The sequence below is a fragment of the Mauremys mutica genome, chromosome 2, assembly GCF_020497125.1.
Source record: "Mauremys mutica isolate MM-2020 ecotype Southern chromosome 2, ASM2049712v1, whole genome shotgun sequence".
Lineage (NCBI taxonomy): Eukaryota > Metazoa > Chordata > Testudines > Geoemydidae > Mauremys > Mauremys mutica.
The window spans coordinates 265,437,862-265,582,040 of NC_059073.1; the positions used below are offsets into that span (position 1 = coordinate 265,437,862).

Consider the following 144,179-nt stretch of genomic DNA (forward strand, 5'->3'; position numbering starts at 1 on the left):
TCCTCTGGCAAGGAATTCCACAGGTTGACTGTGCGCTGTGTGGAAAAAATACTTCCTTTTGTTTGTTTTAAACCTGCTGCCTATTAATTTCATTTGGTGGCCCCTAGTTCTTGTGTTATGACCATTAACTTTGATTTTAATTTCTTCACGTGTGACCTGTTTTAAACTATCTGGTGATGCAATGCAGAGTTCTGTTTATCTGAAGACTTGTCCAAAATAGCAATACTAGCCAAAGAGCTGGTTTACGGCATTCAGCAAGCTCAGGGGAGGAGCGAGGACACAGCATGCAGCCTCCCCCCTCCCTTCCCTGCCTCCTACCCTCGGCAATCAGCTGGTTTGCGGCATTCAGGAGGCTGGGGGGAAGGGGTAGGACGTGCGCTGCATCCTCACTCCTCCCCCCCAGCCTTCTGAATGCCGCAAGACAGCTGATTGCTGCAGGCAGGAAGTGGGGGAACAGGAGGAAGGCGCTGATCTGCTGGTGGGCGGGCGGACTAGGGGAGCTGATGGGGGGCTGCCAGCCTGTTTAATACCTGTATTAAATTGCTTGTTTAAAATTGTTTAAAATGTATATAATGCCTTTTTGTCTGGCAAAAAATTTTTTCCCTGGAATCTAACCTCCCCTATTTACATTAATTTTTATGGGGAAATTGGATTTGCTTAACATCATTTCGCTTAAAGTTGCATTTTTCAGGAACATAACTACAATGTTAAGTGAGGAGTTACTGTAAATACATAATAATTATGCAGAAACATAGGATTCTGGAACTTAATGCATAACAATAGAAGTGATAAAAAGAAAGTTTGACATCTGTAGTATGTAAGGTCTTGGAAAAAATTTTGAAGGAGAAAGTAGTTAAGGACATTGAGGTCAGTGGTAATTGGGACAAAATACAACATGGTTTTACAAAAGGTAGATCGTGCCAAACCAACCTGATCTCCTTCTTTGAGAAGGTAACAGATTTTCTAGACAAAGGAAACGCAGTGGATCTAATTTACCTCAATTTCAGTAAGGCATTTGACACGGTTCCACATGGGGAATTATTAGTTAAATTGGAAAAGATGGGGATCAATATGAAAATTGAAAGGTGGATAAGGAACTGGTTAAAGGGGAGACTACAACGGGTCATACTGAAAGGTGAACTGTCAGGCTGGAAGGAGGTTAAGTGGAGTTCCTCAGGGATCAGTTTTGGGGCCAATCTTATTTAACCTTTTTATTACTGAGCTTGGCACAAAAAGCGGGAATGTGCTAATAAAGTTTGCGAATGACACAAAGCTGGGAGGTATTGTTAACACAGAGAAGGACCGGGATATCATACAGGAAGATCTGGATGATCTTGTAAATTGGAGTAATAGTAATAGGATGAAATTTAATAGTGAAAAGTGCAAGGTCATGCATTTAGGGATTAATAACAAGAATTTTAGTTATAAATTGGGGACACATCAGTTGGAAGTAACAGAGGAGGAGAAGGACCTCGGAGTATTGGTTGATCACAGGATGACTATGAGCCGCCAATGTGATATGGCCGTTAAACATGCTAATGCAGTTTTAGGATGCATCAGGCGAGGAATTTCCAGCAAAGATAAGGAGGTGTTAGTACCGTTGTACAAGGCACTGGTGAGACCTCATCTGGAATACTGTGTGCAGTTCTGGTCTCCCATGCTTAAGAAGGATGAATTCAAACTGGAACAGGTTCAGAGAGGGGCTACTAGGATGATCCGAGGAATGGAAAACCTGTCTTATGAAAGGAGACTGAAAGAGCTTGGCTTGTTTAGCCTAACCAAAAGAAGGTTATGGGGGGATATGATGGCTCTTTATAAATATATCAGAGGGATTAATATTAGGGAGGGAGAGGAATTATTTAAGCTTAGTACCAATGTGGACACAAGAACAAATGGATATAAACTGGACACTAGGAAGTTTAGACTTGAAATTAGACGAAGGTTTCTAACCATTAGAGGAGTGAAGTTCTGGAACAGCCTTCCAAGGGGAATAGTGGGGGCAAAAGACATATCTGGCTTTAAGACTAAGCTTGATAAGTTTATGGAGGGGATGGTATGATGAGAGAGCCTAATTTTGGCAATTAATCAAAGATCAATTACCAAATTAGCAGCAGGTAAGTATGCCCAGTGGTCTGGGATGGGATGGGATCTGAGTTACTACAGATAATTCTTACCTGGGTGCTGGCTGGTGAGTCTTGCCACATGTTCAGGGTTTAACTATCATCATATTTACTTCAACCTCCCTGGCCACACAATAGCAGATCTTAAGGTGGCCATCCTGCAGCAAAAAAACTTCAGGACCAGACTTCAAAGAGAAACTGCTGAGCTCCAGTTCATCTGCAAATTTGACACCATCAGCTCAGGATTAAACAAAGACTGTGAATGGCTTGCCAATTACAGAACCAGTTTCTCCTCCCTTGGTTTTCACACCTCAACTGCTAGAACAGGGCCCCATCCTCCCTGATTGATCTAACCTCGTTATCTCTAGCTTGCTTCTTGCTTGCATATATAAACCTGCCCCTGGAAATTTCCACCACTTGCATCTGAAGAAGTGGGTATTCATTCTTTGTTGCTTTTATCATATTTGGGGTCGGGAAGGAATTTTCCTCCAGGGCAGATTGACAGAGGCCCTGGAGGTTTTTCGCCTTGCCCTGCAGCATGGGGCATGGGTCACTTGCTGGAGGATTCTCTGCAGCTTGAGGTCTTCAAACCACAGTTTAAGGACTTCAGTAACTCAGACATAGGTTAGGGGTTTGTTATAGAAGTGGATGGGTGAGATTGTACGGCCTGCATTGTGCAGGAGGTCAGACTAGATGATCATAATGGTCCCTTCTGACCTTAAAGTCTATGCGTCTATAAGTGAAAAGGATTAAACATACTTCCCATCAAGGGATGATCTCATGTCAGGAGATATTATCCCAGGGTAGAAATCCTGCATAAATTACCTTCACTAAGGAAAAATGAAAATAGCACTTGCCAATATATATGGAGGGAGGGGATGATGACGTGTATGTGAGGTTGACTGATGCCATCAACCCACAATATATTTTATTTTAAAAAACAGTGTGCAGTCTTGCTTGAACATAGTGTGGATAATCATTTTCTGTTTAACGTACCACAGGACAAATACTTTAATTTTATATAACTTTATTTTGGGGGCTGGTAGCTGTGTTGTGGTTGGTTGTTTTATTTCTTTCTTTCTGGAAACATTAGGAAAAAATGCCAACTTTGTCCTGAATTTGTGGTGGTTTTGTTTTGCTCTTGTTGCATGTGGCCACGGTCCCCAGAGTCGTGTGATTGTGACACAATCTAAGATGCCATTTTACAATGTAGCATCTAGCCCTCGTGATTGCAGAGAGAGGCTTGAGAACAAACTCCCAAGAACTAAAACTCAACATTTAATATTTTTTAAAATGTCGTGATTGGGGGTGGGAGTGGGCTGACTCCTGGACATAGCTGTACTGTAAGTTGAAAGCAGCTTACGAGCAGTCTGAGCTCCAGCTTTGATTACAACGATCAGGGTCCCCAAACAAAATGATGACGTTTTGCCGCAGTTCCTGAGGGAAGTTACAGAACAATCTTCAGCTGCCAACAGATCTTTCGTGGGCAGTCTGGTTTTGATTAGAAATGTATGCTTAACCTAATTTTTTCATTAACTTCCAGCTGTGCTCATATGTTAGAGGCATCTGACATTTAAAAATTGGTCTGGGGGATGGGATGGGCAAGGAAGTAACGGCAGATCTATAACATAACCTTGCTCTATCACTGAGATGGACACGCTTCTGCTCTTGATCACTTGATCATTTTAAAGGACAGAATGGCAACCTTGAAATATTTGGAGATCTCCCTCTTCATGGACAGTCCCCCCCCGTTTTGTTTTTTAATGCCAGATTGATGGGTCGTCTCATGGGACTGGTTTTTGTGTAACAGCGGTCTCATCACTGTGCTGACCCCATGGGCACTATGAAACTAGGTTTTGCCACAAAGGAGGTCAGGTCAAATTGTGAGTATGGGGGGGAGGGGAGGGTGGACTTGCTCATTATATAGAGGATGGAGAAACTCTTGAAGACTGAAGTATGTGTCCAAATTCCTCCTGTCTCTGCATGGCGCCACACTGCTATTGTATTTTAATCCTCTGCCTCCAACAGAACTAATTCTGAAGGACCGGAACAGACCCATTATCCGAGTGTGGTGTGCTAGTAATGTAGGGTCACAGAATGCTATGTTAGAAGTAGTATTCAGTGCTGAGATCAGTGGGATGTATTCATGGATATCCTGCACAGAGCAGCACCTGGTGAATAATTCCAGTTTCAGGTGAAGAGAGCTTTGATGCTGAGCTCTAGACCAAATGATCAATTGGGAAAAATCAGATATGGATATTCTCTGTTGCAGTTCATCTGTTCCCTCCCCTGACCTTGAGCCCTCCATAGTAGTTATCTTTACACTCATGAGCTACCCCCTGCATTCTTGAACTGTCAGCCCCGAATGCTAGAAGAGGAAGTCCTACCCACAGTAGTGTCTGTCATAAGTTCTGCTTTCACAGTGGAATTGGCAGCTGTTCTGGAAACTCAGGCTTATTTACACATCCTATAAGTAGCATTTGAACACCATGAGTAAGAATTCATTTAAAATTACCAAGTTCATAGAGGGGTGTTTTGAAGTTATGATGTCCTTCCAAGACTACATATACTTTTTTCCTGCTCATTGTATCTCTACCACAAGCAAGATGATGGCTAAAGTCCCAGAGGAGACTTGCATAGAGGGTGAGTGAAGGAGTACAAGATGCCTTCAGCTTATAGGGATAAGGTATTTGGGCCCAGCACAGAGAAGGTGGGTCCATTTTAGAGATAATGGCCATAACCTCCCTCCCCACTCCACTGTCCCCCCAGAATTGCAATGAGTAGACCTGGTAACCAGGAGATGTCTGGCTATACCTCTAGAACCCAGATCCTGTCTCCTGTATTAAACATGCTACAGGCTGTTTAAAGCAGTGGCTCTCAAACTTTTATACTGGTGACCCCTTTCACACAGCAAGCCTCTGAGTGCGACCCCCCCCCCTATAAAATAAAAACACTTTTAAATATATTTAACACCATTATAAAGGCTGGAGGCAAAGCAGGGTTTGGAGTGGAGGCTGACAGCTTGCGACCCCCCATGTAATAACCTCATGACCCCCTGAGGGGTCCCGACCCCCAGTTTGAGAATCCCTGGTTTAAAGAAACTGGAAGAAGTGATAGCCCCCCCCCCCACACACACACAGTCGAGTCAGAAATTACTCCTAAACACCAAAGAAAATAAAAGCAAACCACTTCAAACAACCTGGCAGGCATACATACTGCTTCCTGGTAAACTGGCTGAAATTAACATGTTCCTTTCTTTTGAATGGACCATATATGTTAACTTAGATGTCTCCTAACATTAAATCCAAAATAGTGTCTTTCCTATGTTTGTATTGTGGTAGTGTATAGAGCTCCCTATGGTGGATTAGGTCCCCATTGTACTGGACACCATACAGGTGCGTAATTTATCACAGTTCCTGCCCCAAGGAACGTACAGTCTAAGTAGGCAGTGGCTCTATGCCTGCACACCCATAAACTAACATTTTGTAAGTCTAACACTCCTGACTGTTGTTTAGTCTCCCATTGGTATTTAATCATTTAAGTGCTTCTGAGTGGCGGAGGAGGGGGAAGGAGAGTACTAGTTATACAATAATTGCCCTTGGCTGTTTTGGGTTTGTGTGAGAGAATTTTTGTCTCAGCCATTTTTAACACCTCTTTGGTCAGTTGGTTACTTCATTTTACTCCTGAGATGATTGAACAGGCCTGCTTTGTAAAACAGTTATTGCACCCTTCAGAAGAAGTGCTTCCAGACTGGAATATAAAGGATCCTGAAATTCTCATTATTGAAGTCCACAATGAATCCAAAACCTATAAAATCTACTTTAAGATAAATGTGGCAGCTCTGCTGCACTTATTAGATAAATTGTCTTACAGTTCTACACCTTCTGTCTCAAATTAAAATGCGTGTCCCGGTATCTGTTCTTAACTCCCCTTCTCCCACCAGTAATTTTGTTCATATGTTACCCATAAATCTTGGCTGCTTAAACATTCCTTTTTGGCCTATCAGATGGGCAAAATGTTAAGCATAATGATATGATTAAAAGTCAGTCTTCTGACAGCCCAGTTGCTGTGCTTTACTTTGTGTTTAAGCATTCTTTGCAGTTTATTCTGATTAGAGATAAGAAGGAATTACTCCTCTTTTTGAGAGAAATTTATTTTCCTGTAAAAACTATTGGGTTTCTGCAGTATCTTCTTGCTAGAATATAATTTGTGATTTGGCTAGAGCTTTGAAGTAGTAATATTATAACGCTCCCAATCACCATTGTCCAATTTGTTTTAGCATTCATGTGCCTAATTTCTGCTTGTAATCTGATTACTGGGCTTGAGCTGCTCTACTTTGCAGCCTATTGCTATGCATTTACTGTACTCCCTGGGACGCGATAGCCTGACAGCTTCAGTCCTGTGCTATGAAAAATCTCTACACAGTATTGCTTAGACGGGCCTAGGGCTGTGGCTGGTTGAGAATTAGCTCCCATTGTAGTTTTTCATTGCTGAATCCTTTGTTTGTGCAACCATGTTCAGAAATCCTTGGATCTCCAGCTATCTGGGAAATGTTAAATACTCTGAGGAGCAAGGTAAGAGTTCAAAGTGGATGGAGAAGAATGCAATTGATTTCTCCCCTTCCCCCTCCCCTTTTTTTAATGTATATGCATACTATTTGTCCTTACATAGAAGCATTTGGTACTTTAGTAATTAGTACTCAGTTTGGCATCTAGTCTATTTTATAATTTCCTCAAAGGTCACTTTTCAAAAATCCGATTAGATGGATCTTCTAATTAGCTTAGCTTGCAGTTGAATTAAGGCCTTTAAATGTACTGAGTAACAGTGGACTGTCCAGGTTTCCTAAGTTAATATTCTAACTGCTTATATTTTAACTGCTTTTGTTTTTAACCACTATTTTGTAGATTGAGTGGAAATATATTGAATGGTTTAACTTGCAAGCAAGTTCATAATGTAACACTGAAGTAAACATACTCTGAATTGTAAATACAAATACTTAAAATTATTTCTGATAGGATTATAAGTGTGTTTATAATCTTCTTGTCACTGTTGAGGGAACACAATATTGTTACATTTGCAGTGATTTCTCTTTAGCATACTGGACTGTGTATGTTTTTAGGTTAACCATTGAAATAGAGCCATGATTGTTCTGTGGACCTGTTAAGTTCTCCTGAAAGGAGCCTTTTTTGCCATTCTTTCAATGTTTTTTTAAACTAAATTTTAAGGTTTAGTAGATTGTGACAGTAAGTTACTTTTTATTACACTCTAACAAGTCTTCCACATGTGAATGAATCACGGCAAGGGGACCTATAAAATATAGCTGTATACCATAAACAATTGTTTGTGGGAGCAGATGAATTTGCCCTCTAAAGGGCACAGCAATTTTAAAATGTTAAATGTGTTTCATGAGTAACAGAGTCCGTCATGCCCCTCTGCCAGCCACTGCCCCTTCCCCCTTCTTCAAATTTCAGATGATGAAAGCTGCTCTCTCTTTTTTTTGGCTGCAATGAGGAGGAATTTTTCTGTGGCCTACATGTGGTTTTTGTAGTGGACAGCTGTTTTTGTACCAAATAGTATAAGATGGGTTATATACTATTTGAATGGTTATAAATTTTATGCATGCCTGGTTTTGATTAACCAAACTCGTACTGTGTTGGATTTTTTGTGGGGAATTTTTATCCACTGTGCTTTTACAGTATTATAAATCTGGCCTTTCTAGAAAATGTTTATGGAATATTTTTTTTAATTATTAGTGTAATGATTAGTAAACCATTCGTAAATCTTTGCTTATAACACTTTGTAGCTGGTCTTACAAAATGTCTCTGCTGTATGATTAATGAGCTTTATTTTCAATGTAGTTAGTTGGAAAGAGAAACAAAATGCCAACAAAAACCAGGAAAGATGATAATGCCCATATAAACTAGAAGAATACTGTTTACTTGTTAACAAGATTGCTTTAAATATTGAATTGTTTCAGTGTATTCCGGTATTCTAGAAAAAGGTCATTGGTTTACATATTTTCTAGCCTTTTTATAATCCTATTTAAATGGTCTCCATTTAAATCTATGTATCTCTGAGGCGTGGGAAGAGAGAATAAGCGAGCAAATTTTTAAAGATTGTACAGACATGAGACCCGTTGACAATATAGCTCTTGGTAACCAGCTACATTAAACCTAATTACACCATTATTCTACTAATATCCCTTGGTTACATCATAGGTTCCATCAAGATTATAAATAGCTGTGTTGGGTACTGGTTACAAACCTGTTGTCCCACAACATGGTTACACCCAGGGGCGGCTCTACAAATTTGGCCGCCCCAAGCAGTCATGCCCGAGAGGCGCCCCCGAGCCGCGGGAGCAGCGGACCTCCCGCGGGCATGACTGCGGAGGGTCCGCTGGTCGCGCGGCTCGGCTGGACCTCCCGCAGCTGCGGGCGGTTCGCTGGTCCGGCGGCTCCGGGAGGTCCAGCCGAGCCGCGGGACCGGCGAACCGTCCGCAGTCATGCCTGCGGGAGGTCCACTGGAGCCGCCGGCTGAGCGTCCCCTCCGCAGTCATGCCTGCGGCAGGTCCGCTGCTCCCGGGGCTCCGGTGGACCTCCCGCAGGCATGACTGCGGCAGGTCCGCCGGCCCAGCCTGCCGCCCCCCGGGGAAAGGGCCGCCCCAGGCGGGTGCTTGCCCCGCTGGGCTCTGGAGCCGGCCCTGGTTACACCACAGTACCATCTCAGTGTAGATGGCACATACCAGCTTTTAACCATGTCCTTGAATCAAGTTAAAGTGTTGGTCATGTAGCAGTCTACATTGCAAGATGCAACAATCCCTCAGTTATGTCACGGAACAACCATTCTGTATCTTGGTCCCCTGAGACAACTCACTTCAGTGCAGATGGGACCGAAGGCTGTTTCCCTACTAGGAGCAAATCATGGTAGCTTCATCTGTGTTTAAATAGCTGCTAGCTGGTTTCTAGCATAACTTCCCTGATCGGGTTGTTTCTCAGTCTCCTAACCTTACTATTGACTGCTTACCTCCCTAGTGCATAGTATGGGCCTTCAATATTAGGGGTTCTGTGCTAGAACCCTGCCAGCTATAAATGTTTAAACAGGATTGTATCTAACACACCTTTACACCCACGGTGAATAAGACCCAAGGATGGAAATGACTAAACATATTCCCAGTTTATTCAGGAAGGTTGTTGGTTGTTGCCAGATGCTAGGGGAACCTTTACTAATGTTTGCCACTGACATCAGAATCCATTGCTGCACCAAACATTTACTTTGGTATATCTGATTTTTGCAGCGAATGTGCAGTTTTTATAATAACCTTAGGGTCCAACCCATGTTTGTTACAATATGCTTTTGTAACCCTTTTCATCTTCAAAGTACTTTATAAACCTTAAACTCAATCCTCCCCTGTTAAGCAGGTAAATATGTCCATTTGACAATCAGGGAAACTGAGGCAAAGAGCCTAAGTAACTTGCCCAAGGTCACAGAGGAAGATGCAGCCAGAGTCAGGGTTAGAATTTATTAGTTTCTGGCTCAGTCTCCTGTGTTTAAACCACTTGAACCATATATATTTAGTTGTCACAAAGAATATTAAAAACGTATTGAAACATATGGTCTCTGTACTTTTTCTCAAGACTTTAAGTTGTCACCCATTTTAGGCATGCAGCCGTACATACTCATTCAACTATAGAATCTAAGACACTACCATTTCCAACATCAAAGAGTTGAGATAATGATACAGCCATTTAAATGTTAAATATTAATACACGGCTTCTTTACTGTGTTTTTCCTCTCTCGTAGATTTTGACAAAGAGAATTCAGTCAGATTTAAAACCTCAAAACTACTCCAAAGAAGGAGAGCATTAAGGTAAAACATTGTAAAATTCCTTTTATCTTTCCAGTTTCTTGATGGTAAGATTATAACCTGTAATAACCATTTCAATCTATATTGCTTCTGACGTTTTTGAAAATTATTCTTTGCCCTGTAACAACTTGACAAAAAACTATGTATCTAAATGCTTGTTAGTTAGGTGTTTTGGAGTAACTTATTTAAGCGTTTGCTCAACAGCACTCTACTACACAAAGTACCTTTTTTTTTTCCTTGGCTCTTTCTCTCCACCTTTATTGTTCCATGCCCCCTCAATCTTTGTGCATTGTAGAGAAAAGGGGGAAAGGGAATAGGAGGACCTTAAAGTGGGCGACAGGAGAAATCAAAATGAACACCTTAGAGGAGAGGGACTTAACTGTGACATCAAAATCTTTCCCTTTCAAAGAGCAAGTGGAGGAAGTGATGTAAGGAGAGAATGAGAAACAAGAACCGTATGCCCAATTTGTAGGGTGGCAAACCTATCTCATGATGATGTATTTCTGTTGTAATTTTAAATCCTGAAGTAAAATATCCCATAGTAGATGGGAGGAAGCAATGTCTGAACACTGTTGCCGATGGGATTTGAGTCAAATTGCTGTTTTGCTTCTGGATATATAACTAGGTTAATGGAGCAGCTAATTCAAACATTACATGCTACAGTGGCAGGTGAAGTTTTTTTTTTTTTTCAAATGTTAATCCCAGTTGTCTAAAAACAACTGCCTGCCCAAATATTGTCCGAGGAGAGCAGTACAGCTAGTTTGATTATTAAATTCTCCTCTTATGACGCACAAAAAAAGTGATTGCATTTAAAGGAATAAACTAAAATATGGAGACTAGGAAATGCTACCAGACACATTTGACACGATTCGTGTGGATTCCTGAAGATTATTTTATTATTAAACTTTTCACTGGGGAAAATACTCCAACACTTTTTATCATGTCTGGAAATAAACAGGAGCTTGTGGCACCCCATGATCTTGATCAGGCTTCATGAAATATAATTACAAGACATCTTCCATCCGAGGACGTTGGATGCATTTCTTTTTTCTCTGAATCCTGTGCAGAATCCAGATCTAACAATGGCTTTGTTAAGGAGAAAACAGAAGAGAAGGTGGTAAAATAACTTTTTCAGTTTCAGCCAGAAAAGTGCAAGAAAGGCAAACAGTAAAAATCCTGAGTTTGTGCCATAAATCATTTTAATACTAAAAACTGAAGTGTTTAACAGTAAAGTACTCCAACACGAAAGTTTCTAGTGCAGCTGCCCAGAATCAGCACCTAATCATATTAAGTTACGTTTTTAGCTTTTTAAGCTTTTGGAATGGAGAATGAATATTGCTAGAATGTGGGAGTAGGGGGAGGGAATTTAAAGATGTCTTTTAAATACTAGATTACGTATAAATCAAGAGACCACAGATTATGTGACCCAACAGAAGCAGCTAACGTTGGGGCTGCAACAGCTCTTCCAGCAGAAAATAACTAATGGAGCAAAGGAGGGAATCTCTAAATATTTTCCCCATCTACAAAAAGAGAAAATCAGTGAGAAATAAATGTCAGCATCTTATTAAAACCTTTGCCTCTCATGACCTGCAGTACTGAAACCATTGTTCTTAGTTACCATGATCTCAGTACTTTGAGTTCAATTGAGCTTGCAAATAAACATTTCTATTTAATGTTGTTATAAGGGGGGATTTGTCCCACTGTAGTAGGGGAATTTCTGTATGTATGCAGTTCCCCAGCTTAACCAAGCAACAAAAGGATCTCAGTCCCTCCTCGACTCACTTCATCCAGTACCTGCCCACCTTGACTTTCCCTCCTAGCGATGCATGAGCAGACTCACACTATGCAGGGAGGACTGAGCTCAGAGGTTCCTTCACATTTACCTCAGTCTCTCTATGGGCAAGGATTGCCAACGTATTTCACAAATAAGGGACTGTTTTCTTAGCACCCTCACCCCACCACCCGATATTATTTATTATTAAGAATTAATAATCAGTACTCACCTACATTCCATAGGATGATTTCTTGCTGTTTTTGCAGCACTCAGCAACTCCCAATTTTGCTGTACAGAGACGAAGAAATAAGGGACTGTTGGCAACCCTAAACTCTGCTTGGGGATGAGGGTGCCCCTACTCCAGGATACTCCTAACTCCCTTGTTACCCTTTTAACCTGTAATCACTGCCATTCACTTAAACACATATACAGTTTATTTACACCAAAGCTGTTTCTTTGGTGATTAAAGAACACCCTGGGAGCGCTGTGAGGAGATGGCTTGGGTAAGGGTCAAGCAGTCTCTAACATGCAATAAATTTTACAGTAACAACAAATTTACGAGTCCGGCAAAGTCTTCCTGGACCTGGATGCGCTGCTGTGATGCTGCTGGTGTAGCACTGCCCCAGGACCCGTTCTGCCCTCCTGTCAGGCCACGTCCCCCTCTGGCTCTGGCACTTGATGCCCTCCATCTCTTCCTCTTTCCCTAAACCAGCGCACATGACTCTGCTGTATGAGCAGGAGACTCGCCCCAGCACGCGCTCTCTCCAATCTGCTGCTGCTCTCTCCCTAGCTGTGTTTTGAGCTCTATCTTATCTTATCTATCATTCTGCCTTGGCAGCCCAAGTTCACACTGAGGAAGGCTGTGGGCTCTTGACTCCCTCATTGACATACACACACACACCCCCACTGACCCAAGTGGTGTGGAGCCCTGGGGACTGTCAATTTCAGGATCCCAAGTCCTCTTTGGCCATTTTCCTTTCTCCTGGAATTGGGAAAGGGACAACCAAAAATCCCCTCACAGATTTCAGTAAGAGGCCCCTCACGCAGTGCTAAGTTGTAAATACATCTGTACTTTTTCAGGACTACTGTATTTCTTTATGCCACATTCTTTAGATAAATTGTATTGTTTTTAAAGAGCAATATCTTCCTTTTTGCCTTTTACTGTTGGTATAGACGTGCTGTCTGGGTAAAGCAGTACGGGGCATTGATTTGATTAAGTAAATGTTTTTGAACTAGTCAGATGGCAGCATGATGAAAAAGGGACACGTGTTCCCAGAGCTCCCTCAGCAACTTACTATTAAACCTGCCTCAAAATTCTTTATGCGAGCTGAAGCTACCTAACGGGCATGCTGCCACACCAGTTTACAGCACACATGGTCCTATGTAGAAGACCTTTAAAAGAACAACAACAAACTTGAGGCCTTGAGACAGGGGCTGAGGAAAAGCAGAAAACCCACAGAAGACATAGTGGCCGGCATAGGCAAGGGCTTACACCCTTTGAGTCAAAGGGGGATGTAAGCACATGCTTAATTGAAATGTGCTTAAATGCTTTCCAGTGTCAGGAGTCTATATTGAACTAAACTCAAAGTATTATGTTATTTCACATGCACTACGGCAGCGCAATCACTGTTGTCAATGATACTACTAGCCCTCTGGCCGTGGCTCTCAACCTTTCTAGACTACTGTATCCCTTTCAGGAGTCTGATTTGTTTTGTGTACCCGAAGTTACACCCCACTTAACAACTACTTGCTTACAAAATCAGATGTAAAAATACAAAAGTGTCACAGCACACTATTTCTGAAAAATTGCTTATTTTCTCATTTTTGCCATACAATTATAAAATAAATCAATTGGAATATAAATATTGTACTTGCATTTCCACATATGGTATATAGAGCAGTATAAACAAGTCATTGTCTATATGAAATTTTAGTTTGTACTGACTTTGCTAGTGTTTTCATATAGCCTGTTCTAAAACTAGGCAAATACCTAGATGAGTTGATGTACCCCCTGGAAGATTCTGTGTACCCCCAGGGGTACGTGTACTCCTGGTTGAGATTCACTGACCTAGGGATTCAAAAGTCATGAGTCAGGCTGACACCCAAAGATTAGTTTAAGTAATCAGATTTTTTAAATAACTAATTTTGAGTTTATTTACCTTTATGAATTTTGAGCCAATATTATTCACATTTTCAAGGTTTTCCCCACAGTCATGAGGGCTATGAACTTTTTAAATGAAAGCTGGGATTCTCTTGTAATCAAACAATGCTAGGATCTGTGGCTTAAAGAAAATGGCACATCATAAGACTCACAATAAAATCAGAAGAGTTTGTCAACACTGGATACATGGAAATATGCAGTGAGCTTTTCTTAGCCTCTGGCAGCTTAAAATGAAAGCCAGACTTACCCCGTTTGCTGATGGCCACAGTATGTTTTTTGAGGCATTAAATTGTTTTACTCCATGCTGAGGTACAGATTTCTGTTATCAACAAGATAATGGGAATCTGAGCATTCAACTTATTAGCTTTCATTAGCAGTTAATGCAACTTTTCCAGCCAGCACATATAGTAATTTCATCCTCACTTTTAGGCAAGCCCTCATGCCTAGCTGTGGCATGTGGGAGACTTTGCCTCTCGTGCACATATCTCATGATCACTTCCTTGCCTCAGGAATGGCCAGGCCTAGCCCTGGCATCTTCTCCTGACTTTCTTCTCCGAGTCTTCTGTGGCTTGGCCATGTGCGATGTAATTAAGCCAACCTAAACCACAGTGTAGACACCGCAAGATCTTCTGTCGACCCAGCTGCCTCTTCTCAGAGAGGTGGAGTTAGTACAGTGATGTAAGAACCCCCTCCATCACTGAAGTAATGGACCTATATAAGGCCCAACCCCTGTCTTGATTTTTCACACTTGCTGTCTGATCACCCTAATGCCAGATGCGCTAAAGATTCATATGTCTCTTCATGCTTCAACCATCATTCCAGAGGACATGCATCCATGCTGATGACTGGTTCTGCTCGATAACAATCCAGAGCAGTGCGGACTGATGCATGTTCATTTTCATCATCTGAGTCAAATGTCACCGGCAGAAGGTCGATTTTCTTTTTTGGTGGTTCAGGTTCTGTAGTTTCCGCATTGGAGTGTTGCACTTTTAAGACTTCTGAAAGCGTGCTCTGCACCTTGTCCCTCTCAGATTTTGGAAGGCCTTCAGATTCTTAAACCTTGGGTCGAGTGCTATAGCTGTCTTTAGAAATCTCACATTGGTACCTTCATTGCGTTTTGTCAAATCTGCAGCGAAAGTGTTCTTAAAATGAACATGTGCTGAATCGTCATCTGAGACAACTACAACATGAAATATATGGCAGAATGCTGGTAAAATAGAGCCGGAGACATACAATTCTTCCCCAAGGAGTTCAGTCACAAATTTAATTAACACATTATTTTTTTAATGAGCGTCATCTGCATGGAAGCATGTCCTCTGGAATAGTGGCTGAAGCATGAAGGGGCATACAAATATTTTGCATATCTGGCACATAGATACCTTGCAATGCCGGCTACAAAAGTCCCATGCGAGTGCCTGTTCTCACTTTCTGGTGACATTGTAAATAAGAAGTGCTCAGCATTATCTCCCATAAATGTAAACAAACTTGTTTGTCTTAGCGATTGGCTGAACGAGAAGTAGGCCTGAGTGGACTTGTAGGCTTTAAATTTTTACTTTTTGTTTTTGAGTGCATTTGTGTTTAAAAAAAATCTACATTTGTAAATTGCACTTTTACAATAAAGAGATTGCACTACAGTACTTGTATGACGTGAATTGAAAAATACTGTTTCCTTTGTTTATCACTTTTACAGTTCAAATATTTGTAATAAAAATAATCATATAAATCAAGCACCGTACACTTGCCAAAGCCTGGCTTTGGTTTCAGTTTCTTTACTCTTTTAGAGGTGTACTACTTATATTACGTTAAACCTATTGTAGCACTTACATTGATTTTGTTTACTGTACTGCTTCCATTAATTGTCCCATTAATGGGAGTCTGTCTGGCCTTGTTTCTGTGTCTCCTGAAATCATGGCAAATACGCTTCTTTGTATCTGTATGTTAAGGTATCATGAAGTAAATCTCTGTATATCTTGGCTTAATTTGATCTGTAGCTGAAGTGTTCACAGCTCAGTAAACCAGATATTGTTTTCAGTTTTCAGAAAGAATTTTCATTTGAGGATAAAGAGGAACTTGCTAATAGCACAAAGGACATCGATGCTAATCTTTTAGCAGTGCTTCCAAAAGGTAGGTAAGGAAAGTGTGTGTGTGTATGCACATTGGGTAACAAAACTTAATATAGACAAATGCAAGGCACAGTTGAAACTAATAGGCACACAGGTCTTGTAAATTAGTTTTCACCTCCCTGTGGAGGCTGTATTAATAAGGGAGGAGAATGATACAGAAATTAGATGCTCGTTTATACAAGTCATTTTGTTAAATCATTGCCTGCGGAGTTCAGTTTTGTTTACCTAACTTCAAAAAGGTCAGACAGAAGCTGAAATTCAAAACTTCCAAAAGAAATTAGTAGAGCTAGATGAATACTTAGTACAGGAAAAGAACTTGCTTAAATTTACAAAAGAACTTTTTTTGGTTGTGTTTGCAGCCTTTTTCTGTTCATCTTTAGCAAATATCCAGGTCACAAGTTTCCTTATATAAATACTTAGTGAATTTTAAGCTTATGTGCTAGAATATCTGCACAGGGCACAGTACATCTTATTTCGGATGAGATCCTATGGGGGCGGGCAAGAGTGAGACAGTGTTCCCCATGTCCTATCTCATGCAGTTAAACAATCCAGATAAGCATGTGATGGCAATCTTTGTGCCTAGAGCCACCCAAACAGTTATTTGAATGTGATGAGAAAAAAGTAAACCTAAACTTTGCAACTAGCCAATAAATGCCATCTAAGCCTAATTACCCTAGGAATGTTGCCTCGGGCAACACCTGTGCTTTCTAACAAGGGAAATGGTTAAATTTCCTACTCCTTTAGCTATTCTACCTAAGAGATTTAAAACACCACTGGCTTCTTCAATCCTGATCACAAGTTACTTAATCAATTAGGGAGCCGTAAAAATGCCATGTGACTTGTGACCCTAACACATTTTACTGGGGAAGAAACTAGGAAAAATTCAGATAAATGGAAATGTCTGTCTGCTCACAAATAGCCCTTTTCTGTTCAAGGGCTAACTTTATTAAGTAAAGCAGTGACTTGAGAATAATACGTAGCAAGAATCAGGAAGTCACCCACACTCCAAAGCATAATATTGTAGGGCTCAGGATGTTGTACCGTATGCCGCATTCATTTCTCTTTCTAAAGATAACAGCATTTGCCATGGTGAGACAAGGCAGCATGGTGGACTGGTTTGTTGCATCCTGATGATGCCTGTTTTCCTCTATGCATACAGTTTGTGGCAATGCATTTTAGAACGGAACACCGTTTCCCAGCATGTCATTGTCAAAGAACGTGGCTGATCCTGCACTCTTTCTGTAATCACCTTTGTGATGTAAAATCAATATACATTTTTTGATGTGTGGGAAAAAAAGCACACATTCATTGAACTGGGCACTTTTTGCAATAATTGAGTAACACAATAGAAAAAGGTATTCCTCAAATATAGAATATAAGCTATCCATAATACTACTGAGCTGTAGCAATCAATACCCCCTCAGCCTCTTCATATACTGTACCTTAATATTTACTCAACAAGGAGAAAAAAACTGGGCTTGACAACATGCTTGGAAGCTTAGTGGATTGGGCTCTGGCTGACCAAGAAGGGAAACAAGTTTGGAGTGAAATGGGCCTTTATTAAAAACACCTTTTCAGCAACTGCCTTGTACTTAAACTGATTGAACCCTCCAGCCCAAGAAACTCTTCTGATCATAAATGTGTAGTTTAAATGTCATTTTATCCTAAAAAGTGATGTAGTAACAATGGCATAATGAGGTTCCATTCTCGCTGTGCACTAGGTTTTCAATAGGGCTCAGCTACCACCAGCTCTTTTTAATTCACATAGGAACTACTGAGTACTAAGTGTCTTTTTGGAAAGTCTAGCTCTAGGTATCACTGACTTTTCAATATCAGATTTGTTCAATTTTCTAATGAAAAGATGCGGGGAGGGTAGGTTTCTAACTGCCAGCTCAGCAAACTCATTTGACACTGAGTCAAGTCTGGAATCTTTTATACTACCTGTAATTAAAGGGTCTTCAGTAGAAATTAGGCTCTGTGACACCCGTGCAACCCTGTTATCCATAAGTGGGCCAGCACATGTCCTTGATGGCATAATCTGAAGATGGTGGAGTTTGCTAGTTATGTCTGGTATAATTTGGCCTGTAGAGTACCATAAAACCGAAAACATTTTATTAGTTTATTGGATTTTCTTCAAAACAAAGAGGTTTAATGCATGATTTTAGGATTATGTTATGACATATATTAACTGTAAATGGGGAGTGATGCTCTGGCAGATGAATTTTGATCTGCCAGTATGACCAAACAAGTCCATATGCTCATCCTCTGAGGGAATTGTGAAAGGTTTAATTATTTTTGCTCTTAAAACAGAGCTGTAAAAATGTCACGTGACTTTAAATCTTACATGATTGGATCCTCTCTCATATCTAAGAGACTTATAGCCAAAACATGAAGGTGCTGCTACCTTAGCAGGAAGCTTGTTCTTTCCTGAATTTTTCAGGATTTTCGAAAAGCATCCAATAAGAATTTTATTTTTTTTTAAATTTGGCCTATCATCTTTTGTCCTTGAATGACATGTAGCTGCATTAGAAGATGAGTACTGCATCTGCTGAAATGGTCAGTTTGGTATCACAGGGTAAATCCTGCTTGGAAGATTGATAGCTGTCGAAGCGAAGATAACTTCTAAGAGTCTTCAATAGAGGATAACCCATTTAATGTCCTAACCAACATTCTAAAATAGGTTCTAATGTTAAAGGCTTGAGTTGTTGCTGAGGGCATAATGGCTGTCCCACTTAGCTACAGCACAGGCCACCAGTAACTATTTATGTACTTTATGCCAAAAAAAAGTATGGAAGTTTCAATGTAAATTAAACATTTTACACTTTTACAGATGTTTCTCTTTTTCCCCCTTTCCCAAGTGTTGCACATTTTTGAGTCATGCAGGGATAAGTTCCCCACCACTATTGAGTTACTAATTGGTTGAAAGTAATATTACCCCCAAACCTGCCATGTGTGTGACTGTGTGCGACAGTGTAATTTTGTTTGGTCACAGAACAACAAATTAGTGAACAGGCAGGGCCTTGTCATCAGTGCACATAGAATTGCAGACCATAGTGTAAAAAGAAACCCAGTTGGATAAGGTTGCACGAGCCAACCAGCATCTTCTGAAGAAAAATGTATGAGGTTCAACGTTTTATCCATCAAATAACAAAATCCTGCAGTAGCAGACTACCTGCCTATTTTTAAATATTTCCCAAACAGAGTATGTGTGTGTGCATAATCTGAAATCCTTTTTTGGGAAAGTGCTATTCAGATGTTGTTCTAAATACCTGAGCAACAAATACTTAATGAATGCTTTAAAAAAAAACAACAAAATAATGTGGGTGTAGGTGAGGAGTGGATTAATTAAAATAGCTGATTTTAACTACGACTTAAATCAGCAAGCAGGAAACCGTAATTTAAATAATCAGTTTTCAGCATCTTTGCACTGGTGGAATTTAGTTATTTTCCCAAAGAAAGGTGGATTTTTTTCCCCCAAGGGTTGGTTGCAATTAAAACACATTCATTTGCAACTTAATATAGTCTTTACAGTAAATTTTGGTTCTTTATTGTACTGACAAGGAAGATACATTGTATTGATACACATTTATTTAAGCATATATATAACTTGCATCTATTTAGATTCTTAATTTTTCAATTTTTATGGTAGAAAATGTTGAATGATTAGTTTTTATTTACTAGATTAATTTTGTATTTGTGATTTGTATAAAGCTCTCTTTGGCTAGAAATTCAAATTCAATTAAACATTGCACAAAACCAGTATTTTAAATTTTATTAGTTTTATTTAAACTCTCTTAAATGTGCTGATGAAGGAGAAAAAAGTTCATCAGAAATTTTATCTAACATGTTTTTGCACTTAAAACTGACTTATTTTTTTTTAAAAAGGAAGTATTCTCTGTAGTTAGTGAATTGAACTGATTGTTTCTGGTCCTTCAGGATTTTAGAACTAGTAGAGCTCATCTTCTCGAGCCTAATTTTTATTCATAGTTTGGAAGGGGGGGGGGAAAGCGTTTCTGCTTTTTCAACTCCTATCGTTTTCTAAACGTTGAATGACCTAGTCATTGAACTGAACTAGATGAATAAACTGAAATGTAAAAAAAATTTCTCTGCACCTGCAGAAGAGGCTACTGCTGTCAAAAGCAGGTTTAGCACTTCAGCAAATTCTGATTCCAGCTACCTACCTTCATCCCATTCAGTGATTTGACTGTCTTTAAAACTTGGGAACATATATGTACTACTTAATATTTTTTAAACAATTTAATAGATTTAGTAAATTTAGGTCTTAATATAGGTTGTCATAATTTCAAATTTAATTTTAAAATTAAAAAATATTACATAAAAATAAACTTGAATTTAATTTAAATAGTCGGATTTTAATTTTTTTTTAAAATAATCAATTTTTCTCCGTGCTAACTTTGAGAGAAGACTGCCCATAAAATTTCTACACTGATATTCCAGCTGTCGTTGCCTTGTGTTTAACATGCAGTGATAGGAAAAAAAAGAATTCAACTTTGCTAGGGTTCATCCTTTCATAGTCAATATAACTTAAGCTGTGATGCCTACAGAAAACTTGACAACTGATAATCAGCTGGTATGTTGAGACCACTGCCTCTCATGCTGATCATTATTGTGTCGTTTCTATTTGCTTTCTCTGTCAGTATCCACCTGTTGTCTCTTGTCATCTACTTAGATTGTAAGCTGCTTGTGTTTTGTACAGCACCTAGAACAATGGGACCCTGATCCAGGACTGGGACTCGTAGGCACTACTACAATACAGTTGAAAAAAAATTTGATTTTGTATATTGTCTTTATTGAACCTCATGATCCTGTGTTTAAACGCTATCCATTTCTTTATGGCCACAGAAAAGGAAAGTTAACACATGCCACTTACGTTGCAACCCACATTGCCTATTATGCAAAGCTATTCTGTAGCATATTTAAAGGTTCAACATGTTCCCCTAACACTCACTGTCACTCTCTGAAAATAAACTAATTTTTTTTGGAAGCAAACTACACATGGCTGCCCATTAGACTGTTCCAAAGTCCAATATTTAAACCAAAGATTGATGGTAGTATACACTGATAAGTGTTAGTCCTACTCATGCTTTCATATAGAAATCCTGCAACCAATCTAAGACCTTGTGATCCGTGTAGTACACCATGATTAATATATTTTTCTTTTTAAAAAAATTTGATGGGATTGAATCCCACACTATTACTGCTGTAACATTTTTACACCAGTTGGTATCAGATCATCCTGACTAGTGATATCCAGGATATACTGTCGATAAAGTTACAGTATTTAGTTAGTTAATAGTACAATATTCCATATGCATTACATTTCATCCATTTTAGTTTAATTTTAAAGTGAATTTTGGTGCTTGAGAGAAGTTCTATTAAGAGCACTGAGGGCTGAGAGATCTGTCCTTCAAACAGGTGCCGCCTTGTACAAATTGCCTGGAGTGCCCTGCTTATGTGCTTTGATCCTGGTCTGATTAGATTACTCTGGACCAATATTTAAACTCTCTGCAATCTTCATATTGAATTTGATCAGAGAGGCTAATATTGGAGATAACTGGGGAAATCCACCTGATCTTAGTAAACTGTGTTTTCCTTTTGAAGAATATGCATGCTGTGGCAAACCACAAGAATGATTTTTAATTGTGGAATGGGAATCCAGCAACTGACTTTTCCATTTTCCAGGGATCTCCTTTTTATTTTGAAGTTGCTTGTTTCTGTGAGTTACAGTTGAATCATACAACTTCTCTCTGTGATGCTATCACAAATTACAATCTACCATTTGACCGTCTATTATATTGATAGCATCACACAAGAGTCTTCTATTTAAAAACAAAAAACAAACCTGCACACCAAAAAACTATCAGCATAAACCCTGAAAAGCACAAAAGACACACAACTTCAACATATCATTTTATGTATAGCTGTGATGTATGTCAAGGTCAATCTGAATACTACAGAACAAGTGCTTGGACCATGTTCTGGAAGTTACTGTGCAACAGTCTTCCAGATGATTTTAGCAACCACTGATAATTCATGCACCACTAGGATCAGAAATTCACATCTTGTTTCCCTTGAGAACTACATTTCCAAACTTACAGGGGGTGGAAGCATCTGGTTTCTAGCACTAGCGGTTGACCAAAAAACTGGTTGGGAAAATCCAGTGGAAAGGAAGGAAGTGAGGGAGGAGAAGCCCCATGCAATTTGAATGGTGCATATTGTAATGCCTGTTCTTATGTGCTGCCTAAGCTACAAGGACTAAAGCTAGAAATCTGGTAAGCTTACCTTTGCAGCAGTGTAGAACATTCTCTTCCTGTTCTAGCAGTTCACAAGATGTAAGGCCTCTCCCACTGGTTCAGGACTAAATAGAGCAAGTCTCATTTTGGCCCACTTTAATTTTCAATCCCTGTCTAAATGAGATCAGGATAAAGGGGCAAGAGGTGGTGGAGTTGCCTTTCACTCGCAGAGATATTTCAGGTATGCTGATAGGTATGTTCATCACCCATATTGTGCCATGGAAGATAAGTCCAAATGTGCATTCATGTTTCTATATACTAGTGGTATGTTCTAAAAACCTCCTCTTCAGGGACTTAATGCTGCAATAAAATTGAGCTCTTGGTTGAATGCCAGCCTTTATCCTGGAAGTAAATATTTTAAAATATGGTTAATCTTGTCTTCCCATAAACTAAATGTTTGTTTTTATGCTGATTTGTTGATCATACTTGCTATGGGCAAGACCCTGGGTTGACACTGCTGTATTACTAACCAGACCACATTTCTACAATACGTCAGTCTGTATATTTATGGAATACAGTTGCGGCATCTAAACTGAAGTCACATGAAAAGAAGTAAATTACCAGTTTCAGGTAAAACAAAAACCTCAACTTTACATAAAGAAGCAGCAAGTCTTTTACATATCAGAGGCAAGCTCAAGCCATTCCGTATGAAAACCCAGTCAGAGGTCTGCATAGTGACTCAGCTTTTAGTCATATACTATTGCAAGGAAATCAGGCTTCTAGTTTCTCACTCCGCAGCCCCGGTGGTAGTATACATGTGGGGTTTGTTGCCTGGTGAAAAGAGATTGTGCCATATTTATTTGTATAGCATCTTTTTGTTCAAAGGGGTTTACAAGTGTCAACAGAAACTGTATATGTAGGGATTACTTCACCCATCGCTGAAATGCTAGGGAAATGACAGGAGATGAAATGTGATAGTTGTCTAACAGCAGGTAACACTATTGAACAGTTTAGGATACGAAGTAAATATTTATACAGTTAAAACTACAGAGGGAAATTATCTAAGCAGACTATAACTAACCAAGTAGGAAAATATTCAGGGTACTGGGGTTAATTAACTCTGGGAGCAGTTGGTAAAAAGTACTATGTGGTCTTTGGCCACAAGTCATCAGGAGTCTTAGGGCTTGTCTAGAGTAGGATTAAAGGGGTTGACTTGGTGTGTTTTAAAAAACTTATTAGCCCACACATTTAGCTAATAGTAAAAATACAAGTGTAGACAGACCAACCTGTATTAATGTATTAGCTGGTTGTGATGTCACCTAAACTACCCACCAGGATTAACCTCAACCAACTAATGTGTTTACACTAGTGTTTTAAAACATGTTGACAGGGTAAATTGTATTTTAACATGTTCTTAAAATACCATGTTTTAACCCTAGTCTAGATAAATCTTTAGAGGACTCCCTTGTATTTACTACAGTATGTGCAAAATGTGTTTTAAGGTGGTTAGTAAGCGAGGAACCCAAATAGGAAATGTTTACCTATATGTGACTGGTTATGGGAAAACCTGCTTTTCTAGACCATCCCTTCTTGCTTAAAACCAGGGCCGTCCAGAGGATTCAGGGGGCCTGGGGCAAAGCAATTTCAGGGCCCCCTTCCATAAAAAAAAGTTGCAATGCTATAGAATACTGTATTCTCGTGGGGGCCCCTGCGGGGCCTGGGGCCTGGAGCAAATTGCCCCTCTTGCCCCTGCCCCGGGCAGCCCTGTTTAAAACAGAAGCATATAGACATCCTGCTGTGATTCCTGAGAATTCCTAATGTATAAAAGATACACTGCATCTTTTCTTTTTTCTTTTTAGTTTCAGAATTAAGAAAACTCTTTGAACCAAACAAGCAAAATATTTTGGAAATGAAAAGGTAAAACAGCCTTTTGTCTAACTGCTGTAAAATACAAATAATTTAGTAATAGAATTATTTTGTGACCTCCTCTAGAAACTATCTCCAAATCCTTAGATAACATTTACACATTTTCTTCCATCTTTTGCAGGAAAGAGAGGATTGCCAGACGTTTAGAGGGAATTGAAAATGATACACAGCCCATCCTCCTACAAAATTGTCCTGGATTAGTTACCCACCGTTTACTAGAAGAAGATACACCAAGATATATGCGTGCAACAGACCCATATAGTCCCCACTTTGGTACAAAATACATTTACATATATATATATATATATATATATATATCTCAAACTGACATTGCTGAAGTACTTCATGTTTGCTATGTTATCGGCCTTGCAGTAACAGATACACAGTTCTCACACCTAATGGTTTACTTTCCAAGAGAACACTGTCGCAAGATACCGTATATACTCGTTCATAAGCCGAATTTTTTTAGTAAAAAAGGGACACACCAGAGAAGGAGGTCGACTTATGAACAGGTATAGAGAGGGAGAGGTGGGACACAGCGCCCCCCCCCCCCAAAAAACAGAGGGAGTCAGGAGAGGCAGCACAGCCAGCAGAGCCAGAAGGGAAGAGGCGGGGCCAGAGTTTCTCCACTTCTGGGCACGCTGCTCTCCCCCAGCCTCCAAAGCAACTGCAGCCATGCCGCTCGGCCCCACCCACCAGAGCAGGCTGTGGCCAACTGGAACATGCTGCGGCCGTGCCGCCCAGTCTGGCCCGTCGGAGCAGGCTGCGGCCACGCTGCCCAGCCTGCCGGAGCAGCTCCAGCCAGGCCAGAGACATCCTCCCGTGGCCCTCCCCAGATAAGGTGGGAAGGGATTGGATGGGGAGAGTGTGAGTGTCCCAGGCTAGGGGTGGGGTCATGTGGGGGGTGGTCACAGGGGTTACTCCCCTGACTCCCAGCTTCTCCTCTTCCCACCCCCTCAAAAAAAAAAATTCCCCACCAGTTGCTGTCCTGGCCCGTCAGGGTAAGCAGCTGGCGTGCTGGGACACTTTGTTTACTTGGGTTTACCTCTGTGCCTGCTCAAAGTAAACAAACCATCTCTGCCCCCAAGCGGCTTATCCTGATGGTCCGGGAGCGAAAGTTCGCTGACCACTGAATTATAGGGTCGGCTTATGAATGGGTTATAAAAATTTTCCATTTTTACTTATCCATCTTGGTGGCGGGGGGGTCGCCTTATTAATGAACTGGCTTATGATCGAGTATATACGGTACTTTTTCAGTTTTCTGTCTGGCTTTGATTTATTTTTGTACAGTATCTCTGTTCTTCCACCATTTTAGAAAGAGACACTGGTTTTATTTTTAAAACCTGTAGGTTATTTTAAGAATCCTAACTTCCTTTTGAAGGTGAAATACATACTCAATATTCAGGAGCATTTCCTTGTTCGTTTGTATGTGTTTTGGAGATGTCAATGCAAGAAGTAGAGGGTTATTTCAGAATAGTTCATGGGAGTATCCATAAACAGTTTTGCTAGTTCATTTGAATTGCAAAAACCTATAATAACTAAAAAGAATAAGTCACACTATATGCGGTTGAAGCCTGCTTACTGAATGGCAGGTGTGATGCTCCAAAGAGATTTGAATAATATTTTTAATAAAGTGTGAATTCAGGACAAGTCACTAATCCCTCTTAATTCTTCTACACACATACTTTTTGTAGGAAGATCAAATGAAGAAGAGGAAACTTCAGATTCTTCTGTAGAAAAACAACCTAGGTCATCCAGGTATCGAGCAGAACCTACAGGAGCACATTCAGAGCCTACATATAGCACAGGAGCCATGGATACCCAGGGACTTGAGTCGAAAGCAGAAAGAATAGCTAGGTACAAGGCAGAGAGGAGACGTCAGCTAGCAGAAAAATATGGATTGCCTTTAGAATCTGAGGGAGATTCTGAATATTTATCCAGATATACCAGGGCAAGAAAAGATCCTGATGCTGGTGAAAAAAAAGAAGGAAAAAGCGACAAGCAGGAGGATGAAAGCAAGGAGTATAGTTCCCTGTACGCCTCCATGTCTGAGAATAAGGAGTCATGGACTACTGCTTCTGAATCAAAGGAATATTCCTTCCATGAAAAAGACAGCATTCCAGATAGAGAGGAGCTTTCAAACTTGGAGAATAAAAGAGCACCAGATGTTAGTGCTCCTGGACAGACTCAGGACTTGTCATCAGAAGTGGATGGTTCTGCATCCTTTTCATATTCTGAACACGAATCCTCCTTTAAGGAAGTGCCAATGTCACCAAAGCAAACTTGCAGGGTATCCCTTTCCTCACCAAAGCAGCCAGTTTCACCAAGTCATTCATACAATGACCAGCCGTTGTATAGTGACACCAGACAAGGGTAAGTATGCTTTTTCTATATTGGTTTCCTTTGACCTTTATAAAAATCTCTCTACAATACAGACAAGACTTAAAGATGATGTATCTGAATAAACAAATTCTCCACTGGTGCTAATGTCTTCTGTGCCTTGAGCTGAGTTCTGTTTTTTGATATGTAGATACTCATTGTCATATCGTGTAAAACTGGATTACTATGCTTACATGCAATAAGGTTTTACAAGTCCGTGTGTGTGTTTGCTGAGTGTTTTAGACTTAAGCTACTATAACCAGAAGGTCCTTTTATGAAAAGAAACTATCCTTCATAAAGAGATTTCTGGAGAAATTAAGAATGGAGATGATTACAGTACTACATTTGCTGCATTTTGAAAATGTGCATTTACTGTTTGATCTTAAAAAACACTTTCAATTTAAATATATTTACTTCAAATTCAGTATCTTTTTTTAGTAAAAGCAATTTTTCTATATTATTTTTCTCTCTATGGAGTGTTTTGCCAATATTAAATAGAAGTAGCCTGTTTCCATAGCCTGCAAATGAAAGTCTTACATTTTAGTTTATGTTGGGTTGGTTGAAAAGAATTCTGACTATTGTAAAAAAAAATTAGGGCCATGGTATTTAAGCAAATTCTGATTCTGTTGGTAGTCCCATACCTCATAAATATTCTTTTATGAGATCCTGCATATGTTGAGTTCCAGAACACTTCAGATATAAACTTTTCCACTCTGTCCTCCCCACATAAGTGATAAGTTTTCACATATTCTTATGACTCGAAGTCTGATATCTGGTGGATCGGAGATTCAAACTGATTTCTCAGTCTTCATTTGAGAGCAGCAGCAGAAGAGTGCTGATGTTACTTTGAGGTCTGAGAGCCATCAAATGCTTTATTGTAGCAAATGAAAACAAAGTCTGACTAGTAATTCTTTAAATACTTTATCTTTGAACAACTTCTTTTCCTAAAAATATGCAGCTTTAGTTCTTGTTTGGCTCCCTGAAAGTTAATGTAAGTGAATGTATCGCAGGCTGTAAAGAAACAAGATGAAATGGAGACATCCTGTAACAGTAGTTTGACAGTGTACCATCTTAAAAATGGACAGTAAGCTGTTGTCAGTAAGATTTAGCTGTGCTGGGTAATCTTGACTACTTCAGAATAATGTACAAGAACTAATATAAGTGAAACGATTTGTGAGGATTATGTAAATTTAACCAGCGATGGGAAAAGATTATTAAAATCAAGTTACTTTGATTTAGTGTATCGTATTTTCTTAATTAAGTTATTAAATTAAAATGAGAGAAGTAAAACTCCTGAAAGTCTTTAAATTATTCCTAAATTCCTCGTTTCATGGTATTTATACACCTTTCAAGTAGTGTAAGGAAAGTTCCCCCCCCCCCCCCTCCAAGTGAAAGGCTAATACCTGTAGTATGAATATCTCTTTTAGGGTTTTCCTTTTCCTGCCAGTAGATGGATGCAGCCAGCTATCCATTATCCATACTCAGTAAACTTGTGCAATTTTGCTTATTTCCCCGTTCTGTTTCACATAGGACAGGACTGATGATAGTACAGGCAGTCCTTGACTTTACGACATTCAACATACAACAAACGGCACTTACGATGTTTCTGAATTGACACCCTGATTCGACTTATGACAACTGCTAATGACTTTACGATGCTCAGTCCCGCAGTGGAGTATACTGTGGTTCTGAGTTGTAACGTTTTGACTTCTGATGCAGTTTTCAGGATCCAGTTATGTCGTAAGTCCGAGGACTGCCTGTACTTCTAATATTTTAGAGCCTTGAAAACTCAATTTTTAAGGCCGCTTCCTTTATGCATCTGTATACAGCTGTCTTTGGACACTCCACTTAAGCAAAAGTCTGAGAGGAAAAGTGCTAATCTAAGGGAGCTATCTGGAGACAGTTGACAAGACTGAGACTGCGTTATTGTATATGCAAATAACTGCACTGCAGGCTTTTGACCAGCTATTCCATTCTACTGAGATGTTTCAGGGAGACTGGTCCAACAGAAGGTCTCAGGCGAGCACTGCACACTTCTATCTCAAGCTTTATTCAGTTAATCTAAAGATAAATCACTCCTGACTAATCCTGTTACTAATAGGAACAATTAAAGTGTGAGCCCCCACGACTCTTCCTTCTCTGGTTTATAAATCCCTGAAGCTAAAGGAGTGGTCCAAATTCTAGCCTTAAAAAAGGCACAGAGATTAGACTGTCACTCTTCAAAGCCAAGAACCTGTCCACTTCAATTTGAGGTTCTTGTTCTCCCCTGTAATAAACCATAGCAAACACCCTGAGAGCATAGAGCCATGAGGAGACTCTTCTAGAATAACCCTCTCTTCTGTGTTTTTTACCACTTTCCAGCTCCAGAACATGTTGTTTGGACTTTTCCACCACTGTAGGATGGTGGGAAGACCAGGCTATGTTCCCGGTAAAACAGCATAAAGATCTTTGTGACTGTTTGAGAGTAGAAAACTGCCCCTAAAAAACAAATTATTTGTATTTACCTGAGGCTGTCTTATCTTGCCATTGTTTTGTTTCCTGTGGGTTTCCCCCCTACTCTGGTCTGACTTAATCCTTTGGGTTTAAATAGGCAGCAATACAAAATTGAACAGGAACACTAAGGCTATGTCCACAAAACTTATGTTGCTCGGGGGTGTGAGTATCTCCCCTCTCCCCCCAGAACTATATAAGTTACGCTGACATAAGCACAGATATGCACAGTGCTATGCCGGTGGGAGAGCTGCTTCCGCCGAGAGCACTTCTGCTGCTTGCAGAGGTGGGGTTTTTTTATCCCAATGGGGAGCCCGCCAGCATATGGCATCTTCATCACACACGCTGCAGCGCAGAGGTGCTGGAACAATTTGTATAGTGGGGGTGCTGAGAGCCATTGAACCAAACTCTAAACCGGGCTAGGCAACCTATGGCACGCGTGCCGAAGGCGGCACATGAGTTGATTTTCAGTGGCACTCACACTGCCTGGGTCCTGGGCACCAGTCCAGGGGGCTCTGCATTTTAATGTAATTTTAAATGACGCTTCTTAAACATTTTAAAAACCTTATTTACTTTACATACAACAATAGTTTAGTTATATATTATAGACTTTTGGAAAGAGACCTTCTAAAAATGTTGAAATGTATGACTGGCATGTGAAACCTTAAATTAGAGTGAATAAATGAAGTCTCAGCACACCACTTCTGAAAGTTTGCTTTCAAACTTCAAACCCTGCTCTAAACCTTGTATGTGATGGAAACCATTTCAAGCCAGGGGTGTGGCAGCACTCCCAGCGCCGCTAGTTCCAGCATTTATATTGCAGCGGCACAACTGTACTGTTACACCTGCACCCCTGCAACGCTGTACGTATAGACATGGCCTAACGCACACAATATTCAGAAAACTAATGTGAATGTCTGTCTTCCAATTCATCATAATAGGCTTTAAAGAAATCAGAACTATTTTTCAGAAATACTGATAGTTGTTTCAGGAGGCTAAGTGAGCTGTTGTCTCATGCAGTCTGTTCTACTAATGTTGTATTCTCCATCGAGTTTGATTATGCAAGGTATGACTAAAAATCAGTTTGCCTGGTGTAGAGCTTTGAAAATCAGAGTTTAAAATGTCAGTGTTAGATTCTTAACTTTTGTATTCAGCAGACTTAAAATTTAAAAACAAATACAGCTTGTGACTTCCTGTGTTAAGAAGCTTTGATTGATTGATTATTTTTTAAATGCAGACTATCAAAGAATATCTTGGGGGGGGGAGTTTGCCTTCTCAATGATGGAAATAGAATTCATAAAGTGTGAGATTAACCTCACATTTTTAACATGGTTTACCTACGTTTGACTGCTCTTTTCAAAGGACAAGAGATTGAATACAAATGCTCATTGCTCACGCCTATTGTGATAAATGCCAGAATACATACTAACAAGCTAAGAGAAAGTTTTGTTGTTTCAAAGCAACCAAATCTCTGCTGGTTCAATGCCCCAGGGAGTGCTTTGAAAGGCTTTTTCCACCCTTTTGTGTGAAAAACTCTTTGGTGATCTTAGTAAGATGAAAAACAAAAAATTGTTTTAACAGTAAGGGATAGATTTTAAATGAGAGATGTGGAAAAAATCATAATTATGGTTGAGGTTTCAGACTGAACATTATAAATAGGCAGATTTATTTACAGTACCTGTATCTGATTTCCCTGGGATCTTTTATCTGACCCTTATAGGAAGGCAGAATAAGAGAGTTTTTAATGAGTTTAAGGCTTACTCTAAATTATTTTCAGTTTAATAAAGATCCTTTTGCCAAATTCAGCTGTTAAAGCAGTATGTAAATCCAGGGTGACTCTACTAAATTATAAAGAGCTACTCCAGATTTACACCAGTGTAACTGAGCAGAATTTGGTCCATTGTGCCTTTACATTGCATTTTGTACGTAAACTTCATCATTGTCTAAAAATGTATATGATCTTCTATGGAGGTGGGCAGGGCCGCCGGGGGGGGGGGGGGGGGGGGGGGGGGCGGCAAGTGGGGCAATTTGCCCCGGCCCCCACAGGGGCCCCCACAAGAGTTTTTCGGGGGCCCTGGAGCGGGCTTCTTCCGCTCCGGGTCTTCGCCAAAGCAGGACCTGCCGTTGAAGTGCTGGGTCTTCGGGGGTAATTCGGTGGCGGGGGGCCCCTGCCACAGGTCTTCGGGGCACTTCGGCGGCAGGTCCCAGAGCGGAAGGACCCCCCGCCACCGAATTACTGCCGAAGCAGGGGCCCCCTGCCGCCGAAGACCCCAGGCCCCCTGAATCATAGAATCATAGAATTCAAGATCAGAAGGGACCATTATGATCATCTAGTCTGACCTCCTGCAAGATGCAGGCCACATAAGCCGATCTACCCACTCCTTTAGCAAGCGACCCCTGCCCCATGCTTCGGAGGAAGGCGAAAAACCTCCAGGGCCACTGCCAATCTGCCCTGGAGGAAAATTCCTTCCCGACCCCAAATATGGCGGTCAGCTGAACCCCGAGCATGCGGGCAAGACTCTCTAGCCATACCCTCTGGAAAAAGGTTAAGAATATCATATCATTGACCCATTGTACTATTTACCAGTTTGGCACTTAATTGACCTATTGACTAAGCCCGTTATCCTATTATACCATCTCCTCCATAAACTTATCTAGCTTAATCTTAAAGTCATGGAGGTCCTTCGCCCCTACTGTTTCCCTCGGTAGGCTGTTCCAGTATTGCACTCCCTGATGGTTAGAAACCTTCGTCTAATTTCAAGCCTAAATTTCCTCACTGACAATTTATATCCGTTTGTCCTCGTGTCTACATTAGCACTGAGCTGAAATAATTCCTCTCCTTCCTGGTATTTATCCCTCTGATATACCGAGCTCCTCAAGTCTCCTTTCATACGACAGGCCTTCCATTCCTCGGATCATTCTAGTGGCCCTTCTTTGTACCCGTTCCAGTTTTAACTCATCCTTCTTAAACATGGGAGACCAAAACTGCACACAATACTCCAAATGAGGTCTCACCAACGCCTTATATAACGGGACTCACTTCCTTATCCCTACTAGAAATACCTCGCCTAATGCAACCCAAGACCGCATTAGCTTTTTTAATGGCCACATCACATTGCCTACTCATAGTCATCCTACGATCAACCAGGACTCCCAGGTCCTTCTCCTCCTCCGTTACTTCCAACTGGTGCGTCCCTAGCTTATAACTAAAATTCTTGTTAGTCATCCCTAAATGCATAACCTTACACTTCTCACTATTGAATTTCATCCTGTTACTAATACTCCAGTTTACAAGGTCATCCAAATCTCCCTGGAGGATATCCCGATCCTTCTCCGAATTGGCAATACCTCCCAACTTGGTGTCATCCGCAAACTTTATCAGCCCACTCCTACTCTTGGTTCCCAGGTCAGCAATAAATAGATTGAATAAAATAGGACCTACTGAAATCCAGATATATTAGATCCACCGCATTTCCCTTGTCTAAAAAATCTGTTACTTTCTCAAAGAAGGAGATCAGATTGGTTTGGCACGATCTACCTTTCGTAAATCCATGCTGTAATCTATCCCAGTTGCCATCGGCCTCCTGCTCCGTAACCACTCTCTCTTTTAAAAATTTTTCCATTACTTTGCATACTACAGATGTTAAACTAACAGGCCTGTAGTTACCCGGGTCACTTTTTTTCCCCTTCTTGAATATAGGAACTACATTAGCTAATCTCCAGTCAAACGGTACAATCCCCGAATTTAGAGATTTATTAAAAATCATCGCTAACGGGCTAGCAATATCACTCGCCAATTCCCTTAGTATTCTAGGATGAAGATTATCCGGGCCCCCCGATTTACTTCCGTTAAGCTGTTCAAGTTTGGCCTCCACCTCAGATACCGTAATGTCTACCCCCATATCTTCATTCCCATCGGTCCCTCTATCACTATTCCTTAGCCCTTCATTAGCCTCATTAAAGACCGAGGCAAAATATTCTATGATTCTATGATTCTATGACCCGCGCGGTAAGTATAGACCTACCCTTTGTTGTGGATATTACAAATATTGAATGCATCTGTGAAAGAGTACAATGGTATATCAGCTGTTTCATGAAGGACTTTTGTACCCTTCAGTGCTTTCAAATTTCAGTAGACACTCATATATTGTTTCCATTTTGGAGTCTGATGCAAAAAGTATCAGGCCAAGAATGTGTTTCTTTGCTCATTTAGAGTATTTTAACTCTTCCCACTTTATCCTAAAAGACCACATACTCCCCACTCAGTGGGCTGGGAGTTACTGGATCTGAATTCCTGAAGCCTGGCATATTGCTCTCAGAGGAGCGGGGTTTCTGATGTTCATTCTCTTTATGCAAGAATTTCATGTAAGCTATGGTAATACATTCTCCTAGCGTCATTAAACTTGTGTCATCTGTTTATTTGTGGCTAAAGATCTTTTGGTAGACTTTAGCTCTTTAGATTGCAAATAAAGGGAATAGTCTAACAGTAATCCTATGTGCAATATAGTGCTTCTGTCCATGTAACTTTTATATAAAATGTCAAACCAGTAAGTAAAATAAAATTACTGTCTATGTAGCTTTCTAACGATGATTTAGATGTGGATGTCCAGGTTCCTGACAATGTGGGCATGGTTAGTTAAATGTCTTGGCAAAATGTTTAGGGTTCTGTGTGTTTTCAGAGGGGATGGATCACTTGACGATTACCTGTTAGGTTCATTCCCTCTGAAACACCTGGCATTGGCCACTGTTGGACGATAGGATACTGGGCTAGCTGGACCTTTGGTCTGACCAGCATGGCTGTTCTTAAGTTCTTATGTATTCTTTTGTATGTGAAGGTGGTTATTTGATAAATTATCATGCAATTTTGTTAAAGTTAGAAGTGTGCAATGCCAGTATTTCAGAAACCAAGACCTTATAATTGAGAAATTTGAAAACAGTTTTAAGATTAACGCGGGGAGGGACTGAGTGTGCATGTATTGACGTCTTACCAGAAAGTTATCTGAAATTCTGTTTTCTATAGTAGTACAGGGAAGGCAAAACCTGAATGGTTTCTTCAGAAAGATTCAGAAGGGGACACACCTTCACTTATCAGCTGGCCCTCCAGGTATCCTAGAATGTAGCTGTGTGGCTAATAATCGGATTATACCTATTGTTACTGACTTCCCTCTCCTTCTCCTTTCCCCTGCCCTCATTTAACATTTGACTTTATATCCTTTAACGGCAGTGAATCCGAAAATACTATTTCTGTTCAATAAACTGCTGTGGAAACTTGTTTCTGGAGCATCTGCTTTTTGTCACTTATAACTAATTGATGTTTTCATGAAGAACTAGATATGCCCCTAATGTTTTCTTCACAGCTATTATGATATTGGTCTTTGGCTAACTTCTTATCTTATCTTCAGCCTGTTCTTAACCATTTTTCCCCCCCTTGCACTCTGCAAGCCAACAGATTTTTGTATTACAAAATGCTTTATGCCCCGAATGCAGGATGTGACTAAAAATAAGACTTGATCGTTTTATTTTTTAAGGCTGGAGTGGGGGAGGAGGAGTAAGAATTAAGTCACTGGGAAGACAAAACAACCAAATTCAGAGCTACAAATAGCTGCTACTTTCCAGTTTGACAGAACATCAAGAGTCCACAACTGGAAGCATGTGTTCCGGGGAGGACTCTTCATTGCATTTCAGACTGTTGATTGAACTAATTATCTGACTCTGAAAACCTCCCCAGTGACTGTTCTGGGTAATTGGTGGGTGCATAATACCCCGAAAAGGCATTTTTTTAAACTTTGAGAATGAGCACTCTTATTCGTGTTTTGAAGTCAGACACTTCATTTTAAAATGGACCAATCCTCATAAGAGAGAGAAAATATTAAGCAGATGGAAAGGGTGATGCGTCAGGTAGTTGGGGATATAGTGGATTATACTAGTGCTCAAAAGCACTAGTTTATTTTTTAAAAATCTTGTTTTTATGTAAAATAAATTCTGCATGTAGGAAAAGTCTGTTAGTGCAAGTCAAGGCTTGCTACCTACTTGAGGGTTGGAATATCTGTTAATTGCCACTAAATAGTTAGCTTGGTACTGTACATGAGCTTTTCCCAACCTCAGGGCAAAAAACCACCTCACTGATTACTAGTTGCATGGTGGGTGTGGGGAAATAGCTTTCTATTTTAATTTTTTATATGACATTTTAAAATGTTATTCAACTGTCTCACTGACTGCGCACTTTTTGTGGCTCTAAAAATTATTCTAGAGATGTGTTACAATTATGTGGTTACGTGTAGGATGAATGCTGCCCTCAGGTGCTGCTTATGCTTAGCTCCTGTTGATGTCAGTGGGAGCCAGCAGCAGGCATCCAGAGGCGAAAGATGGCTTGTATTTGTACATGTACATCGTAACGGTTGAACAGAAAATAAACCAAGGTGGGATAAGTTTCAGTACATTCTCAGAAATTTAGCATATTGGGATGTGGTGAAACTTTTCCTAAATGTTCATACAGTGTAAGTTTTGTGCAAGCCCACAGAGTGACAACCATACTGGGCTTCCATTTTCTGCCGACATGTTTTTCATTTTTAGAGAGGCTCCTTAACATGATTTGGTTTCATTTATCAAGATAGATAAAGTTGTGTGCAACATTTGAAATAGGAGCATTTCTTAGGTTCGCATGGAGATTTTGACTTGTCTATGCAACATATTCTCTACAACTTTTATTGGAAGGGATATGGGGAGATACCAAGATATTTGACTAATTTGTTTCAAAGTGAGCAAGGATCAGTATGTTGGCAGCTTAACAGTATATATAGCAAAAGGAGGTCAGAATGTCACACTAAAGACACCCTTCAAAAAACTATATTTTTAGAAAGCAACTCCTAATTCTCTATTTTGAAAAATAGGAAAATATATTACGTTCGACAAAGGAGTGGAATTGTGATTACTAGGAACCTGCTCTAAATGTGATTCCTTGCTCAGTTATCTTTCTGAAAGGTCACACGTGTACTAGGTGCCTGTAAATAATTTTAAAATATCCTTAAGGCTGGTGTTAATGCCAAGATTTTAAGATGGGGAGTTTGTTTCAAAGTATATCCTTAAAATACTTAGATGCTTATCTTTTCATTTTGTTTTACTATATGATGTTGATCTCTGGTCCCACAATTGATGTATGTTTTCCCCAAAACTAGTTATTGCTGGTCACAGCTTTAATCCTTTTTCTTTCTTAAAGAGTAAAAGTTAGAGAGAAACTGGTGAAAGAGGAAAGTGCTCATGGAAGCCCTGAACTTGTCACAGATCCTGTATCTCAGAAAAAATCTCATCCAGTGCCAGTTGATTACATGCCTCTTCAGTCAGAAACTTCTTCCTTTGATAGGGTTGCCAGCCAGACACTCAGTTCAGTCCGCCAACCGATACATGGATACATTCAGCCTGCTGGTGTTGCTCATACTGCCAAACTGATGGCAACAGAAGATCCAGAAAATATCTCAATTAGCAGCCTCTTAATATCAAACAATGCCAACGTCAAGACAAAATCCCCACCAGCCAGTGCACTGGAAAAGGAAAAAAGTAACATACTTCAGAATTATGGCTCAAAGCCCGACGAATATCCTTTGGGGACAGAACACCTTTTGAAAAACAGAAAACCAATTTTGCAATCTGAGGTTCTCAGGCAAGGGAAGAGCAATGAAGACCATTTTAGAGCAAGTGAATTTGGCAAGGCTGCTGTTCCCTCATCTCTTATAAGCAAGCCAAAGGCTAACTCATCAGAGCTTCAGAAAGAGCTAGAGTGCACTAAGCACCAGGTTCCTGAACCCCAGTTTAAGACTCGTGAGAACACTGAAAGGAGTGAGACAGTTATGTACATACAAAGTGGATCCATATCACATTCTGCTAAGGCGAAAGGTCAAGCTCAGGAACTGTCTGCGATAAAGCATAAAGTCCTGACTCGTTCAATGTCTGATTTTACTGGCTCTCCTAAGCTAGAGGCTTTAAAAAGTAAGGAAACTGTTACGAGAAAGGAGATGGCGTTCCAGAGTGCTGAAGCAAATGTGCCTAATGGTGAGATTGGCATGGTTGACACAAAAGTCTCTGTTGCTCAACTCCGTAATGCCTTTCTGGAAACTATCAATGTCCACAAGAAAACTGAACTGTAGGTGACATTTCAGAAATATTTTTGTGTGACACTTGCACGCCCTTGGCAAAATGACAAACTCAACATCAGTAGTGTTCTGCATTAAACCACACAGCTTAGCTCTCACCAATGTGTATTGGAGGCTGAGTCAGCCTGAATCTGCTCTTATGCTTCTGCTTGCTACTGCAAGTTATGATGTTGGGTAGCTGGAATGTTTGCAATACTTCTGTGCATGTTACTGTAGGAGCATGCAGAGTGATCTTTAGTGGATTGTTTTGCTGGGATGCCTATATCTGTGCTTTACTTTTCTCTTCTGTTCTCTTTTCTTTGCACTTTCTATCATATGATTAAAAGTGAATCTCGATTTGAGATGTCAACATCAGGTACTGATTTGTCTGCCAATACTGAACCTGAAAGAGTGTCACGAAGGCCAAGGCGCTATTTTTCTCCTGGTGAAAGTAGGAAAACTTCTGAGAGATTTAGAACTCAACCAATCACTTCAGCAGAACGAAAGGAAACAGATAGGTAGGCATGTGCGAGACTGTATGTAGTGTTCTGGTCCAGGTAAATATGAATGAGTTTAAGAAGAGAATTTTCTCACAGTAATGTTAGCAAAACCATTGTACAAAGGGTTTTGTTTCACCATAAAAGTAAAAATAGGCAAGTCTTCATTTTAAGATGAGAAATGTAGCTCTTCTGACACCTAACAGTTTTATTTCTTTAAAAAATAGGATTTTCTCTAGGTATCTAGTTATAGGACTAGGTAATGAATTGTTGTAAAACACTGAAGTGCAGCTATGTGATTGGTTCTCAGTAATAATATATGATTTGTGTGTGTGTGTAAAGTTAGGTCTTTTTAAAAAATACACCAAAACTCAATGTTGAGTTAGAGGAACTGGCAGAAAATCTTAAACTATGATCTTCTATGAGTTGTACTTGAAATAATTTTTCTTTACTAGATTTAAATTTGGCTGGAATTGCTCGCCTTTCCGCTTTGTTAGAGGTTGTCCTAAATGAAAATTATTGAAACTTGGAAAGCATCCATGATTTTCCTCATTCATAAGACATTCGCTGTCCCATCTGACAATTTGAGGGGAAGATTTGTGTTTCTAGATTTTCTTTCCAGCTGACTTTTTTTTTATTTGCTGATTTTTACTAGGTCCACTCTGAGTCCAGAAATGCCGGCTGCTGAGGGTAAGTCTCTGTCTCTTCAGCCCCATTCCCTCTTGGGTAACTGTGAACTTAGTTTTTTTGAAATGGGAGTTATGTCAATATAAACATGAATAACTAAAATATGCCACTGTTCCTTGAGCTGTATCTAAAAGGGTTGATTTGTCATTCAGTGTTAAGCCGAAAAAGTTACTTCTGCAACTTCCTAATGAATATTGTATTACAAAAAAGGAATTAAGCCAAATTACCTTTTTCTTTATGTAATCAGTTGTATCTGACCAAAAGTACAGATGAGTTTATACCAGGGATAAAAATCTATTACTTCAAACCAGTGGTCTGGGACCAGTGTTTGGAAAAGCTTTACTTCTGATGGAAACACTTGCACTGGTCTAACAAAATGTTCCAGCCAAGCAAATGGCAAGATATTGGATCTTAAAACTGCATAATTTTGACTACTATTTTGCTAATCTCTTTGCCCCATGCACATACTTCAATTCTGACTGACACAAATTAAGAAGCTAGTTTCATGTCTAATCTCATGAATGGCTAAATGTAAGAGTTTGGTGATGTGATAAAGTGGGAATATTTTATTATAATTTTGAGTCCTGTTTGTGCCTCAGTTTCCCCTATATTCTGTCCTGTTCATAGGCACTGACTCCGTGGGTGCTCCGGGGCTGGAGCACCCACGGGAAAAAATGGTGGGTGCTGAGCACCCACCAGCAGCCTCCCGATCAGTTTCTCCCAACAGCCTACTGCCCGCCGGTGGGCACCGCAGATAAGTGCCTCCTCCTCGCTCCTCATGTCTCCTGCCTGGCACAATCAGCTATTTTGAAGTGTACAGGAGGCTGGGGGGAAGGGGGAGGAGCTCAAGGGAGGGGTCTGGAAGAGGTGGGGCCTCTGAGAAAGGATTGGAGTGGGGGCAGAGCCAGGGGTCGAGCACCCCTCGTCACTTGGGAAAGTCAGTGCCTGTCTGGGTAGAACATATCTGTTTGCTCTTGAGGGAGGCTAAGACACAGGAGTTAATAGCATCTAACTGTCTGGGCCCTAGGCCCCATATCAGTGGAGCAAGCAATGGGAGAAGACAATAGGAAATGCAATTGCCTGGACATTGACACTTAGCAACCAATGACCTAGAGGGATATGGACTTCTCACCTCTCCTCATGGAGGCTGAACAGCATTTCCCCAGCTTGAGAATAAAGGACTAAGGAGGTTTGAGGTGGGGAATAAGATTTGGCTGCTGGAAGGAGTTGGGGCTCCCACCTGGAGTTTGACGAAGGAAATCAGATGGAGGGAGACAGATGGAGTTTGAACCAGGTGGTTCACTACAGCTTGACTGGGCTCTGGGCTAACCAGAATGGTCTATGCTTTAACCTTCATTTCTCTCTGCTACCTCAAGGACTTCCTATGCTGTGTTCCAGTTAACAAATAAATCCTACTGTTTTAACAACACAGTGCAGGTGTCACTGCAAATGCTTGGCGAGGTGCATTCATCCATGAAGAAGATTGTACAGGTCTCCATCAGGGGTCTGTTTACGTTGGACTCACTGAACGGAGCTCTCAGTGTGAAGCAGGAGTGCTGAAGGCCCAGAGGTCCAGTCTAAAGAGATGATGAAGCCATGTGGCTTACCCTGAAGGGAGTGTGAGATCCCTAGGGTGTCTGGCCCACTGAAGGGGTTTCTCCTAGAGACCGTTCCAAAGCTGGGGCCATAGCACCGATCCTGTGGATCCATGACAGATGTCTTATGCTATTTGAAAGCTGATTTTCCCTGCAGCTTTCAAGATGCATATAGCACAGGTTTTCAGAGCTGGAGGTGGACAATGGTATCTGCTACGCATACCAGCTGAAACTCTTTGAAGCAGGAAGCAAGATAATAATCAGAATGTCTTAGTCTTCAGGTCTGATATGGAACAGGTTATATGGTGGTATTGGTATAAATTAGGGCTGTCAAGCGATTAAAAAAATTAATCACGATTATGCATGTGATTAAAAAGATTAATAGAATACCATTTATGTAAATATTTTTTATGTTTTCTACATTTTCAAATATATTGCTTTAAATTACAACACAGAATAGAAAGTGTATAGTGCTCACTTTATATTTATTTTTAATGACAAATATTTATACTGTAAAAAACAAAAGAAATAGTATTTTTCAATTCACCTACTACAAGTACTGTAGTGCAGTCTCTTGAAAGTTGAACTTACAAATGTATAATTATGTACAAAAATAAACTGCATTCAAAAATAAAACGTAAAACTTTAGAGCCTGCACATCCACTCAATCCTACTTCAGACAATCGCTCAGACAAACAAGTTTTGTTACGATTTTGCAGGAGATGCTGCTGCCCGTTTCTTGTTTACAATGTCACCTGAAAGTGAGAACAGGCGTTCACATGTCACTGTTGTAGACAGTGTCACAAGATATTTACATCCCAGATGTGCTAAAGATTCATATATCCCTTCATGCTTCAAACACTATTCCAGAGGACATGTGTAAATGCTGATGATGGGTTCTGCTCGATAACGATCCAAAGTAGTGCGGACTGACGCATGCTCACTTTCATCATCTGCGTCAGATGCCACCAGCAGAGGGTTGATTTTCATTTTTAGTGGTTCGGGTTCTGTAGTATGCACATTGGAGTGTTACTCTTTTAAGACTTCTGAAAGCTCCACACCTCGTCCCGCTCAGATTTTGAAAGGCACTTCAGATTCTTAAACATTGTGTCGAGTGCTGTAGATATTTTTAGAAATCTCACATTGGTACCTTCTTTGCATTTTGTCAAATCTGCAGTGAAAGTGTTCTTAAAACAAACATGTGCTGTGTCATCATCTGAGGCTGCTATAACATGAAACATATGGCAGAATGTGGGTAAAACAGAACAGGAGACATAAAATTCTTCCCCAATGAATTCAGTCACAAATTTAATTAACACATTTTTTTTTATACGAGCATCATCAGCATGGAAACGTCCTCTGGAATGGTGGCGGAAGCATGAAGGGGCATATGAATGTTTAGCATGTCTGGCACGTAAATACCTTGCAACGCTGACTACAAAAGTGCCATGTAAATGCCTGTTCTCACTTTCAGGTGACATTGTAAATAAGAATCAGGCAGCAGTATCTCCCATAAATGTAAACAAACTTGTTTGTCTTAGAGATTGGCTGAACAAGAAGTAGGACTGAGTGGACTTGTAGGCTGTAAAGTTTTACATTGTTTTGGTTTTGAGTGCAGTTATGTAACAAAAAAGTCTATATTCGTAAGTTACACTTATGATAAAGAGATTGCACTACAGTACTTGTATGAGGTGCATTGAAAAATACTATTTCTTTTGTTTATCATTTTTACAGTGCACATATTTGTAATAAAAATAATATAAAGTGAGCACTGTACACGTATTCCATGTTGTAATATAAATCAATATATTTGAAAAATATTAAATATTTTTTGATATTTTTCTGTTTCAATTGGTATTCTATTGTTTAACAGTGCGATTAATTGCAATTCCTTTTTTAATCGCGATTAATTTTTTTTGAATTAATCGCGTGAGTTAACTGTGATGTGATTAATCGACAGCCCTAGTATAAAGCATTTGTTTCTAGGCCGCAGTGAGGTGAGATATTGAGCCTTAAAATGGTTATTGGTCCTTTCTGTCTAGCAGTGTTCTCCTGATGCATGACCAGGGCTTAATACAAAATCTAAACATGGGCCAATATAATTTTGATTTTATTTTATATGCTTATTGGAATGACATCGAATTAATGCTAGTACATAAAGTAACTGTCCAGAAGAAAAATCATTTTCCATTCTTAAATCATGTTATTATATGCTGCACCTAAGAATGAGTCTGATTTTAAAAGTCAATTTTACACTACTTCATGCATATGCATAGTCACATTACTTTTCTTGAGCTAAACAGACACTAACTTGCTCTTACATTTTACTGTTGGTCATTGTCTTGGTGAGTCCGATGATATTAAATAAGCTTGTTCTTGAAGTTAAAAGGATTTCTGGACTTGGTCTCTGAAACACTTACATTTAGAGTGTAACATTTCAGATTCCTGCTATATCATGTTGTTTGATTTCTGTAGATGAAGAAAAACTGGATGAACGAGCCAAGCTGAGTGTTGCTGCAAAGAGGCTGCTTTTCAGGGTAAATGTCATGTTTTCTCAACAGAAATATTTTTGCAGAAGGGTAACGTCAAAAACTGTAATGCTACCTTAGTATGCTTAATCTGTAGCCGTATTAGCATTCGTATTCCAATGCAGGTCAATGCCCTGTTCTCCCCTTATGAGCGCTAAGCGTATTGTTTACATAGTTCTCAGGACACTATATGTAATCTGGTGTGTGTGTGTGTATTTTTATATATATATAATTTTTTATCTCATGGTACTAGTTGTCATAGTACATCTTACTGCCAATTCAGAGAAGTCCATCCAAAAAAACTTGACACCTGGCATCAAGGAAAGCCAAACAAACATTTCCTTCAGTAATTTCTTCCTCTGAGTTATTGATACTGACATGTATCTGATCCTAGGAAATGGAAAAATCATTTGAAGGAAAAAATATTCCTAAACCACGTTCAAGAAATTCAGCAGTAGAGAGAAGATTGCGGCGTATGCAGGATAGGTCACGCACCCAACCAGTTACTACCGAAGAGGTGGTCATTGCGGCTACGTAAGTTCCATTTATGTGTTAGCCTTGGCATTAATTCAGAGATTAAATTTCATACATATGGTGTTTACAGCTTGGTAGTCAGGAAAAAGGTTGTTAGGAACCAACTTCCTTGAGAAATGTATGGGGAGTGACCACATAGAGATTGTTTGGGGGGATAGGGTTTGCAGAGCAGCATAAAACACATGAACTATAATCTGGCGAAAGACTTGAGAAGTAATATATTTGAGGGGAGAAATTAATTACAGCATTGGTTTGTAAGCCAAGTGAAACAGATTTCTGCCTTGAGGAGGACCACACAATGTGTTATGGAGCATATTTGTACTGGAGAAAACCTGTAAACTCAGTAAATCTCACATGTATGTTTTGAAAATAAATTTCTTATCCTCTCTGTTCACGCATCCTGTAACCCCTCTGAAAAATGCAAGAGCAAGCCAGTTGCCAGAAAAGAATACATGCACATACCTAATTACTAGAATTTGAAAACTGGTTTATCTTGTGAGAAACCAGCAAACTCTAGAGAGAGAATCTATGTCTTAAGGTTTTAGTTCCTGGCATTATTTTGCAAAAGATCACGGCAGATAACTTGTAGTTGTTAAACATTGCTGTTTTGATATTGTCTTTTCTGTTAACACTTCATACAATGCTTTTCTTAATGCTTTTTTCTTCTCTCTCCTTATGAATTTTCCCTCCCTTGGCAATTCTTTTTAAAGTGAATCTACCCCTGCTTCACGTACTGTGAATACCCACACTGTAGTGACAAGAATACCTAGTCCCACTGTAGTTAAGAGCACTGTACAACCTATCAGGTACTGGGGGCGGGAAACCTGCATGTTACATGGAGCACAAGGGTCCTGGATAGCAGATGCATCTTACAATCCTTGAATGCCTTATCAATGTGTCAAACAAATCAATGACATTTATTTTAAGAATGTTTGTTTTAAAGATACATGTAACTTAATTTAGTTTTCTGCATGGTAAAATGTTAAATCTTTTTGCTTGTTAAGCATTTGACTTAGGACCTTTCTAACCACAGTTAACTATTTGTTCTAGAGCATACATGTTCCCTATATGGAAGACATGAACTTGCATGTTGAAATCCTAGCAAAACCCCTCCTTGCTTTTTTTTTTTTTTTTTTTTTTTTAAAGTGCATTGTGTCTCTAAAATGAAAATACCAAAGCTAGTGGTGTCTGATTTCACAAGTAGTACATCCCTATTTGTCCTTCTCAATATATATTTTTAGCTTGCAGAATTAATGGAAGGATAAGAAATTGCACCATCTATAGGTGTAAGCATAAATTCCTGTTTGCTATAATTGCATTTAGTTCATAGAATGATTTTTTGTTGTTATAGATATATACAGCAAGCTGTATTTACAGAATACATTATAGAAAAATAATTAAATATCAAAGCACTTTAGAACTTTGATCTGTAACTAGTTTCAGTGAAATGAGGTATAAACCTATATGTTGTCAATGACATAAACCTATATGTTGTCAATGTTGATCAAATTGCCATTAAAGTACTGCAGTGGACTTCAAAATTACTGTACATAATTCCACTCAAAATTACCAAAGCAGAATTCTAGAAATCTATATTAGCTCAAATTCTGAGTGTGCAGAAATTGCAGTCCTATCTAGTTCTAGAAAGGTAACCTATAATCTTCAGTTAAATAAGTATACTTTTTGAAGTGTAAACTGCAACTCTTGTGTTGCCTTTAAACAAGATGTTTTGCCCTGGCCAAATAAATCTATAAAGAAATTAACTCTTAAAAAAATTAAGTCTGCAGCTGTTTAATCAAAATGCGTGATGCCAATGTTTTATACACTGTGTAACCACTTAAGCTGCTGTTTTATATTGGCTGTTATGCTTTGTGTGCAGTTCTCTTGGCTTTATATCAAGTTAAAATATTAAACCATAAACTCCTACAAAGAACTAAAAATTAATTTAAAAAACCTCCACTGTCTCAGTTTACAGGCATCAGCGCACCAAAAGACTTTAGCTAAAGAAGAAATCAAAGAAGCAGTCGAGCAAGATCAGTCTGGCGAGCCAGACTCCTCTACCCTAAGCTTAGCAGAAAAGATGGCCTTGTTTAACAAATTGGCTCAACCAGTATCGAAGACCATCTCTACACGGAGCAGAGGGGACATTAGACATAGGAGAATGAATGCTCGTTACCAAACACAGCCTGTCACTCTTGGAGAAGTTGAGCAGGTACTTCCAACTTTAACTTTTCACCATAAAACAGTTCAATTTCAATGTGAGCTTCCTTAATAGTTGTCAGTATATAGCAGACCTCTGCTCACAACAGAGGTTATGCCATGTACTTCTGCTTACAGGAAAAAGCTTGTCAGGAAGCAGGCTCCTCGCACAAGGGAACATCCTGTAAACTCTTAATCTAGTTGTATTTTTTTAACTGGTAATTTAAGAATAGCTGCTCTTTCTGGCCTGAAAATTCATACGTTGTTGTACCTTTCATAGTGCATACAAGAAAAGATGTTCTGTTAGACTAAGCCCATTGTGTCAGAACAATTGTCCAGGCTGAAGTGAAGCAAACCCTGAAGCACAATGTGCCTAAAAAATTTTTGAGAGCTCTTTGGAGCCCTTGTTTATGCACATTTCTTTATTACTGTTTTCTACACTCCTTTGCAACCAGTGTGTGTGTGTTCCTCTTACTTGTTGGGACACTATTCTTGGTGGTTTCTGCATTTTTTCTCTATATGGAGATGTTAATAAGATCTCTAAAGGCAGTGTGTTCATCGACTCTGATTACCCCTGCAATGGCAAATTAAATTGTGTACTGGGGTGATTTGTTCAGTGGCGTTTGTCTGCTGTGCAATGGACATTTTCTGCCTTGGACCTTATACCTGCCACTGAATTGCAGAGGAACTCCCTTTACTGCAGAGGTTTGAGTACAGAATGGCCACACTGCAGTCCAGGAAGGCTAGCAGGAAAGGCAGCAGGAATGTCACCTGCTTAGTAGAGAATGAAATCACTTGAAGGTGTCAGGTTACTCAAGGGTGAAAGGTACATTTCTAGGTATTTTACATCAATTTGAGTTTAAATAAGGTTCTTGTTCTTGATTCTTGGACAGCATGGTGATTGGTAAGACGTCTACACGCTTTTCTCAATGATCACGCCCCCTTTTCTCACCTCACAAAATGGCCATGTTCACTCATTTATCCACACTTTCACTAACAGCAAAAACTTGAGAGCTTTTAAAACAGGCTGTCAGACTTCCCTGCTGCGTGCTTGAATTCCACTTCCATTCACGTTATATACCCACCATGCGGACGCAGAGCCTGACACCTTTGCTTACAGTGATGGTGTGGGAATCTGAGGAATAGAAATGGGACTGGAGCATGTGGGAGAGAAGTCTGTGATGGCCGTGTATTATATTCTGCAAAACTTTTTGCTTGCGGAATTTGATCTTAAAACAGAGAAACTCTTTAAGCACTGAGGCTGTGATCTTTGGCCTCGTCTTTATCCCAGCTAAGGAGGACTAACACATTACCTGTAATGAACACACTATGGTGTAAATACCTTTTGAACAGATGAGCCAGTAGTGAACTGTGTAGATGGGGGGACTAGGGTTTAGTTGTACTAGGGCAAAACACAGAACAGAGAAGATTGTGCAAAATAAGCGCTGCATATGCATTACTTAAAAAGGAGCTAAAATAAAATCTGCTGCATAAGAGAACCTAATTACAAAGTAGTAAAGATCTATCAATTAAAGCTTAAAGCCCCTTCTTGTTGATGATCTCCTCAACCTCTATATCTGGTGACTTGCTGCATAGTCTGACTTTTGGGAACCTGTGAACCTCTTCCTTTCTCTGGGAGTCTCCAAGTAAGTTCAGTGACATCAGCCTTTCTTTCCATTTTGGTTTAATCTAAAATCACCTCACTCGGGTGTCCATTTCTTCTGTGGCGTTATGGAATTTTCACAAGCATTTTACGTTTTTAAAGGCAGTTTCTTCCTTCTGCATGGAGCCAGACAACTCCCTTTGCATACTGTACACTTAATAGGTCTAGTACCGGACCTGAAATGACTAATGTCCCTCATATAAAAGTGACTTGTGTCAACTCCTGTGCAGCTTTATTCTCTTCTGGGCAGACACAATTAAGCCCTTTTATTTCAGTTTCACATGGAATGTTTAGTCTCTCAAACAATAGTATAACTAGATGATAGAAAAGATCGAGAACATGCCATGTTACAAAGGCCAAGTCATGTAACAGTTTTCAGAACAAATTAAGTATTTGCAAGAGGGGGGGAAAGGAGGGTTCAATCTTTATATTACTGAAGATGCAAACACACTGATTTGTAGCACAGGGGACTAACAAAAGACAAACGTTTTCCAATAATGGTCTCATGTCAGTGTCTTGTGGCCGCTTGCATGGAGAAAGACGTGCTTTTTCCTCAGTTATGAGGGGAAGAGAAACAGCATGCTACTGAAGATGCTAGCATTTTGATCACCTATGGAGTTGTTTCTTGTTTACATGCTATTATGTATTATGTCCCCAAGCCAAATTGTAAGGACATGATTCATGCCTTCATCATGTGTTCTCACTATATATTTAGATAGAACCATACACTTGCACAGGCACACATTCCTTGCCCTTAAGAACTTATAAGCTGCTTATAAACCTGTACTTGTGAATTACTATTCGAGCTTTGTTTAGGTCACACTTTTTTCAGTAATGGTTTTATTATGTATAGGTACAAAATGAAAGTGGAAAAATTACTCCCTTATCACCTACTGTTGTAACATCAGTGTCAACTATGGCATCTGTGATTTCTCCAATGTATGCTGGGGATCTGCGTGCAAAGTCAACAGTTGATGAAAGTGTAAGTGCTACCAGTAAACCAGATTTGAGAGTCCACTCTTCAGTAGAAAATGCAGACACTCCAGTAAAAGGCATACTGAAATCAGAACATTGGCAGCCTTCAGTGGAAGTAATGGAAAGCAAACGAGCATCGAGGGAGCATGAAGAGGGAGAGACAAACAGATTCTTAGCATATGAAGATAATGATGTCCAAAAGTACAGCTCTTTTGAAGAAGTAACCACACATCCTGTTCTTAGTAAAACAGAGGACTACCACAAAGAGACAAAATACACTTTCCCAAGAAAGAGCAGTATGGAATTGTTTACCCAGCAAGGACTTTTACAGCCTGTGGAACAGAAGGAATTTGTTTCTGATACTGTCATTCTGGGTAAACAGGAAGTCAAAGAAGGACTGTTCTTGGAGGAAAAGATGGAGTTGGAGAGTGTCTTGAAAAGCAAGACCTTGCTGAGAGGTACAGTAAATAGTTGCTTTCATTGTGGATGTCTGACATAACCTGGAGCTTTTTCTAGCCTCCTAGTGTGATCATTTACCAAATTAGAAAATTATTTGTTTATCTTTAAGCCTTTTTAAAAAAAAGTGATGAACAAATCTTGTGGAGTTTGAGGTTTTGGCGACCATCTGGGTTTCTTTAGTTTCAGCACCCTCCTCCTTTCTTTAAAAAAACCTTTTAAAACTCATTGGTCCTATTAGTATCCAGGAAGTGGGCGGGCAAAGCCCGCCCACTGCTAAAGGACCTCTCCCCAGCCTAAGGAGAGGATCCACAGGTCCGGGACACTAACTAAGTACGTGGGACAACTAATGAAAAAAACAGGAGCGGGAGTGAGGTCATAGGGCTAAATGAAGGGAACCAGATGGGGACACTCATTGGTCTTCAAAGGTGATTGTAGTAATCAAATAAGGCTTTGTTTTAGTGAGGAAAAAATAGTGCTTTGTATTGGGGGTAGAACCACCCCTCCACCCCCAGCAAACAGCTAAGCAATCCCAAATTGGTGACTTATGTTCAATATCTGTACATACAGTAGAACCTCAGCATTTTGAACACCTTGGGAATGACGTCAAGTATCAGAGGTGTAGCCGTGTTAGTCTGGTTCTGTAGAAGCAGCAAAGAATCCTGTGGCACCTTATAGACTAACAGACGTTTTGCAGCATGAGCTTTCGTGGGTGAATACCCACTTCTGGTCGTTCCTAACTCTGAAATGTTCGTAACTCTGAACAAAACGTTATGGTTGTTCTTTCAAAAGTTTACAACTGAGCACAGAGTTAATACAACTATGCAGAAGAAAAATGTTGCTTTTAACTATCTTAATTTAAATGAAACAAGGACAGAAACAGTTTCCCACCTTAACAAATCTTTTTTTAAACTTTCCCTCTACATATACAAAGTACAATATGCAAACATAACTTATTTTCCTAACATTTTCTCTTGCCCCTCTCCTCTTGTCTCTTCAAAGTGATATGTAAAACCAGTCGTATTCAAAGTAGTAGAACTTTTAAATCGATGATGTTTGAGAGGATTCAGTATTAGATAAAATAAATTCGCCTGTCCCTACTTAAATGGCTTCTTGGCACATGATCAATGCAATCAATAACACTCTAGTAATTACACAAACTCTGCCTATATTATTGTGTTTGAATTGTAGGAGATTTTTAGATTAAATTGATTTGCTTCTGTTTTATTAATGGGGAAAATTTGGCCCCTGCATTGTTAATGTATTGCCTTCTCTCTGAATTTTTTCTTTAACTTCAGTATAAATGAAACTCATCTCCAAAAACAAAAATGCCGGAAGGGCCTCTTTACTATTCACACCCAGCATGCATTCTGAACAGTTAATTTCCCAGCCTGTATCGGGAAGAGAGAGCACTAGAGTAGGAGCAATTATCCCTGTTTCTTTGTACCTCAGAGCTATAGCGTGCCTGTCAAGTTTTCAAAAAGAAAAGGAAGGTAATCCATATCATCCTAACGGGTGGTTCTTCAGTACTGGATTTTCCCATTGTACATGTTTATAAAGAGATTTTTTTCCCCCAAGCTATTTTGTTGATGCATTCTTTTGTAAAACCCCTCTTTTTCTTACAGACGTCCTAATATGCACTTTCACTCCACATCCACTTACCTACAATTAATTTTCTCTCCCCTTTCCTGTTCCCCCTGCCTCCCTACCATTGCCTCTTCCAGTTACATTTCTCCCTCCACTTCCTTGGTTTTCTCTCTTCCTTTTCCATCTTGGTCCCTTCTCTCTCCTCCCGTTGTTTCTCTTGATATGGGAGCTGGAGCATGAGTTCTGCTTTCTTCAAATGAAGGGGACCGTACAGCCCTTTTTAGTCAGTGCAAGGTTGAGATTTTATAGTGAGCACACTACCCCTGGGGTAATGGTTCTTTTTGAATTCTTAATTCTAGTAAAAAAATTTAGCTAGAAAATTCTTCTCAGTTAAGGTAGTATGTGATCTGAATGTTAAATAGCAAATGGCTGGTTCCTGGTTAATAATATAAGAAATGTTTGGTTATAGCAGTAAGTGCTAATTCTGCACTTCTCAATATGCAGACCATGTTGAGCCTACTTCTGAACTTGGCACGACGGCAACACAGGCAGTAACGGTGGTATCCTATAGACAGCAGGAGGCTTCTGAACAACTAGAGGGGAAATTCTATAAGAACCCCTGTGAGCTGTTTGCTGCTGGAGACGACAAAACAGAAACAACTGAGGACACCTTGGACGCATCCAGCAAAACACTGTCAATTAAAGAACGGTAATTAGTTTTCTCTTTTTGAAGTGATCTCTGCATATACTCCTTTATAAGGTCATGGTGTACACAGGATCATTTATTTGGGATTGTTTTTTAAAAGCTACATATGTGCTAATGACCAGATTCTTTACTTGTCAAACAACTAAAAGGGAAAACATGCAGCTCATCTGTCTGACACTAGACTTGTAAAGCAGACAATGGTGAATCACAGTTACCATAGAGAGAACATGGTAATCTAATTTTAAAAGTGCCAACTGCGTGACAAGAAGTAATTAAGGAAGCAAGTAACTCTAAATGCATATTTTAGGTATCTTTTGTGCTAGTATATTTAATGAATTTTCTCAGGTTCTACTTTTACTTGCAACACAATTACAATAGAAAATTATGACTATTTTGTACTGTACAGTAGTCATGTGCTTTTTGATCTGGAGCAATCTGTTTTAATAAGCAGAGTATTGAGAATTTAGCAGTAGAATATGTGTGTCAAAAGTGTTGGTCTTTCCTTTAGAAATGTGTACATGGCTTCAGTTCATTTTAATTTAGGAAACTGCTGTATGGGATAACATTTAAGCATCTGTGTGGAAATAGGAGTGTTTATAAGCTCATTTTCATTGGGTTTTGACATTGTATTGAAATAAAACATAAGGACTGTCCTATGTCTGTACAGCACCTAGCATGATGGTGTCCTTGACTACATCTCCTATGTGCTGTGGTCATACAGATAATAATGTGGACCCTCAAGTCTGGACACCCAAGTCAAGGTTTTCAGAAACAGGAACCTAAAGTTTGGTTCCTAAATGCATTTTCAGGCACCTAAATATGTGGCATAGATTTCTGCTTCAGTGGGAATGATTCCTCTCTCAATGCAGTTATTCTCAGACTTTTTCCTGCCTTCCCAGCGTAGTTGAAAGGCAAGTTTGATGTGGGGGGTAACAGTAATCACCTCATTTTAAAAACCAACAAGCCACTACATTTTATGGTTCAAATTAGACAATAAAAGTTTAAACTGCTGAACTTGTTGTAACATGATCAGGGATCAGGAACCCTCTGTTTTCTTCATTTGTAATAGCATGTCCTTCATGTGAAGGATCTGTAAAGCCAAACTTAGTGCATGCTGAAGGAAAGGAGCCCGGGGGGGGGGGAGAGAAGGCAAGTCCTGGCACTTGGATAAGCACAACTGATGGCATATTTTTAATGTCCCATAAAATCCTTACTTTCTGAAAGCTACAAACGTCACGTTAATGTACTTTTGGTGAGCTAGGGTAGAAATCTGGGATTTTCCCATATTTTGCCCTCCTTTTTACTTCTCTCTGTCCCCTAGTGTCTTCAGATATCCCCCTATGCAGCTCCCCTTCCAGTAGAATAGAGCTAGCTCTATGCCCTCCAGTGACAGTCAGCTCCTCTTCATACTTCAGCCAGAGGTGGTTGCTCACAAGTAAATATAGTAGTTGCGGGAAGCTTCTGCTGGTTTGAAAGAAAACTGGTTCTGCTGGTGTTCTCCATTTTAAAGGGCTTGTCTACACTTAACAGAGGATCGATGCACAGTGATCGATGCATCAGCGGTTGATTTAGCAGGGCTAGTGAAGACCTGCTAAATCGACCACATATCGCTCTCCCATCAACTCCTGTACTCCACCGGATGGAGAGCAGTAAGGGGGGTCGACGGGAGAGCGTCTCCCGTTGACATCGCGAAGTGTGAACCCCCGTGGTAAGTAGATCTAAGCTATGTTGGCTTGAGTTATGCTATTTACGTAACTCAAATTGCGTAGCTTAGATTGACTTTTCCCTGTAGTGTAGACAAGGCCTAAGGAATATCTCTCAAAGCAGTTGAATCTTTCAAAGCTGGACAAACTTAAATGCAACTGCTGAAATATGACTAGTTACTATTGCTTACGTGCGACTGTGATAGCACTAAGATACATATGAAACACTCCCTATTTCCTCAGTGCTTACCTTGAAACTTGACTGAAAAACTAGGGATTTGGGTGCCTGCTGGACAAACTTGCCTCCTTATTGCATTTCAGAGAACATAAAAATCTCCTTAATACATTGTCAAGTGTAAAATACAAAACGTCCAAATAACATCTTTGATATTGTCTTCAGGCTTTGGGTTCAATTACATGGCAAGCCAACCTGTAAATCTACAGCACGTCAGTTTGCCACTCACTAATGTCTTGTGTAAACACTGCTGCAGCACAGCGAATGTCCTGAAGTGCAGCATAGTGCCCTGCTGTACTAAGCTGCACTGTGGGAATTTCACTGCATCGTAGCAGTGTCCGTAGGGCAAGTTGGTATCCTGTAGATTCACACCTTGGTTTGCCATGCAGTAACTCAGCCTGTAGACAAGCCCTGCATATGTGTGGTTTTTTGAGTTTCATGTGCCTAGACTAATGGTAACATATTTAGAAGGCTAGTCAGAGGCTTACTTAAAAATTTCCTGACCAAAACATTCTTGAAATGATGCAGACAGCTTTCCTGGGTAATGTTGAAATCTACATGGTTGGCATATTTTTTCCTTCTTAGGCTGGCGCTGTTGAAGAAGAGCGGTGAAGAAAGCTGGAAAAGCAGGCTTAACAAAAAGCAGGAGTATGGGAAAGTGTCCATCACTGAGCGTAGCACACAACTGCAAGAAGCTGAGCAGTTGTTCAAGAAGAAGGTAAAGCTTCCTATGATTGGAAAAAGTACTGCATTGGAGATGCATCAAACTAGACAAGCATGCCTAACATTGGCTAATAGCTACAGCCTGTAGGATTCAGCCATCTGTAACTTGCTTCAGGGGTTCATTTAAAAGAAATTCTCTGTCACAAGAGCTCTTAAATGAGAAGTTGTCTTGTTGACTGTCTGCTGCCTTAGTATTTTCAGCATTGGGCAGTGTATTTTCATCAGCAGACTACCAAGAAGTAAATGGGCTTTTAAGATCTTGAGGGAGGTTAAATAATTTCTGAAACATTTGGATTTCACATGTTCACAAAATCAAGAACAGGTTTCAGCTTAACTATTTAACTTATATGAATATTTCTTGCTATTTAATATTAAATGGTTTTAAGATCTTAAGTTTAGGGATTTTCTAATGAGAAAGAACTTTTAAATCTTTGGGTGGCCTTTTGTCGTCTTCATGCACAGAAAAGTATTTTCAGTAGTTCTGATGGAACCAAGGATTAGTTGTTAAAGTGCAAATATTAGAATACCCATGAATTACTTCTCTTTCTGAGTACCTTATATAGTCCTGGCTGTTAGTGAGTAGCCAGGGCCACCAGTAACCTCCAGACTAGTGGTTGGGGTTTTTTGGTCTTGCTTATAATATGGTCTTTATCAGTTGGGTCAAGAATCTTTGTCTTATTAGTTAATAATAAAAATGTTGTTTTTATTAAATAGTCAATGCAGGTACCCAGCCACTGGTAGAATATATGTCCTATTCCCAGCAGTATGAGAGTAAGGGTAGGGTTGGTGATCAATCTGTCCTTACTGAAATAACTTTTTTTGTGTATCCACGAGCACCTGAATCATAGGTGAATGTGTCTGAAACATCTGTTACCTGCACAATAAGACTAAGAAAAGAATCAAAGAACCATTTGTGGCTGTATTTTTCTCTGGTAGATTATTTTTAAAATATGCAGTGCTTTGCATGGTTGATAAAGCAAACTTAATTTGATCTCACAGTGCAACAGTTCAGTCTACAAAATCAGCACCTTTAAGGTCACACTAGTAACATCCTCCAGATGAAAGCAACTTAAGAGAATCACCAATGAACTTAAAGTAGCCAAGCTAGTGTAAATCCAAAAAAATGTTCTTGCAGATGGTTCCCCAGCAGCTATCAATGAGCATATCATTCCTAGTGCTAGGATTTAGTTCAACACCAGGCCAAAATAAGTATGAAGTGCCTTGAAGTGTGTTTAGGCCTGGATGTGATCATACTAGCAACTTGTCCTCAGGAAAAAATGAATGTTCTGGAGTTGCACAGTATTAGCCTCAAAATAGGCAGGCGCTATGTTGAAGGTTTATCACTCCCACCAAGCTACTGATGAAGCCTGAGCCTACCTGAATGAAGACACAGTACAAAAATCTGACTTTGTGGCAGTCTTACTTATACTGCAGCATTTGATAATTCCCAGAACTGTACTGACATCAGTGATGCTGGTGCACAAAGCAATTTAAATGTAAAGCTTCACTAGAAGTAGTTTGTGTTTCTAAAGGTATAACAGATCCATAGAATACTGTCTGACTCTGTAAAGTTTTGAAATCACTTTTAACCTTACTGTCTTCTGTTAGAATATACTGTAAATGTTGTTACAAACTGGCCTTGAAGCCAAAATGGCAGTTACAGTAAAACTGTCCTGATTCCGGAAGACCACAAAACAGTACTTCACTCTACAAAACATCTGTGTGTTGGGTATAGCTCGCATTCTCCTTTTAAAAAGTGTGCAGTCTGTGTGTTGGATTTGCAGGAGTACAGGAGTTGTATTGACTGCTAAGCTTTGAACTAGTAAAGAATACAGTCTTTGCTTACTAGAATCTTGTCTCAACAGCAGGGAATAAGTTACGTTCATAGCACTTGCTTGTTCGTATTCAGAATAAGGCATGGATTTTCCAAATGCTACTAATTTGTCCAATTTTACTGATTAACATGCTTGGATGCAGTTTTAAAGAGCATGTGGCACAACTTACTAACCTTGCTTTAGAGGGCTTGATTATTGTCGCACGGTGTGTAAACATGTAAGTTGTCAAGTTTGTCAAAAGCCTTTTAAAAAAATAAACCATGCAGGTAGTAAGATTCAAATTCCACAAATTAGAATGGGTGCACTAACTGTGTACAGTCAATCAATTTTAATCAAAATGCTTAAATTATCAATAGGCAGTTAGTTGCCTACAGATCAGATCTTTCCAATACTCCAGAAATTAAGTTTCTTAGAAATGTTCCAGTAATGTACGTGTAGTTTAAAACTTTGAAGAGACATACAGTTCCAGAGGAACTTGCCCTCATGTCCTCAGATGAAAGAATAATATAGAGAAGAAATGATAAAATGGAGGAGCTTGATAAGCTCTGGAAGAGTTACAGTTTACAAGAAGGAAAAATAAACATTTTTTTAAAATAAACTATCCTAGTGTATTCTGTATATGCTTATATTAGGTTGAAATTTGTTGTGAGGATTTTTAGTTCTTCATGTGTACTGTGGAGCCTATTCATACAATTTATAGAGTACCCTGTATACTAGTAGATGGTCTGCATAGTTCCCAGCCTGATAAAAAGATGAAGTGCCTTGACATACGGAATCCAAATTATTTAGAGATATAACAGATTGGATTTAGTATGTTGTTGTATCAGTCTATCAGGTTGGGTAACAGGTCATTGGTTTTCAGGGGAATGGGGGGGTTGTTTCCCATGAAAAATAAAAACACAAATTAAAACCCTTCCTAGAGTCAAAAGCACAACATTTTACTGGAATGAAAATTCCTATGTCATAGCCATTTTAAGTGTAACTGGGACTACTTAGTGTCCCAGATTAGTGTATATTTTCCCCCCAACTATGCTGCAGTAGTTTTAAAACAGTGAATCAACTTTGAAATGTGTTTAGTTCCCACAGCAAGTTCCTGCAAATTTATACTGTAATCTGTTACATTGCTAAAAGCATTTGTTTACTGTTGTCATGATTCAGAATTACTCTGAGGATGATGCTTGTAAAACCCTGATGGGGTAAGCCCTTTTTAAAAAAAAAAAAAAAAAAAAAAAAAGCATGTGTGCCTCCAGACAAATAATTTGTCTTTTGTTTTGGTAACAAGATAAAGTTATATATACATAGCATCTACTGGATGTGCATGTACACAGTTCTAATTGTACCTGAAGCACTAGTCACTGGAGTGTGAGTGAGCTGCTCTCTAATGAACTGCATGTTTCCAACGTTCTGTGCAATGTTTCCTTTTTGTTTTAACCTGTAGGAAGAAGGAGGAATTACAGATGATAATACCGTGTCTAATCAGCTTTGGGTAAGCCTGACTGCACTGTTAGGAGTTATTCTAGACTTTGGCTAAAGTCGTGAATTCGCTTTTGCTGGATGCTGTGTTAGTTTTTCCCTCCAGACATCTTTCCAATTTATATTCAAGTTTTAGAAAACGTTGCTTCATTTTATCTGGAAGATACATGGTTCCTTATTCCAGTAAGGGCTGAGGACACTTCCAGTGGAAACATTCATGTTGCGCTAGAAATGCTTCAGTAACTTAATGGATCATGAAAGCAGAGACCATTAAAAACATCTGAGTGTGAAAAATGTTTCTCCTGTGTGTGCAGCTCAGTTTCACATCAAATTGCTGCAATATTGTCACTAATTTGTTTAATTACTGCATGAAATGGCTGTGGTAAACATGCTGTTATGTGAAACTTTTTCTTGCACTGACTTTTCAGTAGGGAAAATGTTTCTAAAAGATTAGGGTTGGAATTGCAATAAGTAAATTTTTTTTTTTTTTAAGAAATCTCTTGATTTTTCCTCCATTGTCTGACGATTCATTTCCTTCCCTCCTCTAATTCTCTTGCTGTGCTTTTGCCCCTACCATAGGAACCTGTCTATGCTTCTACTTATTCTCCTGCTATACCTGTTGCCCATAAATTTCATCCTTTTGTACCTATTCATCAGGTGAGCAAAAGCTTGCACACTTTTACATGGTTGTTGGAATTCCTGATCACTTAAAGAGTCCTTAGTTATGTGGGAAACTACTATATATTCTGCCTAGTAAATACTTCTCTAAGAAATGTACCATAAGAAGTCCCTATACTACATACTTTCCACCAACTTAAATTCCATTAAGTATTTTTATTAAACTTCATCTCTAAAAATTGCATTTATCTTTTAGCTCACAGATGATAAACTAAATCAGGCTAAATACAGTCTGCCCAAGGATGTAAGTGTGTTCACTTATAGTACCATGAATCATTAGAAACTCACTAAATAGGATTATGAATGGAGTAGTTCCTAAATGCTATGCATTTTTGCTTCTTAAATAACTGAGGTGCATCCCGCCTCTTTGAATTAAGTTTTTATGAAAAATATATAATAATAAAAAACTGATCACATTTCAATTCATTAAATGAACAAAGCAGTCTGTCGTAGATGGTTTTTATTTCATGCTCTGGTTTCCTCCAGAGATGTTTTTCCTACGTTACATTCACTACTCTTTTGTTCTAAAAGATTTTGTTAAGGTTGGCACATCCTGCTTCTGTTTTCTGCCTCTCCTGTCTTTCCTCACTCTTCTGTTTCTCTTCCTTTAAGGTCAGTAGTTCTAGTTTGAGAGAATCAAGCCCCCTGGTCTTTGATGAACGGCATCCTTGGAGATGGAAGGTGAAATATTGCATAAACTTCCTGTTTTAGTTGAAGGAGGAGTGAGACAGAAAAAATAATTTTAAGACACATTCCCAAAGCAAATTAGCGTGACCAAATGGATACTTTGGTTGGATACAGCATTCTTTTGCTGTTCTAGTAAATGTTAGGAGTGTGTCATATGACATTGCAAAATACGTCTATATAAAGGAATTCCAGGTCCATATTCTAAACAAGTTTTAAAGAACTAATTTAAAAGCAGTTAATAGTTAATGAGCTCTTTTAAAGTAATTCACTTTATCTCAGCCTCTTATTTAACCAGCTTAGTACAGCAGTCAGGGTGAGCAGAACCAGAATACCAGCCCTCCTTCAGAAGAGATACGCGAAAAATGGGAGAGGGAGGGTGGGAAGGAGGATTGAACATATAAAATAGAGTTAAAAGAAATCTGAAAGAAGGTGAAAGAAGGAGCAAGAACAGTTAATTTGAAGGTCTGAGCAGATCTGGGAGCTCTGATCTTGTTTTTTATCATCACCCTGTCCTCTACCTCCCAGCACAAATCTATGGTTGAAGCATTATAGGACAACCTTTGAGCTTTTCTCCAGATTATGTACTAGTTGCAGCATGTGCTGTGATTGTCATACTTAAAATATATGGTTGTAGTATGACTGCATGCCTTTGAGTAAGATATATATTACTGATAGAAAGAACAAATGAAAAACTGTCCACACACTTCTGGAGTTTCTAAATAAAGCTTCACATTGACCACAACCCATACCACTTTTATTAGCTTTTCATGACTATTTGTATGAATGAAGTTTTATCTTTACCAATGGTTTACCCAAAATAAAACCTCTAATTTTGGGCCTGCAGCTGAAATTTGCTAAAACTAGTTTTGTGACTACATTAAATTCATAGTTTATAAAGAAGTGGTCATCTAATAAGGCAACAAATACATTAACCTTTAGAATCATAGAATATCAAGGTTGGAATGGACCTCAGACAGTCATCTAGTCCAACGCCCTGCTCAAAGCAAGACCAATCCCCAGACAGATTTTTGCCCCAGATCCCTAAATGGTCCTCAAGGATTGAACTCACAACCCTGAGTTTAGCAGGCCAATGCTCAAACCACTGAGCTGCACCTTAGGTACATGTAAGTCTGTTCAGATATTGGACTGGTAATATTAAATTTTCAAGGTATACACAAACTGCTGCAAGGGCAGTCTGCATGATGTCTGCGCAAAACATTAATCAAATAACTTCAAATAGCAAACAATCTAATAAAAATTGTCTTTTGCTCACAGAGACCATTTGTGAACAGGAAAAAGGGCTATGTTACTATGAAGTTGTATAGGAAGCAAAAATAATTCCTAAATTGTAATCCTCTCCCACCCTCCAATTCTTAAATCCATTGGCTTTTTCTCATGCGCAAATATTTTGGAAGCTCTGTTCCTGTTGTTCTCAGCTTTACAAGCTAAACTAGCACCTTTCTTCCTACTCCTCTGCACAATTCACAGCGTACAGTTTAAAGGAAGTTCTTGTTCTTTTGAAAACTACGTTTTGATGTTTCTCATCTCTTCATTCGGTCTCTTCCTTTCAGGCAGAGACAATCTTAGTGGTTGCCATTCTTAACTACAATCCATTAATTCTCTTATCTCTTGCATTCAAACATATATGCAGCTGTATCACCTTGGGTTGTGATCTCATAAGGCCAGGAGAGACATGATGTGGATGGGAAAATCCAGTGTTGCAGGAAGTGATGCATTTACTTAGCTGTAAGCCATTCTTCCCTCTGAATTGGTACTGAATAGATGTCGAAGCACATCATGTTCTGGAACTGTGCTGCTATAGATTTTAATGCAGAAGGGACAATCATGAACATCTAGTCTAACCTGTGGAGGTTATGCCTCATTTAGTAGTTCCTGCATCAAGCCTGCAATTTGTATTTTGAGCTAGAGCGTATCTTTTAGGAAGAGAGACAGTCTTGCTTTAAAACCTTCCAGTGATAGAGAATCCACCACATCTCGATGTAGTTGTTCCAATAGTTAACTGCCCTCACTGTTAAAATGTTTACCTTATTTTTAAGTCTGAATTTGTCCAGTTTCAGCTTCAACCATTGGGTCACATCATGCCTTTTTCTGTTAAAGAGCCCCCTGGTATCCAAAGTCTCTTCCCATGAAGGTACTTGTGTATCATGATCAAGTCATCTTGTCAACTTCTCTTGAATAAACTAAATAGATTGAGCTGCTTTATCTCTCATCATAAGGCATGTTTTCCAGATATCAAATCATTCTCATAGCTCTTTTATGAACCATTTCCAATTTGTCAACATCCTTTTTGAAGTGTGAACACTAGAACAGGACACAATTTTCCAGCCGTGGTCTCACTAGTCCCTTATACAGATTAGGGTACCTTCCTACTCATACTTCCCCATTTATATATCCAAGGATTGTGTTAGCTGTTTTAACTACAGCAGCATGCTGTGAACTCATGCTTCATTATTTATCTGCCATGACCTCTAAGTCTTTTTCAGAGACACTGTTTTCAAGGATACAGTCTCCCATCCTGTTCTTTGTTCCTAGATCTGTGATCTTGCATTTGAGTGTTACTCAAATGAGTCCTCCTTACCAAGCAATCAAGGCCAGTCAGTGTAAATGACCTGTCTCCTCATTAGGGGCCAAGAACAGATTCCTACAGCAACCCACTAGAAATACCTCCATTGAATAACTACTTCCCATTTACAATTATTTTTTGCAATCTATCTGTTAAACAGTTTTAAATCTATTTAATATGTGCTGCGTTGACTTTTGTATAGTGCTAACTCTTTCACAAGATCATGCATGCCTGCGTCAAATGGGTTACAGAAGCTTTAAGTATATTATGGCCACACAATTACCTTCATCGGGCAAACTTGTGATCTCATCAAAAACAAAAGTTCTACATGCTAATTTAAAAAATGTTTAATAGTTGGTGTTTAACATCCTCCCTCGTTAGTGATGAAACAGAAATTGTTTCATTATTACTAGAAGATTTGAATACATGATCTTGCTTTTTTAATACAAAAAACAAATATTTATTGAATATTTTGCCTTTTCTGCATCCTGATTGATAATTTTATTATCCTCATCTACAGTTGGATCTATACCATTGCTAGAATTTAATTTGTTACAGGTATATTTTAAAGAATGTCTTATTGTTTTTAACCCTACTGGCTGAAGATTTTTCATTGAGATCTTTAGCTTACCTTATCAGTTGTCTGTATTTCCTAAATACTGATTTGTATTCATTGCTATAAGCGTCTCCATTTTTTCATTTTAGATATTTTTTATTTTCTATTGCTGTCTTCATCTCCCCTCTTTACTAGGATGTTTTTAACCAAAGAAGCCGTCTTCCATGCCTGGAATTGTCTTATTTGGGCCTCTAAAAATATTAATTCCCAATTATGATTCACATTTTTATGTTTAAATATTTCGTCCCACTCATATAATAGTTTTCAGCTTTGGGAAACTGGCTTTTTTTAAAGACTATGTGTATAAGTGTGTATATATTACTGGTTGATACAATATTCTGTTTGCAGATAGTATATAAAATCAGATCATGAACACTTGCATATGTGAAACCAACAGGTTTTAGTTCAATAATCAATTAAACTTTCTCCATCAGAATGAGGTTGAATATGGAATTACCCCAAATTGGTTTGCAATACTACTTGAGTTGGAAAATTATCAACTATAATTTTAGAAACTCCAAAGATGTTTGACCAGAGGAAACATGAAACCTCCAACATATGTCCCCCAGATTGAAATCCCCAATGACATTTTTCTTTCTACACATTATGGATAAACGTTTAAGGAGGTGCTTATCCTGGTCCCTTGTCTGATGTGGTAGTCTAAACTCACCACTACCCCCATCTTGAAATTTGTCAGTACACTGATCCATAAGCATTCCTGTTTCTGCCCTTCTGAATTTTCAGTAGCCAAGAAGCTACAGGTGCAGTCCTTCAGCCAACTTGGGGTTTTTTTGGGGTGTCTTTTTTTTCCCCAAAAAGCCACTTTATTTTTTTCCACATAAATAAGGTTGTGTTAATGCCAGAGTTCTTGCCAAATTATAATTTCAGTATTCACTTTGCATATAAAATCCCCTTTGTGGTTTCAGTAGGATCACTATTCATTTCCTGCCCAGATCTCCTATGGAATGTTGACGTGATCTAGGAAACCAACAATTCACTCCAGAGGTGGCTGCACTTCCTGTGGGGGATGAAATGTTTCTTATAGTTTGTAAAGTATTCTGGGGTCCTTCTGGATGAAAAGCACTATGTAAATGTAAGGTCATTGTCATACCTTGATGGTGGTTTAACTGGCAGCGCTCAGGCGGAATTCAGCCCATTAGACAATTCCATCCACCCCCTGAGGCCTTCTGAGGTGGTCTCTCCCACAGTGGCAGCTGCCTGGAACAGAGCATTTGCACAGTGTGTGAAATGGTGCTCTGCAGCTAGGGTGACCAGACGTCCTGATTTTATCGGGACTGTTCCGATATTTGCTTGTTTGTCCCGCGTCCTGATCAATGTTAGGTCGGGACACTGGACAAACAAGCAAAGGCTCCGGAGCCCGGAAGGGCTCGCGCCCTCCCCACCCCCTTCCCCCATTGGATCCCTCCCCAAATCCCCGCCCCCATCCCCGCCCCCTCACTGCCCCATTGGCTCCATCCCCAAATCTCCGCCTCTTGCCAAGCACGCCATGCCCAGGAGACGCAGGGGAGCGCGGGGCCGGGGTGAGTGTGAGTCCGTCCTGGCCCCGAGCAGGCAGGACTCGGGCGCGGTGCCTGGAGAGTAGGGGGTGGCCCGCGGGGCCAGGCAGCGGCTGTTCTCCCCACCTGGGCAGCGGGACTTGGCAGCAGCCGCTGCTGCATCTCCCACTGCCGCGGGTGGACAAAGTGGCCACGTGGCGCTTGGCGGCTGCGGCTTTGGCGCCAGGGCCCGAACCCCCCGAGCCCAGGCTTGTTGCAGGGACCCAGCAGCGCGCACACTGTGCCCAGCCCCTGGCCAGTCGCATCTGGGCTGGCTGCCCAGCTGGTGCAATCCTGCGGCAGAGGCATCGGCAGCCCAGACCCGTTCGTTCCCCTGCGGGACCTGAGCGGGATTGGAGGGCTGGGGCCTGCTGCCCCCACTCCGGGGCCTCCCGTGGGATTGCACCAGCTGGGCAGCCAGACCAGACGTGACTGGCCAGGGGCTGGGCGCAGCGTGCGCGCTGGGTCCCCGCAGCAGGCCCGGGCTCGGGGTTCATGGGCGCCAGAGCTGCAGCTGCCGAGCTTGGCTAGCGGCCACTTCCTCCCCCCGTGGCAGTGGGAGCTGCAGCAGCGGCTGCTCCCGAGTCCCACTGCCTAGGTGGGGAGAACAGCCGCCGCCTGGCCCCGCGGGCCACCCCCTACTCTCCCTCCAGGTACCGCGCCCGAGTCCTGCCTGCTCGGGGCCAGGCCAGACTCACACTCACCCCGGCCCCACGCTCCCCTGAGTCTCCCGGGCCTCCCTCCAGCGCTTGCAGAGGGAGGAGGAATCGGGGGTGGGGGATTTTTTTTTTTTTGCTCTGCTGCCATTTTTTCCCCTCTCCCCCCGCCCCCGCCCCCCGCATCCCGGTATTTGACCTGGGTGATCTGGTCACCCTATCTGCAGCACAATCAACATGTGGAGACAAAATGGCATCCTCCATGAAGTGTGACCTCGCAAGCACTATACGGGATAGGCCATGCCATGCATGGAATGCAATGTTGTAGAGCCGGTCTTCTTCCAGCACACGCAGTAAAGAACAGCACTTCAGTGTAATAGCAGAGGGTGAAGGAAGGTAACTGGTGAGCTGCAGCAGCAGGAGAGTAAAGGTAGCCGTAACTGGCCCTTCCCACGATACCCACACCTAGAGCCCACTCTCCTGTAGCACTCAGTCTCAGATAGTGAGGACTGACCGTTTTCTCTCAAGTGCAAGTAACTGTAATGGCTGCTAGCAATAAAAGAAAAGTGAATGCAGAAAACAGAGCATTTCAAGGTAAATGGGAAGAAGACTACTTGTTCGATGAATGTAATGGATAACCACAATGTCTCGTGCAATTGTAAGTGATAGCTGTGTTGAAGGAGTACAAAGCAGTTGACGTTACAACATACTTCACAAGGCAAAATGCGAGAAGTACCCTGGAGAGTCACTTGCCGCTCTAGTTAAGGTCTTGAAAAGCAAACTTCAAAAGCAGAGAAACGTACTGATGAAACCTGCAGCTGTACTAACTTCAAGTCTGGCTGCCTCTTAGGAGGTGTGCCCTGAGTTAGTGAAATCTAAAAAGCCTTTTAAGGATGGTGATGTGGTAAAAATGTATGCTATCAAACTGGCTCATCCATTGGGAATGGAAAAAATGGCAAAGAATTTTGAGTGTGTCATCGCCTCAGCAAACTGTAGCTAGGAGAGTAAATGACGTGAATGATCCTGTGTCCTCAAAATTGATGACAGTTGGTGAAAATTGTAAGTGCTTTTCATTAGATTAGCTCCAGACAAGATTACTGACGTTGGTGATATCAGACAGTTACTGCTTTTAATCTGAAGCATTGATGAGGATTTCTTCATGCATTAATAATTACCGGAGCTAGTTCCAAACAAATGCAGTACAAAGGGGGCAGATATTTACTTGTTTCTGCTATGAGAAAATATGGTGGCTTCCAACAGTGCTGCTGCGTTGTCACAGATAGTGCATAAGCCACGACTGGCAGTAAAAGCGGATCTGTAGGTTTGCTGAGAGAAAATGGAATTGGAAATGGAGGCAGTTTGTGGGAAATCTGTTAAAATTAATGGTGTGATGACCAGTGTAATACAAACAGTCAACATCATCTGTGGAGGAAATGGAGCACAGAGGCACAAAAAATGCATCCACTTCCTTGAGGAATTGAATGCAGAATGTGGGATTTGCCTCTCCAGTCACAAGTTCAGTGGCTGAGAGGGGGGAAGTACCTGCAACATTTTTTTTCATTCAGAAAGGAGATTCTTGCTGTTCTGAAAGAAGATGTAAGCAATGCTGCCCAGTATCAAGAGCAGTTGGAAGACTGAGCATTTCTGTGCTCGCTGACCTTCCTAACAGACGTAACCAGCTCATCTCAATTCACTCAGTCTCCATCAGCAAGGTGGAGATCAGAATATTTCTACACTTTTATGGGCCATGTTGCCGCAGAAAGCTTGAACTCTTCAGAAGAGTGGCATCACCCATTATCCATCATGCAAGGATCTCTCAACTGAGACTGTTGCTGGTTTTCGCAGCTTCTTGACAATTATATTGGCTATCTCAGCAGAGTTCAGCACCAGATTTGCAGATTTTGAGAGTCTGAGATCCAGCATTCAACTGTTCAACAATCCAGTGGAGGTACCAGTTGAGCAGCCACCACAAGATTTTTAGCTACAGCTGTGTGAATGGCAGATTTATGCTTGGTTTCTTTCAAAGAGGAGTGGAGTATGTGAAAACTTCTGGAAACTTGTCCTTTAGTTCAAAGGCTTCTTGTGCTGAAGCTGTGCTCAATATCGGGAAGCACATACATTTGCAAAAGCACATTCTGTAATGAAATAACATGTGAAGTCAAAACATCGCAAGATGTTGGAGAGTGACACCCTTGCTGCTGCCTCTGGCTTACCACTAAGAATATTGATACTGACATTGGAACTGTAGTGCAAGGGGAAAGAATTCCTCAGTGTTCTCACTGAGATGTGCTAGTCTCTGATAGATTCATTTTATTTTAATGTTTTTCTAAGGCTAAAATAAATCATGACCTTAATAAAAATCTGATTCTAAAATCTGGAATAATAATTTTGCATGTGATCCACCAAGGTGCCCCAAAACTAGCAGCTGGCCCACAGCACTGAAAAGATTGGACCACACTCTGAATATTTTATCTAAGTTGTCATATATCTTGATGTCAAAATGTCTGGCTGCCCAGCCGGTTAACATTTCTATTGAACTCCAAACAAACATAATTGTGCAGAGGTCTATGGAAGAGGCACAAACAGCTGGGGAAAGAGAGGGAGCTTCCAATCCTTGTGTTAGCCGCTTCTTACTCTGTAATTCCTCTTGCTACTGGTGGATGATTCTTTATCTTTTCAGATAAATTCTTAGTTGCATTGAATTCCTTCCTTGCCTACCTGCCTCTATAGTCACGCCACTGGTCCCTTAAAAGTATTGAACTGTGTTTAATTCATTTAGTACTGTCAACTCAAGCATTCAAAAATCATGTGTCAGGCTCTTTAACTGCTGATTCTCTGACCTGACTCAGCTGAGAGGAGGTAGAAATTTGTGGTGGCTTTTTTTCCTACTTCATGTACCACCTTCCCCAGTTTCCTGTATGGATGGAGGGCACTGAAATAGTTCCTGCTCATAGCTGTTTCCAATCACTGAAGCTACTGAATGTCTCTCTCTTAAAGCAAACTGGCAAAAGCTCCATGCGGGTGAGACAAAAGGCATTTGAATGATCACAGAATAAAATTATTCCAAAAGAACAAGCTGGTGCAGATCCCAAAGTGATCAGCCTCTAGCGACGAGGCTGCTAAGCCGGCTTGGGGAATGTACACCTAGAGACTGAATTAAAAATCATTAAACTCGGAGGTTAAAAATTCTATTTATAATCCACTGTGCTACTTAAGAATTCACATTTGGAAGCTTCTCACAGAAATCAGTCAAACAGATTACCAGGAAATATTTCCGCAGTACAATAATGTAGAAAATTTAAACCACTTGAAGTTTTAACATTATTAATCAATGTGTTTATTTTTATTAAAGCTAGGCTAATTGTCTTGCAGTGCGTGAATGATGTCAATTTCCTGAACCAAGATATGCCATTGACTGAAATTTCATCTTACTACTCTAATAGGGTAGCAAAACAATAAAGCTTTTTAAGGTGCAGGGTCCCTGGGCTGTTGCATCTATGGATGTCCCTTTGTAACATGTATCGCTTTTCTCTCGATTTAAAGGATAGTGGTTGAAATGTTTCTCCTATTCGTTGTTACGTATTGCAGAGTTTATAGCAGTTAAACTCTATTTCTTCATTTCTCAAAAAAGCAGAAAGTGGCAGATAGCCGTGAGAGTCAAATGACTATTGAAGAAAGAAAACACCTGATTACTGTTCGGGAAGAAGCCTGGAAGACAAAGGGTAAAGGAGCAGCCAATGACTCTAGCCAATTCACTGTAGCTGGACGAATGGTAAAAAAAGGTCTGTAAAGAAATCATCCACATATAAATAAGCCACTGCTTCTCTACCTGGTCAAAATGAAGGGCTAATCTTAAACAGAAATGGTATTCGTGTTTAGCAAGAGAGGGCTGTTTATCTTCAGCTAAATGTCATTGTGCTGTTTGTTGTAACTTCCAGTGAGTGCTTCTGTTGGTCATTTTGTCCTGCATTGTTTGCAGTTGCATCCAGTTATTATGAAGCTCAATAGTAAATTGTTTGCATACTCATACTAATGTTCAGTTTTTGTCCCCAGTCCTACCCAGAGGGCACAATTGGATTTCCCTTTATTACATAACTCCCATTTGACAATCGAAGTGCTCTGTCTCATTAAGAACTGAGAGAGTTAGCTATTGACCTGTAGCTGACTTCTTATTGCAAGAATCTCTCAAAATATTTAGCAAATGTACATCTACTTATTTTTTTTATAATGAGTTGCATTTAGGCTATGAAACAGAATTCACCAGTAACTTTACTGTTATGCTGGTATCCTTGGGATACCATAATGAGCTGAAGGATTTACAGCAGATTTTCTGCCCAGAACAAATAATTGGGGTCTCTTAGAATCATAGAATCAGCCAACCACAAAACCCTGGTTTCTGATCCTAAATTGAATAGGGATCTGTACAGATTGTCCATGTAAAAGTCAAAATATCAAGAAAGGCTCACCCTCTTTAGTCAGTGGACCTAGAAAGGTAGCCAGTGGTGTCAATAAATGCTGGTCCTTGCCACACTAACTTTCTGCCATCTTCACCATGTTGTGTGACCAGGGCCAGAAATATCACTCTTATTAGCATCCCTGTATGTCACCATATTACAGAGTGGGCCACATCTCAATAGAAAATAGAACGGATCTCCAGGACAGAGCTGGGCAAATAACTGATTTTTTGTTTGTTTGTTTTTTATTGGCAGTTCTGAAAAATCAACAAACATTCGGGTTCGGGTCAAATGAAAAATGTGTTTGACGCAAAAGGAAACATTTTGTTTCTGTTTGTGGGAAGTTTTGTAATGTAAAAGCAAAGGAGGGGTTTGGACTTGGCATTCCCATGTTGCAGGAGAGTGCCCTAACCACTGTGAGCTCATCTTGCATTGGTCTGTGGCAGAGTTGCTACTCCAGTACATCCCCTCCTGGCTAGCTGTAGCACTTGTACTTCAGTTTTCCCCTACTGTCCTTCAGCCTACTCAAGCTGTAGAAGTCTCCTGGCCCTCTGGCCAAACTAAAATTGGAGAGAGTCCAGCGGGGGGCAACAAAAATGATTTAGGGGGCTGGAGCACATGACTTATGAGGAGAGGCTGAGGGAACTGGGATTGTTTAGTCTGCAGAAGAGAAGAATGAGGAGGGATTTGATAGCTGCTTTCAACTACCTGAAAGGGGGTTCCAAAGAGGATAGTTCTAGATGGTTCTCAGTGGTAGCAGATGACAGAACAAGGAGTAATGGTCTCAAGTTGCAGTGGGGGAGGTTTAGGTTGGATATTAGGAAAAACTTTTTCACTAGGAGGAAGTGAAACACTGGAATAGGTTACCTAGGGAGATGGTGGGATCTCCTTCCTTAGAGGTTTTTAAGGTCAGGCTTGACAAAGCCCTGGCTGGGATGATTTAGTTGGGAATTGGTCCTGCTTTGAGCAGGGGGTTGGACTAGATGACCTCCTGAGGTCCCTTCCAACCCTGAGATTCTATGATTCTACTTCATAGAGTCCTGCCCCTTCCAGGGCCCCACAGGGGTCCAGCCCAGGCCTGCGCATCTACACAGCAATTCTAGTCCTGCAACCCACGCCTGTGTCAGCTGTATGTCTACACAGGGATTAAAAGCCCCAACGCACAGCTGTGGCTAGTCTGGGTCAGTGGGCTTCAGGTGTGGGAGTAAAAATTGTTGTGTAGATGTTCAGACTTGGGCTGGACCCCGAACTATGGGACCCTGCGAGGATAAGAGGATCCCAGAGCTTGGGCTCCAGTCCAAGCCTGAACGTCTACACATCAATTTTTAGTCCCGCAGCCGGAGTCAGCTGACCTGGACCAGCCGCAGGTTTTTTATCCCTTTATCGAAGTCCAGCAGAAATACTCAAAACGATGGAATATTCAGCCCACTTGGGCTCAGCAGGCCACCTCTTCCTTGACCACTGTAACTTGTCCCTACACCTAGACCCATGTTCCTGTGCCCCCAGAGGCTAGCTCGCTCTTCCCTTTTTTCAGGGGTTCAAGCAGGCTTTCACTCTTCGGGGTTCCAGCTCACCCTGGGGGTAGCCTGTATGCTCTTTTCCCCTCTCTGCTTCCCAGCCTCCTTTCAGGCTGTTTGCCAGAAAATAGGTGCTTCCCTCTCCTCTCTTCTGGTTATCCCCCCTCCAACTGGACTCACCCAGCTCTTTATGAGAATCCCCTGCTGGGTCCAATCAATAGGTTGAGCCACCTGTTCTCCAGTCAGCCTGATCTGTCACAGGCTGGACCATTAAGGGCCAGCCAGCCTGTGTTGGTGTCACTCTCAATCTCTCTTGTTGAAGCAGTTCTGTTTGGTATGAAAGACTTGAATAGTCACTGAGCCAAAGAACATGAGTGACCCTTAGACTGGAGGTTAGGGTTCTCATCTGGGAGGTGGGAGACCTCAGACAGAGCGGGGAATTGAACCAAGGTGTAGTACGTCCCCGGTGAGTGCCCTAACACCTGGGCTAAACATTATTGGTTTTTTTGCTCACTGGAGCAGCCAGAGGAAGCTCTTCATCTCTATGCCAAAAATGTAATTGACAGTAAAACTATGGAGTACACTCATAATGCAGGGTTGGAAGGTCCCACCTGTTGATGTTGGGGTAGCAGGGGTGCAACCTTGAAACGTCTCTAGCTTTGGACGTGATTGTCCAGTCCTGCACCAGGGACTTTAGATCCAAACGTAAAATACTGCATGATGGTATGTTTAAAAAATAAAACGCACAGTAGATTCCTTGAATAGACAACTCGTGTTTCCTTTAGAGTATGTTAATTTTAAAAGTAACTGAATTACATGGGATCATTTCAAACTTCCAGAAATCTTTAGATTCATTTGAACCAGGAGATGAAATGATATTCCTTCTTTCCACTAGGGTCTAAGATTGAAAATGATAATTCCTTGATTCGTAGAATTAGTGCTTTAATGACATGACGGATTATTTTCAACACACAATGGCAAAGACAAACTGTCACACTGAAGAGTTGCTAGAAGGCCAGAATAAGATTGCTAATATTTTCATATTTCTGTTTCAGTTATGGTAATGACAACAATTTGTAGGGTCAAACTCAAAGTTCTGTCCTTCATCTTAAAAAGTGCTAATTTCATAAGCCAGAAGGGACCATTATTATGATCATCTAGTATTACCTTTTGCATCACACAGGCCGTAAAATTTCACCAAGTCGTTCCTGCACCATACCCAGAACTTCTAGCAGGACTGAAGTTGTGAAGGTTGCGTATAATCACAGAATCCGTGACCAACTGATAGCCTTAGTTATACCCGCAGTACACTTGACAAACCAGGAAAATTATTTTAGTAGCAGCATTCTGTATGTATTTAAGGGGGAAAGTTGTAAACATCAAGGCCAGAGAGAAGGTTGCAAGCCTTAAGAGGGGAGGGAATTAGGGCCTGAACAAGACTTTAGTGAGCTGGGGCAGAAAGGAAAAGTCAGGTCCTGGAGATGTGTTATAGGTAAGTGTCTACCAAATTTGCAGCTGTGAAAATCGCATCACAAACTGTGAAATCTGGTCTCTTGCGTATTTTTATACTATAGGGTAAAAGTACTCAGTGTTTCTCAAACTGTGGAATCTAACCCAAAAGGGGATCACAAGTCCAGTGTAAGAGGGGTCACAGCATTCCCACCCCTACCTCTGAGCTACCTTCACAGCTGAGCGTCTGGCAGCCACCAGCAGCAGTGCAGCCTTCAGAGCTAAGCAGCAGGCCAGCAACTGCCGCTTTCAGCTGTTCCTTCAGAGCCAGGTGGCTGGAGAGCAGCAGCTGCTGGCCAGCTGCCCAGCTCCGAAGGTGGCACCGCCACCAGCAGCAGCACAGAAGCAATGGTGGCATGATATGGTATTGCCACCCCTACTTCTGCACTGCTGCTGCTGGCAGCTGCGCTGCTCCCAGGAGCTGGGCACCCAGCCAGCAGCCGCCATTCTCCAGCTGTTATAAAGGCCGTACCACCACATCCCCCTGTTTTATGAAGGGTGCCTAAGATACTTCCCACCCCAAAAAAAATTTTTTTGGCTGAAACTATTCAGCAAATTTGTAAATTGTTTTAGCTCAACCAAAACTGCATTTTTTTGCCAAATAAACTATTCATCTGAAAAATTTCACCCAGTCCTTTTCATTGGCCATTTCCTTGTCCTATTTGTGATCTCCCAGACCTTCTCCACACACCCTACCATCTGTGATTGTGTAACATCCTTGTGGGAACTGCATTAGGTGTTTAATGGAGAGGTAACATTAGGAAAATAATGTATTTCTAGCTGCTGGTAATCAGGGATCCGGTGCCATGTGAATTACCATCTCTCTGTGGGCCTTCAGCAGATGCTCAGTGGGCCACAGATTGAAGGCTGAGAATGTGAGCCAAACATCCCAAAGTGCTTGAGGCTAGCAGTTGCTCTTAAAATAAATAAATAAAAGAGAGAGAGAGAAGAAAAAAAATTGGGGAGGGAACTGCTCAGTTACTGTGGATGTTAGTGTTGTAGAGGAAGCTGGAGAGCCATTGACATTCGTACTGGTTAGAAGTAGTCTGGGCTGGATTTTATTTACATATATGCACCATTTATGTATTGCCTAGATGAAGGAATTATCAAAGATCAGATTTAAATTAAATGGCAAGGTAAAAACGCAACAAAACATACAAAATCAAATGACTGTTTTTTTCCTTCAGTCTTAATCACTTTGTGGTTGAAGAGTCTTGTGTCTCCAAATTGGCAAATGAACGTTTATCACCCCCGGGAGCTGCTCTCTGCACTGATTTGTTCATCCAGCAGCAGGGGGAGTTGTGTGATCAGTCCAGGCACTCTCTCATCTATACTCCATTGGCCAAAGGCTTTACCGGCTACTTTAAAATCTGCCCCAAGCTCAGGCCTCTTAATTAGTAGCAAAATGTGTCTTCGTTAATAAGCTGCCCAATTGTGTTCTATATTCACTTCAGTGTTTTGGTAATTACTGCATGCTAGGGCTTGCTCCAGGGTGATGTGTCTTTGATACAAAGATAATGAAAGGAGTTGTTAAACTGATGCAGCTTCAATTTTTATCTGAGGAAAACAGTAAAGTTTCCAAAACAAGACTTAAACCTGAGCTCCTCGGTAATTAACAGACAGTTACTACATGGAAAAACAGTCATTACATTTTTAAAAGGTATTAAATATACAGGATGCAGCCTTTAAATCTGAATCTACTGTTTTGCTTCCCCTGTAACTCCTGTCTCTGAACCTGCGTATGCAAGCCACAGAGCCCCATGGACTTTGGCTGCTGGTGGGAATGGGGAAGGGAATTGTCTTGACATTTCAAGCCTTTCTTTTTGCTACCTTGCTTAGTAGATGTGTGAAGATTATTTCCATAGATTATGTTCTAAACAAGAGCTCAGCAGATTCCCAGCAAATCATTTATTTTGCACAAAAACATTGTCTGATATGCACAATGGTACATACAATCCAAACCATATAAAATTTAAAATAAGCACAAAGGGTTGTTTTAATAGAAAACCCATTTCCCACACTAGGTTACGTTAACAGGCATTTGTTTGCAAGAATAAAGCCTCATAGTTTACAATGGATGTGGCAATCTGAAAGACTCTGCTTATTCTGCAGGCTTGGCATCACCTACTGCCATAACTCCAGTGGCATCCCCTTTCTGTAACAGGCTGAAGTCTACCACTCCAATTTCAAAGCCTCTGGAAGGTAGGTAATCAAAAATAGCTGAAACTTATGATGAGGCTTTTCTATGTGCTTTAATCACACTGTAACTATTTTTAATATTTTCATTTTGCTTAGAAATAGAAGCCAGGCCTGATATGCAATTAGAATCAGACATGAAGCTAGACAAGCTGGAAACATTCTTGGGAAGGCTGAATAACAAAGGTATGTAAGAGTAATTTGAGAATGTAATAGACTCCATACCTGATTTTTCAAATCAGTTAATGTATTTTAGTTACAGTACCTGGTAGCAGAACTTTGTGTACTTGTATTGCTCATTTCACCAAGACCATAGCAAAGGTTGTATGCTTTTTTTGTGATTCAGTCTTTGCAAAATTTTGTTAGTCACCGCCTGCTATTTGTTTTGTAGACTACAAAAAGCCTTTTTTAAAATGGTCATTCTTTTTTTGTACTGTCTCATCCCCACACACACACCCCACATCTTTTCCCATTACATTTTTGCTTCTAGTTAGTGCTTCGTTTGTAATGAAAGACATGCCAGGCCTCAAGCAGTTTTTTTACATTCATAACTGATACAACAAACCCAGAGGTGCTGAGGCTCTGACTTGCCAAGTTTAGAGGTGCCAAGGCTCAGCCCTGGCAAACCTGGCACAAATTAAGAACTGCTTCTAGCAGATTATCCAGATAACATTATAAAGTCGTATCACCACTTCAGACTTTGCATAAGAACCTGTCATTTCTTATGATAATCTGGCTTCAAATGCTGGTTCATTGTTTTAATCTTACTAATATCAAACCAGTGCATTGGTCATCTTCCTCCAAAGTGATTTTTAAAAATCTTTTTATAGTGTCTTTTTATAAATTCACTTTATAACTTGGTGTGTCTGGTTATAAACTAAGTTGTCCCCACATCTAGACATTTGAAGTTTTCCCATCTTTGTTTTGGGACCAAGACCTTATTTTCATATCTGGCATTGTGTCAATCATGTCAGAAATAAATAAGTGTTTACTATTCACTGGAGGAGGTTAAAATCTGCCATTTAATGTGGTGAGGCACTAAAATAAGATCTGGATTGTGCCACTCTTCTTAACCCTGAGTAGTGTCTTTCCCTACAAGTAACCCTGATACATTACTTGAGGTGAGGATGGCAGAATTTGGCCTTCATTCTTCAGTGTAGAAAATTCATGCTACTGAGCACCACAGGCCCCGCGTGTATCACTGTTGTGTCAAGCGATCTCATCTTAGGCTAGCTTTTAAATTTTATCTCTCAGTTTAAAAAAAAAAGAAGAGAAAAACAAAAGACTGCCACACACAACTTTAAGGTCAGAAACCCAGCACAGTATTTAAGAGAATCTTTCTTTTATCTGTAAAAAGCGACAGAGAGTCCTGTGGCACCTTACAGACTAACAGAAGTATTGGAGCATAAGCTTTCATGGGTGAATACAAAGTGGGTATTCACCCACGAAAGCTTATGCTCCAATACTTCTATTAGTCTGTAAGGTGCCACAGGACTCTTTGTCGCTTTTTACAGATCCAGCCTAACACGGCTACCCCTCTGATACTTCCTTTTATCTGTATCTGCAGTTGGTGGGATGCAAGAAACTGTGCTAACGGTCACAGGAAAATCGGTGAAAGAGGTGATGAAGCTGGACGATGATGAAACCTTTTCCAAATTTTACCGTCACATGGACTGCCCCACTTCCACAGTGCCTTTGGAACTTGATGAGGACTTTGATGCCATCTTTGATCCTTATGCACCAAAGTGAGCTCCTTCTCTTTCACTATTCTGAATGAATAAATATAATTTTTTCCATGATGTCTTACAAATGGCTGTTGGTCTCCCCTTTTTACCGCTCCCCTCCCCTCCCATCTTTACCCAACAAGAGAAACCTTCCAACTTAACCAAATCTTTGCCCAGAGTTGGCTAACTTTAATCACAGATATGCAGAGCTTGCCAAAATATTCAGTTGTAGACATTTTTTTTGTTTAGATGTCTCTTAACAGTGGCCACATCCAATTCTTCTCTGGATTTCTTGGATACCCTTACGCATGCGTCAGTGAACTGACTTCAGCTTTAAATATCATCCCAGTACAGAGCAAGTCTGCAATCATTAGTGGCTTTTGACTAACACCAATTATGTCATCTGAAGATTATAAAACTTTCATTTGCTGCTTAGGTTAACTTCTTCTGTAGCAGAGCACAAACGTGCCGTGAGACCTATGCGCAGAGCTCAGGCTTCAAGGAACCCCCTGAAATTGCTGGCTGCACGAGAGGATATTCTTCATGAATACACCGAACAAAGATTAAATATTGCCTTCATGGAGTCAAAGCGAATGAAAGTAGAAAAAAGTAAGTCAATTTGATGGCTCTTATGTGCCATTCTAGTAGTGAAGGGCTAAAAAAAATATTACGCATAACACTCTGAGAATTCATCATTCGGTTTTCAGTTAGAAAGCTGAACATCGGTAAAATATTGAACCCCAGTGGAACAAGAAAGAAGTGAGGTTACCTACTTCAGTACTCTGATACCAACTTTTCCAGTCTATTCAACCAGTGAAGAGAGAGCAACACTGAGTTTTTGAGAGATTGGGTAAAGTTTGGAGGAGAAGGCTGAACATGCCACTAGCAGCTGAGATAAAATGCATCTTTAGTATGATGACAAATTGCTCTCTTTTCCCAACAGAAGAATAAGTCTAGTTTGTCAGAAATAGACCAACTTTTGTTCTTGTAAATTTCCCTCAATCTCATGGCCATAATTATCCCTCAAGAATTCAGAACTGACCTCCTAACTCCAAACCATTAGCTTCCCTACAAAGTAACTGTATTCTGGCAGGAACTTGCAGTGAAGTGTATTAGTGACATTGTGTTCTCATGATAACCACAGTATTAACAAGTCACAGTAGTGCAATGTTTCTTCAGAGTTTATTTTGCAAAACATCATTACAGTCAAGAGTTTCCCTTTTGCCACTGCAGTGAAGAGAACTAATCTCTATGTTGCCTGTATTGATGAAAACAAATTCTGTGTGGTATTGTACTTTGCAGTGTTCTACTAAATAATCTGTTCCACCTTGTATTTAGCTGTGACACTCTGAGTACCTTTCCCAGACCTGAAGAAGAGCTCTGTGGAGCTCAGATGCTTGTCTCTTTCTCCAGCAGAAGTTGGTCCAATGAAAGATCTTAGCTCACCCACTTTGTCTCTCTAGTATTGTGATGTAATGTAAAGAGACGCATTAATCTGAATTATAAAGTTCTGAAATCATTTGTTTTGGTTGAGAAATAGGCATTAATTGTGAAGAATTGAGATTCTTTTAGAATTCTACAATAAGCTGACTCTGAGACTTTGGAGTGTGTAAATGCCTGTTGTATCACAATGGCTGAGACAAATTTGAAGGGAATTGCAACTAATTAGTCTTGGCTTCTCTCTCAGCGTCATTAATCATTTATATTTGCATCACAAATGTACGCTGCACTTCCCAAAATATTGAGTAAGATATTTCTTAAGTTGGAATTTCTGAAAGTAAAATGTGTTTGGTCAACTGATCGTTGACAGTTTACTATGGGATGATATCTAGAAACTTGCCTAATGATTAAGACGAGCAGAGTCTTTGGACTAGCTGTTAACTTTAAATTCAACCTGTTTTTTGTTGTCTTTTTCAGTGGCAACAACAAAAAAAGCTGAAAATGAGCCATGCAAGAAAAAAATCTAATAAAATATAGAAACGAAACATAATGTGTTTTTTTTGTTTTTGTTTTTTGCTTTTTGTGTCTCCTGTTTGGTTTTTTGTTTTGTTTTTGTGTGTGTAAGTGTCTACAAACTCAAATTTCTCAGAAGTAGCACTTGCTGGCTTAGCAAGCAAAGAAAACTTCAGCAGCGTCAGTTTACGAAGTGTCAATCTAACTGAACAAAACTCCAACAACAGTGCTGTGCCGTACAAGAAACTGATGCTCTTGCAAATTAAAGGTATGCAAGAAGGTTTTATATTATCAAGACGTATTCATTATGGTAACATCCAAAGGCTCCTGTAGAAGTTGGAGCCCCACTATATTGACAAAGAAGCCCCTGCCCTGGAAAGTATACAGCCTAAAACAAGTGGAGGTTATGAGTCATGGATATAACATGCCATGTAAATGAACATGGTGGTGACTGGCACGGCTTTGGTAAGGAAAGAGGAGAGGATAAACTTCAGGATTTCTGTTTTTCTGTTCCTGTGGGGTTTATCTCTCTAATATTTGCCTCTATTCTGGTACCCGTTACTACCCACTTTCCACTTGCAGTAAGAATACCATAATGCCATTTCAATTATTCTTGCAACACATTATTACTGAGCCTAATCTCTGCTAAATACTACTTGTTTGGCAAGTCAGAATCTTTAAAACTTGTTATTGATTCTATGATTGTCTAGTAAGGCAATAAAGTAGTTTCACAAATGCTAAAGGCTATGGATTTTGGCTGCTTTTTATGCCATTCTTTTTCTTTTCTCCAGTGGGGTATAAAATTGTCAAGGCAGGAACAAATGGCAATATAGAAATATCAGCTAATAGAAGAAAACAAATTGTTTCCCCCAAGTATGAACCCTGTGCTGTTCTTTCTTCATTCTTCTAATGAAAGACTTTTGGGAATGGATTATTAGTGCAATGGGATCAAGTTTCTCTTTCATTCAAAATAATTAGGTCTTCAAAGATTGATGGCAGTATTTTTAGGAATATAATTATCCTGGTTTTATATTTTAGGAAGAAGACATGTTCAGACAAGATTAGTTGAACCAAGGGCTTCATCACTGAACAGTGGTGACTGCTTCCTGTTGTTAACCCCACATTACTGTTTCCTGTGGGTAGGAGAGTTTGCAAACGTCATAGAAAAAGCTAAGGTTAGTCCACTAAAATGAGATCTCGCAGGCCAGTTCTTCCTTTCACATAATCATTCTTGATGCCAATTCTCTGAATAATCCAGTGCTGGAATATGTGCACAGTAGCATATCATTGATAATCAGTGGGAGGCAGATATCTTATTCCCCTAACCTCTGCATTTATTGGCAGCTGATGTGGGACATGCAAGTTGCAAAACCACAATAGAAAATAGGAAATCCTCTGGAAAGGGATTTGTATTCAAACAGAAAAATAGTTTGAATTGCAGGATGTCCTTTCTGTTTCTGCATTCATTAGGATCAGTTCTCATTGGAATTACAAATAAAAGCACTGGTGTGGTTGTCATTTTTCTCTAGCTTCTTGGTGTTTAATAAAAGAGAAGTAATGACCATTACCACTGTTACCAAGCGTGCTGTCTCCTTTCTCACTCCTGCACTTTCCCTCGACTGAACGGGCACAAATGACTTAACCGATCCTATTCAGCTAATTATGTTAATCTCTTAGGCATCAGAACTTGCAACTTTAATTCAGACAAAGAGGGAACTCGGCTGTAGAGCTTCTTATGTACAGACCATAGAAGAAGGGATAAATACCCATACTCATGCTGCCAAAGACTTCTGGAAACTCCTCAGTGGTCAGACAAGTTACCAGTGTAAGAGTTTTTATATTTTCACTATTTCAGCCCCTGATGTTTTATCATAGTAAAATAGCTGAATTAGCCATTCCAATGTAGAGAAATTTAATATTAGAACATTGAGTATTTATGATTTTTTTTTTCTCTTCAAGCTGCTGGAAACCCCGAGGAAGATGAAATGTATGAAGCTGCAATAATAGAAACAAATTGCATCTATCGTTTAGTAGATGATAAACTTATTCCTGATGACGACTACTGGGGGAAAATGCCAAGATGTACTCTGCTACAATCCAAAGAGGTACAGTAAGTTACGTTTAGGAGTTTGAATCTGGAACACTTAACACTTCCTCTGGAAGATACTGATGGTCTGATTTTCAGTAAGTTTGTAGGCACACAATTGCAAATACATATCTGCAAACTTACTGAAAATCAGGTCCTTTGTACTTCTGATACTTTAAACCCTTCACTGCCAGAGACCGACCATCTGCAGAGCCCTTGGTACCACAAAAGTAAAGAAAAATTAGAATGTATTTTCTCAACACTGACAACTTTTAAAGACTTCCAACCCTTTTTGTCCATGGTGGGTTCTTTTGTTTCCAGTCCATCCAAGTCTAAACCAGACAGTCCTAACTGTGTTTTGTCTCCCCTTCCCAAAACTCTTTTCCAGCCTCAGTAAATTCTCACTGCAGCCACATCATTCAACCAGGAGGGATTGAAAGTAGGTTTTTAGAACAAGTCAATATTGCTTTGTGATCAGTAAGAACTTTCAATTCTCCCGTGAATTCACTCCCTCATAAGCAAATTCCTCTGTAGCATTCCTAGTACAGTAACTCCTCACTTAACGTTGTAGTTATGTTCCTGAAAAATGCGACTTTAAGTGAAACGATGATAAATCCAATTTTCCCATAAGATTTAATGTAAATGCGGGGGGTTAGGTTCCAAGAAAAAAATTGGGGGGCAGACAAAAGGTATTATATACTGTATAGTACTGTACTGTACTGTGGTTGGGAAGTGCCCCAGGCTTACCCCGCACAGGCAGAGCCCGCTGCATGCAAGGATGCTAGGAAGCACCTTTGCAGCAACAGCGGCAGCTTCCCCGGAGAAGAACAGGCCCCGACTGCCAGGGGATGCTCCAGGCCCACCTCTTCCCACCCCCACTCCACCTCCTCTCTGGAGCACACCGCATCCCCGCTCCTCCCCCGCCCCCTCCGAAACTCCTAAGCACCGCCATACAGCTGTTTGGCAGTGGGGGGAAGCACTGGGGGGGGAGGAGGCGGACAAGAGGAACTTATGCAATGCTCCCTTGTAAAGTCGCTGCTTTTCCACAGAATCTCACAAGCAGTGGACAGAGCAGGCAGCCAAAAGATGTTATAAGGGAGCATTGCACAACTTTAAACGAGCATGTTCCCTAATTGAGCAGTGACGTAACTTTGAAACAACGTTAAGCGGGAGGACATTAAGTGAGGAGTTACTATACTTGCTTACCAAATATGCAAGTAATCAGGCCCTTAAGTCAAACCCAAATGCTATGCTGTGGCTACTATTTCATTGTCGGCTCCTTTTGTCACATAGGACATTTGTAAGTATTTGTTTCGCTACGTTAATTAGATCACAACCTGGCCATTGTTATACTAAAGAGTTTTTGGTATAACTGAGCATATTTTCCCTGCAGTTAAATTGCTACTGTAATTATTTCTAGGTTCTGGTTTTTGATTTCGGCAGTGAAGTATATGTGTGGCATGGGAAAGAAGTCACATTAGCACAGAGAAAAGTAGCATTCCAGCTGGCCAAACATTTGTGGAATGGAACATTTGACTACGCCAATTGTGACATAAATCCTCTAGACCCTGGAGAGTGCAATCCCCTTATACCAAGGTACCAAACTTACAGCTGTTACAGTACTTTTGCTCTCTTATTGATATACTGGGGACATACATTATTGGGAGTTAATGCAACTGAATTCCCTTAGACTGGGTCAGTGTGTAAATGCCAGCTGCCATTTTTCTTTGTGGAAACAATGGCTTTTAGTTGCCATGAGCCGGCATGATATAACATGTAAAGTTGTGCCAGCTGAGGAGCTGTGTATTGGCAAATAAACATTCAGGGAGGCAAAATCTTTCAGGCTGCCTTGGTCCATCATAAAGAAGAAGGTACACAGCCGTTTGCTTTCCTTTGCTGGCCACCTTTAAAATCCTACATCCTACTGGCAAATGTTTCATATCTGAATAGTTTCAGGCTTTATAATTTGCAAACTAGAGTAAAGACTTAGAAACCTGTATTGAACATGAGTTTTCTCAGGGATGTTAAAACATTCCATTTCTTGCATATATGTTAGTGTGTAATTTAATCCAGTTTTTTGTTTTTTTCTAATACAGAAAAGGACAAGGGCGTCCTGACTGGGCTATCTTTGGCAGACTCACAGAACATAATGAGACCATATTGTTCAAAGAAAAATTTCTTGATTGGACAGAATTGAAGAAACACAATGAGAAGAACTCTAGTGAATCTCTTCACCAGAAGGTAGAGCAAATAAACTTACTGAGTATTTTCAATACTTGATTTGTGTGTCTGTAATGGGAAGCCAATTTTGAATTCAAAACATGTAAGTGACTGATATTCATCAGTAGAAACGTAAGTTTTTTTGTCCTCAATGGTCTAAACTGCTTCCTTGATCATTCTGTCCTTAGAATGTCAACCAGAACAATATCATTGATGGTAAACCCACATACATGCTCTTAATCAACTAGTGTTTTGGGGGGGTTGATCAGTGCTTCAGAACTGGCTTTAGTACAAAAGGAAAACAGTACCACTGTGTCACAGAGTATCGCATACATTTGCTACTTGTATGTTTATAATTAAATCATTGGGTAAGAAGAAAAAAAATCTAAACATAGACCAAAAAAAAACCCCAACTGTTACGTGTCTTGTCACAGGAAGACTCCAAGTCTGACTTTAAACCATATGATGTCATGCTAATGGTACCGGTGCCCCAAACTACGGTTGGCACAGTCTTGGATGGAATAAATATTGGCCGTGGCTATGGATTTATTGAAGGAGAAGATGGGAGGCAGTTTGAAATTATCACTGCCTCAGTAGATGTCTGGCACATCCTGGAATTTGATTACAGTAGGCTGCCTAAACAAAGCATTGGACAGTTCCATGAGGGAGACACGTATGTGGTTAAATGGAAGTACATGGTGAGCACTGCAGGTTAGTGAATTTCTTCATGCTAGATACTGATGTCTGTGGCTAAAACAGCTAATGTTATAGCTAAATTTCCTTGCATGTGATGCACCCCACTAGTCAAACAAGACAGGAATTCACTTCCAGCATGTGGCCATTAAATGAATTTTGCAAGCAAGATATGAAATAGAATTCCTGGTAAAATCACTGCTGTTTTTCCTCTTCCCCACACCAAAATGTAATCTGTGCCATCACACAGCAGTTTTCCATGTGTTAGCTTACTTGCATCCAAATTGTAGCTGCGTAGTTCTGGTTTGCAAAAATGACTTGAGTGATGATATCAAGAGTAACTGTAATCTTCTTTAACGTAGAACTGAATCAGGTAGAGAGCTGGACTAGTGGCAGTGCTCTGAACTGACTTGCAAGAGATGTAGCTTTAGTTCCAGGTGAAGCCTTTGCCAGGTAGTGGAGAGAGGAACCAAGGGGGAAGCAAAAATCTGTGCTAGATAGTGAAGCCAAAGTGCCAAGAGGGAAGGACTCTCTCTTTGTGCTGGCTCTCCAAACACTCATCAGTGCATTTCAGCCTTGATTTGAAAATTCTTAACTGTGCTCCGATGAAAAGACTGAGTAGATAGATCTCTAGCAGACAACCAACTCGGGGTGATCTTTGCTGAGGTAGGGAACTGGTAGGGCTGTGCCTCACTCCATGCTTTCAAAATGGGGAATGAACTCCAGAAGAGGAGATGGCCCCATTGGTAAATAAAGTACGAACAGCCCCACAAATGAAAAGTGTGTTCCAAGGGGGCAAATGCCTTAATCAGCCACAGCACAAATATGGCTTCACTCTTAAAAGTAGTGAGAAAATGCAGATTAATGTGTGATTGTGGAGTCAAGATACTGCAGAATCCAATTAGAGGACAAAAGGGTGTGAATCTGAGAGGAGCTGCAGATGAAGTAAACCCAGACATGTGTGCTTTGTTGCAGAAACTTTTAAATAGAAAATTATCTGACTTAAACATGAAACCATAAGCTGATTCCATATGTAAAGAAAACAAAAGAAAACCAACTTCTTGCTCCTTGAAGAATTTTGGGTTTGTTTTTTTCCCCTTACACTTTGCAAATAGTTTGACCCTGAAAGTACACATCTGCTCAGTCGGGCTGGTTTTGTCAAAGGAGGCACCGCCTTTCACTGTTTTGAAGGGTTTAGGAAGAGACTGAGGCCAAGATTTTCAAGTAACTAGTGATTTTGGGTGCTCAATTTGAGATGACTTTAGAGGGGCCTGGATTTTCAGAGTGATTGTTCAGCACTTCTGAATGTCTGGTAGGTGTCAAAATAGATTTAGGAGACTAACTTTAAACTCCTGTTTTTGAAAATCTTGTCCTAATTGTGTCACAGGTTATTCAGAGAGTTCAGTAACTAAAGTAAAGCTTTCCATCAAGGGTTTTAATGTAGAACTTGTCTTTCTTCACACGTGCTTTTGATTACTAATTGTAATATTCAGACAATGAATAAAGGTCTTTTTAAAAAAAAAAATTCTTGGCTCCGAGTCCTCTGCTCAGACTAACATGGAGCATTTAGTTAATTGGAAAATGAAACTTTTAAAAGTAATCATGAGACTCTTTTCATGAAAGTTAAGTTATTAGCTTAGTGTTCTCTGATTGTCATACCTTGGAATCCCCTTGCAGTTTCGTTTTTTAATATAATTATACCAAGAAGAATTTTCATGTTCTGCCTGTAGCTGTCTCAACTGCTGCTGTTTCCAATATCGTTCAGCAGCCAGCTAATCTCTTGCTGCCAAAGAACAGTGTAATATGGAAAATGAGACACAGTGTGCTTTTTTTGTTGTTCGGTAACATGACTGTCCACACCATTCCATGTTGTCTGATTCTCTCAGGTGATGTTAATTATTTTACATGATCCTTCTTCTGGTTTGGAGGCCTTTGGCCAGTCAGTGGAGTCTGTGCGTGCAGCTTTACATCCACCAGATGATGTCCCTGTGAAGAATTGGCACATGCATCTTGCACTGCTTGACTTAATGTTTCTCAGATTGTGCGGGTATTCAGTGCTGCACTGGATTTCACATCACTGAGCTGGCTGGCTGGCCGGCCGTGCGCTCCACAACGCTAGCAATAGCGGTTTTCCTTCAACGTGAGCCATTTGTTTTGCAGTTGGAAGCAGACAAAAGGGAGAGCAGCAAGTAAGGGCTGTTGGAAAAGAGAAGTGTGTGTACTACTTTTGGCAAGGGAGGCACTCCACAGTGAGCGAGAAGGGGACGTCAGCACTGATGACTGTGGAGCTTGATGAAGAGAGAGGAGCACAGGTGAGCTGCCGACGTACCCACTATGTAGAAAGTGCTATGGGAAAACTGTACTAAAAAATTCTAGTACTGTCCAAATACCCAAATTTGGTGAGTAAATGTGGTGGTGGGATTTGGGGATCATCTTCTTTTTTTTTTTTTTTTTTTGGCTCCCTTTTAATGCAGAAGTTGTACCTATTGCCACTACATATACATATACAGCCCTCCAAAGTCCCCTTTGGACTTGCAGAACAACATTCCAGCATTGTAACAAATTGGTTACTTTGTGGATTATGTAATTCCAAGATCTGCCTTCTGGGAAGTCTGAGGAAGAATGTTTCTTCTCTCCTTCCCCCTGCTGTAGGTAAAGGCATAACTTGTAGATACATCCCCTGCCTTCAGGTTCAGAATCCAATTAATCCATATTCTCTCACACGACGAGTATCCAAAGAGCTCCAGTCATTCTGCTAAGCCCCATGAGAAGCATTTTCTGCCAGGCCAAGACAAAATTGAATTGTCTTTGCAAAGTATTGTAATGACATAGCTTGGGGAGCAGGCATGGGGTGAAGGGAGCAAAGGACATGATCTCATTTGACACCTCCCATACCAAATTCTGTGCAAGTGATTATAAACCAGTCTGTCCTACCCGTTTAATAAGCAACAATGTCCGTTCGATAATGACAAAACTTTTTAAGGCTTCATAGAAGCCAGCATTTTAAGCAATATTAAAGCATATTTGTACAGATGCTTCCTGACTTATGCAAGTGTTCCATTTTGGCATGCCTTGCGTAACTTGAATTGTCGTAAGTCGGAAACGTATACCCGACCATTACGCAAAAAAAAACCCCAAAACCTCCTATTTCTAGCTTACAGAACTTTTTCCGTAAGTGTGGATTTGCATAAATTGGGTTTGCATAACCCAGGAGGCGTCTGTATATGATTTTTACAATCTTCATAGGGCTGCCATATAACTATTGTCTCAAAATGTCTCAGTTCTTTGAGAAGATGGCTCCTGCCGTTAATGGACTTCAATGCTGTTTGAAAATAAACCAATTTAAATTACAATATAGTCAGTGCTAATTATCCTCTGAAATGTAAGATTGCTGAACACTGCAACATGGGTACAAGTTCCTCTTAGTTATGCAGTTCCTAACCAGAACAACATGTATGAGTCCCACTGAATGTTGATGTATTTGGCAGCTCAAACAATAGTCAGTGTTTTAACATATTAGAAAAACCACCCTTGTGGGTGGCCAGGACTATACTATTTTTAATACTCTGCCAAGAGGCAGTTTTTCCTCAATCTTTAAACTAATTTGCTGTGGTTTCGGTATTGTGGTGCTCTCCATTTCTAGGTACAAGTGCTTCAAGGAAAAGAACCACCATGCTTTCTGCAGTGCTTCCAGGGAGGGATGGTTGTGCATGCTGGAAGAAGGGAAGAGGAAGAAGAAAATACACAAAGTAAATCACTTATTAGATATATTTTTTTTCTGCTCCATGGTCCTCCTTTTCTGGAAAAATGGATTTTTAGATGAAGGCTAAACTAGCACTCATTCTATAACAAAGGGAATAGTGGAGCTTCTTCTGTAGATGATCTTTATCACGGGGCTTATACTCGTGCTTTCATTTTAGTTCACTCCTCACTTAAACTTAAAATGTGTTTCGTTGGCCCAAGAGCAAATTCATTTTGCTGTACACACATTTAAATTGTCCCCTCTGCTTTAAGGTGCTTCTCTGTTTTACATAGCAAAAAAATGATTATTTGATTATGAACTTGCAGTTTTGCATGTTGTCATTTTGGACTTCTATTACTCAAACAAAACAAAGCTTCTGTGATCTTTTTTACCACACACTGCAATTCCTACTATGTATTCTGTGAACACTAGGCAAATTCTTTTCAATCCAGTGGCAGCTTGGAAAGGCTGCAATTGTATTGGGATAAACCTGAACTTGACTTGATATGCCTAAATATTGCAGTTCACCAAGTGGAGATGACATTAAAAGATAAGGTACCATTATTATATTGGTCCCTTGTTCACCCTAAATAGAAAAGGGGGAGGGTTAAGGAGCAGTGATAAAATTGACTGTGAATTTCCTTTTATCTCTTTGTGACTGTTTAAGACTGTGTAATGCAATGCAGTGCTTGCAATTTATCCGGAAAGATCTTGAATTAGAAGTAACGTTGCCAGAATGTAATAAAGCTTTTGTCCTGTTTGTGCCCATTCCAGGTGACTGGAGGCTGTACTGTGTACGAGGAGAAGTTTCCATTGAAGGAAATTTACTTGAAGTAGCATGTCACTGCAGCAGCCTAAGGTCCAGGACGTCTATGATTGTCCTCAATATAAATAAAGCCCTTATCTATCTGTGGCATGGCTGCAAAGCACAGTCTCACACAAAGGATGTAGGAAGAACAGCAGCCAATAAAATAAAAGAACAGTAAGTAGCTGACTTATACCTTGGAGACATTTGTATTCTGTAGCTGGATTATTAAATGTATCTGTCTGCCCGAAAAACCCCCAGCAACCCTCCAGTAGCACTGATCTTGAGTGGGTTAAGAGATTGCAGCAAGGATGCATGTTGGGAGAGGAGGAATGGACAGGGCACCTCATTCATTATGTGCATATTCTGATTTTCACACAATCCCAATAGGGTGAGATATACTTACTGTTCTTGCAGTATTGAATTGCCATTCCTGTTAAAGCAATATGTTTTCAATCTCTGGGAGACAGAAAAGCATCTAAAAGTAAAGATTCAACTATGACCTAACAGAGGTGATAGGATAAGAAAAAGCCTTATGAGAGAGAGGGTCTGACCAGGCTAGGGAAGGAAGCTTGCAAGAGGCGCTGATAGGAGATGGAAAGGAGAAACTGAAGAATTGGTAAAGAGCTCACATGAGCATTCTCTCACGCTCTGCATATGTGATCAGTCATACGAATAAATACCATTACTGAAATGTCAGACCTTACATTGTTGTTTCCTGTATTGATTTTCATATGGATTAGGCTGGCAAAAAGGAAGTGCCGGTGTCAGAGAGTCAGTCTTTGGACTGGTTTGGGCTGCTGACAAGTACATGAAGCTGGATGATGTTGGAAGTAAGGATATTGGGTTCACATCACTTCTTTGTGTTGCAGATGTCCATTGGAAGCTGGATTGCACAGCAGCAGCAACGTGACAATACATGAATGTGATGAAGGGTCAGAGCCATTGGGATTCTGGGATGCATTAGGAAGGAGAGATCGAAAAGCCTATGATTGCATGTTGCAAGGTAGTATTGCAGTCCAGTGATCTTCACCTACATGTTACTGTGTTGTAGGGCTATAAAATACACCAGATATGTTGCAGTTCTCCTCTGGAGGGATTGGATGATGGTTTTGTGTTTAATCATTGACCCTTCTTCTGGAACTGCCAACAAAGATGATAGTTGTGAGACAGATTTACAGTATGAAAATCTGTCAGTTAAGTAGTAGATATGTGAAGTTAGCCTGTCTCACAAAGCCACAGAACAGTCAGCCACCAAGGGTATGTCTAAACTGCAATTAAAAAGCCATGGCTGGCTCATGCTAGCTGACTGGGGCTTGCAGGGCAGTTTAATTGCAGCGTAGCCTTTCGGGCTCTAGGACCCTGTAAGATGGGGGGGCCCCAGGGCTCAGACTGCAGCCTGAGCCTGAACGTCTACACCCCAGTTAAGTAGCCCCTTCGCCCGAACCCCATGAGTACCACTCAGCTGGTGGGAGTCTAATTGTAGTGTGGACATAGCTGAAATGGCTGGTCACTAGGTAAGGTAATAATTGGAGATATACCAATCTCCTAGAACTGGAAGGGACCTTGAAAGGTCATCGAGTCCAGCCCCCTGCCTTCACTAGCAGGACCAATTTTTGCCTCAGATCCCTAAGTGGCCTCCTCAAGGATTGAACTCACAACCCTGGGTTTAACAGGCCAATACTCAAACCACTGAGCTATCCCTCCCTCCACTGCTAGCCAGGGTTGGATTCAAAATAGTGGCTAAAGCTAAAATGCTTTCTATCCCAGCCATCGCCAGTCTCCTTTCCTGATTATTCAAAAGCCAAAGTGTAATGTAGCAAGTGTAAATGCAGCTTTTCAAATTAACTTTGTCCTGTTGTACTAGACATTTTTGTGTTTTGCTCTATTAGATCCTGGAAAGTTTAACTTCACCCCCCGCCTGTTCATCCTCAGCAGTTCATCAGGAGACTTCTCAGCCACTGAATATATATATCCTGCAAGAGATCCCACTGTTGTCAATTCCATGCCATTCCTGCAGGAGGATCTCTACACTGCCCCACAACCAGGTACAGAAGCAGACTATTGATGTAAATACTGCACTGATCCCAGCTACGATATCCAGGAATAAGTGTCCCAAATACAGAGACCCCTAGTGTCAAGTTATTCTAACATGTAAGTAGAGAAACATACTGACAGGAGTTATTGAACAATGGTGACCTATAAAAGTATTCATGCAACAAGCAAGTAGGGAGGGAAAAGGCATAGTCCCATGCTGCTTTGCACTGGGATGCAGTAAGCATAACTCCTGGGGGAATTCTGCACCTAAAAATTCTGCGCACAATATGTTAAAATTCTTCATATTTTGTCAAAATAACATTGTATGATCATACCAGTTTCAGTTATTTTGGTGATTTATTTCAAAGTACCTCTGAGCACTAGATTCCCCCAGGAGTAGAAAGTTAAAGAAATCCCTACGACAACCCAGTTCCTGTTTCTCTGCATCCTCCCTCACAAAGCCCAGTTGCAGGACCAGACTCCCATGACCTCTTCCCCCCCAGAGCCCAGCTGTGGGGCCCCGCAAATCAGACACCCATATCCCTCCCACCCAGAGTCCAGCCTCAGGGCACCCCCCAGCCCAGACACCCGTACCTCCTCTCCCCAGTGCCCACCTGCAGCTGCCTGGAACCCTCCAGCTCCCCCAGCAGTGTCCTGTATTTGCAAGCTGGGAAGCTGGGCTCTGCCTGGTCTAGCAGTCCCTAGTGACAGCCAGTAGTTCTGCAGCATCAGTTCTGAAGAGAAAAAGGAAATTCTGTACAGAACATTAATTCTGCACAAATTCTGCATTGTGCAGTGGCACAGAATTCCCCCAGGAGTAAAGCATGATAATAATTCAGGTTTAATTAATAGCAGTAGTGCTTTAGTGTGTGTAAAACCAGGAAGGGTTCAACCTTTAGAACAAAAGATTGAAATTTCCACTTTACAGATACTTAAAACCAATTAAATGTATTTGTACACAAACTATTACTAAAGAAAGCACACTGTTTCCTGTGGGGAACCAGAGCTCAGCCCCTTGCTTCTTGGGTTTACAGAAATCTCTGTGGTTGGATAACAAATGACATTGATGGACTCTAAGATGAGTCTCATTTGTCCAACCAAAATAGACTGATTTTAGTCAAGGCTATGGAGTTTATCTTACGGAGAAACCTAGTAAAACATATACTGACTAAATCTCTGGTATTTTTTGATCTTCTTTGGCTGTATAGCACTCTTCCTTGTTGACAATCACCATGAAGTGTATCTTTGGCAAGGCTGGTGGCCTGTAGAAAACAAAATAACTGGATCAGCTCGAATCCGATGGGCTACAGACAGGAAATGTGCCATGGAGACAGTACTCCAATACTGCAAAGGTAATAAGAAAGCTACTCTGTGCCAGTGTTGATCCTGACTATTTTAAGGTTTCTATAGTAACGCTCACCAGAGTATTTAAGTGCTCCCCAGGTAGAATAAATCGGCACTGTGAGGTCCCTAGTAAACTTCAAGGAATTTGTCTATTCTTTCCCCCAATCCTTCCATCAGGATTAGAGGCCTCTGTTGGGAAGCAATGTTTTATTATAGTTAAATCATCTTGCTTGTAATGTGAGTGTACTTTCTCAAAGAGGAAAGTGGGCAGATGGTGGATTAGTCTGATCTCTGGAAATTCATGCTATTACAGAACCCCCTTTAATGCTGAATGCTGTGGCTCCAGCTCTAATGTGCTTCATGCTGGGTTTTGTAAAGTGTATTGTCCCAAAGGAATGGTTGGAGATGCAATTGCTGATGTAACTGGGTTCTGATTTGTTGATGACTTTGAAAATCAGGAACAAGGCTTAGAACTGACAAGCTGGAAGCTGACTGGGAGCTCGTGTAGGGAGCAACGCATGGGGTGATGTGCTCACAGTGGCCTGCCTCACAAAGCAGACAACCAGATATGATCTGCACAGGTTAGAGCCTCTGCACTGCTACCATATATCGCCCCACATACAGTGATCCAAGCTTGAACTGATGAATGCGTGGATTGCAGTGGCTGGATTCTGAAGGGATAGAGTTTCCTTGGAAGCAGAGGATAGAAAAAGACTCAAGCTTGGAGATGAAAAGAAAAGGACCCTGAGGCGTCTCACCTCTCTAACAAATAGGGGTTGGATGATGAAAGGGTGTGGGATATTGTCATTGGAAGAAGAGCACATTGACTCAGCTGTTATTTCAGAGCATTTCCTCCATCTGACCAGCATCACCCCAATTTGGTTTGAGCCAACCCTTCCCAGTTACAACTAAAGAGCTGATCTCTAGTGGCATTGTAACATCCTCAATAGCATTGGTTTCAGCTGCGGTAAATGAACTGTACAACTCAAATATTGTTGGGAGCTGTGTCAGTGGCACCTTCCAGCTTCTCAAGTGGTCTCTCACAGGGCTTGGCTACACTTGAGTTGCAGCGCTGGGAGTTTACAGCGCTGGTCATCCAGCTGTGTAGGAACAGCGCTGGTGTGTGGCCACATTTGCAGCATTTGCAGCGCTGTTGGGAGTGATACATTATGGGCAGCTATCCCAGCGTTCAAGTGGCAGCAACGTGCTTTTCAAAAGAGGGGGGTGGGGTGGGTTGTAGTGTGACAGGGAGCGGGGGAGAGAGAGAGAGTGGATTTTTGGAGCCAACACTGTGAGTTAGCTTCCTGCCTTGCAAAATCAGAAAATGTTCCCGACCCCTTACTCTTAATTGCAAACAGCCTGCATCCAACGGACTCCCTTTCTCCCCTCTGCCCCCGCTTGTTTCTCTGTCAAGCAAACACTCACTCCCTGCCTGCCTCATTCACAGGGGTTATCTCATTTGATTGTTCACACTCAGGTACAGATCAATCACAGCAAACAGGAGCTGTGTTTGTTTTTTAGATAAGCAGCTCCGGGAGCACCGGAGCTCTGGAGCTCCGAGTTCACAACAAAACAAAGAGAGGCTGCATAACAAAACAAAGAGAGTAATTTAGTTAAAAGCATTCTGGGATATCTCCTAATACCCTGGAGGCCAATAACAGCGCTGGTGTGTGTCCACACTTGATGAGCAGCGCTGGATCACAAGCGCTGCACTCGCTACACCCCAAGCAGACCAGGTGTTCAGCCCGTGCTGCAGCCAGGGAGTTGCAGCGCTGGATGTGCCTTGCAGGTGTGGACAGTTACTAAGTTGCAGCGCTGGAAAACCTCCACCAGCGCTGCAACTCTCAAGTGTAGCCAAGCCCTCATATGTGAAAGAGCTGGAGAGGCGGGAGGAATAAATGTTGAACTCCACGTGTGTGGGCCCTTGGGGAAGAAGGTGTCAGTGACTGATCACTGCTCTCTGGGTCCGGGTAGGAGAGGAATGATTGTCATTATGCTACTGTGCCATCTACTCCTGTTGTGTCACCTAAATGGATCAGTAACACCTTGTGGCTGAGTGTGGAAAGTCACCAAAAAGCTGAGCATTGAAACATGATGTGTATCTATTGCTATGCAGAGGTCCTCTTCCTGTGCCACTGGAGCACTCTTTGTGCAGAATTCTGATGTACATCCAGGATGTTGGCAGATTTTTTCACATGTTGGCCTCGAGTTGTTTCCAGTTGAAGTAGGAATTAGAGGTTAAAGGTGGAGCAGTAGTTGGAAAGGCCCTTGTGCACCACATGCTGGTTTTTTGAGGACTGGGCAGGCTATTGCAGTTCTGAGACTCTGAAGGACATGTTGGTGACGATACCACCTAACTCTTACATCGTTTTTTCCATCTGTAGATCTCAGAGCACTTGACTAAGGAGATCAGTATCATTATCCCCTTTTTACGGAAGAGGCACAGAGGTGCAGTGCCCAGGTCATCCAGCAGGCCAATGGAAGAGCCTTGAATAGAATCCAGGTCTCCTGAGACACAGTACAGTGCTCCAGCTGCTAGACAATACAGCATCCTGTTAATGGAAACTTTTTCCCCCCGGCTTTCATCAAAGAGCAGGGGGCAGATTGTAACTTGAATGTGCCTCAGGCCTTCTTGAATTTCAGTGGCTGTAATGGTAGCAGGGTGGCAAATGCTGTCTGCAGTGGTTTGGATTTTCTGCCTCTCTGTTTCCTCATATTTTAATGCAAAGTAGGATGAGAGCTCCTCGGTGGTCTGCGCTTGGGATTATGTGTCACAAACTGATTAATTGCTTTGCTAAGTGCAGTAGATCTGCTGGCTATGATTTTTCAGCTGCGGTGGCTTTGGAGTTGAAAGCTCCCTTTGCTCCATTTCCAGGTGCGGTATAGTTCTGCAAGAGCTATTTGTGCTGTTGATGTAGCAAGTTTTTCCACCATCAAAGTCCTAATATTTTACCTATGCACTTCCCCTTCCAAAATCAATCTGAATCCCAGGATGATTTCAATTGCTGTGAAGGAGGAGGAGCTAGGTTTGTAGCCACAGTGTCAGTGGGAATAGGTACCATTTGGCTATGATGTTCTATTGGTTTCGTAGCTTCTTGGGCCTGTGGGTTGAGTGATTCTCCTGTCAGATATGCTGAAAACTTTACAGGAATTAATCTTTCATGGGTTAACTACCACTGGTTTTTCATTGCCCTAATAAGATGGCACAATTAAATAGCAAGAAATATAAATACTGCAGTTATCCTAAAAGTAAGAGAATAGCAAGAAGGATCTACTTAAGTGCGTAATCAGAAGAATATACGTGTGTCTTATTACTTTTTTTTGGCTTACAGCCAGCATTCAAACGACAAGATTATACTTTGGTTTGTATCCTTGGATAACAGCTTGAATATTCCTAGCAGCACTCGTTGCTTCTTTTGTGCACAAATCTCTTTATCTAACCTGTCAGATTTTCTTGAAACTTTCTGAAGCTTTGTCTGCTAAATCAGCAGACTGCTTTGGAGCACTGAGCTCCCGCATAGGAGAGAGAGTGTGTGTGTTGCAGTTCAGATTCTTGCATAAGAAAGGCAAACCAGCTTGAGTAGAGGGCATAGTTCACATCATTAACTGAAATGATGAAAATGTTTCTCCACTCAAAAATTAAATTGTCCCACCAGATGGCTAAGCCGATATTAGAGCATTATCTGTCACAAGCAACCCTTCCTATATTCCACCACTAGTATCACTAGTGTTCCTTACTGTGTAGACTAGGCTGACAAATTTTGCAAATTGCAGAGTTTCAAATCGCTGTCATAGTATTATATGGCAAATTCAAGCAGTTTCCACAATGCAATTGTGGAACAGGAGGATTCAGATGATAAATCTCTTGTCTAAATTGTGTAGTTGAAGGATTCTGATTTGTTGCTAATTTGTTCATTGGGATACTTGAGATTAAAGCTCTGTAGATTAGTCTCTTTCGTGCGACTAAATTCTTTCTAATCTGTTTGCTACCAAATGTTTGACCTCAAACAAAACATGGACTGCTCAGTTTGCAGAGTTACTGAGCAAGTGGTTGTGATGGTTCTCTAGGTACCCAGGACTGTGAGTCACCTTGTTACCCTCTGCCTCTGGTGTGAGGAGAGAGTCTTCCTTGTGCCTATTCGGGTGTCAGCTTCCTAAAACCACCAGCCTGTTACCCACCCAAACACAATCCCCTGGGCTATGCCAGCCCTAGCTTTGCCTTGCAGTGTCACAGTAGGTGCATCCCAGTCTCGGAGTCCTTTTGAAGCGTTCCCCTGTGATATCCAGCCCCTCATGCTGGCTTCTCACAGAACTGCCAGGTTCCTAAACAGAACACACCAACTTGTAAGAGTCAACTCAGAATTAGCATTTTGCTTAATATCACACTTGGATATATTTATAATGTAAACAAGGATAAGTTTATCATCAAAGATTCAAATGATAGTGAGTAGGAATATTGGAAACAAATGGTTACATATGAAATAAAATCATAACACGCTAGCTTAACTAACAAGTTAACCTATCTAAAGAAGTTTATCTGACCCAAAGTCCTCTGCAGCATTTTCAACCAAGGCTGCTTGAGAGCCCGTTTTTATGAATGCAAACACGCTGTCCATTTACTTCCTAGGTGCAGGGTGAGGCTGTGTCTTATTTGCCTCCTACATATATCCCCAAAGTTCATTTTCTTTACTCTTAGCCAGCAAAACCCCCCTCTACTCCTCCCTGTGGATTGGGTTTTTTTTCTTGTGTGCTCCTTCCCTGTTGACTTCACATCTCTTCCTTAACGTTTGACTTCATGTGTAGATGGACATCCATTGTGCTAGCTTACAATGCTTGATTTACATCCCCACAGAGAGCGCCATTGCTCACTTTCCCTCCTGTCTAGCGGAAAATCTGTTTTGCACCTTTGCTGTTGCTTAATGCCTTGATACAGACATGAAAACCACATTTTCAGTATATATACGTAACTCCTTACATTGTATCTATACGTGGAATTCACAACAATATTAATGACCCAGCTGACAGTGGATTTCATTTGAGAACTCCCATGGCATTCTTTGGTAGACTAGAATGTATGCACCAAACTTATGAGATTTCTGCAACCCCTCTGCTCCCCCTTGTCAGTTGGCATTCGGTGGTTCTTAGATCACTGTGGTGAAGATAACTCTGGCAGTGTCTGGTCTCTCAGATTTCATTGATCCTTGTCTCTCTGGTTTACGTGTAGCTGTAGTGTGTAGTTTCCATGACTGACTTTCTAGTAACAGATGGTGATTAGGTATCCATGCTGACTCTTCTAGATCTGCCTGCTGCTTTTATTACCATGAACCACACACAGTTTTAAGTCCAGACAGTGAGTGCAATAGACAGGATCACTCTTGATCCTGGATTGGTGCTGTTTGTCCTCTGAGATCCTAGAATGCTTGGTAATAGCTCAAGTGTGAGCTTTTGCAAGGTTCTGTTCTCATTCCTCATACTCTGTGTATGGGAGGCTGCTAGGGGAGACGGCAAGGTGGTTTATGCCAATGACAAGCTGCTTTGTCTTCATTTCATCTAACCCATGAGTTGCCATGTTGTCGTCATCTTTCTCGGTGCCTACCTGAGATAGGGACTTGGGGTAGAGTGAGCTGGATGAGGCTCCAGACAAGATGGTGTGAGGCTGTTTTGAGAAATTATGCCTGTCTCCATTTTAAGGATGTTTGTCCACCCTTCTTCAGGAGTATTCACCATCTAGGAGCACTCGGGGGTCCCTCATTGCTATGAATTGAGCTGGTCAAGAGTGCCTTTTTCCGTCTGCGCTTGGTGTAATATGGGCATGTCTTTCTGACCTCCAGATGGGATTATTGCAGTGTTCTGTGTGGTGTGCAGGGCATCCTTTGAAGATCCTTTGTAAGTGCAAACTGCAGCAAATTGCAATGGTCCAGCTGGCCGTAGGGAGCATATTATAAGTGCTGCATAGACTGCACTGATTTCCCGTTCACTTCTAGGTACAATTCCAGGTGTTTGTATTGCTTTCTAAAGGTCTGTGTGGGTTAGCTTCTAACCACCATTACCACCTTGCATTCCCCACATACTGTAGTGACATGGTGGGCAGCTGAGATGTTCTCACCGGGGTCTCCAAACTTGAATTTTGTGTGGGGAGGTGGGGAAGGCTTATATTGTGCATGTTATGAGAGGAGTCCATTTTGTTTTGTTCTTTTTCAGTAGTAAGCTACATATTTGGATTTGTACATATTCCTGGAGATGACATGATAGGCACACTTTTTTAAAATATTGAAAAATACACCTTTTAAAGTTGCTCTGATGTGCAAAAGAAAGTTTGTTTAGCACAGTCTAGATCAGGGGTTCTCCCAACACATTTTTTGGTGGCCTCAGAGTGCGGACACCAACTCTTTCTGGTGGCCACTCTGACAATTTTTCCCAAAATACTGAATTAACTGTAGGGGGGGAAAATGCACATATGCATGTCCAAATCATTAGTCACAACAGACTCACTCAGCCCCAGCAAGCCTGGGGACAAATGAAGCCCTGAGGAGGTGGGTACAGAGGCAGTGGGGGCCAGAGCGATGGGGCGTGGTGAGCTTGGGGCCAGAGCTCATCACTGTGTGGCCAGGGAATGGAGCCCGAAGCCCCGTGGCTAGCCGCCCCCAAGAAGGTGGGGAACTCACTGGCTGCCTGCTCCTCCAGCTTTTGTGTCTCCAAAGGGGGGCATCACCCAACCAACGCTGGCAGCCTTGGAGGAGGGGCTGCTGCTTTGCGTTTCTTTCTCTCTCCCTGCCCCGCCCCCATCACAGCCCAGGAGGCTGTGGCAGCAAAAAAAGCCCCATGGTGGCCGCATCTGAGAAATGCTGGTCTAGATCAGTGCTTCTCAAACTTTTTTTTTCGCGGATCACTTGAAAATTGCTGAGAGTCTCAGCGGACCACTTAATGATCTTTCCAAATGTTAGCTAACTATTGCAAAGCGCTTTGGATAAAAGTGCTATATAAAACATTATAATAAAAAATTAATGTTTTTTGTTCTACAAATAAAATCTCTCAGCTCATATTTTAATATCAGTAGTCTTACCTTTCTAATGCGATGGATGTACCATCTCTCCCCTGCCACGGCAGCCCCCGAGCTGGGGAGGAGGGGGATCTCTCCCCGGCAGCGCAGCCTTGGAGCTGGGGGAAAGTTGTCTCTTTCCCTGGCCGCTGCAGCCCTGCACGTCCCAAATTCCAAACTAATTAGGTGCCTGGACCCTGGAGAAAACACACATATAAGGTGAGGTGGTGGCTGGGGAGCCATGCTTGCATGGCTCCACTAACTAGGTGTGTGGCCCTTCATTTTTTTGTACGTGCACTTTAGAGGGAACTATCCACGGACCACCTGAATGGAGCTCGCGGGCCACAGTTTGAGAACCTCTGGTCTAGATGAAGGACCCAGCTAAAATTTTACCCAGCAATATAGGGTGACAGCCTGCAAGATAACACCTCTCGTTTTGTATTTTGGATGTTATAGGAAAAAACATAAAGAAACCTCCGAAATCCTACCTAATTCATGCTGGTCTTGAACCCTTGACGTTCACCAATATGTTCCCGAGCTGGGAACACAGAGAAGACATAGCTGAGATCACAGAAATGGTAAACAAACCTTCTATTGCAATTGTTTCCTGTTGCTGCGCTTGTATTTTTCTGTTTGCTGTTGTTAGCAACAGCCAGCACGTTTTATGCTGGGAAGTCCCAAACGCCAGAGGATTAACCTAAACTTCAGGAATCTGGAAGAAATAAGTATCATTACGTGGCTGAATTTTGACAAGTGCATTATAGATGTTTTCAATGAGTTATAGATTTTCATACATTCTAGTAAATGTTTCATTCTTTGAAGACTTAAGAAGTGGAACAAAAATATTCTTGACTCTTAACATTGACTCCTACCTAAAAACTAGTAAGATAAAATAGGGGTCCCACCTCTGAGCTGCACAAAACCTTGATTAAGCTCTGCCTCTGTCTCCCAATAAGGTAGGTTCCTGTTTTCTTTGAAACCATGGACTGGAATATTGTCTGTTTCCATACAAAATGTCACACACTCTTTGGTGGGGATGACACACCTGGAAAAGTCTCAGTGTAACTGAACAAAACAAGCAGCAGTATGTTGGGGTTTTTTTGTTTGTTTTTTTAATATATAATTCAAATCAGAATCTCCATACTAGCATGTCAAAATACCAATCTACAGGGATTTCTTTGGGCCACTGCATCAGTTTCCCCTTCAGGGAAATGAAGTTAATTCCAGCCCATGTGACTACTTTAAGATCCTCATATGCAGGGTGTTTTTAAGTGTAAACTATTACCAAGAAGGGACACTGGCTATCTCCAGGAGTTTTCTGCAAGTCTTCCTCCTTAGTCAAAATGTGGTGGCAGGAGTAAACAAATGGGTGAAATGGGGTTTCTTAGGGAAGAGAAGTGCCCTCGTGTTCTTAAATACAAATATTTTATAGTAGCAGATTGTTCCAGCCAAAGAACTGGCTTAGCACCAAATGTGCATAGTCTACTTCTAAAATACAGGGGCCAGCTAACCATTCCCAGCTAGGGCAGAATTGGTACCAGCTCTGTAGTAGGCTCAGGGCCGGCTCCAGACCCCAGCGCACCAAGCGCGCGCTTGGGGCGGCGTGCCGCGGGAGGGCGGCAGGCGGCTCCGGTGGACCTCCCGCAGGCATGCCTGCGGAGGGTCCGTTGGTCCCGCGGCTTCGGTGGAGCATCCGCAGGCGTGCCTGCGGTAGGTCCACCGGAGCCGCGGGATCAGCGGACCCTCCGCAGGCACGTCTGCAGGAGGTCCACCGGAGCTGCGGGACCGGCGACCGCCAGAGCACCCCCCGCGGCGTGCTGCCCTGCTTGGGGCGGCGCAATTCCTAGAGCCGCCCCTGAGGAGACTGTATTTAAAATCTGCGATTGCTGATTTCAGTAGCATGTTTCTAAACTCTTTCCTTTTATTCCTCTCTCTCTCTGCTCCAGGATGCTGAAGTTTCTAATCAGATAATCCTTGTAGAAGATGTGTTAGCCAAGCTGTGCAAAACTGTGTACCCACTAGCAGATCTTTTAGCTAGGCCTCTACCTGAGGGAGTTGATCCACTGAAACTTGAAATTTATCTTTCAGATGAGGACTTTGAGGTAAGGAGGAGGGGGGATACATTGTTGTGTACATGCATGTATTGAATCATTCCAAACCTCTCGTGTGACAGCTTCACTACTCAATTGGTGAGCAGTTTGAGTTTAGTAAATGACTTTCCTAACAGCGATGTGTCTTTTTGTCTTAAATTCAGGCCGCCTTAGAGATGACAAGAGACGAGTACAATGCACTGCCCTCTTGGAAGCAAGTTAATGTGAAAAAAGCAAAAGGACTTTTCTAAGTAATGTTATCGCTTAGTGATAGTACCAGAGGGATCTGTATCGTCACTTTCAACACCTTGGAATTAGCAAAATGAATTGCTCTGTATTAGTGTTCAAAAAAAGAAATTAGAGATGATCTTAAATTTTTAGATACTGCCTGATCTTGAGTTGTGTAATATTGTAAATGTGCAAGAGAACTCTTTGGAAGCTTTGTTTCAACTCCCAGGGTAATGTGTTTAACTTTGCTCTCCTGTGCACTTAAACAGTAGTTTCTCAAGCTACTACTGCAACAATCCTTTGGCTATATATAGGACTTGCCATGTGTTTTTTGAAGATGTTCTCTTTGTAAAGTGTTATTTTGTTAGTTTGTGGATTACAAAGAATTTATATTTATATAAACACATAGAACAAGTATGTATTTAACAATGCAATATGTATTCACTTTCAAGACTTTCATGTAAAAAAAAAAATCTCTATACAGAAAGGTAGTTGGATGGCAGTTGCTTAGACTGAATTAGCTATACCACCCATATATATATCTTATGCATTCTGAAAAGTTTCTCTTTGCAATAGGTAATGAATTGTTCTCAGTGCTGCTTCAGGTGCTAAACTGAACAAAGCATTTGTATTTATGGCATGGGTTTCTTTAGAAACTATGCAAATCAACCTTTTTATTTCAATATCCAAAAATGTATAGTGCCTTGTTTTTGTGTACAGTTTATATACAAAAAAGATTGGTCTGCATTTTGAAGATGGTTTAGAACGGTCTCCTATATTACTTTTTATAACGGTAGAAATAAAAACATCTCAGTTTCTAATACATGTTGTAAAGATTAAACGTCTTTCGTGATATATGAGCTTAAAGTAAAAGCTTCAGAATAAACTCAGTGATGCTCTGGCTAGTCATTCTTTACACATATACCCTACGCTATCATATAAAAATGTTCCATAATCCTGTATTTACATTTGAACTATTTGTAACCTGAGGCATTTAGAGGATTTGTACAGTGTTATGATTGAAGAGTGGCAGATAATGCAGAGAAATTTATGATTATACAAAGATAAAATTAGACTGTACAACAGTCTTAACTAGTGCTACCTCTTGAAACAATTATAGAACTATTGAATTATTTTCAATTGTCCCTTTTTTATACTTGATGTAAAATGTTTGGCCAATTGAAAACCTACCAAGAATTTGAATGATGGTGAGTAACGCTCTTGAAACAAAATTAACATGGTATTGAATATTAACTGTATTTTCATTCCCAAAGAAAGTGGTAGAACTGAAAACGTGGCCATTTGCATTAGTTTGGGCAAGCAACTGTTTAAGATTCTGTCATTGATTGAAACTTTATCTTTATTTTCAGGTAGTTGCTATCTCTGACCTTGAATTTCTGTAAGGATTGCTACTGTTACCTTTGCAATACCATTGTACCTTTCAAATATTACGTCCTGTAAACTCTGAAAACTTGCCTTGTAGACTGTAGCCACTGGAAATCTCCTTTCGACTTATAAAGGGAAAACACCTTTGTTACCTATCCGTGCCAAGTGACTTTGTATTTTTGATAATTTGCTGCTCTTGACCTGACTGTGACCACAGGGAAATAAAGTGGATCATGAGTGTAGTGGGATGTATGTTTTGTCAAACCTCCATACAAAATCTGATTAGCCACGTGCTTTAAAAAGAATAGGCTTTGGAAGTATTTTGGCAGATCAGTGAAAAGTTTTAAATTAGCACCCCCCCCTTTTTTTTTTAAGTCTAAATTTTTTTTCCATTTCTGGCATAAGTACCATGTTAAGTTGCATTCAACAGATGTGCAGTTATTACAGCAAAAGGATTTTTACAAATAGTATCTTTTCTTTTGTTACTGGTCTCTGTGAAGAGTTAGAAATAATAGCCCAAGGGGAAATACTGCCAATATTTCCAACCCCTGAAAACACTTTTTCTTTCACCCTTTGCAGTGACAGGATGAAGCTAGAATTAAGGATTAGTTCTATTTATTCACGCATTCATTTTTTTTTTTACTGTTTTCATTTTGTCTCTACAATAAAAAGCTAATCTACATAGTCTGACTTTTTGTTTTTGCCCCACTGTGGGAGACCATCACTAGATTTTTGGATTGGTTGGTTTGTTTTAAAAACACCAAGAGTGTTCTGGGTGCTGATCAAGACACAGACAATAGTCGCCCCTCGCTCTACAGTCTTAAAAAAAACAATTAGAGAAGCAGTCACAGAAATCCAGAGGCGGATAATATGGAATGCAGTGTTGTCAGCTCATGATTTTTGACATTTCTTATGCTATTTGGAGTGTCTCTTAGTCCCAGTTCCTGGAGTCCTGTGATAGTATGAGACTGAGCTTTTCAGTTTATTAAAAAAAAAAAAAAAAAAAAAAGGTAAATTTCTTGTTCTTATGGTTGCAGGGAAAAAAGTTTGAAAATGTGAACTCGAAAGGCTGAAAAACCAGGAGGCAAATAAGAACCTAAAAATTATTTAATTTTCATTTTTGATCAAAACTCATACTTGGGGGGAGGCGGACTCAGGTTTTTTGAACACGTAAGGCTGACATCACTGAGCATGTGCCCTTATAAAGCAGAATCATTGCATATGGGTTTTTCACAGAAGATCTGCCCACTGTGATGTAGTTAGAAATGGCCTGTCCTTTCATGAAGGAGGAGAGGAGCCTTTAAAACATTTGGATTCTTGTGATTGCAGCTCTCAATGAAATAGAAGTGCAAGTGCCAATGAGCAGTCTCCTGGGAACACACCTAAATCTTTGGAGGGCAAAAGCTAATGCCTGACACTTGGGTTCTGTGGAAAAGACAATTGTAGCTTCAGTGTGTCATCCTGGCTGGCTATTAAGCTACTAGATGAAAACAGCATTCTGGACAATCTCACAAATTCTCATAACTTCCATCTTGCAGACTTAAATGCGTCATAATTAGTGATTTGATCTCAAAGGCTTTTTTTTTTTAGTACACACGCAATCTAGACCGCTGTAGCAATGTTGCTTCCCTCCCCCCATCCCCCCGCATGTGCAGGAATGTTTATGTAAGGATTTGTTAGGTGTGAAATGGGCTGGAAACAAACACACCAAAACAAATATAACTTTATGCTTGAATAACCCACAGCTGGTGTGTTTCAGCTACAAGAGGCGGCTAATGAAGCATAGGAAGGAAAAGAAACAAGTAATCTTACCTTTGATTACTGTTTTTCTCCAATTGGTTTCAATATTTGGTACCAAGAATTGTGGACAGGCCCTTACTTGAAGGCAAAAGCGTCATCCAAACTCCTCCAAAAGAATGCACTAAAATCTCTATTTCATCAGTTGAAGATGGCTGGATGATGTGAAGACTGGTAATGCAAAATGGGGTGGGCGGGACTCAGTGAACGAGAAACCATAACACTATGTTAGTGGCCTTGGTCAGTAAGTTACATGAACCACTCATTTCAGTCCACATGAAGTGTGCCTCCTATATTATAAAAGAACTAATGGATTACTTCTCTCTGAATTCCAGGTGTCATGAGCTGAATGTTGGGGGAGGGGGAGACTCTTAAAGGGCACTTCAGCAGGCAGAGAGAAATTCCACTGGGAATGCCTGCATCTTTCTACCAACTGCCTCATAGTTGTCTGGAGCTGGCTACCTGAACTCTTGCCTTCACTCTACACTACCAGCTATGCAGCTCAGCCAGTACCTGAACCGGCGAGCAGGTGGAAATAACTGGACAGACTCTCCACTACTTGCATTCTCTACCTAAAATGTTCTGTTGGCACTTGGATATGGTTGCAGATGAGCAGGGGAAAAACTAGTGTGTCAACCCTGCTACATAGCTGGAGAGCACACCGCTTTCCCTTGTGTAGAGGCATATGGGCATGCGTTGGTAGATATCATCGAACAATCTAAGAAATGACTGGGAAGGCAGCGTGGAACCTGCTGCCACCTGCTCAAGTGCATAAGGACATCAGTTTCAGTCACCGACCAGTGCCGCTAAGGAAGCTAATACTTTACCTTTTTAGCAGATTTTTCTATTCTAAGAGGTCAGTGTTAAAGCCCTACTGTGCTTCTTGGTACAGTGCTAGGTACAGGTACCATTGCATATCTCTGGAGAGGAGACAGGGACTGGATTGATCATATATGCCCAAGATGTCTCCTCCTGTGGGAGGAAATTGTTTTGACTTTGCAGCTTGTCCAGGCCAAAGGCGGGGGCATTTTTATGGGTTGGATTTTTTTTTTGGTACAGTGCCGTACAGGAAGGTAGTTTTTGGCACAGATCTTCCTTGCCTACCCCCATGTTTATATTCATTTGCCTTCTAATTTGACTTTTGCCCTTGTTGACAGTGGCTGCCACTTCTGTATTGTTTCTCATAGTCTATTTCTCTGTATCTAATCCAGAGGTGGGCACATTACAGCCCGTGGCCCCCGAGCTCCTGGCCCGGGAGGCTAGCCCTAGCCCCTCCCCCATAGCCTCAGCTCGCTCGCTCCGCCACTGGTGCAATGCTCTGGGCGGTGGGGCTGTGAGCTCCTGGGGCAGCGCAGCTGCAGAGCCCGACCTGAGCTGGTCTGTGTCATGTGGTGACAGCGGCGGTAGCATGGCCCGGCTCCAGCCAGGTGGCGAGGCTGTAGCACCGCCAGCCACCGTTGCTCCAGGCAGCACAGTAAGGGGGTGGAGGGGGTTGGATAGAGGGCAGAGGTGTGGATAGGGGGCAGAGCAGTGGGGGGGGGAACAGAGGGGGTTGAATGGGGGCAGGATCTCGGAGGGGCAGTCAGGAAGGAGGGGGGTTTGATGGGATGGCAGGGGGCAGTCGGGACAGGAAGGAGGGGTGGTTGGATGGGGCAGTGTAAGACAAGCACACAGACCAATGAGCTGACTGTGAATAATAGTGCTATAAATGCCCCAAGAAGTCTGTAGATAATATTACCCAGTGTCAGAGCAGATGATGGTGATCCCAGAACCCTGGAATAACTCCATGAGTCAGAAATGTTCTGGTTTGATTTGAGTAGTGCAAGGATTGGAGACTCATCCAGCATCTCCTCCCCTTCCCTTGCAGCTTGATAGAGCTTGTGACCTCCAGCCTCCCTCTTTTAGACCACCTGAGGGTCAGAACAGACAGTCAGAGCCTAAGCCCAAGGGAGGAGGTGGGGGAGCCCCTAAATTTGTACAAGAGCCCCAGCTAAGCTTGGTTAAATGTTGCCATGGTGCAATGTTACACTCATAATGTCAAACTGCATCATCATGACAGAATGGTGTCAGACTAGGGCTGAAGAGGCCTGGCCCTGCAGCAAAGGCTGAAAGCGGGGGGGGGGGGGGCTAGGTCTCCTTTCTTTCTCTCCACATTCCTGTTTGAGGGTGTGAGCCTGCCTGCTTCCACCGTATCCTTTCCGGCTCCTGATTGCTCCTCCCCCCTGAGAGTAGCTGGAGAGAGAGGCACAGCCCAAATGACAGCAAGGTCAGTCCAAGAATGGAGAGTATCAGGTAACAAATGTTCTATTCAGCAGTCGCTAGCACAAATCCAGGGACATGCTGGTAGATAATCAGTGTGCCTGTTGATTTTAACATGCTGAACTGACTCAGCAGGCCAGCCCTGCTCTAGGACAGTAGCCAACACCACGGCTCTTTTCCTGAAAACCCATTGTTCTAAAGGAGCAGCAATGAACGCTGATTCCCCAGGGCCATGGCTCACACCCGTTGGATTACCTGTCTGGCAAGAAATGCCTGCAGCTTGCAATGTAGTTCCTTGACACATCAAATCACACCAATTGTTCCACTGCCTGCTTGGCAGGTCTCAGTCCTGTGTTAGGGACGGTGCCGGTTGGGATGATCAGTTTTTGAAACATTTAGGAGGGAGATCTGACAAGTGTTATGTATCCTGCATTACATGCTTTTGGCAGCCCTGTCATGGAGACACAGAGACCGTCTCCCACCATATCCTAGAGGAAAGCATGCTGGGCTGGGAGCCAGCAGGCCGCAGCCTCTTAAATTTGTCTGATCTTCCTAAGAGTGCAATTTAGCTGCCACATTTCTATATAATGGTAAAAGCACTTGAGGGTTCAGCAAAGCTGTGGACTTGGTGCTGAAGCAGATTAATTTTTGATCTCTGGGGAATGTGTCTGTGACCATTCAGTGTATTGGAATGGAGCTTCTGTGCTGCATAAGCAATGTAGATTCTTGGGTTCCAGGCTTCCTACAGCCCTGCTCTGCCTCCAGTCACCCCCCACCCCAGGCCTTGGGGCATCTGAGTTCTCTGTGCTGTAAACATATGGTCTAGACATGCAACGTGCTCCACAACAAAACTTTTTTTCCACCCAGGGCTGCATCTCCAGGATAATAAGCCAGATTCTGGGATCTCTCTCAAGAAGTGAGGGCAAAGATGGCTTTACACCACATCTGTGACTCCTGATTACAGTCAGCCCCAAGGCAGCAGAACAACCCCCAGCACAAGTCAGAGGTGCCCCAGGGGCTGCTAACCAGTTGATCTGCAGCCCAGCATTGGCTAAGCCTAGACTACACTCTGGCTGCTGCCTCAGCATGCCCCTAAACTGAGCCTAGCAAAGAGCTGTGCAAATCAGTTCCCCAACATGCCTGGCCTAGGGGTGTTCCCCCAAGGACTGTTTCAGCCCCTTTACACTGCCAGCATGGTGCAAGGTGGCCTCAATCGGGTGGCAGCTATCTAGCCCTATATCTCCATGGAAGGTGTAGTTTATAAGAAATACCAGTTTTGTCCACGCAGTGCTGCTGGCTACACCAAATATTCTGAGCCACGGGTAGCATCTGCAGAAAACTGCATGCAAAAGAGTTGTTGGGTGGACTGTTTCACATGCCTTTACTCAGCAGCACTCACTCATCTTAAAAAAAAAAAAAAAAGGGGGTGGGGGTGGGGAGAAGGAGCGGTAAGGCAGGCATAAAACCACCAAGTTTTTCTCATCTCCCTTAGATGCAGAATTGAGTGAGTAGCTCATCATTACAGAGTAGAGCTAAAAGGGCGATTGTAAAGAAAGTGTTCACATTTCTCAGATCATTATTGCTGTTGAATTGACTTCACCTCAGTGAACTATGAAAATCCCTGGTTTTATTTGTGGGTGTGATGTTACACATGAATTGATTCACCCAAACAACAAATATCTTCCTGTGCACAGCTGCTCTCGGGTGAAAAGCAAATCTTGGTGGGTGCTGCTACTTGCACTATAGCTGGGGAGCCACACACACACAAAAGAATGTACTCCAGTTCTCCATCCCTCTTTTTGCCTCTATATTAGACTGTAATGGTCCTAGCTGAAGACCACTGAAATTTCACCTGTCCGCTTAGTGGAGTTTCCCCTCTGTGTTGCATAACTTTTGTGTGCCATTGTCTGTGCTGGCTTCCAATATGGTTCCAGGAGCAATTCAAAATCTGGAGTCTGACTAGAGCTGGTAGAAATTTTTTTACAAAATGAAACAAAACCACCCTTTTTTCACCCTTTCCGAAGCAAAAATGTTTGTTTTTAATGAATCCTGAAAACAAAAAGGGGGTTGGGTTTCAGGGTTTTTTTCACTTCCCTCTTCCCTTTGACCCTTCTTTACGTGGTAACAAGGAAAAAAGTGAGGAAAGAAAAGGCAAAGGGAAAACCCATAAATGTGTCATTTAAAAATAATGAAAACTGTCCAATAAACCAAAAGTTGGTTCCTGTCTGAAATTTGCAGAACAAACAGGACTTTGAAAATGTTGGGAGTTTTGTAAAAAGCCTGTTATTTTTCAATCAGCTCCAATTTTGACCTTTATCAAAAGCCTGTCTGTAGAAGCTGCCTCTTGCTGTGTTATCAATGCCACCAGGATCATCTCAGGCACTGGAACAGATAGCCCCTGCTTTACTTGACTCTGTAATTCAGTTCCTATCCTTGGTCACCGAGTTTGAATGTATTGACTCTCAGGTACGTTTTCAAGGTCAGTTTTTTTTTGTTTTTTTAAATCGGGCCTTGAAAGTAGGGGTGGGGATAAGAGTAGGGCTTTGGTGGTTGTTGCCCAGCAATTTCAGGACCTCAAAATGGTAGCAGATACTCTAGTGATACCCCTCAAAAGAAGTCAGGGAATCACAACACACATTGCCAGAGATTCTACAGTTGGCAACACCAACCAGTCAAGAAGGTGCGTTTGGATCCAGTGAAGATGGGCTAGTAGACCCCAGCAACAGTACCACCAAGTTGCAAGCGGGCAGATATTAAAAAAAAAAAAAGTTAGGTCTCTACCAAAGACTCAAACTTTTTATTCTCCCATCCCCCATCTAATTATATGGTGATGGGATGCAGCGAACGAGCAGGGGAGAATAACCACACCAAATTGACTCCATCTGTCAAAGACCAGAAGTGCTTGGATCTTTTTGTACGGAAGTCTACTCAGATGTAGCCTGCAATTTCAGATTGCAAATTACCGGGCAACCGTTGCAGAATATAATTACACAAACTACACCAAATTTACTGCATTTATTGAGTACCTTCCATCAGAGTAATGAGAATCCCTGCATGTTTTGAAAGACTCCAGGGCTGCTTTACAATGGCTGGGAATTTACACCCCGTGAACATAAGAAAATTGAGTAGCTTACAAACTGCCCAGAGATCCCACCCAAGCTAATTCTCTGTGTACCAAAGACCAACTGAGTCAGGAGATAAACTTCCTTCTTTGTTTAAGAGTGATAGATCCTCTTCCTGCTATACACAGGGAAAGAGTTTCTACTTGATGTAATTTCTTGTACCACTGGCAAACTGAGGGTGGAGACCGATATTAGATTTAAGGTTACTAAATAAATTTGTATATTCTCAGAAGTTCAATATGGGGACTCTGGCAGCCATAATTCCCTCACTAAATTCACGGGATTGGTTTTTGGTCCTCCACCTACAAGATGCCTATTTCCATAGAACGATACGTCCACCTCACAGAAAATACCTGCCTTTTGTTATAGGCCAGGTTCATTTTCAATACTGGGTGCTCCCCTTTGGCCTCTCCTCAACTCCAAGAGTGTTTAAGGGTTCTTGTGGTGGTGGCCATTTACTTGTGTCAAGAGGCCTTTGTCATTATTTCTGTACCTCAATAATTGGCTGTTCCAGGCTCAGTCTTACGAATCAGGGCCGGCAGGCATGCAGAGGTTCTTTTTGCTGTTCCTGGAATTGGGTTTTCAACTCAGTTTTTTTTTTTTTTTACATTATCTTGCCCCCTGTACAGCAAATACAACTCATAGCAGCATCCTTGTATTCATTGGCATCCAGGGCCTACCTTCCCATAGACAGATTCATGTTGTCAAATCTAGCCAAGATTATTCAAGCCTCAGTGAGAAAGTGCCTCCCTCCTCCCTTTGGGGATACAGCTTTCAGGAGTAACCTGTACCAGAGTGCACCCACAGGGACACTAGTCGAAAAACAAAAGGTTACTCACCCTTTGCAGTGACCTAACTCTGGTTCTTGGTGATGTGTCCTCCTATGGGGGCTCAGCTCCTTTTCCTTCCACTTCAGAGTTTCCACTGTGGGCCTTGCACTAGAGAAAGAATTAACGGTTGTTCACCCACTCAGACCTATATAGCCTTGATGCAGAGTAGGAGGCTGTGTAGGATGTATATGCAACCAACATGGACTCTGATCAAAGGCACATGGAACGCACATGCACCTGAAGTGGAGCACTCATAGGGACACACATCTTGAAGAACCACAGTTACTGCACAGGATGAGTAACCTCTTCTTCATGAATGGTTTCCCCATGCAACTCTTTTATGGGGCTTAACTAATACAGAGGACAGGCAGCAGAAGTGTACTTCACTAACAAATGAAGGGAAATACCTCGTAACAAATAATGATTCGTGCAAAACAGGGAAGTAGAGGGATGGAAAATGTTCCCATGGATGAATAGCCACTCCATGCATTCACCATGCTTGTTTTACATACTCATAATATTCTAGTCACCCAGCCATTTTTGTTGACAAGCAGCAAAAATATAGGGTTTTCTCATTAACATTATGGCACAGATGGCCAGTTAAGTTTTGGCTTAATCTTGGTCATTTTGAAGCATTTTTCAGAAGGCTGCATTGAGTTATTGATGGGATTAACCATTATGTTTACTATAGCTCTGAATTATTTTTGAAAAGCCATGGAGAGCTGAGGAGGTGCCATGCAGCAAGACTGGAGAAAAGCAAATGTAGGAACAGTTTTCCAAAATGACCAGGAGAGCCTTCCTGTCCGGTGTCTGGTAAATGTTGATATCTTCACTTAGTATTTTAGTTTGAGTTTAAATTTACTCTTATCCCAAATTGAAATCTCTGGGCTCCAGACTCTCTTACACTAGCTGCTCCTTAAAGATGTGACCCTTGTCAAATATCTTGGTCTGTAATGAGATCAGTCTATGACATGCAATCAGCTTATTGAACAACTAATTTTTAAATTGCACTTGTGGTTGAGTTTACTTTATGGGGATATTAATTGTTTTTAATGCAGCCAGGAAATATATAGTATCCTAGATTTTATTGCCTATTCTAGATAATGGTGACATATTACTAGGAAATGCATCTGCTTCCTAACTTCATAAATCGGATGTTATTTATAATGCAGCTGGAGTGGTAACACTGTTATAAGTGCCTCTGAACCCATGGAAAACCATTGTTTTCTGTGTGATTAATTTATTTGCTCTCTAAGTGATAACCAATTTATCAATCTGTCTTGTTTTATTTACAAAGTATGCAAAATTTCATCTACTTGTATAATTTTTTCACTAAAAGGATCATGTTTATTCTGGAGAGTCATTCAAGGAATTAGCTCTTCATTCATGTAAAATTCAAGCAAATCCTCTTGCTTTTTTCTTTTGTTTCTCCATCTTCTCCCCACTGACCACACTACTTTCATTTCTGTAAAGTCTTAAAGAATAAAATATGGCCTTTCTTTCACGATACACATGTTCTGTCCTTACCTATGTTTGTATGAGCAGGACACCAAGTCTGCACTTCTGGTTGCTAAAGGGATTCTAGTGGGTGGCACAGTTTCTGTTTCTTCTACTTTAGTGCCTTCTCAGAGTTGCTGAGCATTCCAACTCTTCTATTGCTTGTCCAGTGTCCTTAATATTTCAGGTTCATCTGTCCTCAACAAGAAGGAAATTACCATTTCTCTCTCAAGAAAACACAACTACTGCTGGTGCTGTCGGTCAATAAATATAATGCACTTATAGCAACTTTCTTTTAAGTGTCTGTAACGAGGCAGCTACTCACCCCTGCGGTGCCTCCTGTTGGTCGTCCTGGGAATTAGCTCTTTGACCCAGGAGTGCCCTCTGCAGGCCGGTGTCCCACTTTCTGCTGGGTCCCAAGTCCCTTTCGGACCCCAGTGCCCCTTTCAGGCCAGGGTGCTGCCTCCTGCAGTCTCGCTGGGCCTCCCCTCCCCGGGGAACCCTCAACCCTCATTCTCCACCTCCCCTCAGTCGTAGGCTACTGCCAGTCATCATCTAGCCCCCACTCCCTGGGGTAGACTGCAGAATAAGCCACTCATCACAGGCAAGGGAGGTTTAGACCAGCTGCCTTGGCCTAGCCTTGGGCTGTCCCCTGCAACCCCAATACCTATTTGGTCTTAGACTAGGCCACAACCTAGGAGTTTCCAGGCCAGAGCTCCCCAGCTCCCTGGGCCTTCCCCCAGCCCTGCTCCAGCTCAGGTACCTTATCTAGTTCCCCAGCAACCAGACCCATCTCTCTCTCTACAGCCAGAGAGAGACTATATCAGCACCTGGCTTCACTGGCCTTTATAGGGCCAGCTGGACCCTGATTGGGGCATGGCCCCCAGCTGAGGCTGCTTCCCCCAATCAGCCCAGCTTTTGCCTCCCAGGGCTGGTTTTAATCCCTCTGGCCAGGAGTGGGGCAATCACCCCGCTACAGTGTCTCAAACCATTTTATTAGTGCTTTGGAGAGGATGAAGTTCCATTTCTGGAAGGAGAAAAAAATTATTTAAAATTTTGACTTCATTTTGAATCAGAATGAATCGAAATTTCAAAATTCTCCAAAGGAAAGTATATTAATATATAACAAAAAATAGAATTTGAAAAAAAGTTTCAAAAAATAAAAATGTTTTATTCCAAGAACAGCGAGACAGGATATTGTAACACTGCTGGAACTTTTTTCCATTTTTCTTCTAAAATGTAATTCCAGAAAAATGACCCAATTTAGAAGCAGATTGACCCAAGAAAATGACCCAATTTTGATTTCAGCAGAACCATATTTTCTGTTGGAATATGGTTCTGTCAATTTTTCTAACCAGCTCTACTTTTTACAAATATGAGCTAATTATGCCTCACAACTCCCCCTGCAAACTACATTGGTATTTGTTAGTCACATATTTTGAACTGATAGATAAACTGAGGCACACAGTGACATGCCCAAAGTTATACAAGTGAGCGGTGGAGTCTAAAAAAGAACTGAGTCCTGATTTACAGTCCTTGTTCTAACAACTAGAAAATTGAGCTGGAGCCTATGAGGTATTGCTTGTAAATGAGCACTGTGGAACAGACACCCAAATGCTGTGGAAAAGGCAAGAGGAAATCAAACCCAGGTAAAAAGATCTCCAAGGACCACGCCCTTCCTCCTCTTTAATATATCTGTATAATAAAATTCCAGAGTGTTAGTATGTGTCCCTCTGAAGCCTAGAATATCTGAGTCAGTATGAAGTGATGGAAGAGGCTATAAACATGGCTGAGGGCTCTTTTTGTTCAGAATATCACTGGATATCGCTGTCCAATTGTTAAGTTCTCAGCTGTTTTGACTTTACAAATGACCCCTGCATAGTGTACAGCTACAGTAACGTATATATCTATGCCATACTAGGAATCCTAGAACTTTGTAATATCTGAGGTAATTCAACCAATCACCACCTTTCCTGTATGGCTAATTTGCATGTGTGACTTCAGCACTCTCATGGCCAAGATGGAGTCTGCTCTGCAGGCAGCTCTGGCCAAGAGAAGGCGTGCACAGGAATGCAGCAGGAGAAATCCCTTCCATCCCAGGGGCACCTGTTCCAAATCCCCCCCCCCCCCCGCGTGAACACCCACACCCACAGGAGAAGTACAATGGATATAAGAAAAGGGAAATATTTATTTACAAAGGGACGAGAGAAGAAATACAACAAGGGGAAATATAGGGGGAGCAGTAGAACAGGGTTGCATCCAAACCAAGGCCCCTTGGGTCCAGGGGTAGCTCAGTTTGAAAGGGCAGATACCGAGCAATGTGTCTGCACACAGAGTTCAGGAGTCCTGAGCAAAGTTCCAGTCCAGTGTTGAGTCTTGGGTGCTCCTGGTTGTCTTTGGCACCAGTGAACTTTCCCCCAACAACCTTCTCTGGTGCCCTCTTCTGCCGCTCTCTGCAAAGCCACACAGAGTGACCACCTCCCCACTTAACTATCTAGCAACCTCCCTCCTTGTTCCCAATGCAGAGTCACAAGCCCCAGTACTCACAGCCCCATGCAGCTCTGGGCAGCTGTGATATTGGGTCCAGCTCCGGCCTGTCCTTCTCGGGCAATTCCTCCCTGGCACAGTGCTCCTCCTGGCTCCTGTCCTGGGGTGTCCCCGGTTGGCCGCCCTGGCCTTCCCAGGCATCAGGCAGGTTCTCTGCTGCTTCCTTTGCGAGGGCCTGTGGGCTGCTGCCTCTCTCTCTCTTGGAGCTCCAGAGCTGCCCACTGAAGTTTCCCTCCTTTCTCTCACTGCTCCCCCTTCCCCCTTAGGAAAAAGATTTAAAGGGACCATGCTTTCTAAACCCCAAAGGGGTTACACGCCTCTGAAGGGTTACAAAGAAAAATAACATGCTTACAGTTTGTAAAAGAAGCCAATCTAATATGCTATCCTTGTCTGAATTTAACATGAGAGCATTCTGTTTCATGCAGTAATAGCTTATGTCTCATCATATGATGCATGATCATGAGATCTTCTGAGGACGGATGAGTAGCTACAGTACTGTACAATATAGCTGGTTCGAGGGCAATGCCCTTTCCAGCCACTATGAGAACAGTGGCAATATATAAGGTATATGAGTGTGATTGTGTCTCAGTTCTCCCACAATATCACCATCTGTACTGGATGGAAAGTCAGACCTGCTCAGGAGTGTCTGATCATGTCAGAGTGGCTAAAAACTTCTACAAGAATGACATTGCAAAGGGTCATGTCACCCTTCATTGGCTGAAGCCTACAGCGGATCGAAGCATGGAGACTTCAGACGGTGTCATAAGATGGTTATGGCCAAAATTTTCAAATCTGAGTGTCTAAACTTAGGCCACTAAATCCAGAGTTAGACACCTGAAATAAAAGAGGCCTGGTGTTAAGTGCTGAGCACCCACAAATCCCACTGAAGTAGCTGGGAGCCACTCGTACTCAGCACCTTTGAAAATCTGGCCACTTTTATGTAACTAGAGAGATTTCACAGTATTGGCCTATGTGTCTCTGGACTTTTGTCATACAAGTGTATGTATGAGTACATGTATGCAATTAACAACACTGGCATTAAACTGCAGCCAAAGAGTAAAAAACTTGCGTTGTGAAACACAGCCTGAGAATGTCATTGCCTGGCTTTCAGTATAACTCCTGTAAGCTGGGCTTTAGTGACTGCTTTTTTTAACCTCTCACATGCCTCACACCCCCCTCTCTCAGATTATTTTATTACATCCTGTGAAGTTGCTCTTCTGTTCATGGCTGTTATTTAGGTGCAGTGGAGCTTGTTTTAATGCAATGGTGTTGGGAGTCTGGATTTCCTGATGCTAACAGCCAATGCTAACAGCAGTCTCACTGCTACTGCACTTGCTGTTATTATCAGGAAATTCTCTCTCTCTCTCTCTCTCTCTCTCTCTTCCTTCTCCTGTCCCCCCCATCGCCCAGCCAAAGATTAAAGGCAACAGATGGTCTTTTTGGTTTACTTTAGCCGTTGACTGGCCATATGTGACCTGTTGCTCACTAGAGTTGACTAGGCAAAAGCTCAAAGTGGAGAAACCTTTCAAGGTGCTTTTTCACCAAACAGCTTCAAAACCCCAGGAGATTTAAAACAAAAACAAAAAAAACCTTCTTTACTTCAGCTCTTCCTTAAAGACAAGCACAGCTATCGCTTTTTCCACCTTATAGTTGCACTGACTGAGTGAATATACAGAGGTTTCAGCATCTCTGAATCCTTTGGGTTGTGCAACTATTTAAGTTCTAGTAAAGTAATTTAGTTCCTTCCAGTTTAATTCTATATCTGATAAATTCGCTTGAAAGCTACAGCCCAAAACTGTGTAGTTATCTAAATGTTTTGAGTCCTTATCCCACCATTTTGAGGATTGCCAGAAAAATATTACATTTGGGGTATTCCCAGTTGAGGTCTAAAACCTTGAATGTTGCAGCCTCATGGCTGAAATCAGAAGCATTGGGTGTTTGCAAATAGCAGCGGAGTGGCAGAGAAATGTGACATTGACACATACAACCAGCAGATGGCACTTCAGGCTAATTAAGAGAGCTCGTTTGGAGCTCAGTGCACTAGTAAATGCTATGGAACAACTCAGGGTGCAGCCCGGAGAAACAGAGTGTGGTTTTCTTTTTGTGTGTGTCGAAAGCGGCATTAACATGTAGATGGATAAAGTTGATCAGAAAACTATTTTCAGGTTCTCCATAGGGGGAAAAAAAAGTGCTGGCTACTAGTTTAGTGTGAATACCGTGTGCTGTACAGCAAGCAATGGAAACTGGAAAGTGCTGAACAGTTATAAAGACTACAAAATAAAAGGAAAGAAACAGCAAGTTAGCGTGGGCTGCTAAGCTTCCAAGTTGTACTAGGCCAGGCCAAGATAGACCGTTAACTGGTGCTAGTTAAGGCTATTACATACAGTAAAACCACCAGATTGCTAATTTATACAATCTGGGTTAAAGGAGTGATACTACTCCGGTAAGGAATGTTAAACCCCAGCAGCCCTAAGCACGCAGCCAGCTTTCACACTGACGTCCCCCTGCTAAGAAGACACAATCACAGAGCATCGGCGTGTTTTCTGTGCAGCAGAGGGGTTGAGCAGCTAGGACAGCACAATCCCATCTCTGCAGTAGCAATCAGCCACCCTCTTTTACTAGAGACAGGGGTGGCATGGAAATTCAGGAAAAAGGAAATGTGATCTCATAGAAGATTCTTGCTTTATCTAGGCAATGCTGGCATGTCACAGTTGCCAGTGCCAAAGGCAGGGGGGAGGCTGAACATGGGCAGCCATTTCGGGTTTGTTTGCCAAAACTGAGAATTTAATGTTTCACGTTTAAGATTTATAATTTAATTATTGCACCGTACTTGGATTCCAAAAATGTACACGCTCATCGTGCCAATTACGTCATGATGGCATGATACGTAGTGGTGTATGATTCAGCATAGAGCGGCAGCATCAATAATTTACTGTCCAAAAAAAAATCAGATACTGGAGGGAAACAGGGAATACTTTAGCAACACTACTGGAGCCTGCTAGCTGCTGCTTTCTTGAGGTGTCTGTCATTCTTACAGTTCCACAGGGGCAGTTAGGCTGCATCCACAGCATTCACAACTCAGGCTTGGAAGGGATTGTGGTTAAATCCCATTCTAGGACATGAGCTTATCCCTATTGCTGACACTGTACCATATAGGGAGATGACCCAGGCTTCAAATAGGATTTTAAAAACAGGTTTATTTCTGCCTATGTTCAGTGGCTATAGAGGGTCTATGAGTCTATGCTTGTAGCTCACACTAATGCAACAAGGGGCTTTATTTCTTTCTAGTGGCTGGACCATGTAGGAGATTTTTTCTGCCTTACTGCATTTAAGTTAATCGAGCTGGTTGTTTAGGGCAAGCAGTAGCGGCTCCTGCCTTTAGGTTCAGAAGTCCCAGGTTTCAAGCCCTATTGGGACCTTCCATTCCTGTCAGTGTTGAGGCAACAGATCAACTCCCAGTGATGAGGCACTGGGCACATCAGTTCATCTGTCTTTTATGGAAGTTACTAAGGCGTTGTCCCCTGCAACTTCTCTGAAATAGGCACATCTGCGTGATAAGTGCAGCAGCTTCCTTCAGACATCCCACAAATTAAAGTCTAAGATGGCAGTTCTACTCTTCCTCTCAAAGTGCATTTTGTCACTAAATGAAATACAACCACAGGCTCCAAAGTCCCATGATCATTATCACAAACAAATTCTGTCGTCTCATTTGCCAAAATATTTACAAATATCTTCCCCCACTCTTCATCCTGCTCTAGTCATGGTCTTTGGCTCCAAAAACCACAGCCAAAAGACTCTCTGGTAACTGGTTGTAATATTGTCACTTATTATCTGGTTTCAAGTCAGCCACCGGAAAGCAAGATGTTTACAAATGGCTAAATACTGGAGCATCTTGATAATCCATCCAGTAGAGGGCACATTTGAACACATACAGGCCAGTGTATTATATAATATGTGGCTGGTTTACATATAAGGCAATCACAGGCCACTCCTTCAATTTGTACCATATATTTGCAGAAATACCCAGGGAGGCATTTCTGCTATAATGGAACTATTGATTCAACTAATCCAGTAGGTTGTGGGGGGGAGGGAGGAGGCGGGGAGAGGGGAAGACTGTGGCATCCTGCCAGCAACAGAATGTGCATTGTTCCTCACGTAACATTGATGCTAATATCTGTCTTTATGCAGGCTGGTGTGACGCTGAGTGTGCTCTGGCTTGTGGGAGATGCTTTGGCCTATCGGACATTTGCCTCTCAAACTTGGCTGAAAAATGTCCCAGCTCCTTTTAACCCTTGCTCACCATTCCTGTTTTGAATATTTCAGCGCTTGTGCTTGCTCACTGGGGCCGGAAGCAGGCTGAGTGCGTGGATCAGGCCCTCTCACTTTACAGGCATCTCAGTAACGGGAAAGAGCAGGCCAGCTTGTGAGTTTGCAGTTGGTGTTCTAGCAGCACAGTACAGTTACGTGGCTTTTACTCTGTTTACAGTTATTAGCTGTAATTAGGCCTGGGTGAGCTCAGGGGAAGGGCTGCCTGATGGATGCTCTCAGAGGGGGGAGGTGGGGCTTGGAAAAATTTCCCTGTTATGCATATTGGCGAAGCTCACTTAGGGCATCCGAAATGAAAGGCACAAGGGAATTTTAACAGTGAAGGAAAAAAAGCGAGTTGTGTGACTTGGCAGTGTGTGCACATGTAACATTATGCTGCAAACTCTCCCCCCACTGCAAACTCCTCCCCCCTCCCCCCTCGGCCGATCTGCCTCTCAAGCCCAGGCAAAGCAACTGGCAGTTCTGTGACCAGTTCAGCAGTGGCATACATCTGGCACATATCAGCTATGGATATCTGGCCCACAGCTGTTCGATTTGGGATTTGCTAGCTTGCTACATTTTTCACCCTGCTGTGCTGCCCAGAGAGAGAGAGAGAGCTGCTTTAGTTCACTGCTAACACTAATTACAGTAAGAATCACCTTGCCAAACCCTGCTGGAGTGAGAGCCACCAGTTCTCACTCTTCCCTCAAGTGCCCAGCTCCACCCCCTACTTCTCCATGAGTCACCCTCGTGTTCTCTTGCCTTCAAAACTGTCAGGAAATTTTACCCACATTTAGCCCAGTCTGGAGGAGGGAGTAACACCTGCTGCTAGTTTTTAGCTCTTGGCTTTACAACAGCTCTTGTGCTGCATAAACTAGTTCTTTCTTTTTATTCTATTTGTGAGGTACTTTGTCACCTCACAGCCATCGTATTTTGCAAAAAGTTGAATTTCTTTAAAGACAAAGTTGTGCTGAACAGCTTCAGTATTTCCTAGCTGAGCCCCTTATACTTTTGGCGGGATACTGTGCAATGGAGGATTTTTTTTTAAGCGTCCGTCTTTGTATTGTATTACATTTATAATTTCTATACATCTCACAATACATTACTAGAATGGTGTGTTTCCAGAGCTGTAGAAAGGATTGTTTGGGCTCTGCAACATTTAGAGTTGTTGCTTGTGCTTTTTGTTCTGGGTGGAGGAGCGTGCTATTTTTAGCCCCTGTGTCATTTGTTAATATTTGGGAACAGGGTAAATTTCAGAGTGTTTTAGGAGAGGAATAGGTGGTATTTGTGTTGGAGTTAGGGCAGGATTTCCACCAAAGGGATGGGGTGGACTGGGACTATTCCCCAAAGAAGGGCTGAGCTGGTTCAGCTCCCAGCTGCCAAAACACTCACTTGTACCAGGGTGGCATCAGAATATGGCTGCTTCCTTCCAACAGCTCTCACCCCAGCCACTGAACCAGGAGGCAGAGTCAGCACAGCTGAAGGGCAAAGGGCAAGCAATGACCAACAGTAGGGAGGAAAAAGGGATGGAAGGGATGGTCCTCAGAGATGGGGGAGGGGCAAGTTGTGGAGGGATTGATATGACTGAATGAGGTTGAGTCCATTTAGTATTCAAATGATACAGAGGTGATTATAGTACTTGAGCACCTTCCATAACTCCTAGCGGGTGGCCTGCACATAGACAGAGTCTGTTCTCTTTCCCTTCCCATGAACAGGCAGAGGTTTTATTAATGTATATGTTATTATAGGAAACCCAAGGCAAAGAGTAAGGCCTTGCATTCTTAGCTCCTTTGGAAGGAAATGGACAGCTGTTGGGTGCCTTAGATGCCTGATCAAATCCACTAATCTCACCTTTTAACATTCAATGTTCTGATGCTCCCAAAGATCACGGATGCCACAGGAGCTCTTGGTTCCAAAGGGAGAGACAGCTGAGCTCTGCCCAAGACAACCAAGAATTCTGAATATCGAGAGCAGCTTTTGCAAAGGAGGATTCAACACATGGCAATTGACCGCTGGAATCCACAGGACCAGATAGGGACACTCCCGTTTGTGCCACAAGGTCAGGGCCTGCTAGAGAAAGTGTAGATATACCCTGCAAAAAAACAAAATGAAACAAAAAAACCCAACCAACCTCACAGCAAGTCTCAGAACCCAGCTCTGCAGACTCAGGCTTGCACTGGATAGCATGTAGATGTTCCGGCTCAGGCTGCAACTGGGTCTCTGAGGGCCTCCCCCCCCAAGGCTTCAGAGCCTGAGCTCCAGCCCAAATTGGCACATCTACATGGCTATTTTTAGCACCATAGTGGGAGCCCTGCAGCCACGGCTGAGACTTTTGCAGTGTAGACATACCCTTAGATTCCCCCTCGCAGGAGAGTGCCCTAAGCATGGGGCTAAGGATAGTCTGAGGCAGGCCTTGCTCAGTTTGTCCTGTTGCAGCAGCTCCACTGTGGATAATGAATTAAATACGCATTGCACCAGGGGGACTTGATCTTGGCTGTCCTGTATCTCAGGTGAACACCCTAAACCAGGTATAGCGTCACGCTCCTATGCTCTGGCTCAATGAATATTTAAGTATTTATATAAAGTAGAACCATATCAATAGGAGAGAGTGAGGAAGTCCTGTCCCAGAATCCCTTGTCACCCAGCAGTTAGGGCACTCTTCTAGGAAGGGGGAGGGACAACTTCAGCTGCCTTCGCCAGAGCAGGCTGAGGGGGCAATTGAATCTCGGTTTCCCACAGGGCAGGTGTATGTTCTCATCACTGAGCTAAAGGAGGAGGGTGGCTGCAGCACCAGCAGCAATGTTGTGTTGTATTGTACGGTGCCTGATCCATTAGGCAGCTGGGGGAATGCTCACCAGACCAGGGCTGACAAGTGAGATAAGTTGGAGAACACCAGATTTGAAGATCCTGCTGGGACATAGGCCTGAACTAGGGGTTTGGGCAACTAAACCGAGGCATCTGGCCACATCTCTGCTGGCCAATTTTTAGCTGCCTAAGGAACTTTACCAGCAAAAATTTAGGCACCTACACAGTGAGGCAGCAGCTAAGTGGAGGTTTTGAGGGTGTGAATTTTGGATTTAGGTGCCAGAAGTGGCAGTTCAATCCATTTGTGGATCTAGCCCTGGCAGCGCCAGGCAGTCCACTGGAGCCACGTAGGGCTGGCAAGCTCCTTTTACAGTCAGAAACAATTATGCTGGATGAGACTTTGCAGCTGCTACAGCTGCACAAAAGATCGAGCTCTTCATGTTTTCCATGGTCCTGGCTTAGGACTGTAGGATTTCTCTTGGCAGAAGCTGCCTGTGGAGCTGAAAATGCGCTTGTAGTGTACTTGGTTTTGAGCCCTTAGATTAGTGTACGTGCTCTTGTTTTGATCAACCCCATTCCATCAGAGTCTGTAAAGAGGATCCCTGCCCACAAAGCAGGGGCTATCCTCTCCCCAGCTCTTGTTCAGTGTGATCCCGAACCGCCTCCCACAGACTGAAACTTACTTTCCAGGTGTCATACATCGGGATATTAGAGACCGTTCTAAGGATTAAGTCTGATTTCAGTGAATATTAGTCTGCAGAATCCTTTACAGCCTAATGAAATCGTGAAATAGAAACCATTTCCTGTAAGAGATCCATTTTCCTCAAACCTCAAGGCAGTGAAATTAAAAATGCTCAGTTCCTGGCAGCAGAGGCAACTCCTCAGTCATCAAGTGGAAAACAGGCCCTCAGGAAGTGAGTGATGCACTGATGAAAGGCTGTGAAGCAGCTGATAACATCCAAGAACTGAGAGTAACCTTTGTTAAAAGAAATAAAATAAAAGCAAAGCCAGAGCTGACTAAATGGTCAGGTTTGGGACATCCGGTAGCTGTACTGGAAGGTATTTTGGGTGGGCTTGAGCTGGTAAAGAACATTGCTGAAGAGAAAAATGTAACACCGTTCACGCTAGAGCCCTGAAGCACAGTAATGGCACATACTCTCAGGCCCCAAGCCTCAAAAATATTTAGGCACTGTAGTGAGGCAGCCTGGCTCCCAGCTGCTCCAGAGAGGGATGAGCCCTTACGGATGCCAAAGTGGGCGGAGTCACTGGAGCCTGCACCCGCCCCTCAGAGGTCACGGCGCAGGACAGGAAGTATAAAAGCCCTGCCCCAAGGCTCAGAAGCTGCCTGGCTGCCGGAGAGGCCAGACGCTGGTGCCCTAGCTCCCGCTGGGGAGACTCCTGCCGCCTGCGACCGACCCGAGGACTGGCCGTACCTGCGGAGATGACACCGACCAGACGCTGGAAGAGCCCCTAAGCCGACCGGTACAAAGGGACCCCGAGGAGCTGCCCAGTTTACCCCTCGCTCAGTATCCTGAGGAGCCCATGGTGTGGGATGCTGTGGAAGACGCCGCTGAGACACAGGTACCGGTAGAGGGGGAGGTTGGAAGTAGCCCGGGGGCAGCCGACCCTAGTCTAGCTGCAGCACACCCAGAGCCAATGGCAGTGTGTTGCGGCCAGGATCCCCACTGACACAGCAGCAGGCTGCCTGCTGCTGTTAGGGCCCCAGGCTGGGACGCAGAGGAGTGGGTGGGCCTGCGTCCCCCCTGCCACCCCACTCACGGGTGGCAGTCTCCCCCCTCGCCCCGACGCTCAGGCCCAGGAGCCTGGGCTTAAACCACTGAACTGTTTGCTCAGCCCCTGCCTGAGGGTCTGAGCCCTGGCTGTTGTTTGCTGCCCCGCCCTGAGCTAGGGCCTGGGCTTATATACTGAACTACTTGGCTAAGCCCCTGCCTGAGCGTCTGAGCCCTGAACTCTTGTTTGCTGCCCCGCCCTGACCTAGGGCCAGGGCCTCAATACTGAACGGTTTGCTCAGCCCCTGCCCGAGGGTCTGAGCCCTGAACCATGGTTTGCTGCCCGCCCCGACCTAGGGCTTGGGCTTAAATTGCTGAACTGTTTGCTCAGCCCCTGCCTGAGGGCCTGAGCTCCTGGCTGTTCCCTGCCCCACCAGGCTAATTCACCAGTGTACCGGATGCGGATAGTGAGGCGGCCTGGCTCCCAGCCGCCCCAGAGCGGGGCGAACCCCAACAGCAGACGTTTACAGGCACCTAACACCCATTGCAATCAGAACTGCATCTCTCAGAATGACCTGCGAGGAGCCCCTCCTCTTAAATTAGGGTGACCAGATGAGATGAAGAAAATATCGGGACACCTGGGCGGGGGTGGATGGTCCACTGGTGGAGCAAAAAAAAAAAAAAAAAAAAGCCGAGTGCTGCCAGTGGAGCGAAATATCGTGACAAATTGCATCCCGACCAAAGATCGGACAGGACGCGGGACAGCCACCCAAATATCGAGATGGTCCCAATTTTATCGGGACGTCTGGTCACCCTATCTTAAGTAGACGTTATAGCCAAAATTATTGATGGGACCTACAAGTGCTCAGCAACTCTGAAAATCAGGACATGTTCATTTTGGTGCTTAACTTTAAACTGTGTTTGAAAATTTTGTCTGCTCCTTTTCCCTTATGACACATAGGACCCACTGCAGGTTATTCTGGGAGATGTAGTTCTGAAAGCATCTGTGATCACAAATGCGTGCCTGCAAACCACTACAATACATCTCTTGGTAATCAGGCAGCTATGCTAGGAAAAGAAAGCAGTTTGTTAACTTGCTTCTTGTTGTTGTAGCCTGTGAAGGGATGAAATCTGGTGAACTGGATGGTTCCTTTGCAAAATGGCTGGCAGAGTTCCTGGATTCACATGCTGGCTCATCTCCATTTTCTCCAGATTTTGGCCAAACAATCTGAAACAAACAGAGGAGGATACAGAAATAATGCAGAGAGACTGAGAGATTAGAAATATAAGCAGGAAATAACAGAATTAGACTGAGCTTGGGAAAACGGAAGTTTATACATCTGGGGAAAATAATCCAAAACACAGCTATTCAATATAAGGGAGAAACCTAGAAAGCAGAGCACTGATAGTGGACAACAAGTTAGATATGACCTGGAGTTGCAACATGGAAACAAAATAAGCTGGTGTGATTTGAGGCTGTATACACAGAGGGATCGCATCACAGAGCAGGGCCATGATAGGTCCAGGTTACAGAATGCTGCTGAGACTGCACCTGGAATATTGCGCTCATTTCTGAGGCCCACAAAGATGTTGACAAATTGGAGAGAATTCAAAGAACACAACAACAAATAATTAAGAGGCTGGAGGGAATGACTAAATGAGGACAGGCTGAAAGAATTCAATATGAGTAGCCTGGCCAATTGATGACTAAGGGAGGAGGATATGATAACCATCTACAAGTATTTGAAGTCTATGAAGGCTATAAACACCCACAGCGGTTCATGTGGAATAAAAGTTGGTGGAATGGGATGAATTAACACAAAAGTAAATCTGTATTTTCCCTAGCACACAAATTCTGAATTGTGAGATGCGCCAGCCTGTAGAAGAGTCTCCCTTTGCTTGGGTCATGTAAAACTGGTTTAGATAAAGTTCTAACACGGCCTTGTAGAATCCAGGAGTAAAACACTACTTCAAGTGGGTTCACTGGCACACAGCAGAGTAGAGCCCCAGCAGCATACTCAGACTCCGACTTTATGGCCAGAAGGGACTGTCATGATCATCTAGTCCTGCACATTGCAGGCCTCAGAACTGCACCCACCAACTCCTGTAATAGGCCCATAGCCTCTGGCTGAGTTAGTGAAGTCCTCAAATCTTGAATTAAAGTCTTCAAGTGCCATAGAATTCATCATTTACTCTAGTTCAGGTCAGCAAATGACCTGGGTCCCACACTGCACAGAAGGGTGAAAACCCCCCAGGTGCCAATCTGACCTGGGGGGAACAGAGCGGCTCTAGCCATTTCGCCGCCGCAAGCACGGCGGCACGCCGCGGGGGGTGGGGGCGCTTTGCCAGTCACCAGTCCTGCGGCTCCGGTGGACCTCCCGCGGATGTGCCTGCGGATGCTCCACCGGAGCCGCAGGACCATCGGACCCTCCGCAGGCACGTCTCTGGGAGGTCCACCGGAGCCGCCTGCCGCCCTCCCAGCGACTGGCAAAGCGCCCCCAGCGGCATGCCGCCCCAAGCACGCACTTGTATATTATATTATATATATAGCTCTACCAAATTTACTGTCCATTCTGGTCAATTTCATGGTCATAGAATTTTAAAATAATAAATTTCATGATTTCAGCTATTTAAATCTGAAATTTCACAGTGTTGAAATTATAGGGATCCTGACCCAAAAATGAGTTCAGGGTGGTCATCAGCTTACTTTACAAGGTATTGCAGTACTGCTACCATTACTTCTGCACTGCTGCTGGCAGTGGCTATGCCTTCAGAACTGGGCAGCTACAGAGCAGTGGCTGCTGGCCAGGAGCCCAGCTCTGAAGGCAGGGCTGCCGCCAGCAGCAGCACAGAAGTAAGGGTGACAATACCATATCATGCCATGATTACTTCTGTGCTGCTGTCTGCAGAGCTGGGCCGTCAGTCAGCAGCTGCCACTCTCTGGCTGCCCAGCTCTGAAGGCAGCAGCGCAGAAGTAAGAGTGGCATGGTCTGGCATTGCCATTCTTACTTCTACGCTGCTGATGGTGGGTCTCTGCCTTCAGAGCTGGGCACCTGGCCAACAGCTGGCACTCTTTGGCCACCCAACTCTGAAGGCAGCACAGAAGTAAGTGTGGCAATACCGTGAGCCCCCCCCCCCCAACTCCCTTTTGGGTCAGGACCCCCAGTTTGAGAAACGCTGCTCTACCCCATAAAATCTGTATAGTATAGGGTAAAAGCACACAAAAGACCAGCTTTCATGGTCTGTGACGCATTTGTCATGGCCATGAATTTGGTAGGGCCCTATATATCAAATATTGTTACTATCTCATGGCAGGTTCATATGCCATGTGAATACAAAATAAGACTCTTGGGCTAATATTTCCCTAATTGATAAGAGACCTTATCATAAAGGCCAGCATCACAAACCTTGGAACTCAGATCATTGTTGACAGCCTCAGTAGAGAAGCCAAGGACTGAATGGACCATGGGAACTGATCTGACTTCTGCCCTGCTCTTAGAGGTGCATTTTCCCCCAACCAAGATGAAACCACCTTGGAGAGGAGGTGTGGGAGAAGCAAACACAGCCTTTCTGTGGCAAATAGGGTGCTCCAGTCTGCAGGGCTGTCAAGCCACCTTTCACAAATGGAAAATCTCATCACCACCAAGGAACAAAGTATCCCTCTTCAGGGAATTGCTCGGCACACCAGCTCGCGTGACTACAGCAGCTGAGGCAGCTCAGTAAGAATGACATTTCAAATACAGATTTGCTGTATCAAAGCTTGATCCTGCAAGCTGCTAGGCCCCTCTTGAGAGGTGCTTAGTGTGCCCTCAATGCCAGCACAAGTCAGTACTAATCCTACCTCCAATGAAGTCACTGGACAAACTCCCACAGATTTAAATGGGAGCAGAAGCAGAACCTTTGGTAGAAAAAATATTGTTTCAGGTGTGGTTCATTCTCCAGGGTTGATTAATTAAACACATTTTAAAATAAACTTTCCATACCCCACCTTGGAAGTCTCCTGCTTTGTCTGTCATTCAATGGCTGAGCTGTAGTTCCTGGGTCACCATCTATATAACCAAACCTTCAAGGTGGCAGCTTCCTGTTTCACTGCTAGTTATTCAGCAGTAGTCGATTTAAGACATTTTCAAAATATCAGGCCAAATCCAGAAGCTACACCTCACATTTTACTCACTCAAAGTGCATAACGAAGTCCTGAACAATGGCCCCAGGATCTGGGGCCCAATTCTCTCTGATGTTGACTGCTCTCAACGCCAATGGACTTTAAAACTGGCCAAAAAAATCTGTAGGTGTTAATGGAAGCTGTGGGTAGCCAGCCCCTCTCAAAATCAGGACTTTGGTCCATAAAAATGTAGAGCTTCATGCTGCAATCTCAAAATTCCTATTGCCACATCAATGGATAATGAAGTCAGTGGGCATTTGGGGAGTACAAAAAAGCACCCAATCTTATTTATAATGAGATGTAGTGACCAGACTAATGTTACATTGCACTCCTGTAACAGCATTAGTTCAGTTTTCATGTTGCCCTGTCCAACATAAACACACAAACACTTCAATAAATTTTCCCTTCCCATGTAAGTAACTCAAGAAAGAAATGAGTGTTGGACAATAATCATCTCTGCAGGGATATTTTGTACCAATTTTTTCATGTATTTGATGAACTGCAGCACATGGGGAAAGGTTATTTTTCTGTTTGGTTTCCAACGTCTCTCAATGCATCAAACAAACCATTTAAGAAATGCAAAGTAAAGCCAAAATAAATCATCCTAAGGGAAGCCTGAGGTGCCCTGAAAGGTGGGCAGTAAAACTGTCTCACGGCCTCCCTGGACAAAAACCCTGCCATCATTTGTTTTTAGAAGACAAAATTGATTTAGTGTCCTATTATAAATTGAATTTTCCTTAGTTCAGTGGAAGCCGGAGTCCTTTCGTTCGTATACCTTATCTAACAATTTTCCTAATGTAAAAACAAAACTACCCTGAAGTCATCATGCAGAGCCTGAAAAGCAATTTTCTAGTTAGCTAAGGCTCTGTTTACAGGCTTAAACAAAGCCACTGCTTTCTGTTACCTATCCCATATTTAAGGAGGGAGCTCTGTTTGCAGGTGGACTTATATATGTATCTCCCCCATTTAGTCAGGTGAGGCTATTACACCCGAAAACATGCTGGATAATATTTCTAGTTTAAATCATTAGCTGATTTTAATGAGGACTTTCTCATTTCTAATAAACTGATATAATGGAAACTCATTAAAGAGAATCGAGAGGCTCCTCCCGCAATAAATCATCATAATATTTTATTGCGTGCTAAAGTGTAATGGTTTCTGACATTGCTAACCATTCCATAAGTGAACTGATCTTCCAAGATGTTATTAAATAATTAATTGTTCATGGAGTTGTCCCAAAGAATATCAAAGAGTTAACACCCCAGCTTCATTTCAGTTTGTCTGGTAGGTCAGACATTTGTCGTAGTAGCCGAAAGAAAGAAAGAACTTGCCAGATGCCTGTCATTAAAGCTCAGTCTAGCAGGAGACAATGCTGAGGTACTGTACCTAACAAAAGGCAGCAGGTCTGGAAGTGCTGTGCAAGTCTATGGAATGGACACAGACAATGGCTCCCCCTGGAATTTTCAGATACGTGCTAATAGGAGGCTGCTCCATGTACAAGCCATTTAATTAGCATGTTAAATATGCATATGTCAAAATGGTGCCAATAGAGAATGCTGCTTAAGTAATTAGCCTTAAGGAACCTCTCACGTTTGCAAATTTTTTCCTATTTGTTTGTTGCTTTTCAAGTGGAAAAGGGGATTTTTATTTTATTTTATTTATTTGGTAGCATATAGGGTGATGGCCATTAGTAAGCTCCCTGGCTTGAACTATCGTGTAGTACAGCAGCACTGAGAACTTTCTTGTGCTCTTTCCTGCATGAGATCGTACTGAAAAGCATCCTTTTATGCTGAGATGGTTTAGGGCAATGGAAGTATATTGCAATGCTAAAATCTCCCAAAGGGTATGGGTAAAACATGGGGTTATTATTTTAGAGTTCTGTGGAGTTACAAGTGCAGGAGACCAAGTCATTTCATGCCACAGGGGGCTCAGTGAACCTTTCCTTTGGGTTTTGTTTTATGTTATTTCTTTTTGAACTTCTGGTCTGAATGAACCTGAAAACAGAATGAAACTGCCAAAATCACACGTTTTGATGGCTTTCAGATGAAACCTATGAAAAACAGCCGCATTTTCCAGGGCTTTCACATAAATCCTTCTCCAGAAGACCTCTAACAACATCCCTGGTATCCAGAGGGCCTGAGGAAAGCCCTATGAGGCTCACCTCACTTCAAACCAATCTCCACATCTCTGAAGATGCCTCAGGCGCCCCCTTCCCTTACCATTTACTGTCATATTGAAGGAAGTCCAGTATCTTACTACTTTTCTTATTTCATAGATCTCCATGCAGTTGCCAACTGGCCTCCCACCTCCTTCCAAATTTTTCACTGAGCATTTAGCTGGCTTCAGTTTTCACAGGCCTGACAAGATAGACCAGACCCAATTCAGTCAGTGTGGAGAGCAAGCCATCTGCACAGATTGCCAAAATGGACATGTGGTTTGAGTCAGTTCTCATTGTACCTGTTAGTATCTAACACTTGTATGTAGCGCCCTCTTTACAAAGTTAATTCTCGTTTTTGAGATACAACAGGTTTTGAAGATATTTCCTCTACTTAAAATAGGGTATGCTGCTAGAACTGGTAATCTCTGTAGCATGGGAATGAAGTGGGAATTGAAGTGCTACCACTATAGGTGTGGAATTAACTGGCTAGTGAGTAAGCCTCTCCACAAAGTGGGAGCTCCATGGGTTAGGAGGCAGAAGAGATGGACAGCAGCTGCTTATTGGGACATGCTCAAGACCTCACAGATATCCATGGAGGCTAACCATGAAGGAGTTAATGCTGATTCAGGCATTAACTCCCAGAGTCCCACCTCCCCTCTGCTCTTGACTTGTACTGCTCAGTCATCTGGAGAGGCAGCCAACCAGCAGGGTGTTGCCAGTAGAGAAGAGCATTCTGCAGAACACAATGCCAGGGGAAGTCAATGGGAGTTGAAGGCACTGAGAACATTGCAGAATCAAGCCATTCGTGAAGGAAGAGAATCTGAAGAGAAGGCTCTCAAGTAACCAACATGTTTGGTCACTGGGTGCTACTCATTATTAGTCATATGTTGCCAGAGGAGCTCTCAATATGTATGAGCTGACAAGGACCTGGCCAGGAGAAGCTGACAGAAGTGAGAAGGCGCTAGTGGAAATCTGTAAGACAGCAAGAAGTGGGGATGTTGGAGATTAAAGTGCAGTTATGAATTCCCATTCTCCCCCACAGTTTCACAGTCCATTGGGTTTGAGCCAAGCTGACATGAAAGAACTAGCGCCTGTCCTAGTACACATTAAAAACAACACACATTAGCCATAGCAATGTCACTATTTTCTTAAAACTGGATTTCACACCTAATTTTTACTAAAAAAATATGTACTGTGAGATTTATAGCTCGGCTCTGCCTGGCTTTCCTCATTAGCTGTGACTGGTGTTTTGGGGAAAATGATGAGATGCTGGGCCTTGCCGTCCAGTGCCCGTTGCTGCCCATATCCGAATCAATGGTGCCAATGGGCCACCTGCATCTTTAATAATGTCAAATGGATCCAAAACACTGACATCTGCTCATGAAGTTTGCAGTTTAAGTGCTTTCTCAGAGATGCAAGTCAACTGACTCTACCTGGAACCTCGCTTGGAAAATGTTTGACATTTCTATAGCGCATTTAGGAAAAAGTTATCCAGTGAAAATATGGGCTTTGCTACCTAGCCAATTCTTACACACAGTGAAAGCGAGCTGTTCTCTCGCTTCATTTCTAAGTTGTCATGTTTCTACAATAGAGAGACTCACCGTGGCTATCAATCTGAATGCAGGCTTTTCACCTCCCAGAGGAACTTTATTTCAGTGCTCATAAACTGGCAGCTTTTGTTTTATTTCCAATTTAATAACTGAGTAGCAAAAGCCCAGTAAAATTGTTTTTGTTGTTTAACTGGAATTATTTATCCCTGTGCAATAATTTAATGAATTTAGTACAGTGAGTTAAATTATTACCCAAACATCAAAGCATTGGCAGAAATACAGTATTTCTTACAACGTAAACAGGCTTTTGCTAAAGACCAACTGTAAGTCTTAAATTTATATTCTCTTATAAGTGCCACATATATGAGCCTCATATGTGCACATGGTACAGTGCTGGGGCCGTATATGTACTTAGGTAAGATTAAATGAGACGCCCATTTTGGTACAAATACAGATCACATGCTTTTACACAAACAAATCTAAATAGTTCTTCCTCAAAATAACAAACCCAAGATCAGAGTTAAAGCAGCTCAGCCCTTCCAGAAAATCGGCGACACAGTCAGGCACGGTGAATTTGACACTGGTTTAGTCGCTATGCCTAGGAAAATGTAGAATTCAGGGCCAATATACCAGATAGTGTGAACAGTATGTACTGTTGATGCATGGTTGGGGCATGGGCGGGGGTGGGAAGAGACGAGGTGGGGGTGGGGCTTTGGGGGAAGGGGTGGAGCCTGTGGCTGAGCAGAGGTTGAGCACCCTCTGGGGAAAATTAGAAGCCGGCGCCTGTGGATTGAACTCTGGCAGATGAACAGAGAGCGGTAGACCTATGAGTCATAAGCATACAGATGGAAGTTTAATTTTTACTTGTGGATGAGATTACCCAGAGAAGGTCCAGAAGGAGAAGAGAAGGGAACCAAGGACAAGTCCTGTGAAACACCTACAGAAAGCTGGAGGGGAATAAGGAAGATCCTCCAAAGTACACCCTGCCGGAGCAATTAGTGTGAGAGGAGGAGAACCAAGGAAGGACAGAGTCACAGAACCCAAGAGAGGACAAGAGTTCAAGAAAAGCATGGTTGATGGTCAAGGGCGGTTGACATGTCAAGGCAGATGAAGATTGCGGTCTGGTTCTGAGTTTTGGCTAGGAAGAGGTCATCAGAGACTTTGGCAAGAGCAGTTGCAGTGGAATGCAAGAGACAGAAGCTGGATTGGAGATGGTTTTGGAGGAGAATTGAAGGAGAGAAGCTCCAGACAGCAGTTGTTGCAAGCATATTCAATAGGCTTAGAAATGAAAGCGAGATGAAGCAGTAGCGGAAGAGGCAAGCAGGGGGTCAAGTATTTTTTTTTTAAGATGGGAGAGACTAAAGCATGCTTCTATTGTTAAGGGAAAGTGCTAGAGAAGAGTGAGAGGCTGAGGAGAAGAGTAAGGGAAGAGATGAGTGGGCATGAGGGACATGGGGGATGGGATGGGGTCACTGGGATAAGTAGAGGAGTTAGAGGAGGAGTAAGAGGAGAAAATACTGGGTATGTGATAGAGAGGAGGAGAGCATTTTAAAGGGGGTGGGGGACCGGGAGGGTCATGTCATATTTAATCAAATTTCTCTTGGAAAAAAACAGTAAGATCCTGTGCCGAGCGAGACATGGAGGCAGAAAGAGGGGAGGGTTTGAGGAGTGAGTCAATGAGTTTAAAAGGCAGCTGGGATTGTGGGGGTGGGATTCAGTTACATTAGAGTAGCCTTGCTCAGGTAGCAAGTTGGCAGCACGTAGTGAAGGAAATCAGCCTGGCCACAGAATTTCTGCAAGAGCATGATTTCAAAAAATTCAGGGTGGGGAATGGTGTGTCAGCACATAGAACATTGTATGTGATTATCTGCAACGTCGGTGGGGAAGTGGAAGACAAAATGGCACATACAGGCCTCTGAAAATTCTGAGTGGGGAGGCAAATCATGATCTGGGTGGGGCAACAGCTCCCTTGTCCTATAGCAAATGACATCCTTGGATTTCTGCCAGAGATGCTTCACTGCATGAGAGCAGGAGCAGAGAAACCAGATGGTGGGTGATCCAGGAGTGGGGGGTGCCAGAGCAGACTGGGATGGGATAGAGGGACACGAGGAGGAGAATGAACCATGGAGAGAATCAGTAACCACATAACTGGACGAAAGGGAAGGGAGGAGAAGGTTGAGAGCAGATGAAATGAGTAGTCAACACTGATGGTCTGGAAGTCACAGGTAGGGGATGGGGGACGGAGCAAATTAAAGAGACAAGCTGATGGCTGGAGAGGGGGAACACAGCAATAGAAAGAGAACCGTGAAAGGAGGGACATTCTATATTAGTGAGGAGAGGAGAAACACTTACTTATGTGGAAGGCTTGGAGGTTTTTTTAAATGATGTCTATATGAGGATGCTCAGACACACACACAGACACACACACACACACTTTTTTAAACCCCAAAGAATGACACTGCATCCAATACTCCGAAGTGGGGCCAGAAGGACTATATAAACATTATCGGACTTCAAAATAATCTGCAAGGGTTTGTTTTCAAAGTCAGCTGAATCTTAGCATCAGGTTCTTAGGGCTCAGTCGTGCAGGGTGCTGAACAGAGCATCTTCATAGGGGTGCTAAGCACCCTCCACCCTTACTGACACCAGTGGGACTAGAAGATCTTTAGCAGCCCTCTGAAAGCGCAAAGCATCTTGCAGAATCAGCTAAACCAGATTAGCAACACTGCAGCAAATATCATTTTAACTTCATGTCTGTAGTGCAGTCCCTCGTTCACCCCAGCTCTAGGTTTACCAAGGCATAGCTAGTCCCCAATCCTGCTTCACAGTCTCCATAGATCATTGTTAGAGAACAGAGTCTGGCACCTGGCATGAATGAAATGCACCTTTTTTGCTTATAAAAATCATTAACTGTTGTGGGTAAACATACTCAGCAGGATTCAAAATAGTGAATAGGATATTAGACTTCCATTATGATAGGTCTAGAGTATAATTAATCAATTCTATTTTGCATTTCCTATTGCATCTTCAGTCAAAGTACAGTATCAGCAAGTACTTTACAATGATTAATGAATTAAGCCTCCCAGCAGCCGTGTGAGGACAGCTATAAGGATAGCATAAGCCATTCTTATTTTACAGGTGTGGAAACGGAGGCATAGAAGAGGCTAAGCAACTGGTCACAGTTAAAATGAAATGTTGCAGACCCGGGAATAGAAGCCAGATGTACCACCTGCTAGTGCTATGCTTTGAGCACAAAACGATGGTCCTTCTCATCCATGATGCCAGTATAATGTATCTTCTCTCTAGGAATGGTGCATTTGGTTTCGCCCACCACATCCAAACAAAAAAGGCAGAGAAGGAACAAAAGATCCAGGGAAAGGCACCCAAAATAATTAGAGTCTTGTACGGAGCTTCCATATGAACAGGCTTGAAAAGACAAAAAGAGGGGCTAGCTGGAGATATTATATACTAAATAGCAATGGATAACACATGACAGACAGCAAGATTATAGGGTGTTCTAATGAGGCAGCTATCACAGTCAGCTTGTTAGAAACAGGGTCTTGGCATCAGGAAACCTGGGCTCTATCACTGATTTTCTGTGTGCACTTGGACAAACCTTTTAACCCTTAGTTTTCCCATCTGTAAAATGAGGCTAATACCCAACTTTGTAAAACACCCTGAGAGCCCCAGGTGAACAGCAATAAAAAGAGAGCAAAGTAATATTTTATTTTTTACTTTTCATTTTTTGTTCCTGCATGGCCATTCCTGTGTATCCCCGTTCTCTGACCCACCGTAGCAACACAATGAATAATGCAGTATCTAACCAGAGCAAGTACTGAGTGGGCACATCAGAGACTTGACAAACAAAAAGGAAAATACGTTTCAAATGGCCACAATAGCCAAACAGCCCCAGGATTTATTTTTGTAAACTGTCCAGGTCTCCTTTAAGGACATTTTTGACATTATGGAATTCTTCTTTCACTCTACATCCACACCCCATCTAGCAAGGCAATTTATTTAACAAAACTTAATTTATGGAGGGCTGTATGGCTGAGTAGTAGAGCTAGCGATATGAACATTGAGAAGGATGATGTTGTTGATCAACCCAATTTAGCAGAACCTGAAATATAGTTACAAGCTAATGGCTACTTGGGGGTTTAAGCAGAATGTGTTGGTGCTCTTACTCCAGGTCAGAGGGGACAAACCCATCACTACTGGCACTCTCAGTAGAGATGCCAAGGAGTCGATGGGCCATGGAGACTGAATTACATGCAGTGGTGATCCCTTCAGAATAGTGTCCAAGCACATTGGCAGGGCACTGTGGAAGAGCATGAAATGCTACCGTCTCTGCTATACCCAGTTTGTGAATAGAGGACCTTGGCTCCCCAGGCTTGCAAACTGGGTTTAATTCATGACCCCAATTTCACACAAAAACTAATTTAAATGAAAGAAAAACCCTGGTTTGCTTCGTTGTTGAGATTTTCTCTTGCTAGCTACAGAGCTGTCAGAGATGCCTTTGGGGTGGCAGTCGCTGTGTAAATGCAGTTTGCTGTAGAGCTGCGCGAACGCTGCAGGGCTCAGTGAACAATAGTATTTCTGACATGAACTCTGCAGTTCAGTTCCCACGTGCCTGGTCACAAGTCCTATTAGCTTAGAAGTTCAAGTTCACTTAACTCAATCCTTCAACATCTTCTTCGCCCTCAATCCCCAACCATTCCCCCCAGTTGCCTTCTTTCCCAGTATGCCGGGAAATGGCCTTATTACAGGAGAGGCCCAGTAGTGCCTTTCTTCCTTCTGCTGCTTCTTGGGTGACTGCTCGCGAACGCATGCTCTTTGCCTTCTGTATCTGACCAAGGTAAAGCACAAGGGCCTTTTGAGGAACAGGAAGTGACTTGAAATGCTTCTGCTGCAGCTAGCCTTGCACTAAAAGGCAGGGGAACGCAGCACCCCCATGAAGGTCAGTCCGATAGCTAGAGAACCTTCAGGGGACTCCTACCAACCACATGCGAGGAAATCTATCTCCATAATTCCCGGTGCATGGTTTCTAGGGAACCCCTAAGAATTGCCTAGCTGCCATGTTAAGCTTTATGGGATCTTCTTGGGCTTATGCGAGGTTTACCTCTGCCCTTTGTACATGTAGGGGTCAAGCTGCTTCTCAGTGCCACTGAAGACCATTGGGAGAGAAATAGATAAGAGGCAGTAGGAATGGGAAGGAGGCAACCTGGAGACACCCATGGTAAACAGGGAGGGTCCAAGGAAGTGGCAGGGAGAAGCAGTGATTGCTGGTGGGAGAGAGGCCAGCTGGCTGCCTGGGGGAGGAAGTTTGTAAGTATAGATAGCTGCAGTATATTCAAGAATTACAAGCTAAAGTTACCCACATACACAAAACCCCCTCAAAGGCAGATTGTATAAAAACTGAGAGGCGAGGAACCCAGGAAAGTCCAGAGATGCCAAATTAACTGAAAACCTGACCGCACTTCTGCTCTTCCATACCAGATGCCATGAGGGCAAAAAGTATCTTGTCCAGCTTCTTTGCAGCTCTGGAGGCTGCTGATGCTTACTGCCCTCTAGACACCATTCCCTTTTGTCTCATCTTTGACTGTGAGAAATCCCCATGCTGTTTTTCCATCTGTCCGCGCACAACATTCCTGACAAAAATTGTTCTACCTACATCAAGTGGGCTTTTGCAATAAAGCATCTTTTCCCACATCCACAGACCTTGTCAATGTTCCCAAAGCCATCCAGAACCCAATATGTACTTAAGGTCCTACACTCAATGCGTGGTACACATGTTGATGTGAATATGGGGTTTAAGAAAGAGCTGTCCCATTAGCTCCCATATTTATAAACTGCCTGAAACCCACAGTTGGGAAATCTAAGCTGAGGTTTGCAGCACTGTGCATGGGAAGGAACAAGTAATAACTTGTCTCGATGAGCAAGCTAGTCCAGCTATCATCTCCTATCAGACCAATTTCACTACCGCAGGTGGCTGCACTGACTTTAATGTTTGCTTTTATCCTGGTCATAGGATTTTAGCCCATATACTTCCTCCCCACGCCCACAATAACCTCATTCTGAAAGCCAGCATGCGTAAGAATTAAAATAAGTTAAAACCTTTAATTTACAATTTCTAAAGCATTCACATTTGAAAATACCCTAATTCTCTGACACCCAAAAGTGCATTACATTATAATTTATCAACCATCACATTTTTAATGATGTCAGACATTTGTCATAAAATCACCATTAAATTATGATCTAATGGCTCCCAATAAATGTCAAAACTGACTTGCTGATGCATATTTGAAATATATTAGGAGCCATTAAATAGTGATAAAATAGAAGTTTTACAAATAATATTTTGTCAGATTTGTTGCAGAGCCACACAAAAAAGCCAGCTGACATTTTTAAGTCAGTTTGAAACTTTTTTCATTTTTGTTATTTAAAAAAAAAAAAAGTTTGTGTGCAGCATTTTCTTTAGAAGAATCCTACTGTTTCTGTAGTCAGCTTTCCTTTCTTTCTTCATAACAATGGTGTTATACTTTCATAGCATGTTTTACATGAGTGTTAAAGAGTCACTCTCATATAAAATACATTCTAACATGGATAACTGTGATTAACAATGTCAAATAACAGTGCACTGCCCATTGCCTTCTGTTGTAAAGGATCTCAATTACTGGGCATATCAAGGGGACTTACTACTGTAATGGAGCCACAGCGATCGGAGCATAGTGGCTTTTAACAACACATAGGAATGCCTATGGTTTAGCACAAGAGGTGAAGAGTACAGAAAGCAGCTGATGTGTGGGCCTGAGTTAGACAGGCAAAATATAATTGCCAAACTGGGGTGTAAATCCCATCTCTGCAACTCACCCCACATTGCTTGGAAGCCTGAAACAGCGTGGGGCCCACCAAGGCCACTGCAGAAAATCTCAGCAGCTACTGCTGCATGGTCAGCTTTCTTCTATGGGGGCTCCTGCTAGCACAGTTGGGAAGAGGGTCATTACCTCCTGTGATTTTTCCAGGCAGCTGCAGCTCCTGCGCTTTGCCCTCTTGTTCTGCAGTTACCACCTGTGCTGCTTGACTGCCAGGAGCTGGTTAGCAGAGTGCAGGGATAGCCCTAGTCAGGCAGCCAGCTGGAGGGGCACAAAGACACATTCAGGGAGCAGGAGAATATATGTAGCAGAGATGCAAATTAATGGGGTGTGGAAGGGTAGGTGGATGGGTGGGGGCTGAGGCAGAGACACATGTTTGAGGGGGTCTGAAGCAGAGAGATACAGCTGATGATGGAGGTGCAGAGTGACACAGAGGGGAAAATATGGGTCAGAAGAAAAGAGTTACAAATGCAATGGGGGAATTAGAGCATAGAGAGATACATATGGGGCAGTACAAAGGGCAGAGATATATGAGGCGTGGGGATATGGAGGTAGAAAGGCATACTTGGGGAGGGATTGGTGGAGACTATTTGAGGATATTATATGCTCAAACTGGAATTTGCAGAAAAGACGGTTACTCACCTTTGTAACTGTTGTTCTTCGAGATGTGTTGCTCAGATCTTCCAATTAGGTGTGCGTGAACCGCGGGCATGGCCGTCGGAAAACTTTTACCCTTGCAACATCGGTGGGTTGACTTTGGAGCCTCCTGGAGTGGTGTCTTCATGGCACTGGATATATACCCCGGCCGACTCAGCGCATCTCAGTTCCTTCTTGCTGGCTACTCCAACATCAGGGAAGGAGGGCAGGTTTGGAATGGATATGAGCACCACATCTCAAAGAACAACAGTTACAAAGGTGAGTAACCATCTTTTCTTCTTCAAGTGCTTGCTCATTTTGATTCCAATCAGGTGACTCCCAAGCCTTACCTAGGCTCTGGGATTGGAGTGAAGTACCGTGGATTGCCTGATTGCCCTAACAAATGCCACATCGTCTCTGGCCTGTCTAACAATGGCATAGTGTGAGGCAAATATATGCACTGAAGACCAAGTAGCAGCTCTGAAGATCTCCTGGATTGGCACCTGGGGCAGGAAGGCGGCCGATGAGGCTTGAGCCCTCGTGGAGTGAGCGGTGAGACCCCAGCGAGATCATAGCAAGCACGTATACATGAAGTGATTCAAGAAGAGATCCGCTGGGAGGAGATCGGAAGGCCTTTCATCTGGTCTGCTACTGCAACAAAGAGCTGCATCGTTTTCCGGAACGGCTTCATACGTTCAGTGTAGAAGGCAAGAGCCCTAAGAACATCGAGGGAGTGAAGCTGTTGTTCCTGACTATTGGCATGAGGTTTTGGGAAGAAAACTGGAAGGAAGATGTCCTGGTTGATATGAAAAGTCGATATCATCTTGGAAAGAAAGGCAGGGTGAGGTCGTAGCTGCACCTTATCCTTATGGAAGATCATGTAAGGTAGTTCTGATGTAAGAACCTTGAGCTCAGAGACATGCCTCGCTGAAGTGATAGCAACGAGGAAAGCTGTTTGCCAAGAGAGGTACAAAAGGGAACATGTGGCCAAGGGTTCAAATGGGGGTCCCATAAGTCTGGAGAGGACCAAGTTGAGGTCCCACATGGGTACAGGCTGTCGTACCTGTGGATATAGAAGGTCCGGGCCCTTGAGGAACCTACCAACCATGGGGTTGGTGAAGACAGATCAGCCATTCACTCCCGGGTGGAAAGCTGAGATGGCCACCAGGTGAACTCTGATGGATGATATCACCAAGCCCTGCTGTTTCAGGTTCAGGAGATAATCCAGAATGAGAGGCACGGACGCTTGGAGGGGAAGCGTATCGTGGTGAGAGCACCAGGATGAGAATCGCTTCAATTTAGCAATATATGTAGCCCAAGTGGAAGGTTTCCTGCTGCCCAACAGTACCTGCTGCACCAAACGAGAACAGAGAAGTTCAGAGTGGCTCAGCCATGCAGCATCCATGCCGTGAGGTGGAGGGACCACAGGTCAGGGTGACAGAGGCGGCCGCAATCCTGTGTGATCAGGTCCGGAAAGAGAGGCAGCAAAATCGGGGTGTCCACTGAGATCTCCAACAGCGTGGTGTACCAGTGCTGCCTGGGCCACGCCAGGGCGACTAGAATCTGTTGTGATCTGTCCCTGCGTGCCTCGATCAGGACCCTGTGTACAACAACCTGCCCGTCCATGGGAGTAGGAAGGTATCTGTGAGAGAGCCCAGGGAGCAGCCCTGGAGGGAGCAAAATGCTGGGCACTTCTGGTTGCTGTGCGAGGCAAACAGGTCGACCTGGGGAAACCCCCACTTTAGGAAGATGGAGTGGATGACATCGGAGTGGAGCGATCACTCGTGGGATTGGAAGGACCTGCTGAGGTGGCTGGTCAACATGTTCTGGACCCCTGGGAGAAATGACATCACCAGGTGACTGGAATGGGCTGTGCAGAACTCCCACAGTCAAATGGCCTTGTGAACGGGCCGGACTCACCCCTGCGGCGCCTCCTGCTGGTGACTCCGGGAATTAGCTCTGTTCCAGCACTGGAGCGCCCTCTGCAGGCTGGTGATCCACCTGTCTTCTGGCCCCCGTGTCCCTCCCTGGACCCGGTGCCCTTTTACATGGGGTGCTGCCCCCTGGCAGTAACCCCTTTTTCTCTCAGGGCTTCCCCTTCTCAGGGATCCCCCTCCCTCTATCCCTACCTTGCCTCAGTGTATGGCTACTGCCAGTCATTATCTAGCCCCACGTCCTGGGGCAGACTGCAGTGTCAGCCAACTCATCACTGGCAAAGAGGGTTTGGACCTGCTGCTTTGGCCTACCCCTGGGCTGCCCTCTGCAACCCCCAGTACCTGTTAGCCCTTTGCTAGGCCACAGCCTGGGGCTTTCCAGGCTGGAGCTTCCCAGCTCCTCAGCCTGTCCCCAGCCCTGCTTCACTCAGGTATCCAGTCTCTAGCTCCCTGCAGCTAGGCCCTTCTCCCTCTGAAGGCAGAGAGAGACTGTCTGGGCTCCTGGCTCATAGCCTTTTATAGGGGCCAGCTGTGGCCTGATTGGGGTGTGGCCCAGCTGCGGCTACTTCCCCAATCAGCCCAGCTTTGAGAGCAGCAGCTCTCAAGCCCCAGCCCCTTCCCAGGGCTGTTTTTAACCCCTTCAGGGCCGGAGCAGGGTTCCACCCTGCTACAGACCTCTTAACAGAGGGGGGAGGAACGAGCCCTCCCCCACCCTTGCTTGTTGATGTAGAACATGGCCATCAAAGTCTGTGAGGACCGCCACACAACAACCGTGCAACTGGTTTTGAAAGGCTTGGCACGCAAGATGCACCACCATCAGCTCCTGTATGTTGATATGGAGAGAGAGATTGGATGGGGCCCATAGACCTTGCGTCTGGATGTCCCCGAGGTGGGTGCCTCATCCCAGAGCTGACGCTTCTGTGACGAGGGACAAGGAGGGTTGAGGAGTGTGGAAGGGGACTCCTTCATATACCACCCTTGGGTCTAGCCACCATTGGAGGGAGGCCAGGACCCCTTCCAGGACAGTAACCACCAGGTTCAGGCTGTCTCGACCTGGGCGGTAGATAGATGCCAGCCAGGCCTGAAGCGGTCAGAGCCGAAGTCTGGTCACGTATGTGCAGGAAGCCATATGACCCAGGAGACTCAGGCATGTTCTTGCCATTGAGGTTGGGAAGCTTTGAAGGCTCTAGACGAGGCCCGTCAGAGCGTGGAAACGAGTGTCCGGCAGAGGGCTTGGGCATACACGGAATCTAGGACCGCCCCGATGAATTCTATTCTCTGGGTTGGTTCTAGAGTCAACTTCGCCACATTGATGAGCAGATCTAATCGAGAAAACATGTCCATGACCACTTGAATGTGGGATTGCACCTGTTCTTTGGTGCAACCTCGGATGAGCCAGCCACTCATATGGGTCTACCTGCATCCATCTCTAACGAAGGGAGGCTGCCACGACTGCTATACATTTGGTGAACACACAGGGGACCGTGGAAAGGCCAAACGGAAGGACCGTGAACTGGTAGTGTTCACGGTTGACCACAAAGCGGAGGAAGCATCTGTGTGCCGGATGGATTGCTATGTGGAAATACATGTCGTTCATGTTGAGGGTGGCGTACCAGTCTCCAGGATCCAGGGAAGGTATAATGGTGCCCAGGGAGACCATGCAGAACTTCAACTTTACCATGAATTTGTTGAGTCTGCGCAGGTCCAGGATAGGCCGAAGCCCGCCCTTTGTCTTGGGTATTAGGAAGTAACAGGAGTAAAACCCCTTGCCCCTTTGCTTCCTTGGAACCTCCTCGATTTCCCCCATGGATTGGAGCATTTGAACCTCCTGAATGAGGAGTTGCTCATGAGAAGGGTCCCTGAAGAAAAACAGGGAGGGTGGGAGGGTGAGGAGAAAGAAAATTGGAGAGAGTATCCCCCTTCCACCGTGCGAAGAACCCAACAGTCTGTAGTTATAAGGGACCAAGCACAGTGGAAACAGGATAAACAATTCCGGAAGGGTGGGGTAGGATCCTGACCAAGGTCCAGTACATCATCCTCGAGCATCCCTTCAAAAGTTTTGCTTAGGTCCTGCTGAGGGCTTGGAAGGGCCCTGGTCCTGGGTGGGTTGGTGGTTGGAGGGTTTCCCCCTGGTATTGTGCCCCCACCTCCTATATAAGTCCTGCCTTGGCCGAGGAGTTGGATAGGAGCGTTGGAGTTGAGGCTTAAATGGCTTCCGCTGGGTAGCCAGTGTGTGCATCCCCAGTGATCGCATTATGGCCCTTGAGTCCTTTAGGCTCTGAAGCCTTGAGTCAGTTTTGTCTGAAAACAGGCCCTCTCCATCAAAGGGGAGATCCTGTAATGTTTGCTGAAGCTCCAGTGGTAAAGCCGGAAGCTTGCAGCCAAGATATACATCTCATTGCAATGCCTGAAGAGAGGGTCCTAGCGGCAGTCTGTGGTGTCCAACCAGGCCTGTAATGAGGTCTTCGCCACCGTCTTGCCTTCTTCCACCAGGGTACCAAACAGGGGCGGCTCTAGCCATTTTGCCGCCCCAAGCACAGCGGCACGCCGCGGGGGGCGCTCTGCCGGTAGCCGGTCCCGTGGCTCCAGTGGACCTCCCACAGACGTGCCTGCGGATGCTCCACTGAAGCCGCGGGACCAGCGGACACTCCGCAGGCACGCCTGCGGGAGGTCCACCGGAGCCGCCTGCCGCCCTCCCAGTGACCGGCAGAGCGCCCCCCGCGGCATTCCGCCCCAAGCACGCGCTTGGCGTGCTGGGGCCTGGAGCCGCCCGTGGTCCCAAACTCCTCTCTGGATTCCAAAGGAACCAGCCCCTTGAACTTTAACATGGAGTTCCAAGACATATAGTTGTATCAGCTCAGGAGCGCCTGCTGGTTTGCAATCTAGAGCTGAAGACCACCCAAGGAGTAAACTTTGTGCCCAGATAAATCGAGGTGTTTGGCCTCTTTTGATTTGAGTGCTGGAGCTTGCTGACCATGGCGCTCCTTCTCATTCAGGCCACCACCAGTGAGCAGGGTTGTGGATGTGTGTACAGATAGTTATATCTCTTGGAGAGGACGAAGTACTTACACTCCACCCCTTTAGCAGTTGGAGGAATGGACGCGGGCGTTTGCCAGATTGTTCTGGCTGTGGTCTGAATGGTCCAGATGAGCGGTAGGGCCACCCTATATGGAGCCTCTGCAGACGAAATGTCAATCACAGCGTCCTCCACCTCTATAACCTCCTCTACTTGGAAGTTCATATTCCACACCACCCTACGTAAGAGGTCCTGGTGGGCACGGTAGTCTATTGGGGGGGGGACCGAAATAGCAGTGCCTGACACCGCCTCATCAGGTGAGGATGAGAAGGCTGCCACAGGAGGAAGAGGATCATCTGGGCCCTCTTAGTCAGCTGTGTCTCGGAGTCCTGAGCCTGCGATGTCAGCATCTGGACCCAGAAGTGGGGTTGGAGAAAGATCTGGACCCTGGATGGACAACACCCCAGTTTCCATGCCTCCAGGAGAAGGACGGCTGACGGTGGCCTCTGGCACCCGTGGCTCGGAGGGAGCTGAACGAGAAGCCCCTGATGGAGCACCCTGGGCCTGGTGGTACGCTCAGGGCGTCCAAAAAGGCCATTGAGTAGACCCTTGGCCCGGACCTTGTCCCTGCACCTGCCAATGAGCAGCCCCTGAGTTCAGACGTCTGTGATCCAAGTGGCAGTGGTTGGATAGATGTGATCCCACGTCTGACTGTTGAACGAGAGGCGGAGCGCGATGGCCATGGTGGTGCCGAGAGGGTCTGCACCGAGTCGCATCGATGCAATGGAGATCGGTACCGCAAAGATGGAGAGTGATGCCGGGATGGGGAACGGTGCCATGACCTAGATCGGTGCCGGGGTCTGGACCAGTGCCGAGATCTGGAGCTAGTCCTCGATGGTGATCGTCATCGGGAGTGGCATCTGGACCGAGATCTGCTCCTGGACGGTGACCGGCATACAGAGTGGTGCCAAGAATGGTGTCGGGAGTCTGATCTGTGCTGCGAGTACGACCGGTGCCGCGAGTACAACTGGTGCCATGAAGGAGAGCAGTGCCGGGACTGCGAGCAACGTTGGGAGTGGGAACGGTGCCGAGAGCGGGAACGGTGCCGTGGCTCAACCGACAGTGCTGGGTGAATAAGGGCCGGCTTGCCCTGGGATGGGACCACACAAGCAGGAACCGGTGCCTTTGTCTGCTGAGGGAATGCCAATGCTGTCATAGCAATCAGATCCCTTGCAGCCGTAAATGTGTCCGGAGTTGATGGCAACTGGACTTCAACCATGCTATGCATCGGGGAGTCCAGATGCACCAAACTCAATGACTCCACTCTTGGAACCAGAGTCAACGGTGCTGAAGTTGGCACTTGTGCCCCTAGTTGCTCCTCTACGGGATGCGGCGCTGAGGATGAGCCCAGAGAGGCTGGCGTCTGCTGAGGTGGGCCAGCCTTTTTGCAGTCTCTGGTGCTGCTTCTATCCAGGAGCGGTGCTGGACCAATGATGTTGGCTGTGGTGCCGGGGAATGCTGGTGCCGTGGGTCTCTATCAGAGTCTGACCGTGGTGCAGTTCCTGCTCACTGAAGCACTCAGTGCCGGGTCTTGGCGCGGTGCTGGAGGTTGAGGGCTAAGAGCCACCTCCATGAGGTGTCGCAAACGAAAGTCCCACTCCTTTTTAGTCTGGGACTGAAAACCTTTGCAGATCCTGCACTTCTCAGTCTGATGAGATTTCCCCAGACACTTTAGGCAAGAGTCATAGGGGTTGCCTGTTGGCATGGGCTTGGAGCAGGATGCGCAGGGTTTAAAGCCTCAGTTCCTTGGGCATGAGCCCAAGCTACCAGCAGGGAGGAGGGAAGATCCCTGCCAACCCACTAAATAGAACTATTTACACTATGACTATATAAAAACTCTGTTAATAGTTTATAGTTAGTATAGTTATAAACTATTAATGCTATTGCAAGGAAAAACGCTAGGGAGAGTGGAGAGCAGCAAAGCCAAACTCCACAGTTCCAACGACCGTCACGGGCAGTAAGAAAGAACTGAGGGGGTGCTTGGTTGGCCGGGGTATATTTCCAGCACCATGAAGGCGCCACTCCAGGGGGCTCCACAGCCGACCCACCAGGTGTTGCTAGGGTAAAAGTTCTCCGACGGCCGTGCATGCATTGGAATCAATATGAGCAAGCACTCAAAGAAGAACCTATGACTAACTGAAAAGGAAAAGTGCCACCTCCATACTTAACTCTCAAACACTACTTTTCCTGCTGCCCTTCAATTTACCATTGTCTCCAGTCCACTTACTAACCAAACCTGACCTTGCTTAGCTCATGAGAACTGATATGATCATATCCCAAGCTGTGCCTGGAGGTGACGTCCATGTTCACCTTTGGGTTCTGACTCAAAACACTTTGTAGAGGCCGATGTGCATGGTGGTCTGGATGATGTTCTTGGAAGAAGGAGATTGCCTGTGTGCTCTTTGTGACCACCTCTGTTCCAGGGCTGGTATATATAGTATAAAATAAAAAAGTTGCACTAAGAATATACACAACCACCATGT

General features: G+C 42.6%; 1 protein-coding gene across 1 annotated transcript; it reads left to right on the forward strand.

Moving 5' to 3' along the window:
- The first annotated feature begins 3,609 nt into the window (after positions 1-3,609).
- On the forward strand, positions 3,610-101,038 carry SVIL (supervillin). Its single transcript, XM_045005286.1, has 38 exons — positions 3,610-3,629; positions 4,723-4,763; positions 9,921-9,987; positions 15,952-16,043; positions 24,156-24,213; positions 24,344-24,495; positions 25,917-26,595; positions 36,308-37,228; positions 38,370-38,404; positions 42,472-42,533; positions 42,919-43,058; positions 45,027-45,270; positions 47,774-48,353; positions 50,443-50,647; positions 53,168-53,300; positions 56,579-56,626; positions 57,904-57,972; positions 67,022-67,172; positions 72,983-73,072; positions 73,166-73,252; positions 74,634-74,811; positions 75,227-75,399; positions 76,856-77,011; positions 77,782-77,918; positions 78,421-78,568; positions 78,703-78,848; positions 80,250-80,425; positions 80,926-81,070; positions 81,484-81,760; positions 83,903-84,054; positions 85,386-85,491; positions 86,259-86,466; positions 87,162-87,295; positions 88,182-88,337; positions 89,535-89,678; positions 97,166-97,287; positions 98,656-98,811; positions 98,964-101,038. The coding sequence occupies exons 2-38, from the start codon at positions 4,727-4,729 to the stop codon at positions 99,048-99,050; spliced, it is 6,651 nt and encodes a 2,216-aa protein (XP_044861221.1). The 5' UTR covers positions 3,610-3,629; positions 4,723-4,726; the 3' UTR covers positions 99,051-101,038.
- The last annotated feature ends 43,141 nt before the right edge of the window (positions 101,039-144,179 follow it).

Excerpts from the sequence above, each read along its gene's own strand:
- SVIL (XM_045005286.1), top strand. The coding sequence starts at position 4,727 with ATGATGGCTAAAGTCCCAGAGGAGACTTGCATAGAGG. Across the intron at positions 9,988-15,951 it reads CAAAGAAGGAGAGCATTAAG|TTTTCAGAAAGAATTTTCAT; the intron begins GTAAAACATTGT and ends TATTGTTTTCAG. Across the intron at positions 77,012-77,781 it reads GATGCTCTTGCAAATTAAAG|GAAGAAGACATGTTCAGACA; the intron begins GTATGCAAGAAG and ends TTTATATTTTAG.